General features: G+C 46.2%; 5 protein-coding genes across 16 annotated transcripts in view; 3 read left to right on the top strand and 2 right to left on the bottom strand.

The window, feature by feature from the left end:
* The window catches only part of IKBKE (inhibitor of nuclear factor kappa B kinase subunit epsilon), a 38,075-nt gene extending 31,087 nt beyond the window's left edge, over positions 1-6,988 (bottom strand). For 4 of the 7 annotated variants that reach the window (XM_075615164.1, XM_075615166.1, XM_075615169.1 and 1 more), the window contains exons 1-5: positions 6,838-6,951; positions 5,120-5,241; positions 4,534-4,674; positions 4,175-4,304; positions 1-150 (exon numbers count right to left, since the gene is read on the bottom strand). The exon at positions 1-150 is cut by the window's left edge and continues 32 nt beyond it. In XM_075615164.1, coding sequence (XP_075471279.1) covers positions 1-150; positions 4,175-4,304; positions 4,534-4,674; positions 5,120-5,206 — 508 coding nt within the window. In that variant the 5' untranslated portion in view covers positions 5,207-5,241; positions 6,838-6,951. Of the gene's footprint in view, positions 151-4,174; positions 4,305-4,533; positions 4,675-5,119; positions 5,242-6,837 lie in introns of those variants that run through there. The other 3 variants (XM_075615163.1, XM_075615168.1, XM_075615167.1) reach the window with 3 other exon arrangements.
* Positions 6,989-9,171: 2,183 nt separating this feature from the next.
* Positions 9,172-67,297, bottom strand: SRGAP2 (SLIT-ROBO Rho GTPase activating protein 2). 2 transcript variants are annotated; one of them, XM_075615155.1, is made up of 23 exons: positions 67,149-67,297; positions 63,303-63,414; positions 40,018-40,210; positions 35,578-35,740; positions 33,302-33,364; positions 30,081-30,296; positions 29,699-29,827; positions 28,622-28,843; positions 27,505-27,606; positions 27,111-27,308; positions 26,394-26,478; positions 24,080-24,107; positions 23,880-23,910; positions 22,141-22,201; positions 21,944-22,021; positions 20,035-20,169; positions 17,516-17,621; positions 17,001-17,219; positions 16,394-16,458; positions 15,826-15,880; positions 13,348-13,497; positions 12,074-12,392; positions 9,172-11,720 (listed from the first exon to the last, which is right to left on the bottom strand). In XM_075615155.1, the coding sequence occupies exons 2-23, from the start codon at positions 63,367-63,369 to the stop codon at positions 11,337-11,339; spliced, it is 3,069 nt and encodes a 1,022-aa protein (XP_075471270.1). In that variant the 5' UTR covers positions 63,370-63,414; positions 67,149-67,297; the 3' UTR covers positions 9,172-11,336. The 2 variants fall into 2 exon arrangements, with proteins under 2 accessions (XP_075471270.1, XP_075471271.1); XM_075615156.1 differs by lacking the exons at positions 63,303-63,414; positions 67,149-67,297 and adding an exon at positions 44,160-44,309.
* A 112-nt stretch (positions 67,298-67,409) lies between these two features.
* FAM72A (family with sequence similarity 72 member A) lies at positions 67,410-81,619 on the top strand. Of its 5 annotated transcripts, none has more exons than XM_075615159.1 (7): positions 67,410-67,713; positions 72,545-72,623; positions 74,483-74,597; positions 74,902-75,068; positions 75,921-75,998; positions 76,469-76,593; positions 79,178-81,619. In XM_075615159.1, exons 4-7 carry the CDS (start codon positions 74,917-74,919, stop codon positions 79,276-79,278), a joined length of 456 nt encoding a protein of 151 aa, XP_075471274.1. In that variant the 5' UTR covers positions 67,410-67,713; positions 72,545-72,623; positions 74,483-74,597; positions 74,902-74,916; the 3' UTR covers positions 79,279-81,619. The 5 variants fall into 5 exon arrangements, with proteins under 5 accessions (XP_075471274.1, XP_075471273.1, XP_075471275.1 ...); XM_075615158.1 differs by having other exon boundaries at positions 72,545-72,826; XM_075615160.1 differs by lacking the exon at positions 72,545-72,623.
* Positions 81,620-91,735: 10,116 nt separating this feature from the next.
* On the top strand, positions 91,736-95,159 carry AVPR1B (arginine vasopressin receptor 1B). The gene is made up of 2 exons (XM_075615412.1): positions 91,736-92,618; positions 94,083-95,159. Exons 1-2 carry the CDS (start codon positions 91,736-91,738, stop codon positions 94,373-94,375), a joined length of 1,176 nt encoding a protein of 391 aa, XP_075471527.1. The 3' UTR covers positions 94,376-95,159.
* Positions 95,160-100,484: 5,325 nt separating this feature from the next.
* CTSE (cathepsin E) lies at positions 100,485-118,456 on the top strand. Its single transcript, XM_075615154.1, has 9 exons — positions 100,485-100,640; positions 102,150-102,306; positions 102,903-103,020; positions 103,771-103,889; positions 110,780-110,979; positions 111,125-111,247; positions 112,834-112,975; positions 114,036-114,134; positions 118,195-118,456. Exons 1-9 carry the CDS (start codon positions 100,576-100,578, stop codon positions 118,381-118,383), a joined length of 1,212 nt encoding a protein of 403 aa, XP_075471269.1. The 5' UTR covers positions 100,485-100,575; the 3' UTR covers positions 118,384-118,456.
* The last annotated feature ends 11,208 nt before the right edge of the window (positions 118,457-129,664 follow it).

Raw genomic sequence — 129,664 nt, 5'->3', positions numbered from 1 at the left:
ATTTCTCATCATCCTCGAGCTCCCGCGCGGCCCCGAAGTCCGTCAGCTTGTAGATGCTGCGCCCGTCCTCTCCTATCAGGCGCATGATGTTCCCAGGTTTGATGTCCCTGTGCACGACCCCGTACTGACGCAGGTGGTTCATCCCCGCCACTGGGAACACAACGGGGGCAGGAAGCGGTGTCATAGGATTGTGTATTTATCGATCGGTGTGTGTAACATTCTATCCATCTGTCAGTCTGTGCATCCATTCATCTACCCATATATCCTTCTAACCATATCTATATATCTACCCATACATCCTTCTAACGGTATCTATATATCTACCCATATATCCTTCTAACCATATCTATATATCTACCCATATATCCTTCTAACGGTATCTATATATCTACCCATATATCCTTCTAACGGTATCTATATATCTACCCATATATCCTTCTAACGGTATCTATATATCTACCCATATATCCTTCTAACGGTATCTATATATCTACCCATATATCCTTCTAACGGTATCTATATATCTATCCATACATCCTTCTAACGGTATCTATATATCTACCCATATATCCTTCTAACGGTATCTATATATCTATCCATACATCCTTCTAACGGTATCTATATATCTATCCATACATCCTTCTAACGGTATCTATATATCTACCCACACATCATTCTAACGGTATCTATATATCTACCCACACATCATTCTAACGGTATCTATATATCTACCCATACATCATTCTAACGGTATCTATATATCTACCCATACATCCTTCTAACGGTATCTATATATCTACCCATACATCCTTCTAACGGTATCTATATATCTACCCATAAATCCTTCTAACGGTATCTATATATCTATCCATACATCCTTCTAACGGTATCCATTCATCTACCCACACATCATTCTAACGGTATCTATATATCTAACCATACATCATTCTAACGGTATCTATATATCTACCCATACATCCTTCTAACGGTATCTATATATCTACCCATAAATCCTTCTAACCGTATCTATATATCTACCCATATATCCTTCTAACGGTATCTATATATCTACCCATAAATCCTTCTAACGGTATCTATATATCTACCCATAAATCCTTCTAACGGTATCTATATATCTACCCATATATCCTTCTAACGGTATCTATATATCTACCCATATATCCTTCTAACGGTATCTATATATCTACCCATAAATCCTTCTAACGGTATCTATATATCTACCCATATATCCTTCTAACGGTATCTATATATCTACCCATATATCCTTCTAACGGTATCTATATTTCTACCCATAAATCCTTCTAACGGTATCTATATATCTACCCATAAATCATTCTAACGGTATCTATATATCTACCCATAAATCCTTCTAACGGTATCTATATATCTACCCATAAATCCTTCTAACGGTATCTATATATCTACCCATATATCCTTCTAACGGTATCTATATATCTACCCATATATCCTTCTAACGGTATCTATATATCTACCCATATATCCTTCTAACGGTATCTATATATCTACCCATAAATCATTCTAACGGTATCTATATATCTACCCATAAATTCTTCTAACGGTATCTATATATCTACCCATAAATCATTCTAACGGTATCTATATATCTACCCATATATCCTTCTAACGGTATCTATATTTCTACCCATATATCCTTCTAACGGTATCTATATATCTACCCATAAATCCTTCTAACGGTATCTATATATCTACCCATAAATCCTTCTAACGGTATCTATATATCTACCCATAAATCCTTCTAACGGTATCTATATATCTACCCATAAATCCTTCTAACGGTATCTATATATCTACCCATAAATCCTTCTAACGGTATCTATATATCTACCCATATATCCTTCTAACGGTATCTATATATCTACCCATAAATGATTCTAACGGTATCTATATATCTATCCATATATCCTTCTAACGGTATCTATATATCTACCCATAAATCCTTCTAACGGTATCTATATATCTACCCATAAATCCTTCTAACGGTATCTATATATCTACCCATATATCCTTCTAACGGTATCTATATATCTACCCATATATCCTTCTAACGGTATCTATATATCTACCCATAAATCATTCTAACGGTATCTATATATCTATCCATAAATCCTTCTAACGGTATCTATATATCTATCCATAAATCCTTCTAACGGTATCTATATATCTACCCATAAATCCTTCTAACGGTATCTATATATCTACCCATATATCCTTCTAACGGTATCTATATATCTACCCATATATCCTTCTAATGGTATCTATATATCTACCCATATATCCTTCTAACGGTATCTATATATCTACCCATAAATCATTCTAACGGTATCTATATATCTACCCATAAATCCTTCTAACGGTATCTATATATCTACCCATATATCCTTCTAACGGTATCTATATATCTACCCATAAATCATTCTAACGGTATCTATATATCTACCCATAAATCATTCTAACGGTATCTATATATATATCTACCCATAAATCCTTCTAACGGTATCTATATATCTACCCATAAATCATTCTAACGGTATCTATATATCTACCCATAAATCCTTCTAACGGTATCTATATATCTACCCATAAATCCTTCTAACGGTATCTATATATCTACCCATAAATCCTTCTAACGGTATCTATATATCTACCCATAAACCATTCTAACGGTATCTATATATCTATCTACCCATAAATCATTCTAACGGTATCTATATATCTATCTACCCATAAATCATTCGAACGATATCTATAAACCAAGAGAGAGAAAAAAACAAGCACTATATCCAATGCTAGAAAGCCAGCAAAAACAGGAGTGCGTTCCCACGATTAAAAATAAGGCTATTTTAAGGGATCATTGCAGCAAAAAATACACCAACGCGTTTCGGACTAGAAAAACCCTTTATCAAGGTGAATCACTTGTGAATCATTCACCTTGATAAAGGGCTTTTCTAGTCCGAAACGCGTTGGTGTATTGTTTGATGCAATGATCCATTAAAATAGCCTTATTTTTAATCGTGGGAACGCACGCACTCCTGTTGTATTTGCTGGCTTACTAGCATTGGATGTAGTGCTTCGGTTTTTTTCTCTCTCTTGGTTCATTGAACTCTACAGACAGAGGCACACCTACACCCCAGGATCATTGGACTGAAGGACTCACCACTACTTGGAGACATACTTCTCATGTGAGTTCATTCCTATGTTCCACATTCCACCATCTGGATGCTGATTAATTATCATTTATTGTTCCCTCTAAATTGGATGTTATACTAGCCCTGGTCACCGGCAGGTGGTTAACACAATATCCTTACTGCATTGCTACGTGGGATCTTAACACACCAGTCATACATCGTTTTGGGACAATTATTATTTTTTTCAGCACAATTATTACTTATTGGAGGGGTATCCATATAAGACTTTGCCATTCTATCATTCAACAATGCTGTTTTTTCTGTTTTAGAGCACCATACAACAATTGTTCAATCCTAATGGTATCTATATATCTATCTACCCATATATAATTCTATTTAATGGTAAATATATAAATATTTAAAATTAAAGATTAAAATACATAGAGATGGATGGATACTGTTAGAGCGATAGATAGCTAGATAGATAATAACTGTATCGATCTCTATATATATAATAATTATAATCAGAATCTATCCATACCTATCTACCCATCTATCATTCTATCTGTATCCACCTATCTTTCTACAAATCTTACTCTATCTATTCATACCTATCTATCCATCAATCATGTATATAACATTCTGTATTCATCCATCTTTCTAGCTCTATTGATATTTATATTTCAATATATATCTATTGTCTTTCTCTCTATTTACCTCTTTAGCAATCTCTACATATCAATATGACTAAATATCCAAGTACCTCTGCCATATTCATGTACATAGCATTGTACGAGCTCACGGGTCACTACCCCACAGATCTTACTATGCATTTCTTCTGTAAACTTTTTTTGATAGTGGTTACTTAATTCTGTAATACAACAGGTGAAATTCTGCACCAGGGACCATCAGATTCACCCTGCCTTGGTGGACATGTTGAAGATGTTGGAGCTTGTGACCAGATCTCAGGTTATATGGTATCTCACCCACACACTGCACAACGATGAGGAATTCCGACTCGGACAGACCAAATGCGTTCTCCGGCTCCTCCAGGACAGTGAGCAAACTCCCGCTGGAGCAGTACTCCATAATCAGCACTTTCTGCTTACTGCTGCCCTGGGGGAGCACAGGAGAGCACAGGGCGTATGAGAGGAGTGATGGGGATGGAGAGTAAAGGTAAGAAGGAGCAGTGACACAGGGCGAGGGGCGAGAGGGGCACAGACAGAGCGAGGGGCGAGAGGGGCACAGTTATAGGGACAGGTAAGCCGGTGGAATGAGGTGGGCTGGATAATTTGTGGGAGTCGGAGATGCTGCGAGATGAGGGGTGCGTAATAGGGGGACTCACAGTTTCCTCCACAGCGAAGAGTTTCACAATGTTCCTGTGGTTGAGTTTTCTCAGCATCTCGAACTCTCTCATCTGCACCTCATACGGCCGAAGGTAACTGACGTTATTAAACACCTTCACTGCCACCTCCCCCCCCGACTTCTGTGGGAGCAAACACGCAAACACAGTGGTTACACGGACAGATGTTCAGGAGCCGGGTGGGGGTGACCATGAAGGCGCTCGGCGTTCAACTCCAACCTCGGCGCACTACATGCGATTGCTCTTCCCGTCGCTTGTGCGGTGGGAAAAGTGGCTTAAAAAAGTAGCGATACTGTGCGTGATAAACAAAAAGTCGCCGTTTATTATACATGGAGAAAAACCTAATGTAATGGTGTCCGAAATATTCAAGCAATATTTATGCTGTAAAAAAAAAGGGGGAAGGGGGAAGGGGGGAGGTTCTCCCAAAAAATGTCTTTGAATAATTTTTTTTTAAATGGACTTTCATGGGATTGTAAATAAAAAAGACGTGTGCGGTCAGCATTCCGCCCCAGAGGTGGCTGCAGGCGTAAGGTACTTATAACTAAGGTGCTATATATGTGGCACACACCTTATTCCGTGCTTTGTACACACTGGCCGTGGCGCCCTGTCCCAGGATATCATCCATCTGCCACAGATAATTCGGGGTGCTCTGCATTTCCCCAGCGATACGGGGGTCCCTTCCTCCAGGATCTGCGGGTGAGAAGCCAGGTCTTTATTAACACCTTCGCTGCCAAAGTCTTGGAAGTTAAACACTATAGCGGGACAGAGGTAGAGATGAGCCATGTGTGTGAGGTTAAGCACTGGAACAGCAGCGGGTGCTGTAGGAAGCCCAAGAGAAGTAAGGCTGCGCCGGTGACGGCAACTTAACGTTGCCTGAAAACAAATACATTGTCGCCGCCACATGCGCGCGACGACGACGTTGCTTTGTCGCCGTCGCGGAAACTAGAAGCTGGCAACATTTGATTTTTCAAGGGCTTTCGCGTCACGGGAAGGCCCTTGAACAAATCAAATTGCCGGAATCCCGCGACCCCACCGAAACATAAAACTTTCGCCGGTGGCGACGTCACTTGCCGTGTGGCCGTCACTATAGGCACAGCCTAAGCCTTCTTGTGTCCTGAATGCAGTTACACTGTTGCTAAGGAATAGGGGTACCATCACTTCAGGGGTTATATATAGAATCCCTGCAAGATGCACACACGGGAGTCTATGACCGGGATACACTATGCTTCAATAAGGGGTATCTGAGGCCATCAAGGAGAGAAGGAGCGGCTCAGTGAGTAAAGACACTGACTCTGACACTGAGTGTGAAGCAGGGGAACCAGGTTCAATTCCCGGTGTCGGCTCCCTGTGCCTCAGGCACCAAAAACATAGATTGTAAGGGACCTGTGCCTGCAAAATGTCTCTGTAAAGCGCTATGTAAAACTAGCAGCGCTATACAAGAACATATTATTATTATCATCTGAGATCAACCCTGTGTTAAATGGTGCGGTTCCCCCTAGATGTGGTCAATAGACACTACATTAATTACAGCTGCAGGGGCTACGTGAGATATCTCCAAAGGTAAATACCCACAATCCCCCATGCTTGTGGGTCAATATGAAGCCACGACAGCATCTTATTGGCCTGCGTGCTGTGGGTGATTTAAGGACCAGAACATACCAGCACCCCTTACAGAGGCAAGTATCTCAGGTAGCAGGGGGTCTTTGGAGCTGAAATGAACGCGGTTCAGCTCCGGAGAGCCTCGGCTTTATACCTAATAATAAAATAAACAGTGGCTTCAGCCCAGGTGGCTCAGTCAGAATGCTATCATGAAAAACCTGACCTGTTGGTGGCCCTTGAGGACTGGAGTTGGCAGCTACCCCTGGTATAGTAAATTTTCTATGCATTTAAAAGGCATTGGTTAATAAATGTGACTGATTTTTTTGGCAGAGAGATTTATAGCACCTAATACCCGGGGGCAACGTAACAAACGCAGAATTTACACCATAAAAAAAAAGACGTTTTTAACCACTTAAGTGCCGGCTATGGGTTAATACGTAGACTCCCACATGTAAAAGGAGCTTCGTCAACCTGAGACATTACATCGACAGACACTATTAACGACATGTATACACAATAGGATTTACCATTTTAATGTAGTATACGCAGAAATATATAACCCCAAATAAAAATGCTAAACGCTGTCACCCTGTGCTCTGCTGGCTATTCTGGCAGCCAAGTGGGGTGGGGGGGGGGGGGGGGGTGTCAGTGCAGAAAGAGGGGGAGAGCTGTATACTTCTTACTTACCTGTTTGATGACTAGTAGGGGGGATATACCTGTGTACATAGACCCCAGCACGGTCACAGCCCCCAGTCACACACACACACAGCTCTGTCACTTTCACACTCACCCACACTTCCTTGTTTCCTGCACCGACATGCCTCTTAAAGGGACAGACTGCAGCAATGTGTTGCTGGCCTCTCGCAGCAAAGAGGTTAATATTTTCGTTATACCGCCTGGACAGAGAGATGGGCTGTCTCCGAGTACCGTGTTGGCCTGAATATAGTGTTTTTTATTTCCTAAAAATGTCCTCCCCAAAGCTGTACTCGCGTTATGTGCGCAGCCGGACACCTTTTATTGCTCATGTAGAACACCTTCAAAACTTTAGGGTCGTATTATGTGCGAGACCGTCCTATATTCGGGCCACTACGGTACATTCTGCCCCTCACATCTTCTGGCCAAGCTGAAGGGCATTATGGGGAGTATGTAACCATACTCAGTGTCAGTATACAGCGCAGCGTATTCATTCCTGTGCCGTAAATACGAATTGTACACCAGAAGATTGTCAGCTCCTCGGGCCAGGGGTCGCTTACTTCAGTGTCTCAGTTTGCCGTAACTTTGTGCTGAGGTATATGATGTCACCAGACAAATAATGTACCCAGTTTAAATGGCACTCAGACCTGTTAGAAGTTACCCTGCAGGGAAGGGGTTAACAGCAAACATTCCCCTCCCCCCCCCTTTGATGCATCTTCCTCTTATTGGGCCAAGAGCAGAGGTTGGAATAGGCGCTGCCCTTCCCACAAAGGGTTAACCCGTTGAACCGGGATGAACAACCTGGGGAAATTCCCACCACGAAGTCATGTGACCTGCCTCGCCCCCTCAGTCACATGACTGGTGGTGGCGTGTAAACGCTCACATCATAGGAATGCATTGCAAACCTAGTTATCCTGTATGCCAGCAGTTTTTAACTTTTTTTTTGTTTTCTTATTGTGAGACCCCGAGGAATCCCCAACTCTCTCTAATAGCGCGTCTGAGATCAGATGTATTGTAAGGAACCCCAACCCTCTCTAATAGCGCGTCTGAGATCAGATGTATTGTAAGGAACCCCAACCCTCTCTAATAGCGCGTCTGAGATCAGATGCATTGTAAGGAACCCCAACCCTCTCTAATAGCGCGTCTGGGATCAGATGCATTGTAAGGAACCCCAACCCTCTCTAATAGCGCGTCTGAGATCAGATGCATTGTAAGGAACCCCAACCCTCTCTAATAACGCGTCTGAGATCAGATGCATTGTAAGGAACCCCACCCCTCTCTAACAGCGCGTCTGTGATCAGATGCATTGTAAGGAACCCCAACCCTCTCTAATAACGCGTCCGAGATCAGATGCATTGTAAGGAACCCCAACCCTCTCTAATAGCGCGTCTGAGATCAGATGCATTGTAAGGAACCCCACCCCTCTCTAATAATGCGTCTGAGATCAGATGCATTGTAAGGAACCCCAACCCTCTCTAATAATGCGTCTGAGATCAGATGCACTGTAAGGAACCCCAACCCTCCCGATATAGAATGCATTGGAAATTCTTCTTTATTTGGTACAATTATATAATTATCTGAAATGGCAGGAACCCTTTATAGATACCCGGGGAACCCTTTATAGATACCCGGGGAACCAGAGGATTCCAAGGAACCCAGGTTGAAAAACTACTTGTGAGAGAGAATACAAGTCTATACGGGCAGTAAGATGTGTTAGGTCAGGGGTGCGCAAACTTTTTTTTGCTGCACCCCCAACAGGTCCCCTCCGATGTTGCGACTCCCCGCCCCCAACTTACCTCACGCAGGGTCGTGACATCACATGACCCCGCGTTGCCATGGTCACGTGTCCTGAAGCCAGCTGAACCTCGCTAAGTAGAGGCCTCACACTGTCCCCCGGCATTTAGTTTAAATGCATCTGGGAAGCGTGCAGGACCTCTGCAACCGCCAGCGCCCCCACAAAACATCTCGGGCCCCCCAGTTTGCACACCGTTGTTAGGTGATCATGTTAAAGTCAATATGGGGGGGGGGGGGGGGGGGGAAACATGTGTATGAGAGGGTGATCTCCATCCGGTGTAAGCTCTCACGAGCAGGATCCATATTACCTTCTGTTGATGTAGTTTATATCACTGTCTTTCACTTCCCCCATTGTACCACACTACAGAATATGTTGGTGCTTCACAAGTAAACACAAATAATAAAGTCAGCTCATTAGGATCTGCGTTATAAAACCACAGCTGAAACACTCTTCACGCCGAGGTGCCAGGTCTGGTTCTGCCGTCGGACTCTGTGTTCTGATCCAGTTAAAGCCACAAACACCACACACCCCTCTTATCTAAAAACACGGTTTATTGAGGAGTTTGCACAATAACGTTCTCCTTTCCCCCCTCCCCCCGCGCAAGTCCAGGGATCCCAGAGAATACAAAGCACAGAACGGACAGACATTATTCCAGTTGTGAAAACATTGCTTATTTTGTTGTGGGTGATGGTTTGGAAGGGGAGGGGCACACTTGTACGTAATACATGACGGGAACATTTTCGGCGTTAAGACGGGGGGGGGTGGGGGGGGGGGGGTGGGGAGAGGTACACACCCGACAGAGGATCCCAACCTCCAAAGAACAGTGCCCATAAACATCGATTTGACTTTCAATTGCCAAAGTGCCATAAGAAAAACAAAAACCAGTGCTCTTGGCTGGCTTATTGCAGGAGAGCGCCATATTAGAGGTGAGCTCTGCGTATCCTAAAAATGCAAACACACAAATATAAAAAGGCCATTTTTAACCCTTTTGCTGCCAGAGCAGCCGGAACACCACTTTCAGCCACAATGCTGGACCAACAAAGGGTTAAAAAAAAATAAAGTAGCGGTATTTCTACAGGAGACTGGTTGACAAAGGAAGCTATATGCTGATGTATCTGGCAGGGAAGGGGTTAACACCCAGAAAGACCTAGACCCGGGGCCCTCTGCCATTGCACATGTTAAAACACGCGGCGCAGGAGTGCCGCCGGCTTTTCTGACGCAGGTCACAGTTGCTCTGCAATGTGGGCTCCACTCACACTCACAGGGTTAGATACGCTGCTGCACTCAACTAATAACCCTTTCAGTGCCAGCAACATGGTGCATAGTGATACCATGCAGCGCCTCTCTGGCAGTGAAAGAATTAACTCCCATTGTGTAACGCGGTAACAGGAGGCATCGCCCGGCTTGTGACGTGTTATTTAGACATGCTAAACAGTGCAAAGCCTCTCCCCCCACCCAAACCGCATTTAGATCCCACTGCATGCACGTGTTTAATGAGCACCAGTGCACCACAGAACTTGAACCATTTTACAGGGGGTGGTTAAACCCTTTGCCCACCGCCATGCAGAACATCATTACTGCTTTGCCATGTCTCAATCTTTTTTTTCCCTATCCAACATTTAATGCTTGTCCTGGAGCTGCAGTGCAAAGCAGCTTTCAGCTGCAAAATGGGGCCAGTTATCAGCTCAATACTGCAGCATAGACCTGCATAGCAATGCAAGAGCACAGTCCCGTGTAATGCTGGCAAGGTCCAAAGTGATATAATCAAAAAAATGTCTTAAAACTCAGTTTCCCTCATGTCTAGTCTCACTCCTGGCTTGAAGTAGTGTCACAATTTTTTCATTATAACATGAATTTTGGGCCAATTTCCCCTGATTTTTATGCATTTTAGATCCCTGGTCAGCAAGTCTCAACCTCTTAAGATGTGTATGGAATGTAAAATCAAAAACACCCCGGAACCTGAAAAGAGACAAATACCCCCTCTCCTCACCCCAAAATCAGGAGCTCCTCTCCTGCCTTCTTTCCCTCCGAAACCAAGAAGCGAGATTCTTCTTCCTACCAACCCCCAAGTGCAAAGGGAAACGTAGGCTCAGGCTGACATCCAACACAGAACCAAATGTAAGTTAATGACAGCAAAGTGTTTAATCATTTAGATGTTATCCTGGAAATGGTTTGCAAATGTTCAGCATTTCTGCATTATCCTATTCCCTTGGCACACTGGTACCCAGACAGGGAGGGTGCGTGCATCCAATTACTTTAGCACTAGGATGAAGCAAGACAGCCGACAGGCGGCTTCCCCCCATGTAATGTCCTCTCTGTGAATGAAAAACACAAGGACATGTCCAGGCCAGCCATGATTTACTAATACTTATAATGGTCTTACTTAGAGAAGAGCATCTCATTACTAAACATCACATTATACTTGTCCCAGTCATTAGATCACTTGGGTGCCAAATGGGATTGACCCTTTAACTCATTAAACATGGTCACTGTCATTAGGACACTTCAGCCCCAAATGGGACTGACTCTTTAACCTATTACACAGATGACTGTCATTTGTTTTATCTGGTCCTACGTTGGACTGACCCCTTCCATCTGTTCCCACTGAAGCCGCTCACCAAAACCTCAGTCTTTATATACACACAATGAAGACTGTAACATTCAATTCACAGTGGCTCCTGCCCCCCCTTCTCTTGCATCACACCGGACAGGACTTGTCAGGGGTCTGCGGACCAGACCCAGACCCCACTGCGCCCGGCCCTGGAGGTCCAGATTTGGGGAACAGAGTGGGTTTAGGCCGCGTGGCTGGGGGTCGGGAGGGGGGCAGCCGCACGGATTTGGCGGTGCGGAACGAGCATGGGATGTCGCTGGCAGAGCTGGAGCTGCGCTGGAAGCCAGGCTCCGCGTCCCGCAGGGACTGGGCGTGGAGGGGGCTGGAGGGCTCGGAATTCGGGGCTGCCACAGGGGAGGTCTTGAGGGGCTCCAAGGTATCCAGCACCACATCTGGGGCATGCTTGGCACTGCTTTGGCGCTCCAGCTCCCGTAGCTCGTTAAGGGCCGAGTTCATAGTGGCTTCAATGTCCTGGGCGGAGAGTGGAGAAGGAGTAACATAGTTATTCTATTTAAGATTCTAACGAGCGATTCTTGTTACAATGAAAAAAACGAGTAATTATTCTCACAACGTGAACCGGATAATGATTCTTGTTCGTTAATGACGATCATTATCACAATGTTTGATTCTGTGTTCTGGCACAGCAGGATTCGTGCTACAATTAAAATTGTAATGTCTCCCGTTAAAAATCAGACCCCTTTCATAAAAAAAATCCCCATAATCATAAAATCAGGTTTAAAATGCAATTGTGCCAATATTTCTCATTAAATAATCCCACTGTGCTAATGACCCTCGTTAAAGTCCCAACGCCAATAACTCGTCACCTGAGCGATGACCTCGGGGTCCAGCGGGCGGTGGTTATTAAAGCTCTTTGACCTCCCGGCCGCCATGGCTTTGCGGATCTGGGGACTGTCCACTCTGTTCTTCAGGGAGGAGTGGCGGCTGATGCTGCTGACGGTGCCGTGGCCGCTAATGGAGCAGCGATCGGGCGCCTCCCTCGCAAAGTTCTGGCTCATGGTTGGCTGAGAAACCGGGCGCCCCACGGCCCCCGGAGAGGCCGGCTCGGAGGTGTCGGAGCTGGAAAGGCTGTCGCTTTGACGGAACGTTCTGCGGATGCTCCCGGATTCTGGCCTCTTCCTCTGCCTTGCCAGGGAGGAGACAGGTCATTAAATAGGTTTCAGGACCCGAGACAGCGCAGGGTTACAATGCCAGCAGAATATAGAACAGGATTTATTACATGTGCAAATCTGGGTGTACAGTGCAGTCTTTAAAACCAGAGACAGGACATGAAACACAGACAGAGCTCAGTGCACATCCAATGACACAGATATAGATATATATAGGCAACGTACCGTGTATAGGTGTCATTGGATGTGCACTGAGCTCTGTTTGTGTTTCATGTTCTGTCTCTGGTTTTAAATATATATTGCCATGCTCAGTAGCACTCCTCTGTGACACATACACACATATATATGTTGTGGTTATTTTGGGGGTTCAATATGAGCTTGTAGGTGTCTTGTATGTTATACAGTGCAGTCTAAAACATTTTGCCGCAACCAAGTCCCCGCCGGCATTTAGCCGCTTCTCATCTCGATGCCGGGACCTCTAACCGCCACGTCTCACCATACTCCAGAAACCCTCAAAAACAAGAGCTACCCCTTATGCTAAAACTCCTTAACCCTCTAAATTAAACTTACCATGGCGAAGCGACCAAGTGTCTAGCAGTGGAGCTGGTGCAGAGAAGGGTCCCTTTGGTGCCTGACGTCGGCGGAGACTTGGTCATAGCGGGACAGCCGCAACCAAAATGTCAGATTCCGGTACAGTGCACCCATAGTTTACCCGTTTAATTTATTTTACAGACGCTGAACATATAAACAGACAGTAGGTAAGAAGCAGCCCTTCGCCCCTACAAGCAACTCCAAGTCCCTTTGCTACACTAATCTTCCTCCCCCTCTGCTGGGAGGCTGATCCAAGGATCCACTACTCTTTTAGTGTAGGACTACCTCATGTTTGCCTTGAGCCTCCTGCCCAATGCGTTGCCCACCCACGTGTGACTGTGCTCTGAACGGAAGGGATGGGGAGTTGGGACGCTCCTTACTTGTTAATATTGGCCAGGTATAAATCAGCCACGTGCCCGCCACTGGGGCAGCTGAGACTGGCTCTGGCCAGGACTTTCTCCTCATGGGTAGACTCAGAATTCTGCTCCGGGTCCGACCGGGGGCTTGACCTCTCGCTTGGGGGGTCTTCACTAAAAAAAAAAAAAAAAAAGAGAAGAAAGAAAATGACCGTTATAACTACATGATGTGCCGGTGTATTATGGGGAAACAGACTGTGCAGCGTTTGTATTTCTCTGTGGACACCGCCTGTAACGCACTTAGGACAGTTCCTGCTCTCAGGAAATAGGTTTGATCTGGTCACAAAGTACTCTGTGCTACAGTAACGAGTCCCCGCTCCACAGAGCTTACAATCTAATTTGTACAGAGCGATAAAGTGACTTGCCCAAGTCACAAAGGATCCGACGCTGGGATTGAAACCAGGTTCATCAACTTCAAAAAAGGTAACATTACTACTGAGCCACGGTCAAAGCAGCAATCCAGGTTTCATATTTGTATTTTTTTTTTATTACTGGATTGAAGCAGGGGGGGGGGTCTCTGGATCTAAACCGCGTCAATTTCAGCTCCGCGGACCCCCTGATTCCCGGGATAGTTCCCTCCGTAATGGGTGCCGGTTTTCCTGCAAGCAGGAAACTGTGTGCCTAACATAATGGAGGCATTTAAATGTCCGGCGAGCCAATAGGAAGAGGACGTCATCCGTTGCAGCTCCCTATTGGCCCGCGTGACCAGGACCTTTAAACTGGCAAGAGATACCGGCGCCCCCTACAGGAGGTACGTATCTCTGGAAGCATGGGGTCCCCGAGCGGAAATCACCGCAGTTCTGCTGGAGACCCCCTGCTTTAATCCTGCAATAAAAAAATAATGTACAAAAATAAAACAGAAAATGACGCCAGCACTCCTTCTGTATGGTGAACAAAAGATGGAGTAGAGTGAACAGTGCAACAGGGAAAAACAGACAAAGGATACCCCAGACAAACTGGGGGACTGCAGACCCAAGGAGGCCTATAGACCAGTGAAGTCCCCTTAAAACAGCACTCAATCACGTAGTCTAGTAAATACGGACTCTAGTCAATCGCGCAGTCTAGTTAGATGGAACCGGGGCAAGAATAGGCTGAGCTCAGAACGTACAATAAATGTAGTGCTATGATGTAGTAAATATAAAAACAATGTTATTAGTATACTTGCATTTAAAATGAAGGGTATTAAACACCCCGGTGCAATAATTAGGCTTCAAAATGGAAGCTCAGCTGCAGTCCAAAAATGTGACTGTTCCCCTTAATACGGGCGACGACACGAAAAATAGGCAGGTGAGCCTACTAAGAGGAAGGGAGCTCGTAAGCAAACTCCCCCCTCCCACACCCACGCTACAATGGGTTTTATATCACGGAGAGGTTCTTACTCAGAATGAGTAGGCAGAGGGTATGTCCTCCATGCGTCACTGCAGATCAGTGGCAAATGAATAACCACAGCAGTGCAATGATCCTATGGTAGGTAGGGGTGTAAATAGAGCAGCTAATGGTGACCAAGCAGTGTGGAGCCAACTAGGGGAAGGGGAGCTGATACATAGAACTCCCCCCTCCTTAGGCACATGACAAAGGATAATACCCTATCAACTAGTGTACACTATGTAATCACACATAAGAGGGTATAGTGTCAGTGGCTAAAAGGATGTGCACCAATAAAACTCAATGGGTACTATTGTACCAGCTGGACTAAACCTCCTGTGTACAGCATAAGATGACTTAAAACTGCGATGTTACTTGCAATACTGCTGGAAAATGAAGAGTACAGGTAGGTATACAAACACTGCAGTGATCACTTCCTTAGCGATACGGTACCAGGCTCAGTGAGTACTCAGCAAGTGCTGCCAATAGCACTCAAATGCCCGCGGGAGTAAAGAGCAGCGATCCCTCTGGATAAAGGAGGGGGGAGTTCTATGTATCAGCTCCCCTTCCCCTAGTTGGCTCCACACTGCTTAGTCACCATTAGCTGTTCTATTTACACCCCTACCTACCATAGGGTCATTGCACTGCTGTGGTTATTCATTTGCCACTGATCTGCAGTAACGCATGGAGGACATACCCTCTGCTTACTCATTGGTGTCGAATATACACCACTAGACATTATACCCCATATCCTACTCTATGTAACATAAAACGCCATCTGAATCTTACCTAGCGCACCCCCTAAGCACCCAGGTGCACGTACACCTGTGCACATTTTTCATGTCGCCTTTCCGTTAAGGGACACTTAATGAGCCCCATGTCCCATGTCTGTCACTAGGTCCTGATGGGAAGGGTAGACTGCAAGACCTCTTCCTGTGACTTTGTAACACAAACCAGAGCATCTTGTTACATTGACTGCAACCTTCTCAATACCAAGAAACCAACTCTGAGGATATACCTGCAATACCCTCAACCTTCCCCATCCCTCCCCAGTCTGCCCCTCAGACCCTCACGTACCTTCCAGTCACCGGTACACGCCTGCTACTGTATCCAGTGCTGCTTGGGTGAGATCCTGGAAAGGAGAGAACAGGAGAGCTAGGCTGAAGATATGGGATTGTGGGAAACCCCTGTAACCCACCCCATGGGTACAATTGCCCCACTGTCATTCTCAGCACGAGGGGAACGTCAAAGTACTCTCCTACCCGCAACTACCAACGTATAGATCAGGGGCAGCCAACTCCAGTCCCCTAGGGCCACCAACAGGCCAGCTTTTTAGGATATCCCTGCTTTTAATGTAAAAGCCTAGAAAAATATTGTTTCTACAAATTAGAAACGATTCCTTTGGAATCCCCTCACCAGACGGTCCAGCAATGTGTTGCCTTGCGAAGTAAAGGTATCAACAATGGAAGAATATTCCCTTCAAGTGAAATTCCAAAGCAATCCACGATTGTGTTAGATGCAAGCACCGTGTGGAATTGAACGTGTGATCGTGTAATGCCAGATCCAGCACTTCAGCCCCCACAACTGGTTGAACTTGCCCACAGGCTACTCCGGCAGGGAAGGGGATAACGTGATGACTACTTACCATCCTCTGCTGTGATATCCAGGACAGAATCATCCACTGTGATTGGCTCACTATGAGAACTCTCACTGCAGGGGGAGATGAGAGAAGAGGAGAGAAAGAGGATAGTTTTTTGTGCCTGTTTGTATGCGTCATTGTGGTCTTCCAACTACACAGATTAAATAGGTCACAGGCCCTTCCTGCCTGTGTCACCTTCCACCCAGAAATAGTGAGACGCGGCGGGATAGAAATCCCTGTGTTACCCTGGGGAGGAAGAGACATAGGTTTCCTGTGGGTCACTACGTCACCTACAAAGGACGGGACAGACTCTGGTCAATAACCCTCTTGTCGGTCTCATGGTCACCATACATCAGTGGTTTTCATCATTTTTTGGTTAAGGAACCCTATAATTGTATTGTAAAATTCTGTGGAAACCCCAACCCTCGCTAATAGCATGTCTGAGATCAGAGGCATTGTAAACTCTTCTGTATTTGGTCCAATTTTCAAATGACCTGAAGATTGCAGGGAACCCCTTTGAGATACCCGGGGGAACCAAAGACATCCTAGGAACCATGGTTGAAAAACACTGCCTACAGAATGGATGTGTCACTATGCCAAGCAGTGTCCGTACCAGTCCTCGATGTTCCCCGGAATATAGAGCGGTCCCTCCAGTTGGCAGTGCCCTGGGAAGATGATCTCATGCTGCACGATGATGGTTTTGATGAGCTCGTTGACGTGCGACTGGCAGGACACCTGGTCATGATTGTCCGGGACGGACATCAGAGTGGGACCGAAGCAAATGGCCAGATTATAGGGGTCCATCATGTTATCATCGCTGAACTGAGACAGGCTGAGAGGGAGGAAAAGAAACAGAGGGGAGGGGGGGAGGGAAAGGAAGAGAAACACAGAGGGGAGGAGGGGTGGGAAAGGAAGAGAAACAGAGCAAGGGAGAGGAACGAGAGTGAAATAGTTGATGTAAGAAGGGATGAAAGGAAGAGGTAAAAAGAAGAGAAAAAAAAAAAGGTGAGCATACAATACTGTTTGGAGTGGATAATGTACACTGTGCAGTGAGAGTACTAGTACTACTCAGGGTAAGGTGGCATCGTTATATAGGTGGGATACATTGGAGGCCCTCACAACACTTACTGATTGAGGAAGGCAAAGAGATATCTCATGAGGACCAGGGTGGGAGCGGGGAGTCCGAGCAGGACCCTGTGCATGAGATCAGCTCGCTCCTGCATGTTATCCATCGCTGCAAGAGAGGAACAGCATCACCAAGGGGTCCAGTGTGGAGGGGGGCGGGGGGGGGGGGGGGTAAGGAACGGGGACATGATATGGGTGACAAGGGGGAGGGGCGGCACGGGTATTAAACTATCCTTGGTTGTCAACTGGGGTTAAATTACGGCTGCTTCAGAGATCAACACAGAGGTACGGAAAGGTTTCCCTGAGATTTTATTTTGCACCACTTACAATAAAAAAAGTGAAACGCAACACGTATGCGCCGTTAAAAACCTGCAGCACGGCATTAAGCGGCAGGATAACTGAGACCCTTAAAGCCCCTGTGCACCTCAAGAACAGTGTTATGCTGCATTCGTGTCGGCAGAAAAAGGGGACGTTTTTCATATAGGTCCTAGTCATATAAAAAAAGGGGGTGCGGGCGGTTTAACCCCTTCAGTCCCAGTGGTGTGCAATGCAAGAACGGGGCGCATACCCGTCTTCAGTGCCCAAGGGGTTGGGTTCCAAAAGGAAAAAGCAGTACAGGCATACCCCGCATTAACGTACGCAATGGGACCGGAGCATGTATGTAACTATGTAACACAGGCATACCCCGCATTAACGTACGCAATGGGACCGGAGCATGTATGTAACTATGTAACACAGGCATACCCCGCATTAACGTACGCAATGGGACCGGAGCATGTATGTAACTATGTAACACAGGCATACCCCGCATTAACGTACGCAATGGGACCGGAGCATGTATGTAACTATGTAACACAGGCATACCCCGCATTAACGTACGCAATGGGACCGGAGCATGTATGCAACTATGTAACACAGGCATACCCCGCATTAACGTACGCAATGGGACCGGAGCATGTATGTAACTAGGTAACACAGGCATACTCCGCATTAACGTACGCAATGGGACCGGAGCATGTATGTAACTATGTAACACAGGCATACCCCGCATTAACGTACGCAATGGGACCGGAGCATGTATGTAACTATGTAACACAGGCATACCCCGCATTAACGTACGCAATGGGACCGGAGCATGTATGTAACTATGTAACACAGGCATACCCCGCATTAACGTACGCAAAGGGACCGGAGCATGTATGTAACTATGTAACACAGGCATACCCCGCATTAACGTACGCAATGGGACCGGAGCATGTATGTAACTATGTAACACAGGCATACCCCGCATTAACGTACGCAATGGGACCGGAGCATGTATGTAACTAGGTAACACAGGCATACCCCGCATTAACGTACGCAATGGGACCGGAGCATGTATGTAAAGCGAAAATGTACTTAAAGTGAAGCACTACCTTTTCCCCACTTATCGATGCATGTACTGTACTGCAATCGTCATATACGTGCAGAACTGATGTAAATAACGCATGTGTAACAGGCTCTATAGTCTCCCCGCTTGCCCACAGCTTCGGTACAGGTAGGGAGCCGGTATTGCTGTTCAGGACGTGCTGACAGGCGCATGCGTGAGCTGCCGTTTGCCTATTGAGCGATATGTCCTTACTCGCGAGTGTACTTAAAGTGAGTGTCCTTAATCCGGGGTATGCCTGTAGTACTCTGTCCCGTTACTGCGCATGTTGGTCGTCTGCTATTTCCAGACATCTAGACACTGCGACGCGCGCACACACACTATCACTGTGGGTTACACTAGTACAAAAGAGCCTACATTAAGTCAGGGGTACTGAACTCCAGACACCCCCCCCCCCAATCAGATTTTCAGGATATTCCAGCTTCAGCACAGGTGGCACAATCAGTCCCTGCTTCAGCACAGGTAGCACAATCACTCAGAGGTTCTTTGACTGAGCAACCTGTGCTGCAGCTGGGATATTCTGAAAATCTGGCCTGTTGGCTGGCGGGGGGTGGGTGCCCTGAGGACTCTGCAGCACAACGCCTTTTCCATGACCTGGAATGAGGAAATCTAGAACCGGGAACCTCACTGCGCCGAGCAATGATCTGCCGGACCAGGGGGTAACAAACGCCACTGAAAGGGTAAACTGCCCCCGCATTATTCGTCCCAAGGAGGGATTATGCATACACAACTTCAAAAAGGGCAGTGGGCAGGGAGTGGAAGACCAACTCGTTTCATGGATAATTCAGTCATAGTTTGGCTCGATTTCATCCCAGCCCTGGCCCCAAGCAAAAATATTATAACCCGTTCTTTGCAGAGGACATCAATCACCTAGCGTTAACCCAATAAGAATGTCACAGTCATTAGGTCACTTTGCTCTTATGTGGGACAGACCCTCAACTGATCAAACATATCCCTGTCATTAGGTCACTTCGGTCCTATAAGTGAAGAGACCCTTTAACCAGGTCACTGTCATTAGTTTAATTTTGGCCCTAAGTGGGACTGACCCTTTAAATCATTAAACACGTCACTGTCATTAGGTCACTTTGCTCCTTACAGACGCAGCTTAAGAGGTCATGGAAGATTTCCTTGGGGAAGAGAGGGGTCGTCAGCCCCCGGAAGTGGAGTTTCAGGACACCGGCCACGGAGTCCAAATCATGGTCATTCTGGTCTTCTTCCAGCGGGTCCTCTCCTGCCACAAAACAAAAACAGACACAGGAAACGTCAGATCACAAGGAGCAGCTCTCTCAATGCATGGGGGCCCGGCCATCACCGCAAGGGATCACATTCCAAAGAGAACATGCTCTGCTTTTCATTCACAGTGTCGGGATTAATGCACGCCCCCTGCCTGTCAGAGCACTGGTTATGAAGGAGGAAAAGCTACGAGAGCGATATGGGCAGGAAAACGTCAATGTTGCTATGGTTTAAAAATAAGAATATTGGTCTTAAAAAGAAAGAATCCTAAGGCCTCAATCACCGAGTTTATTAAAAAGATTACCGCTATGATCTAGCTTTATAAATTGTGCTTGATTCTGATTTAGACGTTCATATACACAGCACCTTGCAGAAATATTATATCTAATACAGGGAGAATAAGGATGGCTTATACACCATCCCTGATGGTGACAGTTATGGAGCGTATACGACTTCTTAAGAAAGGCGCAACATCCAGCGTCTAGGCATTGTTCAAATTGTAGAACTGGTTCCATTAAGAATTCTTCATTGATGGCAATTGAGCAGATTAATTCTATCCCCACCGCGTGCAGAAATCAATCTTCTGAACCGCCGCAAAGCTTCTAGGATTTTCACTTTGAAACCATTAGTCCCCCATAGGACTTCATATTGATTTGATGAAGATTCCTGATGAAACCCAAAGATTGATATCACTTATGAATGGCATTTTGTATACCCATCGTATATAAAATTGAGAAACATTTCAATAGTTTGTTATACAGAAATTAATGACAAGTTTTTGTTCCCCAATACCTAATGTTAGTGTATTATTCTTAGTCCTGGGTTATATGTTATTAGAAGTCTGGAAGCACTTTGTTTCCGTGGCATTCTGCGTGGTTGCGGGCGGTTCAAAGCCGTGCAGCTTGCTGGTTACCATGGAATTGCGTCACTTTTTTTCCGTGATGGCTGTGTCCGTGGGAAAGTTCCCTGATCACCAATTGCGCCATGATGTATTATATATATTGATTTTAATTTGGTCTGTACTCCAAGCACCAGAACAGGCGAAACGCGTTGGAGATTCCAGCGACTCCTTTGTACATGGCTTTAATAAACATTGTTTAATGTTTATGCCTCTCTGTCCTTCTCTATATTTTGGTAGTGCACTGTTTTTCTATATTTTTTCGTCAATACATAATTGCAGGGTAGTCCCTACCCTGAAGAGCTTACATTCTAAGGCCTCGGACATGGTCAAAAAGACCGTGCTGAGGCGCGCTGAGGGGAAACATTATCCCTATCAGCGCGGCTTTAGCCGGCGCTTCCGGAATTTCAGCCGACAACCCAATTTTAGTTTTCCCGCTAAGGGAAGCGCAGGGCTGGTCACGTGACTGCCAGAAGCCAATGGCAGTCCGTGACGCTAGCCCCGCCTCCCACCCGGCACACAAGCGCGCTCACAGGCGCTCATGCAGCGACAAGAAAAATCTCCTGCATGAGTGTCAGCGCTGCCCAGCACCATGTCCCAGGCCTAACTGGTGTTTTGGGAGATATATAGAGACAGGAGTATACGGACAAGCATACTCCATAGGGAAAAGTCCGGCACTTTAACCTGTTCACAGCTGGAGAGGCCAGAGGAGAAAGCATGCCGACCTCTACAGATGTCATTCAGATTGTGGCCCATGTTCCCTAAGTGGCGCCATCCTATAGAACCTTATGGCCCGTTCAAGTGGACGAGCTGTACAATTTCTTCCAGCATCAGGTGTCTTAGAGAGTAACACCACTTAGTAGACACGTCTTACCTCGTTCAAAAGCGTTTTTGATATCATTCACTTCCACCTGGGAGCCAGACACCCGGAATATCCCCTCGTGCTGGAGACCTGGGGAGAGGGTACAGGAGGGGAGGGGGTATGGTGATGACATCGGAGGAAGAGACTGCAGAGGTCTGGGGAAAATCATGAACACACAGCATCAAGAAGCAGGTAGCAGGCGGACGTACCGTGACGGCTGAGGAACCGGATACAGCTTTCTACCACCAGCGGGATGGGCTGTTTGGTGTCCTGGAAAAAGGAAAAAGCTTCCGTCAAGATCGCTGGTTCTCGTCCCGTCATAAAAATAAAGAAACCAGTTTGTTTGTACATGTTAAGACGATTCGGTGTAAAGACCAACACAGATTGGTTTCACAGTTCTGTATTTTGTGCAATACATAATTTTTTCTGCAATGTATAACTGTGCTGTGTGCTTCTTGATCAACCAGCGCTCAGGGTCATGCATCATTTGTATTGATTTACTGACACACACTTTCACAGGTGTTGTTCTATCAAATGTCTATTAGTTTTGCCATAACTATGACGGAGATCTTCTCAAATATAAGCAGGGACACACACACACACACACAAACACACACACACACACACACACACAGAGACAGAGAGACACACACAGACAGAGACAGACAGAGAGACACACACACAGACAGAGACAGACAGAGAGACACACACAGACAGAGACAGACAGAGAGACACACACACACAGACAGAGACAGACAGAGAGACACACACAGACAGACAGACAGACAGACAGACACACACAGACAGACACACACACACACACACACACACAGAGACACACACACACACAGAGAGAGAGACACACACAGACAGAGAGACAGAGAGACAGAGACACACACACACAGAGACAGAGAGAGACACACACACACAGAGAGACAGACACACACAGAGACAGACAGACACACACACACACAGAGAGAGACAGACAGACACACACACAGAGACAGACACACACACAGAGACAGACAGACAGACACACACACAGAGACAGACAGACAGACACACACACAGAGACAGACAGACAGACAGACACACACACAGAGACAGACAGACAGACACACACACACACACAGAGACAGACAGAGACAGACAGACAGACAGACACACACAGAGACAGACAGACAGACACACACAGACAGACACACACACAGAGACAGACAGACAGACACACACACAGAGACAGACACACACACAGAGACAGACAGACAGACACACACACAGAGACAGACACACACACAGAGACAGACAGACAGACACACAGACAGACAGACAGACACACAGACAGAGACACAGAGACACAGAGAGAGACACAGAGACACAGAGAGAGACACACACACACAGAGAGAGACACACACACAGAGAGAGACACACACACAGAGAGAGACACACACACAGAGAGAGACACACAGAGACAGACAGTCACACACACACACACAGAGAGACACACAGAGAGACACACACAGAGAGACACACACAGAGAGACACACACACACACAGAGACACACACACACACACAGAGAGACACACACACAGAGAGACACACACACAGAGAGACACACACACACACACACAGAGAGACACACACACACACAGAGAGAGACACACACAGAGAGAGAGACACACACAGAGAGACACACAGAGACAGTCACACACACACACACACACACACAGAGACACACACAGAGAGAGACACACAGAGAGAGACACACAGAGAGAGACACACAGAGAGAGACACACAGAGAGAGACACACAGAGAGAGACAGACAGAGAGAGACACACACACACACACACACACAGAGACACACACACACACACACACACAGAGACACACACAGACAGACACACACAGAGACAGAGACAGACACACACAGACAGACAGACAGGTTACCTGTTTTCTCAGTGTTGACATCCGTCGACCACTAAAAACACAGGGAAAATAAATGGGGGTTGAAGGAAAGAAAGAAATTTAGTGTTAAGAATCTAACAATGCTGAATATTGCACATTATTCCAGGTTAAATTCATATTACACCTCCCTCACCCCTCCCTAACAATGCATTCTATGGTTTACATTGAGGTTTCTCACTGACCTGGCGAGAGAGCAGTCCGTGCGCTGGCCTGCGGGGAAGACGCCAAAGAAAAGCGCGTTAATAAACACACAACTTTCTCAAAGATACTGGGGGGGGGGGGGGGAGGAGAAGAGAGAAACTAAAACACACCAAGAGAGAGACTTCTCCCAGTAAAGTCGTGTGGGGAGCGCAGAGAGTGCAGTGTTAGCTGGGGTGAGTGGGGGTGAGTGCAGTGTTAGCTGGGGTGAGTGGGGGTGAGTGCAGTGTTAGCTGGGGTGAGTGGGTGTGAGTGCAGTGTTAGCTGGGGTGAGTGGGTGTGAGTGCAGTGTTAGCTGGGGTGAGTGGGGGTGAGTGGGGGTGAGTGCAGTGTTAGCTGGGGTGAGTGGGGGTGAGTGCAGTGTTAGCTGGGGTGAGTGGGGGTGAGTGCAGTGTTAGCTGGGGTGAGTGGGGGTGAGTGCAGTGTTAGCTGGGGTGAGTGCAGTGTTAGCTGGGGTGAGTGGGGGTGAGTGCAGTGTTAGCTGGGGTGAGTGGGGGTGAGTGCAGTGTTAGCTGGGGTGAGTGGGGGTGAGTGCAGTGTTAGCTGGGGTGAGTGCAGTGTTAGCTGGGGTGAGTGCAGTGTTAGCTGGGGTGAGTGCAGTGTTAGCTGGGGTGAGTGCAGTGTTAGCTGGGGTGAGTGGGGGTGAGTGCAGTGTTAGCTGGGGTGAGTGGGGGTGAGTGCAGTGTTAGCTGGGGTGAGTGGGGGTGGGCTCCGACAATCCTCAAATAGCTTTGTGTAAACATCAGGGACTTGTCAAAGCCAAATAATAGGAACCCATTTAATGCCAGAGGGACCAGCTATGTATTAGAGCAGCGGTTCTCTGCTCCAGTCCTCAAGACCGCCCCAACGGGTCAGTTTTTTAGGATATCCCAGCTTCAGCACAGGTGGCTCAGTCCCTTGAAGAAGTACGCGCATGCGTACGAAACGCGTCGGGAAGTTCCAAGTTTTAGAGTGTTTTTACTGTGGTACAGTCTGCAGTTTCAAAGGAGAAATTCTGCAGTCTCCTACAAGTGTTTTAACCGAGGTACGGCGACATTGCGGCTGTTAAGGAGGACTGGAGGACTGGAGTCCTGTGAGCCGGTGGAGAGTACACAACGGGGGTGACGTCACGTCCGCCCAGAGGCCTCGGCATCGGAGACATCCGCCTGATTCCCCAGTCACGTGTAGACGCCAGCACAAGTGCTCCGGTCGCCATCCTGAAAGCCCAGCTGCTTACAGCAGATCTGCCTGTACCTTTCCAGCATTTCGTAAGTAGGGTTGCAATTTTGCCCCTCCGGATGCGGTTAATACACATGTCCACGCTAATAAATAAGCTTTGTATTATTTTTTAGGCCGTGCTTGTGTTTCATGTTTGTATGCTCTGTTTGTTGTTTTTGTTGCTAATATCTGTGTTTCCCCCCCCCCCCCTTCCTTCCCCCTCCTGTGTTGATTTACTGCACCATTATTCTCTTTCTTTCTCTCTTTTTCATATATGCATTGCTGAGGTGAGAATCATCACCATTCATCATTCCAAGGACTGTATTTGGACTGTCATAACAGGACTGGTATTTACCCTTTTTTTGGCGCCGGTTAAACCTCTTTTTTTCATTTGTTCCCCTGACTGGTTGTACTACCAGTCTTTCACCTGGCTGCCTGAACATTTATATTTATAATTCTAGCGCTGTTTTGCACCTATTCTCTTTTTTCAGTGTTAGCTGGGGTGAGTGGGGGTGAGTGCAGTGTTAGCTGGGGTGAGTGGGGGTGAGTGCAGTGTTAGCTGGGGTGAGTGGGGGTGAGTGCAGTGTTAGCTGGGGTGAGTGGGGGTGGGCTCCGACAATCCTCAAATAGCTTTGTGTAAACATCAGGGACTTGTCAAAGCCAAATAATAGGAACCCATTTAATGCCAGAGGGACCAGCTATGTATTAGAGCAGCGGTTCTCTGCTCCAGTCCTCAAGACCGCCCCAACGGGTCAGTTTTTTAGGATATCCCAGCTTCAGCACAGGTGGCTCAGTCAGAGGCTCAGTCAAAGCTGAGTCACCTCTGCTGAAGCTGGGATATCCTAATAAACTGACCTATTATTGGGGAGGGGGGAGGTCTTTGTGACTGGAGAAGCTCTATTAGGGGTTTGGGGTTAACTGAACCCCTTTCCGTCCCTGTCCAGTGGTTAATTAGGCCAGGAACCTCCTAAAAAGGTCTTTAATCCTCCTGCGGTCTGTCAAGGTGACATCTCTCTCCCCCCCCCCCCACCAAATAGGCCTGAGAAATTCCTCTACTCCTCCGCAGTTTGAGCCCTTCCCTCCGTCCCGTGGGGGACTCACACTCTCCCAGAGACTTCTGCAGCATCTCATGCTTCGCGTTGAGTTTCGTGATCAGGTTTCGCCCCTCCAGGAATTCCTTCATCTTCTGCAACAGAATGGAAATGAAATAATCCAATTAGCAAAAAAAAAATACAGCGTCCTAATATTTCACACAGGGGAGGAGGTGGAAGAGGGGGAGGGATGTCCCAGCGGGTTTTAACCCGGCCCAGGAAGTCCTGATAAAACCTCATCTCCATGTTATACATTACGGAGCATTAAAACACAGAGGGGAGGAAGTGTGCTGGTTCTGCGGGGATACACAGGATCGCTACTTATTTTTTAGTTTGTTATAAATTCAGGATTTTGTTGTTTTTATGAAAAACCTGACTTTCACCTTCTTTTAAAAGATAAAAAATATGACTTTTTTCGTCACCATTAACCCCTTTGCTCCCAGTGGGGTCAACAACCGTTATACATTTTAATTTTTTATTAAAACACGTATTACACACCACGCCCAAGCCGCCATGACACCCCTCTGCACGGCTCTGTGTGCCATTAGATTATTTGGCATATTATTACACTGCCCTGCGTGCTACTTTGCCACCATAGTATAAACGGCTTACGCTGCCCTTATATTCCTCTGCGAGCCCCCCCCCCCCTCCCCCTCCTCCCCCCCCCCCACGCAGTAGTGGGGCTGCAACTTGAGTTCAGAAGATCATTTCCCCGTTGGTCTGTCACCGTGAAGTAGAACTGCTCGGTCTCCTGCTGGTTGGCGCGCCGCTTGGCGATGCTCGGTTTGCTCATGTAGGTTTCGGACACGGTGGATTTGACGGACTCCATGGAGTTGCTGTACTGGAAGCAGTCGGAAACGTCAAAGTCCTCCACAGTCACCATTTCCTGGATGGTCTGCAGGGTGGCTTCCATGGTCTTCTTCACCTGAGGAGAGCGCGGAGAGTATGGGGGGGGGTTAAAGAACCAGACGAGCGAGAAAAGGAGAGCCAGAAAAGGGGGGGGGGGGGAGAACCTGACAAGCGAGTAAGGGGTGAGGAGAGAGAAAAAGGGGAGACACCAAGAGAGAGGGGGAGCAGGAAAGCAGAATGCTCCTCCCCCGAGCCCCCCGCTAGTCACGTACCTCCTCGTTCTCTATCTGCAGAGTGGACAGGCGACACTGCAGCTGCTGGCAGCGCTGAGCCAGCTCCCCTTGCACAGGCTGCTGGGCACAGAGCTGGGAGACCTAAGGAGAGAACAAGACCACTGCAGGAGTTCTGTTACCATCCCAGACACCCAACAGCGTGGACCGTTTACAGCTGCTGCCAAGCTTAATGCAACAGAGCGGCGGGAGACGGGAAATAATGGGGAGACCAAATAAGAAACGTCCGAAAGGGTCAGGGTGATCCAGACTTCCATATATACTAAATTGGGACTCGGAATAAAGGTGATACTCAAAACCAAATGGCAAAAACACCCCACCACAAAAATGGCCTCGTGTGAGAGCACTCGGCACATGAGACCAGAGAGGAAATAAAAAGGGGTATTTAGCTAAGAAAAACCAATCCATAAATAACAGAACACAGATCCGTTATAAAATCAGAACGATCCAGATTCCCACACGAAGCAGAAGTGGAAATATAAAAAACAGAAATTGCTGGGAACGGTGACTCTGCTCGTAGCGACGTGGTCGCATTGCACAACGACAAATTAAAGTGAATTTAGGGAAGTGACATGCGTTTTATTTTGTGTGTTTTTTGTTAAAATGAAGGCACTCGTTTTTACAAGTATTTAATTGTAATTAAATGCTTTGACGTCCCCGCTCTCCCATGTCTGGCTTGGACCCCATGACATGGAAGTACCAGAGGTTCAGCGGCACGCAGACCCCCGGCACTGTAAAGGTTAAACAAATGTTCCGATAACATTAGAATTAAAACAGACCCGGGAAATAAAATCTCCCTCATGCTTCTCAAAGAACGGGAATTGTTACTTTAGTGGGGTATTATTGAGAAATTCTAAAGAGGTAGTATCCCACAGCAATTAGTAATATTGGTATGGCGCCCACTTATTCCGCAGCGCAGTACAATGTGGGAGGAAGGACAATAACACGGTATGACAAAAAAAGAGTACGTATAGGTCAAGACAAACTGAGAATAGGAAGAAGGTCCCTGCCCCAAAAAGCTTACAATCTAGATATTGGGAATTCACTATATAACATAACACACATACATACACACATACATACATACATACACACATACCATGTCACCCATGTGCGGCTGGAACTCAAACTTCACGGGAGGGCAGAACACGCTGTTGGAAGTCTCCATGAGACGCTGCTTGTCCGCCGAAGCCTCCAGGTTTTCGGTGGCGCTCTCTAGAGCCTCGAGCCCCTCCTGCTTGGAGTGCTGCAGGTTAAACTCTGCGGAGAGGAAGGTGCGCAGGGCGCGGTGCAGGCTGGAGTGATACCCAAGGTCACAGCACTGGAGATACAGGGACAAGCGTTAGACACAGGGACGACTAGGGCAGGAATAGAAGACTGTATGCATGTATTTTATTTATTTAATTTATCAAATGTTTTACCAGGAAGTAATACATTGAGAGTTACCTCTCGTTTTCAAGTATGTCCTGGGCACAGAGTTATGACAAATACATGGTTACATTAAATGAACAGAGGTTATACATTATATACGACATTGCATGCACAGCAAGAGATGATATAGGCGTAACAGTTAAAGACCAGATTAAAATGTGGTATGTATGTTCCACTGTGCCTCAAAAAGTGTGTGACCAGTGTATTGTGCCCGTACTCAGGTATTGCTGAAACTTGGACCCGATATGTGAAAATAATTCATAAGCTTTTGACAATGCAAAGTAGTAAGGAGAGATGCATGCTGGGTATTACCCGAAGAGACCGAAAAAAGAATGAAAGTGTTTTAAATAATTTCAAAACTAAAATAAGTCTGCGACATCACAATGGTGATGAAATAAAAATGACATATTGCAAGAAGAAATGACCATCGTTGGACAAGGATGGTACGTGACGGGATTCCAAGATATATCAGCCCTTTCCGATCCACTGCTGGATGACGCCTCCCCAATGATCTTCCATGTCCTGCGGTTGCAACCCTCTCCACGTTGCACCAACACACTTTCTGATTTCATCCACCCTTACTTTGTCGTCGTCTTGGTCTTCCAAGCACTCTTGGAATCCCATTGAGTACAATCTGAATCCACCGACGGTCATTTCTTCTTCTTGCGGTATGTTTAGCTACTATCTATAATATATATATGGAACGCATCAATATCAAAGGGGAAAGATACACACAGCTGCTTACATCTATGAGATCGGACAGGTCGTGGATGTAGTATTTGAAGACAGACGCGTTGGTGGCTTCCAGCGCCAGCACATACTCATTACGAGCCTTGATGGCCTTGACTTTATTCTCCGTGTATTTGGCCTGCCGCTGAGGGGTCAAAGGTAGACTGGGTTAGAACAGCAGAGTTTATAGGACTGGAGTGGGGAGAGGGGCAGGAAGGGAGCGAGAACACAGGGCAGAGAGCAGGAGGATCAGGGTAGACTGGTTGGAGAGGAATGCAAAACCATTGGAAAGAGGGCAGGTGGAGGCAGCACGATGTGACAGAGGAGGAAGCGAGAAGAGGGGCAGAGGGGGCGAGAGAAGTGGTGGGACAGGGAGGGGGCGCGCGCACGCTTCCCACCTTCTCCTTCATTTTCTCGATCTTCCTGACCGAGCTGCGCCTTATGTGCTTCTCCTCCAGCCGGACGCTGGCCGCGGTGTCGGGGGACCGGGGGGTCTGACGCTCCTCCTGTCTCACCGAGCGGCTCATCTGCTTCTCCTCCTGCTTCTCCGCCTCCTTCAGCTTGCACTGCGCACTGATGCTGTCCGCGTTGTACATGTGATACGTCTTCATCACCTGCAACAAAGGCCAGCACTCGTTAATGTCCTTTTAAAAAATAAATAAAAACACTTCAGTGTTAATAGCTCCTTCAAAGGATTTAAACATGATTATAGGTTTATTCCGGTTTTGAGCAATTCTGATCTTATCTGGTGTTCACCGTTCTTCTATTTTATCTCTTTGGCCAATAAGGGAAGTGCAATTAGATTAAATGGAACAACTAAAATGTAAATAGACACACACACACAAAATAAGCCCAAGCATTTTAAAATAATACAGTGCATTTAATATGATAAACATGCCACTGTAATTAGTTTACTTTAGCCCTAAAAGTAACTACCGCTTTAACTCAAGCTACTAGATGAATCGGTTTACACTACAGAGCAATGACTGATTATATAAGCAAAAGGTGACACTGCGCACATTTGCATGTTATTACCCAGAATCCCTGGCTGCAATGGAAGCATTGTGTGCCAAGAGATAATGGGGAAAGTGAGGGTTGCAGACATGTAAATTTGCTCACAAGTGGTATTTTTATGAAAGCGAGATATAGATACATCCCATTGCCACAATCGGCTGTGCCCTCTGCCTTCATCTGTTCTCTTCTCTTCCTTTGGGGCTCATCCTGTCCAGTTCTATCCGATCTCTCTGCGTGCCATTCACAGACCTGCAAACTACATCCTCCTCTGACTTTGAATCTTGGCTTTCCTTTTCTCTCCTATCCTTTTACTGGGGAACTGGAACCATCATATTGATGATCCCTCAGTCTCCTGGGCATCTCGTCTTCTCTTTAACCTCCTCCTTTGACCTCCACCAATGGACCAATTCCAGCACCTAAAAATATTGCCACTACTTAGACCTGGTCTTTACTGAATACAGTTTTCCTTTCAGATTTGTCTATCTTCCCCTTTCCCCTCTCCCACAATCCCCACCACTCATTCCCCTCCGACCTGGTCTACTCGCTACAATCGAGACCTTCGCTCCATTGACCACTCTGCTCTGTCATCTACCCTGAACACCAACATCTCCGGTCTCCCTCTGAAACAGACAATATTGTCAACTCATAACTATCTTCTCCTCTCAATCTATATGCTCCGTTTCGGGTTCTGGCACACGTCCCGTTAACCCAAGGCCTAGGCTAAATTTATAAACACTCTTTCTTCGCGCTCGCTCCTCTGAAACAAACCTCACACTCCGGCTAAATTTCTACACTAACATTTCTCCTCTCCTGTTTTAACTCTGCTCTCTCCAAGGTCAAACACTGTGTGTGTCCTTGCTCAACTCACAAATCTAATCCACTCCGTTTTATCTCTGTATCCAACTCCCTCCTCAGACCTGCTCTATAATCTACATGAAGCCAAATTGTCCCTTTTCCCTACTAATCCCACTCGATCTCTCTGCTGCCTTTGATAGCGTCGACAACCCTCTTCATATTCTAAACTCCCTTGGTATCCGCAACAAAGCTCTATGCTGGTTTTCATCATACCTCTCCCAACGCACATTTTTGGTCTTTGTTGCAACAGGTTTGTCTTCTGTTGATCGATCTGATGGTGTAACTCAGGTCTCTGTTCTGGGACCTCTCCTCTCTCTACACACTGTCACTTGGTGACCTCCAACTCTTTTGGCCTAAGGTATCATCTATATGCAGATGATACACAGATATCTAGCCAACCCTACCCTCACTCCAGCAATCCAGTCCCAAGTCTGACTGCCTCCTGGCTCTATCTGGATATCACTCCCCCGCCTTAAACTTAATATGGCTAAAAACAGAGCTCCTCATCCCATAAACATGGCACAATATCCCATTTTTTCCCCATCACTGTAAATGGTTCCACTATATCCGGTCACCAAAGCATGTTGCCTAGGAGTGACATTTGACTCTTCCCTTTCCTTCTCCATTCACATTCATGGCTAAAACATGCCCCTTCTTCCTCCGTAATATTGCCAAGAACCACTCTTTCCTCTGTCACGCTACTATAAGCCCATATACTCTCCCGTCTGGTTTACTGCAACATGCTGCAAACAGGCCTTCCTGCCCCTCAACTTTATCCTTTGCAATCTATCCAAAGTTCTGCTGCTAGAATAATTTCATTTCTCCCAAGACTTTCTCTGCTCATCTCCTCCTAAAATCCTTCTCCTGGCTTCCCATCAAGTTTTGGATCACGTACAAAGTTCTCCTCCTTGCCTTCAAGGCTCTCCCCTCATCTGCTCCTCCCCACATATCAGCTTTGATCTCTCGCTATGCCCCTGCTTGTCTCCTGTGCTCTACCGACAACGATCTCCTTTCCACCCCTTTCACCTCTACCACTCTCACGCCATAACCCTTTTTCCCTCACTGCCCCTTGCCAGTGGATCTCCCTCAGTGTTTACATCAAGCACCTTCTCTCCCCACCTTTAAGACGAACATTAAAACTCAACTCATTTTTCTTTAGCCTAGACTCATGGCTGCTGTCCCACACCCAGTCACTCCTACCAATACCTGCCATCTACTGCACCTATTCCCTCACCTGCTGTCTCTATAAGTCTCCCTCCATACCACTTAGATTGTACGCTCTCCGGGGCAGGGATTTCCTTTCCTATTGTGTGATCTTATTTGTTGCACTTCTTGTATTATAATTCCCTGTACTGTCTCTTGTAAAGCACCAAATACAGCTGTAGGCGACACAATATCCAGAACGTTGTGTGTCTATTATGGTATAATGGGAAGAGCAGTACAGTGGGAATGGCAATGTCCCAGCCTTGGAAAAGGGTGAAACCACTACAAATCCGAGACATGTCATCTCCCTGAGCATGAAAAGAATTGTAGTCTAACGTCTATGGGACAGGGCCTGGAACTATTCTATGTGTACACCACAATGCACTATAATACATCCGACAGCAAAGGAGCGCTGGGGGTTCCACCCCAAGAGTGGCTGCATGATGAATTCACAACTTCAAAATAATGCTTCCTGCAGCTATGGTGTGGCACAACCCTGCTGGAGTTGGGTTACCACTGTTTAAGGTAACCTCCGCCCCCCACTCACCGTGTAAAGCTCGTTTAACACTTTCATGAGGTCTTCCTGAAGCTGCAGACCGATTTCTTTACTCTGCAGAAACAAAATGAGTGTAAACCCTCAAAAAAGAAAAATAATTTGGTGCTTGAGCCCCCAACACATCGCTGACCCCAGTGGCCCCGAATGGGATCAATATATTTCGGGAAGAAATGTCCTCAACGATATACAAAGGGATTAGAAGGGACCTGCACAGACCCTCCGTGAAGGTATCTAGATAGGTACTGTGGGTTAAGATGCTGGCAATAGCAACCAATCTCCAAGTGGAAGGGATGTTGGCGGGAGCAGGGAAAGTGACAGACGGGAACATAAGGCAGAACGCTGGGGGGTTTGTGGGGGGGTTGTGTGAAGAGCGCAGGATGAGGGGACAGGAGTTGCCCTGCGGAGATCTGACACGCCAGATTGGCACAGGACAGGCTGTTACACATAAGGGACACAGGCGCACAGTCTCAGCGGGATCGCTGCTCAGATCCTGCAGGGTCACTGGATGAGAGCCTGTTCACTTTACTAATTAATTCTGGATTTTTGTGCAACAAAAAGCTTTATTTTTTATTATTATTAAATTTTTAAAGGCCGTTGATTTTTATGAAACAGATGCAAGTATGAAGGAAATTAGACAACACCTAGTGACTGACACACACACACACACACACACACACACGAAACAGGGGGGGAGGGGGGCGACGAATGATTTAGTAGTGATGTGAAGGAAAAGGATGATGGATATTCTTTGGGACCAAGACAGACAGCTCAGTTTCTTAAGCGATTAACCGGTTGAAGAATTTGTTCCAGCCTACATATTACCAACGCTTGCCTCCCAACTCACCCCCCCCCCCTTCCCACGAGTACCTGCACAGGGGCAGGCAGCAGGGGCAGGCAGCGCTCAGACATCCCGCCCCTGGGACCTGCGTTATTAATTCATGCAGTTGGTTTTTCTACAGGCTTCTAACGCAGGAGGGGGCAGCAGTTAGAATCCTATTAATTGTTAATATCCGGCCTTCCCTCCCACTGTCTGCTCCTCTGGGACCTTCCAGGCCTCTCACTACAAAGGCAGGAAAGAGACCACACGCTGAGCTGTCAAATGTAACCATCTCTCCCCTCCCTCCCAGAGGGGAGGGGCAGCTGGAGGTTACAGTACTGGCCTCAGAAGTGGGAATTCCATCGTTGGACTGGAAACACCTGGGCGCAGAGATTAACACCTTCAGTTTGAAGACCTCGTCACTCTTAATTGCACTAAAAATAAGAACTTCGGGATGAAAGGAGCAGTTCTGCGGTGTTCTTTTTAAGGACGGCGTTCCCTAAAAAGGGTCATTGATGGTAAAAGCGGAGGCTATGAATTAAAAAGATGTCGCTCCTCAGCTTCTCCTCCAGAAACCCAGCGCTCACTCAACCTTGAATGGAGGCTAACCAGCAAATAGGAAATCGCATGGAAGGGAAAAAAGAACTTCGAATGGAGGATGGGGGTGACAATATGGTCCAGATTTGCCAAGTGGTGCTTTTACGTAGGACACTTTCAGCCCATCCAGGTGTGATTTGGCACCAGAATGTGTTTTATGGTTTAGCACTGTAGAAATTATGGAAACTATTAATCCTTTTTGTTAGTTGAAGAACCTTGAGTGGGGTATGTGGGTATCCGATGACGAGACATTAGGAATCCTCCTTACCAGTTCAAGTAGAACATCCAAATGGGAAATACAGGTTACCGGAGACAATAAGGACCATCCGTGTCAGGTCAAGAAACAAGAGTAAAATGGGGGGGGGGAGGTGGGGGGAGCGGGAGATATAAGACACGACATTAATGGGCAGACTAGGTGGGCCACGTTGTTCTAATCTATCAAATTCTAGGTTAAGAATTACTTCTGGCCAAAAATTAGTAGGAAATGCAGGTAGCAAGAAAAACTCATATTGTATGGGGAGTGTCAGAACCTTGGGTGGGGGAGAGGGCTGACAGAAGACAAGATGTCAAGAGTTCTCAAGCCAGATAAAGAACCTAAAGTGAAGGATGGAGGGGGTGGGTGTGACAGGAGGCAATACGTTATGAATTCTCGGTTGCACACACATCTATAGAACACACAAATGAATGTGTCATATTGGATGTGCATTGGGCTGTGTTTGCAAAATAACCTTTAGTGGAGGATGAAGGGTGACCAGACAATGAATCATTCTTGCTGGTTAAAGAAGAACCTTGAGTGGGAGTGAGAAGCCATGCATTAGCCAGTGTGTGTGGGTGTGTGTGGGTGTGTTCTCACCTTCTTGAAAAGCCTCCCGGAGTCCTCGCTGACCTGTCCGAATCGTGGGATGATGTTGTTCAGGTAGATGTCGCTCAGTGTGGCGTGGTTTCGGCTCTCTCTCTTTACCTGGGAGAGGAGCAGGTTCCAGCAGTTCACCGGAGACAGCACATTCTGATCCTTCCTGCAGGGGAGCGGAGATCAACCAATCAGAAGGTTCTGTTAAGCAATTGCACAGTGCTTTCAGAATCTGAGCACTCAGATTGGCTACAACTGGCCTGTCTCTCCTTCCCTCCCTCCCCCCCCATATATTTCAGAATGTTCCACCCAGAGATGCATTAAATAGGTACTCCTAACCCAAACAATTACAACTCTCTTATGCAATAGGATGGTTCCTACTTACAGGGTCCCTGAAAGTCCCAATAACCTGGGTATTTCCCCCCCTTTGTCATCCTACGAGTGAGACATCCTCATATCACATAGGAGGCAATATTCTTCCACTGGCTATAGTATCCCATGTGTGAGGCATCCGCTTACCCTACTGGCAGCAATTTGAAAATATGACACCGACCATACAGGAATCAGGTGCAAAATGAAAGTGAATGGGTAGTATGTTTACAGGGTACGAGGTCAGAAACTCACAGGTTTCTTTACGATTTAACTGGGCGAGGCCTTATCACACAAGGAGGTAGTTTCCACAGACCCGAATAACTTGTAGCAATCCCATATGAGTGGAATCCTTTCATCCGAAGCAGTAGTTTGACAAAAAACAAAAAATGGGGGGAAAACCCCTATAAAACATATAGGAGTCCCGTGAGCGAGTAGGTTCCACATGCATATTACAGGGAATATACCCTACGTAGACACGTATTCCAGAACAGGTCATTTCTATTTGACACGATCAATTTAGAAGATCCCGAAATGTCCACAAGAGGCAGTTTCCACTCACCGAGCCAACGTACAACTCCTGCCCTGTTACCTGGGATGGGCTATTAGATCCTTTGTGATTTCAGCTCTGGTTCCCATAGCCCAAGTTCACCCTGAGGTCTCCAGGGGATTAAGTCTCTCCCTGCTATTAAAAAGGGCTGGTACATCCCTCCCCCACTCCCTGGGTGTAGAGAGTGAATTAAACTGTCCGGGCTTTATCTCGGCTGCTGAGGGAATGGATTTAAAAAAGGTCATTTGTAGGATGCAGATTAGGCTGTGCAGTGAAAGCTTCTGTATGTTTGCCCAACGAACATCAGCTCAGATTGTCAACTCTTTGGGCAAGAGCTCCTCAACACCATCAGTCTTAATCCCCCCCCCCCCTCCCTCCAAAACTCTGCACCACGAACTCCCACCAGTCCCTGCCTTTCAGATCGCAGTGGCACCATTGCGCAGTTCCTGCGTGCAAAGAATTCTACTTGTAATTATGTTATATAGAATTACAGTATTTTATTACATGCATCTAAAAGTCTCATCCATTGGAGATCTCGCACTTGCAGCTGAAACATGCAGTTCCGCTTTTTAAAAAAAGAAACCCTCCGTTTATGACTAATTCCAGAGGAAGCCTCAACTTCAACCAACAATTTAGGAAGGTTTCGTTCAATAATGGTTTGAGAGTCTCGACATTGGAGACTTTTGTTGGGTGGGGTGGGGGAGGGGGTGGAGGGGGTACGGGAGGTTTTGTTGGTGGGATAATCGGTTTAGCAAAAGCCGTTGACTTTTCTTTTTAAAAACGATATGTGGCACTTTCTGAAGGCTGATGTAAAAAGAAAGTCTTTGAAATCGGAGACCACTTTCCAATTCTATTAGATTGCTGAATGATACATGGAACAGGACACAGCGTCGGCGTCGGATACAGGAATGTGAAAATGCCTTGGAGACGCACAAGAATGTAAAATAGGGCGGGGGAATAAATGCATTCTCCCCCATCTGGATACTGTCCCCCTCACCTGTCCCCTCCGGTCATTTCTGCAACATCACATTTTGCCCCCTCCCTCACAAACCACTTCCCCTGGGCACAGTCCTGTCCCCTCTTGCTCTGGCCAACTTTCAAGCACCCATCACTTCACATTCTGCCCCTCACACCCTCTCCCGGACACCCATCCCATCTCTCCCCCACACCAGTCAACCTCCTACCTACCGCTCCCCCGCCAGCAAATTAATAAAGGGGATGGACAATCTGATTGATGAGGCGAGGGTAGTCAATTTAGATTTGTTTACTTTAGAAAAGAGGCGTCTAAGAGGGGATATGATAACTAAATACAAATATATTCGGGGACAATACAGGGAGCTTTCAAAGAACTATTCATCCCGAGGGCAGTACAAAGGACTCGGGGCCATCCCTTAAGGTTAGAGGAAAGGAGATTTCACCAGCAACAAAGGAAAGGGTTCTTCACAGTAAGGGCAGTTACAGTGTGGAATTCATTACCCATGGAGACTGGGGTGGTAGATACAATGGAGAACTTAAAATATTTATATATCTTTTTAGAAATTAAAAGGTATACAGGGATATATAGTGGCAGATTCCCCGTTAGGCCCAGGCCTACGGCAGCAAAATACCTCCATATACATTTGCTGCGCTCTCAGGCCTATCAGGTAGCCACATATGCCGGGCGATTTCCTTGCTGCAGCCCTCCAGCACCGTACGATTTGCAGCGTCAAATGAAGCAACCGACGTGGCATTACACGGCATCTCGTTGCCAGGGCAACGTGGCGTCAAATGGCGTGGCGTCAAATGACGTGTTACCGTGGCGATGAGACACCACTGATGACGTGAATTGAAAGGAGGAGGGTGGCAGAAAGGAGGCAGCCGGCATATGCAAGTGCCTAGGGGCGGCGGATTTCAAAATCTGCCGCTGGTGATATACCCAATAAGTAAACATGGGAAGGAGGTTGATCCAGGGAGTCATCATCTGATTGCCAATTCTTGGAGTCAGGAAGAAATTTATATCCCCCGCTGTGAGATATCATTGGATGATATGTCACTGGGGTTGTTTGCCTTCATCTGGATCAATATACTGTGAGTACGGATATAGGATAACATATCTGTAGTTTAAATGTAAGCATAAGTTGAACTTGGACGCATGTCTTTATTCAATCTCCCCCCCGCACCAGTAACCTGCCACCTACCTTTCCCCCCGCATCAGAAACCCGCTACCTACCTCTCCCTCCGCATCAGCAACCCGCTACCTACCTCTCCCTCCGCATCAGCAACCCGCTACCTACCTCTCCCTCCGCATCAGCAACCCCTACCTACCTCTCCCCCCGCACCAGCAACCCGCTACCTACCTCTCCCCCCGCACCTGCAACCCGCTACCTACCTCCCCCCCTCACCAGCAACCTACCTCTCCGCCGCTCCAGCAACCCGCTACCTACCTCTCCGCCGCACCAGTAACCTGCTACCTACCTCTCCCCCTCACCAGCAACCCGCTACCTACCTCTCCCCGCACCAGTAACCTACCTCTCCCCCCCCCACCAGCAACCTGCTACCTCTTCCCCACAACAGTAACCTGCTACCTACCTCTCCCCGCACCAGTAGCCTGTTACCTACCTCTCCCCCGCACCCTGCTACCTACCTCTCCCCCGCACCAGTAGCCTGCTACCTACCTCTCCTTGACAACCCCACCACCTCTCCCACTAGCACACATGGGCCCTCCGTGCAGCCGGTCACTACCCTCTCCCTCTTCCCTGAGCTGCAATAGGAATTTTAGGAATTCCATCGGCCTCTGTACAAAACATCTGCTGTTTACGACAATCCCCAGGAAGAGCTGTCTGCCAGATAGTGGCACAGCCGTATACACCCAGCCCCATCCTGGTGTATACAGCCAGACTGCAGTTAAAGGGGCAGTCCCTCCTAGGACCCAAATGAACCAACAGCAGTGACATGTTTAAGGGGTCACGTCTGGGCGACTGCCACCTTGTTTTACAAAGTGCTGACTCCTATAAGAATAATCATTTGTTAACGTTATGTAAACATGCTAAGATTTGGGAGGGGTTTGATTTCCTCTGGCTGCTCCCCTTTGTCTGATGGCATCTAGCAAACCCCTAGGGATAAGCGAGGTGTCTCCAAGGGGTTCGCCCTCCTCCCCCCCAAATCTTTATTGGCACAGTATAGTGCAGAGTGGCCAACTCCAGTCCTCAAGGGCTACCAACATGTCCGGTTTTCAGGATATTACTGCTTCAGCACAGGTGTCTCCAAAGACAGCCACCTGTGCTGAAGCAGGGATATCCTGAAAACCTGACCGGATGGTGGCCCTTGAGGACTGGAGTTGGCAACCCCTGGTATAGTGGTTTCCTGAGCCAGTGTGGGGACTGTGGTATAACTACAGCAGTTTGCATGCACCGAGGTGCAGTTTGGTGCCTCAACAGGTTTAATCATTTTGTAAGCCATGTGCGATATGGCGATTTGCAATAAATGAAAGCAGTCCACGGTACATCACTGCGCAGAACCCAAAGCCCCATGGGTCAGTCGCTCACTTGAACTGCTGGTCTTTGGCCCCGCGGGTCTTGGAGAGGAACCGCTCTGTGAGTTTCTCCAGGTTTCGGGAATAATCCATCTCGATCTCCGCTTTCTTGCGGAAGAAATCCTGCAGGTCCTGGAGGAGCTGGGTGCGCAGGTCACACTGCTGATCCAGGCATTTCAGCTGCTCTGTCAGCTGGGCTCGGATCTCTGGAACACACGAGAGAGCGGTGAGGAGCGGAGCACGAGGAGGAGGTTGGGGAGGGAGAGAGGAGGAGGTGGGGGAGAGAGGAGGAGGGTGGAGGGAGAGAGGAGGAGGGTGGAGGGAGAGAGAGAGGAGGTGCGCAAGGAGGTGGGGGAGGGAGGAGCGCAAGAAGGAGGGGGGAGGGAGAGGAGGAGGTGGGGGAGGGAGAGAGGAGGAGGTGGGGGAGGGAGAGAGGTGGTGTGCAAGAAGGAGGTGGGGGAGGGAGAGAGGAGGTGCGCAAGAAGGAGCGCAAGAAAGAGGGGGTATAGAGAAGAGGAGCGCAAGAAGGAGGGGTGGGGGGGGGGGAGTAGAGGGGTGAAAGGAGGGGCGCAATTTCAGCATGCAAAGTAAAGGGGGAGAGGAGGGGCACTTAAATGTTGACAGTCGCCGGCTTTTAATGCCATCCCCACACAGACAAATTAACCCCTTCACTGCAAGAACTGCCTGCATCACTACAAGGATGATGAGAATAATAAATAATAAGACACAAAATCGCTCACATTTCGAGGCCCCGATGAATAAAATTCTTGTGAATTTCCAGACACCAAAAAAAAAATTAAAAAAAACCCCCCAAAAAACAGCCAAATGCCTGGAGTCCGAGTACAGAGAATAATAATAAAAAGTGACGGGTATCGGATATTCGGTCATATTTGTTACTGGACACATGATTTTTGGCTCTTCATTTGCAAAGGTATTTTAACCGTTTTAAAATGAAAATTAAACCTTAAAACCAAAAAAAAAAAAGTTAACAGGGTGGCTACTTTTCTACATGTCCTTGTTTGTAATCTATTCCCTGGTATAATACAATAGAAATGACATACTCCGAACCACTGTGTCAGGACTCTGACCAGCACTGAAGGAGGGGGAAACTCTCCAGAGATACCAAACACATTTTTTTGCAGAGCGTTTTAAAGATGGCTGCCGCTGTCAACTCTTGCCAACATATCCACAGCAGCAGCAGCAAGTCTGAGTGTTCCCGCGGCCGCAGCAATGTCAGGAATGTACTGACCCACTCAGATTTCAGTGCTGCGGAGAGGTGTTCAATACTGCTTTGTTCAACGGCACCGGGCCCACAAAGGCTGGATTGCTGACAGCCCACAGGTCCCTGGGCAACTCGCCCGTGCCCCAGAAGGCAGGTTACACAGACTTTAACCCCTTGAGCACTGAAGGAATAACTGGAAAGTCGTATAATAATTATTCGTGTATATGCACCCTCACGCCCCTTTCCTATAATTCTGCTTTGATGCACCTATGCCCAGATCCACGAGCAGGTGCTAAGCTTCAGCATGTGGATGGAGGTCTTTATTTATATAGCGCGTCACAGCAGTAATACACGTGACATAACAATATAACACATAATGGGAATAAGTGCTTCAGACAAAAGAAACATTAGGGAAAGGAGTCCCTGCCCCGAAGAGCTTACAATCTAAGTGGTAGGTAGGAAGAACGTACAGAGAGAGTAGGAAGGTGTGCTAGTAAGTGCGTCTGCAAGGGGTCACAGTCGATGTATGAAGGGTCTAGTATCAGTAACGGAGCTACCCGTATGCTTCGTTAAGCAGGTGTGGAGAGAGAGAGAGAGAGACAGAGAGAGACAGAGAGAGACAGAGAGAGACAGAGAGAGACAGAGAGAGACAGAGAGAGACAGAAGAGAGAGACAGAAGAGAGAGGGAAAGAAGAGAGGGAAAGAAGAGAGGGAAAGAGAGAAAGAGAGAGAAAGAGAGAGAAAGAGAGAGAAAGAGAGTCGGTATTGAGGGGAAGGGCATTCCAGATGTGTGGGGCAGTGAGTGAGAAAGGTTTAAGGCGGGAGAGGGCTTTAAATACAAAGGGGGTAGAAAGAAGACATCCTTGAGCAGAACGCAAGAGTCGGGATGGTGTATAGTGAGAAATTAGGGCTGATATATAAGCAGGAGCAGGAGAGTGTAAAGCTTTAAAAGTGAGGAGGAGAATAGAGTGTGTGATAAGGGATTTGGTAGGAACCCAGGAGAGGGATTTCAGCAGGGGAGACGCTGAGACAGATTTAAGGGAGTAAAGGGATTCTTAGCACCCTTTAGTGGGTCTGGGAGCTACAGTATTTTGTGAATATTTCCATCATTCTATTTTGTAAAGCACTGCGTACGTTGTTGGTGCTATATAAATAAAAACCGCACATCGCTCTGAACATGTACGCGGCACTGTACAAAATGACACATTGGCCCTTATTCTATAAACCACGAAAGCAAAAATATGGGGCAATCGCACGGAGAGCCCCACTGAAATCAGCAGCGCTTGCTGTGCGATAGCGCCGATCCGGCCCTATTACAGGGTACAGAATAATGGCCATTAAAAGAACAACGCAAAAACAAGGTCAATACTAAGGTGAGAACTGCACATCAAGATGCGGGAGGGAGTCCCTGCCCAGCAGAGCTTGCAATCTAAGCAGACAAACCAATACAAGAGGAAATTTAGTGCAACCACAAGTAATCAGAAAGGCGCCTCCAGAATGAGTTAATAAAACATCACTAAAAAGGTGTGTAACCTTCTACTGAAAGCCTCTAGGTAGGAAGCAAGTAGTTGTTTATTTTTGGAAAATAAAAAAAATAAAAATAAACCACCAAGACATCCTAAAAGAAATACAAAAATAAAAATACCGGTCCAATAATTTTTTTAAACGATGCTGGAAGATGTTCTACATAGCAACAGCAAATGTGGGATTTACTAGCCATGGGGACTGGGAGGGCAGATAGTGGCCACATTTAAGAAAGGGTTACACTTCTGGCTGGAAAGATGCACAGATTTAAAAACCAAGATGATCACTGATGCAGGGGAAAAAATCTGATTTACTGGGACCAGAGTGGATTTTGTCCCCCCCCCTTACTTTTGGGATCTATTTGGTAAATATATGTCTTTTTTTGCATCCTCAGCATCCACAAAGTAAAAGGAGTATCTCACCCTATTAGAAATAAACAAAAAAGGTTGAACCCCATGGAAATGTGTCCATTTTCAACTTTTACCGTGATCCAGGGGTGGCCAACTGCAGTCCTCAAGTACCACCAACAGGTCAGGGTCTCAGGATATCCCTGCTTCAGCACAGGTGGCTCAGTGACAGAATGACAGCCACCTGTGCTGAAGCAGGGATATCCCAAATACCTTGACTTGTTGGTAGCCCTTGAGGACTGGAGTTGCCCACCCCTGCGCTATGCTATGCTACCAATAATCTCTCTGGCTTCACCAACCCTCAGTATAATTATATACATAATGCACCACATCTATTTTTATGAATGAGTCAAATCTCTCCCTCATCCAACACAAGCTGGCTGCTCAAGGGACAATCCGTGTGAGCAAACTGTTGCGATCGCAAGCTCTTGGGGCAAAAGGTATTTGGTAAAGAGCAGAGCTTACTCACACAAAGTCTGATGAGAGGAGCGGGTGGGAGGGACCTCACCTGTGCCGGGATTTGTGCCAAAACGCGGGGGTTGTGGGTGTTTCCCCCGAGGCAGGGCGAGAAGAGGCAACACCCAGAAACAGAGTAGCCCCCTCCCAACTCTGTGTAAGGAGCAGCCTATGTATAGAAGTGTAGACCTGCTTACATGTGCACACACACACACAGACACAAACACACACACGCACACGCACACGCTCCCCAACTCTGCAAGCAGCAGCACACATACAGTATATGGAAGCCGCAGATGTGTGTACACACTATTATTCTTTTAGTAAAGTGCCAACATATGCCGCAGTGTGGTACAATAGGGGTACAGAGTGGCAGCAATTACATAAACTGAATAACATACAAGTAAGGTCAGGCAAGTGCAAACAGATACAGAAAGTAATGAGGTCCCTGCTCCAGAGAGCTTACAATCTATTCTATATGTATACCTCTATATGTGGAAGGAGACACACACACACACACACACACACACACACACACACACACACCTTTTTTCCTCCTGTTGTAAATGCAGTTGATCGCCCGGGATCTCCTGGGAGGGGATCTCATGTTCAGCTCTCAGCTCCGTCTCTTTCGCTTCCAGTCTGACAGCAGAATCTGCTTCCTCAGCACGCTGTGTGCAGCAGGCAGGGAGGGGGGAGCCCAGAGAAATCCCCAAATATCCCCCAAAAAACAGGGAAGCTGTGGAATTTCCAAAACTAAAAACGTAGATTCTCACCCCCTCCTAATACACAGCAGGGACACCTACCCCTCACCCCTCCTAATACACAGCAGGGACAACTACCTCTCATCCCTCCTAATACACAGCAGGGACAACTACCCCTCACCCCTCCTAATACACAGCAGGGACACCTACCCCTCACCCCTCCTAATACACAGCAGGGACAACTACCTCTCATCCCTCCTAATACACAGCAGGGACAACTACCTCTCATCCCTCCTAATACACCAGGGACACCTACCTCACCCCTCCTAATACTGACACCAGGGACACCTACCTCTCACCCCCTCCGAATACACACCGGCGCTTACAGAATCCCAGCTTCGGTATGTGATCTAATTTGAGAGAGTGAAGAGGTGACCGCATTACTTCCAACTTGTAATTTCACCATTTCTGGCCTTGTCCAGACCTAGAAAGCATCAGCCAGGTCTCTAATTACAGAGCAGCTAAAAAAGACCCCTCTCCTGTTCTGGGAGAGGCAAGTGCCCACTTAGCCAGCAAGGCATCGTGCGCCAGCCCCCCAAAGATCCTCCTGGGGGGGGGGGGGGGGGAAGATATTCCTCAGTAGAGAAAAATGAAACAAAGACGGGAATGTACAACAAGGGAGGACGGGGATGCAAATACCCAGCATTCCCTGTCCTAATATGAGCAGACGTGCTCCCCTGGAATAGTGTAGTAGAATATACAGAGAAAGGGTGGGATCCCCAAAACAAAGGTGCAGACCTTGCATCAGCGGTCAGTGACCATGTTTTGCTCTGTTTGATTCTGGTATGCCTAGTTAGATTATATGGTCCCTGACGTGCAGCATTAGCTGCTATTTGCTTAACATACAACACTCCGTGCCACTCCTACCCGGGCACAGCCACCTACACCCCGGGAGGGGACGTTCCAGCCACTCTTGTCGTGTGGTTCTCTGTTGGAGACTTTGTTCCTGTGCACAGACACCTTATTATGAGCAGTAAGGGGCCATTACTCGCTGGGTATGTTTTGTGGTTTGTTTTAGAGTTTAATATGTAAACCATGTCCACTGTTGATTCAATAAAAACTGTTTTTTTATATTCTCCCACATTTCTGCGAGTGACCCCATTTTTTGGAGTTTCTGGGACCTCCCTTTGTTTTGAGGAACTCACCCTCTGTGTATATTGTGAAAATAGATTGTCTGTCTGGCTGAAATCACACGAGTTTCCCCACGTAAAAAAACAGGGTTGCCACCACTTCGGCATTTGACCCGGAGACTACGGGTTTTGGCCGCGTATCTCCGGTCTACCCGAAAAATCTACGACCGGCAGCGTCGGCGTCTCCCCCGGCAAATCCAGTCAACATGGCTTCATGATGTCAAATGGCGCCGCGTTTCCATGACAACGGGATGCTACATGACGTCACGTGAAACGCTGCCACGACTACGGGTATCATGTGATGCCTCTGCGCCATAAGGCGTTCCGTTGTCTTCATGGCAACTTGACCCTGGGGTGTCACACTGGAAGGAGATAAGTGGCAGTTGTCCAAAGCACAGAATAGATGCAGCAGAATCTACACCATGTGTGTCATTTAATCCTCGGCACTCCCCCCCCCCCCCTTTAATGCAGAAAAATGCAACCGTGAAAGCAGGATGACGCAGTGAGAAAAGGGAGATATTTTGTGCACTTCCATACAAAACATTAGGCTGGAGTTGAGCGCACCCCCCTCCCCCCGAGTTAAGGTATGCGAAAGCTTAGCGCCTCCTAGTATATCTGTGCCTACATGTGAGAACGCAACATTTTCAAAAGTTACAAATTCTTAAAGTCCAAAAAAAATGTATATTTCTATTAAAAAAAAAATTATTATTATTTTTTTTTTAAACACGTGTGTACACACACACGTATGTATAGTAGGGCCCCGCCTTTTGGTGCCCTGCTCATACAGCGGTACCAAGAAGGGGGCATGCATGTCAGCAGTAATACACATGACAATATAAAAAGCACAAATAATTCAAATAACACAGAAAAGGGGAGAAGCGCTTTCAGACATAAGTGACATTTAGGAAAAAGGAGTCCCTGCCCCAAAGAGCTTATAATCCAATTGGTAGGTAGGAAGAACAGACAGACAGTAGCAGGGTGTGCTGGTAAGTGCGTCTGCAAGGGGCCAAGGTTTATGTATGAGGTGTAAAGTATCAGCCACGGAGCTACTCATATGCTTAGTGAAAGAGGCGTGTTTTAAGGTGGGTCTTAAAAGGTGGAGGGAGAGGGTGCTAGTCGGATATTGAGGGGGAAGGGCATTCCAGAGGTGGGTAGTCAGTGAGAAGGGTTTATGGAGGGAGCGGGCTTCAGATACAAAAAAGGGGTAGGGTGAAGACATCCTTGAGCAGAACGCAAGAGTCGGGATGGTGCACAGCAAGAAATTAGGGCTGAGATCTAAGGCCGCGTCCAAACACATTAAAAAGTCTATGGAAGTGTCCATAGAGCGCGTGGCTTTTTTTTCCGCGAGACATTTTTTGGTCTTTGTCTCACGGCGGCAGAGTCACGCAAGAGGGTGAACCGCTCATGTGACGCCCTCGGCACACCTGCCCGTCGCTGTGGATCATAGGCCACAGATCGCTAGGACGACAGGTGTGCGTCCTAGTATGGACGCAGCCTAAGGACGGGCAGAACAGTGTAAAAGCCTTAAAAGTGAGGAGGAGAATTGTGTGTGATACGGGATTTAATAGGAACCCAGGAGAGGGATTTCAGCAGTGGAGACGCCGGGACAGATTTCGGAAAGAGTAGAGCGATTCTGGCAGCAGCGTTTAGGATAGATTGTAGGGGAGACAGGTGAGAGGCAGGAAGGCCGGACAGCAGGAGGTTACAGTAATTGAGACGGGAGAGAATGAGGGCCTGAGTCAGTTTTAGCCGTAGAGCAACAGAGGAAAGGACGTATCTTTGTAACCAGGGTGTCCGCAGGGCCGACAATCAAGCAAACTCACTCCTAAGGCTGCGTTTGTGCCGGCGACTGCGCATCAAAACAAATGCATTACCGCCGTGTGCGCTTATAGTAAGCGCGACGCAGCGACTGTTTGGTCGCGATCACTGGAAGCCATCTCAATTTGATTTTTCCAGTGACCGTAGCCCGACGCGCCGTCACTATAAGCGCGGCATTACATGTGATGCCTCTTGCATAAGACTATTTGTCAGTCATCAAATCAGTCTTCCGTTTGCAAAGAGGTCATCATAGATTAAATCAGATAAACAGAAGTAGCCGATATACTTGAATTCTGTGATCCAACACCCAACTTTTTTTCACATCATACAAAAAAAAAAAAAAATTAAGTTACTTTAAAAGGGAGATTGAATCTTTCCAAAAGTGCGATTCAAAATAAAAATGTAGACTGCCAGCTTCCCTTTTAATTAGGGTTTATTTACCCTGGGTTGCACAGACCCGCAGTATAAAATATTAATTTACAGGCATACCCCGCATTAACGTACACAATGGGACCGGACCATGTATGTAAAGCGAAAATGTACTTAAAATGAATCACTACCTTTTTTCCACTTATCGATGCATGTACTGCACTGCAATCATCCTATACGTGTATAACTGATATAAATAACGCATTTATAACAGGCTCTATAGTCTCCCCGCTTGCGCACAGCTTCGGTACAGGTAGGGAGCCGGTATTGGTGTGCAGGACGTGCTGACAGGCGCATGCGTGAGCTGCCATTTGCCTATTGGGTGATATGTCCTTACTCGCGAGTGTACTTAAAGTGAGTGTCCTTAAACCGGGGTATGCCTGTAATGTGCATTATAGTACCAGTATATTACATTCATTAATTCCATACAAAGATTACATTCTATATGTAACCCCTCTATTCCCAGTCTGTGTGCGCTGTGCAGGACTGCCAGGTGGCTTCTCTAAAAAATAGTAAACAATGGCGAAAGGAGGTGCACAGTGTTTCCTCCTCTCCTTGGCCCAACCCCCAGGCTCCCGACACCTCCTCCTGATGGGCTGCTGCTGGGTGATCCAGCCAATCGGGATGGAGGAAGCTGACCCTAGCAGAGCCCTGCTCTGGGAAATCCCACGCCCGCCTGGTCACTATGTCCAGAGAGGTAATACAGTATACACATACATGTCCAGTATTACCTCCCATTTATTTTTTTTACTGGACAGTGTCCAAAATACAGGGCTCTAGCGCAACGGCGGGGCCTGAGTCCGTCCTCCCTTAGTAACACCATAATTGGTCCCCTTGAATAAAAGCAGATGAGACTTGTGAATATATTAACCGGTAGTTTAGGACCCCTGGGCAGCATTAACCCGGCATCTCTTCCTCTTGAACACGCACTACGCAATTTGGACACTGCCCTTATATTAGTCCAATATTATTGCCAGCACTGCGTTGGAGATCTGGCGATAGATAGGACAGGGGGAGTGCAAACTTTTGCTGCTGCGCCCCAGTCTTGCCTACCTCTCTGCTCGCGCCCCCCACGCCTCGGAGCTGCCTCACATGCACCGCTGGTCTAAAGTATAGAAGCCCAAAAGAACAGAACTCTATTGCAGGGGTGCGCAAACTTCCTGCGCTGCTCCCCCCACCCCCGCTTGCTCTCCTCCTATGTCGCGCCCCCCTGCGGCGTCAAATGACGCTTTGGGTCAGGTGACGTCGCGTGACCCACAGCATCATGTGATGCCGCGTTGTCATGGAGATGGACACGTACGCCAAGTGAGCCGCATCCCCTCCCCCGCCACAAAAAAAGGATATAGATATATTTATTGTGATACCATCACTGTCCTCTAGGTGCTGGAACATTGCAGCAAGGGACCTTTTCAGCTCTCAGAGTTAATCCTCCTAAGGCCTGGGACATAGTGCCCAAAACAGTGCGGAGGCACGCTGAGGCTTAGGGAAAATGGTGATTTCCCTGGCCTTACACAGCGCGCCGTCCGTGGGCGTGTCGGGGGCGGGTCAGTGACGTCACGGAGCTGGTTCGCCCTCATTGGGCGACCCGCTCACGTGACCGGCCCTGCGCTCCGGCAAGCAGGAAAATCTCAAGACTCGGTGAGAGACACGCTTCCGCAAGCGTGCGCGAGCCCCTGCTAAAGCCGCTCTCATTGCAGCTGCAGGGGCTCAGTGCCGAGCAGCAGCACGGGTCAGCGCATAAGCGCCGACCATGCCCGAGGCCTAAGGCCTCGGACATGGTGCCGGAGACCGTGCGGCCGCTGAGCGAACAGACTGCCTTAAGGCAGTGTTCACGTCCATGTGGCGTCTGGGCGCGTGTTGCGTGAGAAATCAGTAAAACCAGCTCTGTGACGTCACTAGGAACACGCCCCCACCATGGCCAGGGAAAGCCGGCCTCCGCATGGGAGAAGGCACCATGGCCCTAGCCTTAGAAGTAGTTAGTTCAGCTGGTGCCTAATGAGGAAGGCTGAACTCCTGATTGCTCATGGAGATTTTAATAGTCAGGAAGTGACTAGAGATGCAGCCACATGATGTGAGAGAGAAGAGAGCCATGCCGAGAGTCAGAGTGAGAGACTGCTGTCCCAGACAGGGGGACAGAAAAGTGCTCCCCAGCTAAAGAAGCACAGCCCTTGACAGTGGATCTACAGAGGAGAGTTACTCTGAGCTCACGTGGGGCCAAGTTCCCTTAAGGTCGCGGTTATATTGCCGGCGACATGACCGATTACGTCACCCGTCGCCGTCAGCGAAAGTTGCATTTAAAGTTTGAGTGAGGTCGCTGGCGAAAAGGCCAGTGATGTCACCAAGGGGGAGGGCAGAGTGCAATAGGCGCTGTGTGTCTCTAAACCAGTCATGTGATAACTGTCTCTCCAAAAATCAAATAACACTGGCTACCAAATTTTTGGTCGCTACGTCACGCCTACTGTAAGCGCATGCGACGGATTCAATGTATTTGTTTTGTTGCAACGTCGAATCGCCAGGCACTATAAGCGCAGCCTAAGGAAGGGAGGACGAGAGACCGTGCTGAAGCGGGGGTGTCTGCTCCAAAGGACTAACAGATAAGCAAAACGCTTTATTATTGTGTGCAGAGACTGTATACATTGCTGCCTATGTCAGGGCATGTTTTGGGGATGGGAACCAGCTTAGCTGGCCATCCAACTAGTGAGGGTGAAAGCTACTGTGTAGTTAGCTTTCCCTAAAGGGCATCACAATATATATCATATATCTAGATCTCTATATATGCAGTCGCGTTGCAGGCCTGTTATGGGTGAAACATTTGTGAGGTGTGTGTTTAATACACAAAGGATACTCAAAAGTTGCAGGAAAGGGTATTGTATGCACGTGTGTGTGTGTCCGTCTCTCATGGTCGGTCCTTTGCTAGCAGTCTCCTACAAGCCTCCTCTTTCACCTCTGTCAGGCTCTGCTCAGACTGTCACTCCCTATCTCCACATTCTATCCTTTCTTCTCCTTATCCAATCCCATATGTCCTGTCATGTGTTGCCAGGCAGATTAGGGACAGTCTCATTCCTTATTGCAGGGGCGCACAAAGTTTACCCCCTGCGTCAAATGACGCCGCGGGGGCAACGCACCGCCGAAGACAAGGCAGGAGAACGTTACAGAGGCCTTGCGCGCTCCCCCCTTGGGGGTGAGCGCGGGACCTCTGTAACTGCGGCACCCCCCCCCGATGAAAATCTCTGGGCACGCCCCCCAGTTTGCACACCCCTGCCTTAGGCTGCGCTTATAGTGCCGGCTATGTTGCGACCAAAACAAATGCACTGCCCCAGTCACGTGCGCTTATAGTAAGCGCAACGCAACGGAGCTACGGCTTGGTCGCGATCGCTGGAAGTCATCTTAATTTGATTTTTCCAGCAACCGCAGCCTGCGTCAACGTCGCTGGCACTGTAAGCGCAGCCTTATTGCACCTCTGGCATTGTAGGGGTTAACGCCCGAAAAAGTGAGAACCGTTACAATGAAATCTCCATGGTTAGCCCTGTGGGAAAGAGGAGGGTAGCTATTAGGAAACAGGGTGAGAAATATGTTTGACTGTACTTCCATCTTTAAACCTCCCGAGCAGGTAAATCCTAGTGCACATTCCCTCAAAATAGGATTTCAGAGAAGCACAAGAGAATGCATTAAGTGGTATTTTCCAACTGTGTCACTTCCTCACAGACAGTGAGGGAGGGGAGGGGGCTCCAGCTCCTGCTGTATGTCAGGGGAGGGGGGGGGGGGGGCGCTTCAGCTCGTGCTGTATGTCAGGGGAGGGGGGGGGGGGTGCTTCAGCTCGTGCTGTATGTCAGGGGAGGGGGGGGGCGCTTCAGCTCGTGCTGTATGTCAGGGGAGGGGGGGGCGCTTCAGCTCGTGCTGTATGTTAGGGGGGGGGGGGCCTGCGGCTGTGTGCAGTGTCTGGCAAATGGTCACTTCCCATCGCCATCTGCTGCCGCTGTGAGCAGGAAACCAAACAGAGAGAAGAGGAAGAGAGCGGGCGGATAGAGGGAGAGAAAGAGAGATAGGGGACAGAGACAGCAGGAGATTAAGAATGAAACATTTGAACTAGTGAAGTTAGTAGACATTAGATCCTACACGTAGGGGACTGCGCCTTGAGAGGAGGAGAAAGAGAGAAAGAGAGAAAGAGAGAAAGAGAGAAAGAGAGAAAGAGAGAAAGAGAGAAAGAGAGAAAGAGAGAAAGAGAGAAAGAGAGAAAGAGACCCACAATGATACTTGAATGGATTCCAAGGGAAATTAAGACCAAGATGATCAAAAGTAAGATGGGAGGATGAAATCTGAAAATGTGTTGGAGTAACATGGAGAAGAGCGGCTACGACCGCAGGACATGGAAGAAGATCATTGGAGGAGACTTCACCCAGCAGTGGGGAGACAAGGGCTCAAGATAACATTGTTTTTATATACAAAGGGACACTGTATAAAACATTAAAAAAAACAGATTTCAAATGGCTGTGATAAAGCAGCATTGCAGCTGTTGCCAAGCATTGTATGGTTACCCCAAAACTAAACCCACTGCAATACAGAGCAGTTTTAAGCATGACTAGAGCATTCATAATGTCAACATGTATTTTAAAGAGTACTCCAATTTCACCAGTAGGAAAGTGCTTAAACAGAGGGAGGATTGCCATAATGGTTATATAGTTTCACCTCTGCACCTCAAACGCATCAGGGCTAGGGTGTTTGTGCAACACGCTTATGCTGGAGTAGGGTTGGGCAATAAACCGGTAAGCCGATATTGAAATGTATTAGCGCGGTATTGCTATGTGCCACGGTGATGTCTTACGGACAGCTGGTGACAGTGAAAGCAGCCACTTTAAATACAGAGCAGATAGTTTAAACGTGATGCAGGACCCCTCATTCCCCAAGGTTAGCCGTACTCCTCCCCTTACATCGAGGGTCACTTCGCCCCAATTAAATATCTTCATTTTTAAACAAAAACGTCTATGTGTAGTGTACCATTCTGCGTTTCCTATTAAAACAGATACAGTATTTATCAAATATTTTGTCTAATACAATTCTTAACATAGTTATAGGAAACGCCTTGTTATTGTCAACCCCTAGTCAGGAGATGTATGGAGATACTATCCATCAGTTTACACTGCATTATGCTAATTTGCTAGTGGCTGAACCGCGCCCTTAAATGAAATCCTAATTAGCAGAGTGTTGCTGCACTGTATCCATGGGGGGAGGTGGGGGAGGGAAGGGTAGGATAGTGCGCACGTCTGCTACTGCAGGCGAGTGTGTGTTCACATGGGAGGATGCTGCAGCATCACAGAGAGGTGTCTGCATCCTGGTATACTTCAGCCACCAAGCATCTTCAGACGAGCAGGGGGTTGCTATGGCAACCTTTACACTTCCCGGGTACCAGAGCTGATAAGACTGCTACATCTCTCTCTCTTAACACTCTGGGGAGGGGACCAAGGACGAAGGGGACAGGGAAGAAAAAATACTAACAAGGCACAGAAAGAAAAAAAAAAAAATAATGTGCCAGGCCTGTCTGGCAGCGAAAGGATTATAAAAAAAATTCAAAATAGCTACTTAATCTGAAGCAGGTGTACCCAGTTAAAAATCAGAGCGTCTGCTCTCCTTCTGAGCTTAGGCAAGTACACACAAAGAAATGATTCTCTCTGGACCAAGACAGTACTCTACTAGATTACAAGGGATATCAAACAACAGACTATAACCAAAAGGAAGGTGGGAGGATGAAATAAGAACATTTGATGGAGAGGCTGAAACCGCTTTACTTGGAAGATCATTGGGGCGGCTTCATCGAGCAGTGGATCGATGAGGGCTGACGAGATGGATATATAGATCTAATTATCCTAACAATATGCAACGGTGTCACGCGTCTGAATCATACAAAGAAAGTTGAGGGGGTTGGTGGGGGGGGGGGGGAGGGAGAAAGGCCATATTCACCAAGCAGTGCTACTGCACAAGACCCCCCCTTCCGTGCTGGAAGAAACCTTACAGCAGAATCACATGAGTGAGCCGAAATGGGCCTATTTATCAAGACTTGCTGGAAGGTGTCTCACAGCAGTAGCATGGCTTAGCTAACATGGACCCAAGTAGATTAGGTAGAAAGTGAGAAAGTGTTATTACAATAAAACAACGTTTAAAAAAAAAAAGTTATAAACACGTCGAAGTTTTGGTTGGCAGTGATAAATAAATGGGGGTTTTATATGCACGGAAAACTTTGCAGAAAATATTTTCGACAAAAAAAAACACATGTACTGATTTTTCTATTGAAGTCACAGAGGGAAACGGTGTGTGTGGCCTCCCCTTTAAATTGTACCAGGAACTGGTGTGTGTGTGTGTGTGTGTATATACGTGATCCCTTTCAATTCTACAGGAGAGGTGTGTGTCCCTTTCATGATCCTACACGATCCCTTTAAATTCTACAGAGGAAAATGTGTGTTTTTAAAAAAAAATTCTACCAGTAACTGGTGTGTGTAAGCATGTGATCCCTTTAAATTCTACAGAGGGAAGTGTGTGTGTGTGTGTGTGTGTGTGTGTGTGTGTGTGTCAATTCTACAAAAGGTGTGTTTGTCTCCTTTAAATGCTATACAGGGAACTGGTGTGTGTAAGAGTGTGATTGTTATACAAGTAATACATGGCAAGGCCTCGGGGCTCTGTAAATGTTGAGGCTTGGAATGGAGATGTCTTAAATTACAAGCTATGTATTTTGACTGAATGGCCCTCTGCACAAGTCTGTTCCCTGTAATAAAGCAGCACGAAAATTGCAGCAGAAGCAGAATTGACAGTCAGAAACAGCTGTCCTCTTTCAAGGGTTTTTAATCTGTATCTCGGAAACGGGAGAGGGATAAGGGTAATAAAGTTATTCCATGTTCTGTAGAGCGTTGCATCAAAAAAAAAAAAAAGTTATAACGGAGGTTGTGAGTTTTACAGAAAGAATGAACCATTAGGTCATCTATTGTCCCCTTCCTGTTGTGGGGCAACGCAGGGACAATAGGTACCAATGTCCCATGAAATCAGTCTCGGTCACCCCGCAGCGGGAGGTACAGACTAGTCTGTCAGCCTGTGGTGGGAAGGACACTGATGAGGTCACCGGCACCTCTGGAGAGAGATAGGGGGGGCGAAGGGCGAGCTAGAGCGGAGTGGGTGGGGGAGGCGAGAGGAGAGCTAGACAGGGGGGAGAGGACGAGGGGTGAGCTAGACAGGGGGGGGGAGAGGGGTGTTAGACAGGGGAGTACGAGAGGCGAGCGGCGATGGGCGAGCGAGCTAGACAGGAATAGAGACCAAGAATTAAAATAGAATGAAACAGAATGAGACTCTGCTAAACCAAAGAAAAAGCCCACACTGCAGCTCTCTGCTTCTTTATCCCAGCTATTGTCACCTGACAACAGAAGAAATGCAGAGCACACCGAATGAAGCACAATGCAGAGGCCTGTCCCATATCTGCACCCTGGGGTGGGGGGGGGGGGGGGAGGGAGCTGCAGACACAGCAAAATCACTACCTGCAGAACACACATGCATCTGTTCAGTAACTGCTTGTGCACCACGAGAATGCACCGTTAACCCCTCTGCTTCCAGATGGTGCACATATTGCAGTAGCCGTGTGCAGTGCGGTTTCTGGGCTTTGCTGCTGTGTGATGCAAAATGTCAGGAGGCTAAAGGAATCCTAGAGGGGCGAGCTAGACAGGGGGAAGTGAGGGGGGGGGAGGGTGGCTAATAGGATTCCCCAGGCTCAGCTCAGCAGGGTGTCCTGCCAAGGTAAACAAATGCCACAAAGCAAAGGGGATGCATCCCAGCATATGACAGGAGGGGAAAGAGAGAGAAAGAGAGGGAGAGAAAAAGAGAAGGAGTAAGAGAGAGGGAGGAAGGAGAGAAAAAGTGAGGGAAAGAGCTTGAAATACAAAACCTGAACGACCACCATAGAATCGAGGCACTAAGAGAGGCCTAGTGTCTGATAACATTATACTACTACATTGAGGACGCATTTCCTGGGGTCTCGTATTTCATTATGACAGCTCTGGACAGAACACACTGGCCCAAAAAGACCCCTCTCCCCAGAGTGAGAGATGTATGGGGGGGGGGGATACAATACCCCCCCCCCCCACCCACCTAATTCCTAAAGATAAAGAGACCCTCTCCCCCCCACACATCCTAATTAACCAGTCTTGCCAAATGCACAGCCGTGGTACATTAACGTGCCAACGGGCACTGAAGGGTTAATACACACAGGGAGTGTTGCCCCGCTCTACAACTGGTCCCTTTAAGTGTGCAAGGCGTGGCCAGGCCCTGGCACAGAGATGGTCATTACACACATGGACAGCACGTGGTCCTGGAGAATCCCTCTTGCAAAGGGCACATTCCTGCATGTTCCCCGGCACACGGCCTTTTGTTTAATCACAGCCCTTAATTCACCAAGCAGTCAGCCCCCATACACCTTTAACTGCTTCACTGCTGGACAGACTGGTAGCACACTGCCTGTATACACCAGTGATGCACAGCACTCGCCTGCAGATCTGTCAGTTGCACAGCAGTGTGTCCTTGCAGGACCCTGCGTTACACATGCAAAGCAATCCACTGCTGACCCTCTCCAGCAGTGAAGTAGCTATTGACCATTTGACCCTTCATGGGATGAAGGTCACCAGCTGTCACAAAGGCATAAAGAAGTCTTTAACACAAGGCATCTCCAACTCTAGCTACCTCCCACCCACAGGCTCCCAGCACCGCACTCCCAGTCCCACCCAGCTGTCATGGGCCCCTACTTAATAGAACATCAAGCCACTTCACAGTACAGAAGAACTGCTTTATTTCGGTGAATGGGGCTAAAAACAACCCCAGCCCGGGGAAGAGCGCATCACAACGGAAGGGCCCTGGAGAGATTTATAGGGTCAACAGAAGCCATATTAAAACGCAAGAGGATAAAATCAAGTGTAAAATATTAAACACAGCTCTATTTACAACTGAAATGTAAATAAAATGGTATGTTCCCCGTCTGTTCCACCCGCTCTGTACTGCGATGGAAACTAGAACACATGGGGGTTACATCCTGACCCTACAGGAGTCAGAGGTGGTTATTTGATAAGTTAATGACCCCTCGGTGCTCCCCTCCTATGTATTCAAACTGCCTTTGATGAAGGGTCAATTTACACGTCATTAAAAAGGTTCAATCTCACAGAGCAAGTAAAAAACAAACAAACTTTTAAAAAAACACCATCTCAGTGCAATTGGCTCCCTCCTAAGTTTCAAAAACCTATAAAAGAGTGACCGTTTCACTTATTTGTATCCTGTGATAAATATATGTATCACTTTTCTCTGGGAACACGGAATTCCAGCATACCAGCTACTTGTGTTTATCTGTCGGAATTATGATGGCTTCATAATTACTTTCCAAACAAAGAACAAAAATCTGCGCTTTGATGACTCCGTCTTATTACCAGAAGTTAAATAAAGATTGTAAAGAACCCGTGGCAAATAAAAATACCACATGTGAGCACATTCGGGTCAGCAGCTCTGCTTGTCACCAGTCGAAGGGTTTTACAACACATTAAATTAGGGTGGGTAAAGGTGACTAAAAACAACCTCCACCATGCTGTGTACATTAATACAAATACCGCTTGTGAGCACATCCACGTCGGTCTGCAACTCGCTTTCCCCCATTATCTCTTAGCATACATTGCTTCCACTGCAGCCAGGGATTCTGGGTAACGGCATGCAAATGAGCACACCTTTTGCTTCTTAGGCTGCGTCCACACTGCCGCTGACCGCACTTGGCGCGGTCAGCACAATCAATTTTAAACTTGTCGTCTGGCCACGCTCACGGGTGCTTGCGGAGACAAATTAAATTGACTGAGGCGTGCCGAGGGGGTCACATGACCTACTCAGTCAATCAGGGCCCGTCAGTGTTTTGGTCACGCCCCCTCAAGCTCATGCTGACAGAAGAAGTTGTCGGACTGGGGGCGCAGCCTTATCATTTTAACATGGACCATTTTTAAGCTTATGCCTACCATATTAGACGTGTAATATAGTGCGCTAGCGTGCGCGCATCAATAATTGGCTGTGTTTACCAGACGTTTCTATACAAGGGACGCGCGCTCAGCCCGTGAGCGGTGGCGTGGCAGACCAGGAAATTACAATAAAATTGTATTTTCGCGCTGCTGTCGCGCCACAAACCAATCACCGCGCGGCCAACGCTGTGACGTCAGAGTCTCGCCCCCCAACAGCGCGCGTCACCGCTTGAAGCCTAAAAACTAAACGCGCACGCCCACATGCAGCACCGGTCGCGCGCCCGCCCAGCAGCAAGAACTATATAACAAGACTTACACAGCTTTCAGCACAGCCTGGGTTAAGAAGAGCATAACCAGTAAACATTAAAAAAGTTATCATCTGCATGTCATTACCCAGAATCCTTGCTCCAGTGGAAGCACTGTATGCCAAGAGATAATGGGGAAGCACAGGGTTGCAGACCGATGTGAATGTGCTCACAAGTGATATTTGTATTTAATGCACACTGTATGGTGGAGGGTTTTTGTCACCTTTACCCACCCTAATTAATGTGTGGTAAAAAAAACCCTCCAAAAAAAATAAATAAAAAACATAATTTTTATTTTTTTACAAAATGATGATTTTCTGAATCTCTAGCTTCTGAGGTATCTTGGAAACCTTTAGCACTGGGCTCTGACAGGGGGGCCTCCATTTTAACATCCCGAACACTCATATTTCAAACCTCCTGAAGAAGAATCACATTTTAAAAATACAAACTGCATTGGAAGAGTAGACCGCTATTATGGCAAATAAAATATCGCGCCAGACATGCCACACTTTCTCTGCTACATGTAACGATCGTTTCGCGATTCAAGACGTGCTTAAAAGGCTTTGAAAAGTTACACGCAAGCGCCCAATTACAAGACGCACAAGTCTGGAATATATACCACTATTTTTTTTTTTTACAGCAAAAAGTGGATTTTCCCTTCAGCAGCGTGTAAAGAAAAGATCATTTTTACGAGACAAATATATTGTGACCCGTCGCCGCGGGATGGCGGCTCCGTAAAAGAAAGGGAAGGGACAGATGAATGGATATCGCCATTTAGGCAGCCTGCCAAAATAAATACATCAAAGCCCAATTTCAAGGCTTTCCAATTGGTAAAAATGTCCTCTTCAGAAGCGTCTGCGAGCCCTGCACAGCTGGGTGAAAAGAGGATGCACCGACTGGCAGCGGGAGAGGCGAGGGGGGAGAAAGGAAGAGAGAGAAGGAAGAGAGAGAAGGAAGAGAGAGGAGAGAAGAGAGAAGAAGAGAGAGAAGAGAGAAGGAAGAGAGAGAAGAGAGAAGGAAGAGAGAGAAGAGAGAAGGAAGAAGGAAGAGAGAGAAGAGAGAAGAGAGAGAGAAGGAAGAGAGAAGGAAGAGAGAGAAGAGAGAAGGAAGAGAGAGAGAAGAGAGAAGGAAGAGAGAGAAGAGAGAAGAGAGAAGGAAGAGAGAGAAGAGAGAAGGAAGAGAGAGAAGAGGAAGAGAAAAGGAAGAGAGAGAAGAGAGAAGTAGAGAGGAGAGGAGTAGAGAAGAAAGGAGAGAAGGGAGAGAGGACGACAAAAGGACAGCTTGTGTATAGTAAGAAGCCAGGAGGAGGAAGGATGGGGAGGAAACTCATAGCAAGATTAAAGGGGGAGATGGATTCCTGAGGCAGGGAGCCGCAGATATACAGTATATAGAGAACACAGGTTGCATTGAAGTGTGCCTTCATTAACCCCATAGTTGCCAGAGGACTTTAAGCACCAGCTTTTCCAAAAGCCTACAGGAGTTTAACTCTTATGTTTGTATCTTGCTCCTTGAGCATGTCTTGATCTTATTAGAAATAAATGATATACACATATCTACGAGTACTGATATCTATAGCTGTATGTGTATTTTTAGCTGTATCTATATGTGTAGCTATGCTTTTCCTTAGCTCTGTGGAACGAGGATTCGCCAAGCCTGAAAATTCAGCACTTCATATGGGAATAAATGCTACATACACAATACCCCAGCCTGCTCCTCACCTACCAAGACCTGAATGGGGTGCAGTGTTCGGGATTGTGGGTGCGGTTGGCTGCATCCTAAAATTGGGTGCATTAATATTATTCTAAAAAAACACATCGGCTGCCAAGAAGGACTCACCCTGTTTCCATGCATTACTCTGGCAACAGTTTCCTAGCCGGGCATAATGGGAGTTAAAGACCCATCACATAACCAGCGAGGATGAAAGAGGGAGATTAAATGTAATTCTATTTTATACCGAATCATTTCAAATGTCAAGAGAGACTGTCCATAACGCTGCTAAGAATAAGCGAGACGTCTGTTTAGCGAGGTGGATTTTAAGAGCCTGTAAAAAAATAAATAAAAACATTTTTTTTTTTTAAATAGATGCCTTCCAGGTATTCAGAGTACGAAACCACAACAGCCATTAAGACCTCATAATAATAATACCGTAATAAATTTAATAATAAAAAAAAAAAAAGCAGGAGAGACATTAACAAGTTTCCTTTTTTTGGCAAACTGCTCATCTCTCTGGAAGACTAAAGCCCTGACATTATTCAGGAGGGAGAGGGGGGGGGGGGGGGAAAGAGAACGAGGGTAGCTGGGTCCCATGGGAATCTCCACAGAAGGAAAGTAAAAGGTTTGGAAGTGGTTTGGGCAGATTAAACTACAGCGGTGTGAAATTGTAGGTATATTACGGGGCGTGATATACCTTTTAAAGCAGCAATATTTGTAATATATCTGCCTGTGTTTGTTTAATGGTTTTAGTGTTGAAAAAACACGATTTTCCTAATCTCTTGGGTCTTTGGTTACCATGGTAACCTTTAGACAGCACTGGGCTCAGGGGAGAGCTCCATTTTAATCTCCCGGACACTTTGTTTCAAACACATATCCTTAACAGAGCCTCCGATTTAAAAATAATAAAAAAAATTTAAAAAAAGAGACAAAAGATCAAATAATACAAAATGATATTCAGCGCAGACAGATGGATTCATAAACCAACAACAGATGTCAAGGACATACACCTTTAAACCTCACGAGTCTCCTGTGACGAAATGCAACTACGCTTTATCCTACATAACGCTGGCGGTCTGTGCAGCCTGGAGAAGACCTTGGGCTACGCTTAGGCCGAGTTCAGGGCGCATGCTGCGGCTGCGAGCTCCCCTCCCCCGCACGCTCCTGCAGCCCAGCGATCTGTGTTCAGGCTGCAAGAGTCGGGTTGCAGCGTGGCCAACGTGTCACAGAGCCGGTTCGCTGAACCAGCTCACGTGACGCGACTGCCGCCCCCCAAAAAAAATCAATTTTGGATGTGCCGGCAAAATGTAGCAATGACAACGCTGTACTTTGCCGCCACAAGAAATTGCAGCCCGACACGGTTCATTGAAAACCAGGTCATTGTTCCGATCATGCGCGCGCACGTCGTGCAGTAAGCACCCTGAACTCGGCCTTAGGCTGTGCCCATAGACACTACAGCCGTGCGGGTGCTTTCCGTGGCCTTAGTACGCGCGCCGTCCGGGGGCGTGTCTATGGGCGGGCCAGTGACATCACGGAGCTGGTTCCCCCTCATTGGTCGAACCGCTCACGTGACCGCCCTATCGAGCGAGAAATCAGTTGACTGATTTCTCGCGCATCGCGTGCCCCCTCCCACGCGCACACCATATAGACGCGATCACTGCCTTTAGACAGTGATCGCTCAGCGTGGTCGGTCTATTGACGCAGCCTTAGGCCTCGTCCAGCGTGGAAACAGGCGCGCTGGCGCTCCAGCGCTGCGCCGCCCTGCTCGGCCGGGCGACTCCTGGCCTGCTAGGTGCGCGCTCACGACGTCACGGAGCTAGTTCGCCCTCATTGGGCGAACCGCTCACGTGACGCGCTTGCGAGCAGCAAAATCAATTTTGCTTCCTCGGCAAGCGGCGGAGCGCCAAGCAGGCGAGCCCGCCCACGCAGGCCACTTACATTGTCGCAACTTGTCCAGCGTGAGCTGCGCCCGCTCAGCACCACCCTGGACGAGGCCTTAGGTTGTATGTGGGGAGGAAAGAGACATCCCTGTCCAAAGAGCTTACAATCTAATCTTGGTGCTTCAGGCACAAGATGATTTCCCCCAAATCGCAAAGAACCGACCCTACGAACCAGGTTTAACCAGTTCAAAAAAATGCAGCGCTCTTACTACAGTACTCTGCATACAGCTTCATCTCAGTGCGTGCGTGGCGTGCGTGCGTGCGTGCGTGCGAACCCTCAGCCGGTCCTGTAACCAACCTACAATTCTCCAGAACCCATATAAGTAACAGGACTGTGCATTACATTTGATGAGTCCCATCCCTCCCCCATAGAAGAAAATGCTTGTGACCTTATTTGTGCTACTACGGAGGAGGTAGGGGTCATGTCCAACCTCAGAGGGTATTTGGGATCGTAAAAAAAACAAAAAAACCTGATATGGAGCATCGTCTCCCCATAGAACTGTAAATGCTTGTGTCATAATTGATTTCACAGTAATTAGAATTTCCCCCCCCCCCCCCCCCCCATGTCTGATAAAAGGCTCCTTTTAACTTGAAACTGGCCCTTTGTCTTTGTTCTTGAACTTATAAAAACAGACGTGTGATTGTAATCTTTCTTTGGACGATTAATTTGCAGATACCAAAATTACACCAGATTGTAGAAAGACAAAAACAATAAAAAGGTCAGCGAAATGGCCCATGTTGATTTGTGACATCATAGACAACACAGACTGGCCCCCTATCCTGGGAAATCAGTACGCATGATTAGAACAGCGCTCAAGTGCTGATGTCACAATCCAAGCCCCTCCACTGCACACACCAAAACCATGCCCCAATTCCCTCCCGCGTTGCAGGATGCATTTACATATTCAGTACACATGCATTTTTACTGCACAAAAAAGACACAACCACCAATTATAATTCCATAGCCGTATTCTGCTGCATGTGTCAGTTTCGACACATTGTCCCTATTTATAGAATCCATTTGCGGAAGAAACCCCAACAGTTTATCCCCAGCCAAGTGCTTCCATAAAAAAAGAATTAATACGCAAGGAATTAAAAATGAAATGCCCAATTGTTAATTAATGATTTTACAATTACGCTGCCAAGACCATGATTAAAACATACATATTATATATACATACAGTACACACAGACACAATATATTTGCAGTGCCACAAAGAAATGCATTCCAGGCTCCCTGGCAGTGAAAAGGTTAAATTCCCCCCAACACATACAACATAGCTGACATGGTTAACACTGCTATTTAAACCATGCGGTGCACAAGTATGCCTTGAAGCAGTAAGGCCCAGCTGCCCCAACATAACACAGGCCAGCCTTTAAAAAATATACAAACAAATGCTTACAGATAACTCAACCTACACCTCACTTTAAATGAAAAAAATGGATTCCTGACTCAGCCCCTGTTATTGGGGGGGGGGGAGGGCCCCCAAAGAGGGTGGCGAGAAGAATCTCCAAATTAGCAACGCAAAAAAACTACATTAGCATGAATGAGAAGGATATAAAAATAAGGCGTTACTTACCTTTCACTTGGGTGTCATATTCGGCGATGATTTCTTTATCCTTTTTGAATTTGGCCGGGGATGTCATGTTTTCGGGCTGGCTGATAGAATCCGGGGCTTAAAAGAACAGATCCTGCAGATGGAAAACCAGAGGTGGTTTTTGGTCGGTGATCTTGCGGTTCCCCCCCTCCCCTCCCCGTTAGCCCACGGAGGAGAAGCGAAGGAGCATTAGGTTAGGGCAGAGATGGGGTGGGCGGGGGATTTCGAGATGGAGCGGGTATGCCAGACAAGCGTGCCGGGCGCGTCTGCACATCAATGGCTCGATGCTGCCGCCTGCTTATTCCCTGCGCCAAATCCCGAGCATCAGCCCTCTCGCGCCTGCAGTCCCCGCTCTCGGTTGTTGGCATTAACGGTGCAGGAGTGTTAAGTCCGTCCCCAAATTAACTGCATGGCTTCCCTGATCTCACACCGGCTGCAAATCACATGCACACAGCAGGGTTTTGGGGAGGGGGGTTGGAGGGTGCCTAGGCTGCAACAACATAAAATAAGAAATTGTCAGCCGAGTGTGAGCTCTTTGGGACAGGATCCCATTGTCTTATGTTGTGGTTTATTTCCCCTGGATTGGAAGCGTTGTAAAGCGCTGTGTATACTGCGGCCGTTCTGCAACGCATACATTATATTAAAGAAGGTCACAGCATTGTGGAACAGTTTCAGAAGGAAACACCCAGGGAGAGGGGACCCGGGGCAGATTATCCTCTGCTAAGGAGGTGAAGAGAGGGGTGGGTAGGATAATGCATAAGTGACCCAACCCTTTCCGACAAAGGCCCCTCCGGCAGTGAACGGGTGAAGATACTAAAGGGCTGTTTAAGCATCCCTTAGCTCGGACAATATAAACCTCCAACCAGTGACACACACACACACACACACACACACACACACACACACACACACACACACACACACACACACACACACACACACACACACACACACACACACACACACTAATGTTTTTATTGATGAAGCCATTCACAAAACGCCTTTTCAATACAATTAACCACAGAAAAGGTAAGGGAACCACGAATGGAGAAATATAATAAATAGGGACAGACGGTTTTGCGGAGAACAATGCAGAAGGGAACAGATTCCTGCTGTTAGTATTTTTATCAGATTTGGCACATTCATCCAGGAAGGGCTGTAGTAAAAATAAAAAAATAAATATATATATATATATATAGCTGTGTAACACCCGGGAAACCTGCAGCAGGCACAGAGTGCAGGGCGAGGGGGGAAAAGGGGGAGGAGGAGTGTGATACAGCAAAATAAAGGAGGGGGGGGGGGGAACAAGCAAAATTAAGGAGGGGGGGGGGGGAACAAGCAAAATGAAGGGGGGGGGGGGCGCGAGCAAAATGAAGGGGGGGGCGCGAGCAAAATGAAGGGGGGGGAGCGAGCAAAATGAAGGGGGGTGAGCGAGCAAAATGAAGGGGGGGGAGCGAGCAAAATGAAGGGGGGGGAGCGAGCAAAATGAAGGGGGGGGAGCGAGCAAAATGAAGGGGGGGGAGCGAGCAAAATGAAGGGGGGGGAGCGAGCAAAATGAAGGGGGGGGGAGCGAGCAAAATGAAGGGGGGGGGGAGCGAGCAAAATGAAGGGGGGGGGAGCGAGCAAAATGAAGGGGGGGAGCGAGCAAAATGAAGGGGGGGGGCGCGAGGAAAATGGGAGGGGCGCGAGGAAAATGGGAGGGGCGCGAGGAAGGGGCGCGAGGAAAATGGGAGGGGCGCGAGGAAAATGGGAGGGGCGCGAGGAAAATGGGAGGGGCGCGAGGAAAATGGGAGGGGCGCGAGGAAAATGGGAGGGGCGCGAGGAAAATGGGGGGGCGCGAGGAAAATGGGGGGGCGCGAGGAAAATGGGGGGGCGCGAGGAAAATGGGGGGGGCGCGAGGAAAATGGGGGGGGCGCGAGGAAAATGGGGGGGGCGCGAGGAAAATGGGGGGGGCGGCGCGAGGAAAAAGGGGGGGGGCGGCGCGAGGAAAATGGGGGGCGGCGCGAGGAAAATGGGGGGCGGCGCGAGGAAAATGGGGAGCGGCGCGAGGAAAATGGGGGGCGGCGCGAGGAAAATGGGGGGCGGCGCGAGGAAAATGGGGGGCGGCGCGAGGAAAATGGGGGGCGGCGCGAGGAAAATGGGGGGGGCGGCGCGAGGAAAATGGGGGGGCGGCGCGAGGAAAATGGGGGGGCGGCGCGAGGAAAATGGGGGGGCGGCGCGAGGAAAATGGGAGGGCGCGAGGAAAATGGGGGGCGCGAGGAAAATGGAGGAGCGAGAGGAAAATGGAGGGGGCGCGCGAGGAAAAGGGAGGGGGCGCGCGAGGAAAAGGGAGGGGGCGCGCGAGGAAAAGGGAGGGGGCGCGTGAGAAAAGAGAGGGGGCGCGCGAGGAAAAGAGAGGGGGCAGCGCGAGGAAAAGGGAGGGGGCGCGCGAGGAAAAGGGAGGGGGCGCGCGAGGAAAGGGGAGGGGGCGCGCAAGGAAAGAGTCTGAGAGCAAGCAAAAGGGGGGGGGGGGGAGAAACGAGGGGAAGAGCGAGGAAAAGGAGAGTGTTTAAAGGATGCTTTCCGGCAGAAAGTGAGAGAGGGGGTGAGGGGTTGTGGTGTGGGGGAAGGAGGGAGGTCAGCCAGGAAGGAAAAACCTTCATCTTTCTCCACTTCAAAAGAGCATGGGACCACATGATGAGGCAGGAAATGGGAGGGTTTTTTTTTTTTTTTAAATTGTCTACAACAAAAGGGCGAATTTGTTATTCCACTTACCACAGCTCATCAAAGCCAATTAGCTAATTCACTGTAAACCCTCCCATCACCTGCCCTACACCGTGTAAACCCCAGCACTTAAAGGGTCAACATTTGTAGGGTTCCACGTATAGGAATTTAAGAAGCATCTGGCAGGCCGCCTGATGAATGCAGCTGGGAGTGTGTGGCTCCCAGCCCTCCATAGAAGAGGGGTGGGCTCTATTCTTTAACAACCCCACCCTGGCAAACATATCCATGAACCAAATCATTGGTGATTTCATGGGTCTCCTTCCCAGATGCAATCAGATGTCAGCAAAAATAAATACGGTTTCACTGACCCTACAGGGTCCTCAGATTAGGGGTTTTCAAGGAACACCCCTGTCTCTATATTACAACTAAATGTATACCACAAAATCCCATGCTGACATTTAACAGCAGGTTGCCTGCATAAATCTGACCTTTCCCCTAACCAGCAGATCTTTTGTTCTCCATGGATGAAAATGGGGTCATCAATAGGATGCCAGTCTGTTGCCATACACAGTGTCCCTATGAGTGGATGCATGCATGTGTATTAAAGGATATATAGAGATATAGATATTTATCCCCATGTGAGCCCCCTTTCTCCCATATAAGCCCCCCTTCTCCCATGTGAGCACCCCTTCCCTTCTCCCCCTCTCCCATGTGAGCCCCCCTTCCCCGCTCCCATGTGAGTCCCCCTTCCCCTCTCCCATGTGAGCCCCCCTTACCCTCTCCCATGTGAGCCCCCCTTACCCTCTCCCATGTGAGCCCCCCTTACCCTCTCCATGTGAGCCCCCCTTACCCTCTCCCATGTGAGCCCCCCTTACCTTCTCCCCCTCTCCCATGTGAGCCCCCCTTTCCCTCTCCCATGTGAGCCCCCTTCTGCCATATGAGCCCTCCTTCCCCTTTCTCCCATGTGACCCCCCCTTTCCTCCATGTGAGCCCCTCTCACCTCCCCCTTCTGCATTCCCTCACACTATATGATGCATATAGGGGATCAGTCACACCCCTATACCAGGAACAATAAATCAGAGGTTATGCATTAGCCAGTCTGCATGCAGATCCCCTTTTCTTTACCTTGTTATAGCTGCATTTTCTGCCTTTTCACACGTCCTGTGGCTGATCCCCTCATCCCTTACCATCCATGAAAAGAGCAGGCAGGGATCTGCTTTTGCAACCACAAACCCCTATGGAATACCAATATCCCGCCCACTCCTCTGCTTGCACCAATGGCAGCATCCAGACGTGATGATAGACAGCTCCTTAGTCCATTAGAAGGAGGCTGGCAGGCGTTGCCTGGAAAGGCTGGGAAGTAGCCAATTAGAGAACGCCTGAGGACGGGAGGGCGTGCTCGTGCCGTCCCTGAAAGGGGCGTGACTGAGAAAAGAAAGGAGGCGTGGGTAGATGAGTTCAGACAGACAGGCGCGAACGCCCAATGGGATGCCGGAAATTACAATGGAGGGCGGAGTTAAAGCCGCCACCAATCAGAAGATAGAGGTGGGTTGCGTAGCAAGGATTCGGTTGGTTGAGGAATTTTTTTGATGAAGCGCCGGCTGGCCAATCAGAGGGAGGCGTCTATCGCGGGAGATTCAAACAATGCGGAAGGGAGGTTGGAGGGCGGAAATAGCGCCTGGGAATCAAGGTAAGGAGAGGAGGGCACCCCCCCCAATCTAATTTAACCCCTAGAGTACTGGATTCAGACATTTTTAACTCTTCCTCTATTTTTTACATTTATATTCAGATATAAATACCCAGGGTTTTTTCTTTAATTGGGAAAAGCAGCTGGAATTCCAGAGAAAAATAATTTTATTGGAATATATTACCAATCACATTTTATTACTGATCATGTTTATTTTTCTATCTTCGTTGATATTACTGTATTGATATCATTTTACAACTATAAATATATGCAAAAAATGTTATAGTATTAATAAATATCTAGTTTTAATAGGGAAATGAGGCAAGAAAAGCAGGGATCCCCCTTCCAAGTCAGTAACCAGCATAACCAGCATAATTACTATTAATTTCTTAATTATAATATAGATTTTCTTGTTCTTTTTAATAAGGTGCTGGGACTTTCTCCAACAAATATAGCCTTATCATTATTTATAGGATAAAGGTGCTTCTATAAACAAGGTGCACACAATCTCACAAGCAGGGTAGATCACCACACATTAAACTATAAATGGCTTATAGTGGGCCTCTATGTTTAATCTGTACCAGAGCATTGCATAAAGAAGTACTTAAAAAAGGGTGAATTAATGAACAGTGTTGGCCTACATCCAGTAAATGTAATCCACTATAAAGAATCTGTGGTAGAAAAGGATTGAAGTTGAAAGTCTGATATTCATAGAATTTGACGGCAGATAGAAACCATTGGCTCACCCAATCTGCCCTATTTTTGTTTGCATCTCTTCCCCCCCCCCATGCCTTTCTCCGGCATTTTATGATGTCACGTCATCATGTTGCCGTGGCGACGCATCATGTCGCCGTGGCAATCTTTTTCCCCTGTGCCCCCCTACCGGCTGTCCCCCTCTCCACATGCGCCACCCCCCCTCCTACCTTGACTCAGACGTTCTGGCGTCATGTTGCCATGGCAAATGACGCCGCGACACATCATCAGAAGACATTTGAAACAAGGTAAAAAAAATAAAGCCAAAATGGAAAAGCCATGTGTGAAAAACTAAGTATAATTTATGATTCAATAGCTTGTAGAACCACCTTTAGCAGCAATAACTTGAAGTAATTGTTTTCTGTATGACTTTATCAGTCTCTCACATCGTTGTGGAGGAATTTTGGCCCACTCTTCTTTACAACGTTGCTTCAGTTCATTGAGGTTTGTGGGCATTTGTTTATGAAGAGGGAAAAAAGCTGTATGGTGCTCAAACACAGATAAGTAGCTTATACAAGCCTGAATAAACTGATTCCTCACTGTGTAAATCCTTGGAGTATCACTTGAATATACAGACCAATGATCATATAATGAACAACACCTGAATCCACCGTTCATTGAATAGTTGGATGGAGTTCCACTATAGGATTAGTAACAACTCCCACTGGCTACTGTCCAGACATATAAGCATCTATGTGGACAAATAAAAAGGTGTACAAGAGTAAAATTACTCACATCCGTAGGGTCTTCTGTGTGATCTTCCTCCACAGGTGTGTGCCTCCGTTTCTCCACGAAATCCAAGCAAGCAGGCAAAGGAAAGTTGGAGCACTACTGTAGACAGTGAAAAAGAAAAACTGCAAGAGAGTGTGTCCCATAAAATGAAAAATGTTTAATGAATCAAAGCATCAAGTACAAAAACTAGCCCACGGGCCACACCAACGCGTTTCGAGCTATACGCTCTTTTTCAAGATCCTGTTTTTCAAGGCTCGCAAATGGCTACTCACAATAGAGCAGATATAATGAGCAGTCATTCAACTCAAGGGGTAGATGTTCCCATAGGTATGCAGCAATATCAGCAGCCAATCATGAAAGAACAAACCAATAGTGTAGATCGAAAGATATATTGACAAACAGTAAATACAATTTAAGGCTTACACTTAAGATGGTATTTAGCGAGGTGTGTAACATGTGGCAGGTGCCCTGCTCTCCGGAATACTTCCGCATCCACGCCGGGGGTCTCACGTCAGTTCCGGTGTGGCCGGAACCTCCGGACTCTATGGTACAGATGCGTTCTCAGTGTTGGTTGGCAAGGCTTTCTGTATGGATTTATCAGTCTCTCACATCGTTGTGGAGGAATTTTGGCCCACTCTTCTTTACAACGTTGCTTCCGTTCATTGAGGTTTGTGGGCATTTGTTTATGCACCGCTCTCTTAAGGTCCAGCCACACCATTTCAATCAGGTTGAGATCTGGTTTAGTGGTTTTGGCTTTTTTTATTCATTGCACCTGCATTTGAGCGCTTTAGCCTACTTTCCATATTGAGATCTGGACTTTGACTGGGCCATTGCAACACCTTGATTCTTTTCTTTTTCAGCCATTCTGTTGTAGATTTGCTTGTGTGCTTGGGATCATTGTCCTGTTGCATGACCCAATTTCGGCCAAGCTTTAGCTGTCGGACAGATGGCCTCACATTTGATGTCTTCTGATGATACTTTGGTATTCAGAGGAGTTCATGGTCGACTCAATGACTGCAAGGTTCCCAGGTCCTGTGGCTGCAAAAACAAGCCCAAATCATCACCCTCCACCACCGTGCTTGACCGTTGGTATGAGGTGTTTGTGCTGATATGCTGTGTTTGGCGAAAAACAAACATGGCTCTGTGCATTATGGCCAAACATCTCCACTTTGGTCTCGTCTGTCCAAAGGACATTGTTGAAGAAGTCTTGTGGTTTGTTCAGATGCAACTTTGCAAACCTAAGCCGTGCTGCCATGTTCTTTTTAGAGAGAAGAGGCTTTCTCCTGGCAACCCTTCCAAACAAACACTTCTTGTTCAGTCTTTTTCTAATTGTACTGTCATGAACTTTAACATTTAACATGCTAACTGAGGCCTGTAGAGTGTGAGATGTGAGAAAAGCGTAAATAAAAAACACAGTCTGAGGTTATTTTGAAACAGAATAACACGTGAATTTATTCAAGTCAAGTGCACAACGGAGACAGCTTCAAAACAAAAGCTCTCCAACAATAACATGGTATGCCATATATTTATACCCTAAAACCTAAAGCTCCACCCCTTTATGGGGGGGCTTGCACATCACTAAATATGACATCATTTTGTAATACATAACAATGCTAAAACTGATGTAAGTTTGCAATACATAACAAATGATGGAAGTGTGCGTCACCTAAAATGACATAATCTTGTAATACATAACAAAAATGAAATGATACATACATTCTTTAAGGGGTTGAATGTGAGAAATGATTTCTATCTCTGAGACCACCAGACACTCAAATGCTGAGAAGTTGGTTCTAATTCTGATCTCACTTCTCAAGACTTTACCTGGCACTTAAATGTGAGAACTCTTCTCTAATTCTAATCTCACTCCTCAAGGCTGTATGCCCCCTCCCTTCTTCTGCAGCTGGGCTGGTCAGAGCTGGTAAACACTGAGAGCGAAAAATCTTTTAACCCACTATAACTTTCATGCAGCTTTCATACAGAAAGAAGACAAAAGGGAAGACACAAGCACAGCACATTACAACGTAATTGACAGACAAGGACTAGAACAATAACAAGATGGCTAACAAAAATAGTCAGACAAAATGGCTGCTTTGACTCTAAAATTGTTATGTCAGACCCCCTAATGTCTCAACTTAATCAGATGTAACTCTTGTTTTTTTTTGCAATTTCTCTGAGCATTGCACGGTTTGACCTTGGGGTGAATTTGCTGGGATGTCCACTCCTGGGAAGATTGGCAATTGTCTTGAATGTTTTCCACTTTTGAATAATCTTTCTCACTGCAAAATGATGGACTTTAAATTGTTTGGAAATGGCCTTATAACCCTTTCCAGATTGATGGGCAGCAACAATTGCTTCTCTAAGATCATTGCTGATGTCTTTCCTCCTTGGCATTGTGTTAACACACCCCTGAATGCTCCAGACCAGCAAACTGCTAAAACGTCGGCTTTTATAGAGGTGGTCACACTTGCTGATGATCAATTAATCAAGGGCATTTGATTAGCAGCACCTGTCTGCTACTTAGCCTCTTAATTCCTATGGAAGCAGTAAGGGTGTACTTAGTTTTTCACACAGCTTCTCCATTTTGGCTTTATTTTTGTTAAATAAATCATGACAGTGTAATATGTCATGTGTACACACACACACACACACACACACACACACAGTGTAATATGTCATGTGTTGTTCATCTGAGGTTATATTTACCTAATTTTATGATATGTAAAACCATAGAATTCAAAGAGGGTGTACTTTCTTTTTCACACAACTGTATGTTCCTTTTTTGGGGAGGAACCTTAATTGTATAATGTTGCTGATGTGGGTCACAGCTGCTCCCCACTAGTTCCCAGTGTAAAGAGGATTGGGACAGTATTCAGCAGTGTGCCAGCATTAGGCCGCGATTATAGTAGGGGGGCACGCGACGGAGCCCATGGTGTTGCGCGCCTGTCGCCCGAGTGATAAGTGCTCTGTGATTGGGGAGGCGGGGCAAACGCTTCGCCAGGCTGGTTCGCCCTCATTGGCTGAACGGCTCACGTGACGCGGCTGTCTCGCAAAAAAAAAACCCAATCCTTTGTCGTTTGAAAAATGTGTAGCGCGGTCGCTCTGCATCGTGCCCGCACGCACTGTGGCCGGCCCAATACGGCTGCTGCAGTTCGCGCGAAGTTGCACGTGCCATCACGCCTACTATAATCGCAGCCTTATGCAGCTGACAGGAGCGGGGAGAAGCTCCTACCCACGGCTGCAACAACCCGTGTGTCTGTAACGGCCCTTCCCCGGCTCCCGATGGGTGTCGCATCTGGTAGTTACAGAATATGAATGTACCGGCTCAGTCTCTCAGGCCTTCTAATAGCGGTCTAGGACGTTTGGCCACGACCAAATTGCAGCAGGTGCTTCGCAGCGACTCCCTCTGCCACTTGGAGGCCGCTAAGGTATGTAAACCCCTTAAATGAAACACTTCACATATATTGAGAGATGATGCAGAGCACGTGGGAAAATCCTTCTCTAGAAGAGTCTGGTCCTATGCAGAGGAGATCCTACTCATAGTCGCCCATCGCAAAGGATGGAGTGGGAACATCTTGCATGGAAGACAATGGTGCACTAAGAACCTTCCGTCGGACTGATGCAACATACTGTAAGTTCTGGTTACAGTATGGGCAACCCTAAGTGAATTATGCTGCATACTTCCCCAATAGCTAAAGAGCACCCTGATCCTCTATACAGGCGCTGACTTAAAGCAGCAGAATATGTTGTATGTATGTATGAAGTAGGTGGTCTCTGCAGCTGAACTGTGTTAATGTTAGCTCCCCCCACAAGATAGTAGCCTCCACAGTGGGTGCCGGTAGCAGGTCTAAAGGTCCTGGTCACACTGACCAATAGGAAGCTGCAAGGGATGATGTCACGGCTTACTATTGAGATGTGGGAGCTTTACGTCGCCATTATGTTAGCCATGCCCAGCCGGAGATGCTACCGGCACCCCCTACGGAGGCAAATATTTCGTGGAGCAGGGGGTCCCCATAGCTGAAATGAACGCCATTCAGCTAATAGAGACCCCCTGCTTCAATCCTATTTGAAAAAGAAAAGCGGGTTTGCTGCTTTAAGAACAGGGCACATTACGAACTTTAAAATAATAAATAGTGACAATGCATAACTATCTGCAGACTAGAAACACAAACCTATTTACAGGACTTGAGAACCTCAGTTCGAACTCTGAAGAACTGCTTTCTGGGATACGGGCGTGGCTTCTTATACAAACACATGCTCTCCATGATGACATCACTGGTGACAAGGCAAAGTGGGAGGGGCAGAACCTAGTGAGCCCCTTCCTGCTATTAACCCCTGGCCTTAACCAATTAGTAGCCAACCAAGAGGTGTGTATCTATAGCTCTATCCTGTTGTAGAGTGTTCTCCACTCGGCAGCACAGACCAGTTTTCCACACACTTCAAAGATGCATCTCGGAGAAGCTGCCGTATCCTGAGCTTGATAATAGTCTAGTAATAAGATACCTGGGGCTCCAAAAAATGCTCAAACGCCATATATTTGTATTGAAACTTCTTAGATCAATAAAAGGATGAAGTATTCCTTAGATGTATGTGGAGTGAGAAGGGGGGCTGGTTAAATTGGAAATAGCACCTATTTAGGCATCTGTAGTATCCACATATCAATCATTGAATTGCCAGGTGCAAAAGTATTCTCCTACACCTTTTTATATATGCAGCTTACCCCCTCCAGGTGTGTGTGTGTGTGTGTGTGTGTGTGTGTGTGTGTCTCCAAACACACACACACACACAACCGAAAAATCTCTTACTCGCATCTTCCGTGGGAGCTACGCTCTGCAGTTGTTGAGTTAGGCTGCGCTTATAGTGACAGTGTCGTGACCAATCCGTCGCGCCGCGCTTACTATAAGCGCACGCGACGCTGGCAATGCATTTGTTTCGCCGTGACGTCGCATCTCTGTCGCCGGCACTATAAGCGCAGCCTTAGGACTACTCCGGCGTGAGACTCCGCTGGAAAAGTGCAGGCACATTGTAGAGATGCAGCGACACATCACCATCCGCTCACATTTGAAGAGGGCGACCAAAAAATGTTGTTCAAAATAACTTGGTTTATTGAAACATGTTTGCCGAGGGGGAAAATGACCTACATGTTTGGCCCTTGGTCCCGGTGACCGTACGTGGCTACATCTCTGCACTTATCCTGAGCGTGTCTGCTGAGGTTCTTTAACAGTCATTGCTGTTACAAAGTAGCGGTTGAGTGAACTTCGTTTTTATTTTTTGGCTCCGTTTTCAGGCATAAAACCCACAAATTAAAAACCGTTTAGCGGGGATACAAGTAGGCGGTGCAAGACGTTTGGACGCGGCTGTTCAGCCGCCGCTTCATTGGCGGGACCTTCTGGACGCTGCAGGTAATGTGTCCTCGAACCACTTCCCCTAACTCTAATAAACTTAACCCCTTACCCTAATAACCTTTACCCATTAACCCTTACCCCAACAACCCTAAGCTTAACCCCTAATACGTAACGGACGCGTCTTATTGTCTTATTTTGACAATCAGCGGGGTGAAAATGGACACCGTTTTTTACAGTATGGGGAATAAATATATTTGCAGGGCGAACATCTGCTAATATTTATTTTTTTTAGCAGATAGGAAGCTGACTACTTACTGCTATTTAATTACTCACTCCTGTCCTAATCTCTTCTCTCCCCCAGAGCTGAACCAGCATCATGTCCACTGGAGCCTGCATGTTTAAGAACCGATCCGTCTCTGTCCTGTGCTGCAGGTTCTGTCAGCAGGGGCTGAGCGTCCGTGGAATGAAAGCCGTGCTCCTTGCAGACACAAACCAGGAGATGTATTCTACGGACATTCCTCCCACACAGTAAGTCAGTGCGCACTCTCATGTTAGTGTTTGAGAAACAGTGAGAGAGAGAGAGAGTCTGTTCAGTCTCCTTGCTGCAAAACTTGGGGGAAATTGGTTCAAAAATCTGCAACACATTTTGGCAAAGAAAAGGAATTCTATTAAAGCAGAAATCCCCCTCCCCTCGATCTGTGCTCTGGGGACCCCCTCTTTACCCTACCCCCATTTACAAGCTACTTACAGGTGTGGTGACGAGGTTTAAATCTCCCTCCAGGGGAGATAAATGGCAAGTAAGTCTCTGGCCAATAGGAGGTTGCCATATCATCGGTTGTGGCTTCCTATTGGATGCCCATTTAAATCCCCTTTAAAAACCAGGAAGTGATGCTGGTAACTTAATCAGTATCTTGGGAACTTGGGTGTCCCCTCTTCTAGAAATAGTGGGATGGGGGGGGAAGTTCTTAAGATTCAGGTTTGCGGACTTTAATAAGCCCCTCTCCCACAGAGCTTACAGTGGCAGAGCTAGTTATTCTGTGATTACGAGTGAAGGGGCAGGGGAAACCCTTCATCGTTTTTTTTTCACTGCCCCGTATATACGCCAGAGAAGGGGGCTCAATCAGTCCCTACTTCAGCACAGGTAGCTCAATCAGTCCCTACTTCAGCACAGGTGGCTCAATCGGAGGCTCTGTCTCCGACTGAGCCTCTTATTGAGCCACCTGTGCTGAAGCTGTGATATCCTGAAAACCTGGCCTGTTAGGGGGCTTGAGGACTGGAGTTGAGCGCCCCTGCTCTAGGGCACTTGGAGTCTGGCTCTGTGTATTCACCCCACTGCCGGCTCACTCCTGCATTGTATGTAATCTTTCTTTCTACTTACAGGGCCGTGGACTTTGTGGGGAGCTGTTATTTCTTAGAAGCCTGCAGGTGCAAACTGAAAAACGTGGCCTGTCTGAAATGGTAAGTGGGAGCCACTTGAAACAGAAATCAGTTCTAATCGCCATAAAAAAAATGAATCCCCTTCTTACCATTGCAAAGTCCTTCCCTTTTTTTATTTTTTGCTGTGGTTATTGGCAATTCAACCCATTTTTATTTATTTTTAATTCTGGAGTTACCTGTTGCTTAACTGGGAAGTTAAAATGGCCACAGCCATTCGCACACGTTCGTACAGCCGAAGTTCCCATGGTAATTGCTGACGCCAGGGAATTAAATAAGCAAGCGAAAAATCAACCAAAAAACGAAGATTTGGGGGAGACCATTTCTTTAAGTTAGAGTATTTTTATTTGTGAGTTGGTTAACCCCTTCAGGGCCTGCGACGCGTGGAAGACCCTTCTGGCACTGGAGGGTTTAAGGACGGACCATGTGTGGGAGGTGTCTTCAAATGGGAGATCGCTGAGGCTTTTCTGTTCCCCCGTTTTTGACTGCTTTAGTGGCAACGTCGTGGGCTACCACGTGGTCACGCCATGCCAGCCCTGCCTGCTGTCCGGCAACAACGGCCACTTCTGGATGTTCCACAGCAGATCCGTGTGCAGCATCAACCGGCTGGACCCCTCGGGTGAGAAACCTGCATCTCCGTGTGGCACATACATGATCACGCAATGAGGCACTCGCATGTTACATACTCTGGCCTTACAGCAGGACAGGGAGCGAGGGGGTCTCCAGTGTGGGAAAAAATAGCTTGTTTTCAGCTCCCAGGGACTTCCTCCCGGGGAAACAAAATGGCAGTTTAAATCTCCTGCATCACACAGGCCAAAATGGGGCGGAGAGTGGGCTGGTGCACCCACACGTTAGGGTGCGGGATACTAACATTATACGAGTTAAAGGGTCATAGGCTTCGGGAGGAAGAGGGGGAAGATTGATGCTTTAACTTCTATAGGAGAGGTGCTTAACTCCAGTCATCAAGTCGTGTCCCCCCACCACGGGTCAGGTTTTCAGGATATCCACGTTTCAGCACAGGTGGCTCAATCCGAGGCTCAGTCAAAGATTGAGCCACCTGTGCTGAAGCAGGGACCGATTGAACCTGACCTGGGAAAACAATACATAAAACGGAAGCAAAAATAACCTTTTGGGGTGTCGCCTATTTCTAACTCCTTCGCACGAGCGGGTGTACGGCCGAGGTGGCCCCGCTGCTTTGATTTGAGTCCAGGCTGTCATGTCTGTTAGGGCTGTCAAAGGAGTCATTGTTCTCTGCTCAATAACGCTCGGGTAACATGTGTTTGCTGGAGATAAAGCAGCCCGCGCACACCTCTGATCTGAGCACAGGGGAGCTGCCAGGTTACACTTGTTCTGCATTCCTGGAGACGATGGTTGGCAAATCTATTGGAGATCTGTGCCGCGTAGCTGAGATTAAAGCCCACAACAAACACTCCTCGTAGTTTACCCCTTCTCTGACAGCAAAAGGGGTAAAGTGGTCACTCCCTCTTGGGACTTAAGTGTGCCAATCACCGTGACCTGTTTAAGGGATCATACCCTCTTTATGGCAAAGTGTTTTTAATGACAGTGACCTGTGTAAAAGAGCAATCTATCCTAATTAACCTCGACTTTATAGGATTGGGGTGGGGGGATCTTCCAGAGCGGAATCACACTATTTCCAGCTGCAAGGACCCCCTGGCTTCTGCGATACTTCCTGGTTTTTTTTTTTCGTTTTTTTTGTTTTTTTAAAGGGCCATCAAATAGGAAGCCGGTGACATTTGGCAGCCATTTTGTTTCCCTTGCTGGAACTTTAAATCTAGTAACTTCACCAGTAACTATCTTGTACACCGGGGGAACGCCTGTGCTGAAAATAGTTGCGTTTTGGCTCTGGGATCCCTTATTCCCACCCTGTGTAAAATATTATTATTATTATTTTTACATAATCTGACGGCTATAAGTATTTATTTAAAATCCTATTTTATAGTTGGTTTGTAAACATTGTGAGCTGAGACTTGGGTATGTGTGTCTTTATTTATATACAGTAGCGCCATTAATGTACATAGCGCTTCACAACAGTAATACACGTGACAATCATATAAATAACACAAAGGGGAGAAGTGCTTCAGGCATAAAAGTGATATTTAGGAAAAGGAGTCTCTGATCCAAAGAGCTTACAATCTAATTGGTAGGTAGGAAAAACATACAGAGACCGTAGGAGGGCATTCTGGTAAGTGTGTCTGCAAAGGGCCATGGTTTATGTATGAGGTGTTTAATTATCACCAATAGAGCTGCTCATACGCTTCCTTAAGCAGTTGTGTTTTTGAGGTAGGTCTTAAAGGTGGATAGAGAGGGTGCTAGTGGATAGAGAGGGTGCTAGGGGAAGGGCATTAGAGGTGTGGGGCATTCAGTGAGAAAGGTTTAAGGCGGGAGAGGGCTTTAGATACAAAGGGGGTAAAGAGAAGACATCTTTGAGCAGAACGCAAGAGTCTGGGTGGTGCATAGCGAGAAATTAGGGCTGAGATGTAAGGAGGGGCAGAAGAGTGTAAAGCTTTAAAAGTGAGGAGAATTGAGTGTGTGATACGGGTTTTGATAGGAAGCCAAGAGGGATTTCGGAAATAGTAGAGTGATTCTGGCAGCAACATTTAGGATAGCTTGTAGGGAGACAGGTGAGAGGCAGGAGGTTACAGTAGTCGAGACAGGAGAGAATGAGGGCCTGTGTCAGAGTTGGGCAACAGAGGAAATGGCGTATCTTGGTAATGTTGCGGAGGAAAAAACGACAGGGTTTGATTTTGATCCCTTTTTGTCTTGGGTCACTGTTTGTTCAACAAGAGTTTGCACAAGCAAAGCCCCATCTCGCCCTCTCCCCTTTTTTATATTTATTGATTTTTCTGGTAAGGACAAGATGGGATAAAAGTAAAGAAAACATTAGCTTAACAAGCACTTCCCCAATTCATAGTAGGCCCCTGAAAAATGCAATTACTTTCCACAGACACCCGAAAACCAAATCTCTGCTTTTAGCACCGTTCGATTTATTTAATGAAGACAATCCAATTTTGTTAAATTGTTCACAAAATGATATTTTTGTGGCCGGCTATGTGGTACAAGGTACAACCTCGTAAAGGTACAAGGCTACAGAACCATGCCGGATCGTATCACACGTGCGTTGCAGGCCCATTCTGGCAGCGAAGAGGTTAAAAAGAAAAATGCATGTTGGTGTTCGTTTTCAGGCATGAACGTGTTGCTTTGGAGAGACCTTCCGGATACAGACGAGAAGCAGGAGGAGCTGTTCAGCATCTGTGAAGAGGAGCAGGAACAATATCTGAGATAACATCATCGTCCCTTCTGCGCGGCGTAGCAGCGGGACTGCAGCAGTATTAGTGAGAGGTTTGCGTTTGCAGACGGGGCGAGGCTTTTCTGCCACGTAACTGGTGTGTTAAACCCAGTTTTGAGGGATACAAAAGATACAAATCTTGTCGGGCAGAATCTCCCCTCTGCTTTTAATAATAATATTTTTTTAATTATAGCACTGGCACTGTCAGGAGCGTTTTACATAGAATTATGCAAGTGCAGTGAGTTTCTTCCCAGAAAAACTTGCCATCTAATTGGGGCACATGGAGCTGGCGCTTTTGAACCAGGCTTCTTCCTTTAGTAGAGACGTGTGCAGTTGTCATGCTTTTTCACTTTGAGACGTTTGTGTAAATTTATTAAGACGTGTGCACGATGGTGTGAAATGCGTGGGGCCCATAAGACGGGTGCTCAACTCCAGTCCTCAAGGTTAGGTTCAGGACATCTCTGCTTCATCACAGGTGGCTCAGTTGACTGAGCCTCTGATTGAGCCACCTGTGCTGAAGCTGGGACATCTCGAAAACCTGACCTGTTGGGAGGGTGGGGCTTGAGAACTGGAGGTGGGCACCGCTGCCCATTAGACATTCTCATACTGATAAAATTGTACATATTCTCTTTATTTTTTACAATAAAACGTTCACAGCCTTTGCAAAAGTCACCCCGAGACCGCACCGAGTTTTTTGCAAAACTGCCCCAGGGAATAAATTCATGCCTTTTAGTAAGGCAGTACCACTTGGGTTCAGATCCACAAAAGGGCACCAAGCTTGGGCCGGCCTTGGGGAGTAAAGGCGTATTAAAGCGTGGTACTCTTTAGTGGATCTGCGGCTTCGTGTTTATGTTTTGTAAATATTGTCTTTTTTTTTTTTTTTAATTGGATTTGAATGCCCAAAATGTGTGTGTGTTTTTCTATTCTTTTACCATCTCGGAAAATAAAGCCTTTGGGTGACTTTGCATTTTCCCCTGCTTTTAACAGTGCTCGTACAAGAATCAAGTATATATTATACTTGGATTGTAAGCTCTCCGGGGCAGGGACTCCTTTTTTTATTAATGTTTTTATTTTTGTCTGCAGCTCTTCTCATTACGTCTCTTATTCTTTTGTTACGTGTATTACTGCTGTGAAGCGCTGTGTACACAGCTGGCGCTACACCAAGATATATTCTAGGCACAAAGTTCACCTTTCCTGTCTTGTCTTCAAATACTTTCTGGGCAAGCTACCCATCTATCTGAACAAGCTCCTCACCCCTACCACATGCAGCACTTATCACCTGAGATCTGACTCCAAAAGACTGTTCATGGTCCCAAGGTTCAGCAAAGTATCCTGCCGCTCCTCCTCCTCTTACCGTGCACCCCAAAACTGGAACAACCTACCGGAGACTCTCACAGCCCCCACCAGTATAAGTTCTTCCAAAACTAAAGCTGTCTCACATTTTAACCTGGTCTGTAACAGTTACATACGCCCATAATATATATTTTCTTTAACTGTGCATGCTATGTCCTGTATATAATGTATACCCTGATCACTTAATGTAACTGTGTATTTGTAACCATGTATTATTTGTCATTTTAACTCTAATCCCAGGACATACTTGAAAACGAGAGATAACTCTCAATGTATTACTTCCTGGTAAAACATTTTATAAATAATAAATAAATAAAAAATACATATAGTTACTTCATGCATGCTGGTGCACGGTTTTCCAGACGATACATTATATAAGATTCGCCTCTTCTCTGCAGCATTGGGGCACCAGCCTTTGTTGCTCACTATATATTGATCCACAGTGTGAAATGATTGGGTAGTCGGTGTTAAAAAGATGATTTTGAATGAATCCCAACCCAAAAGGATTTGGATCCTCAACTGGATTGTCCAACATCAGACAGTGGTGCTACTGCAACGCCCACCCTCCTTTCCATCGCCTATCATCACTTTGTGTTTCTTCGTGTTGTAAGCCCCTCCAGCATCAAAATAATAATAATAATAATACAATCCCACCTTCCTTTTTGTTTTTTATACGAAATAATAATTGCAAATATTGAGCCTGGAAAAGGGACAATGTACATTCCCCACACACACGCGCGCGCTTTGGCCATTCTGAAATGTTCTTTTGTCATGCCAATAAAGTTTGATTTGAATCATATGTGTATTTGGTGGCCCTGGAGGACCGACGTTGCCCACCCCTGTTCTAGATACTAAGTTCTCGGGGCCTTCATTACCTGTTTGTGCATGCCTGTACTTATTGTTATGTAACTCTGCTGCCCCCCCCCCCCAATTGTACCACCCTGTGGAATATGTTGGTGCATTACAAATAAACTATAATAATGTCTCTGTCTGTAATCCATCTTCTATCTCATGCCCACTGTAATTGTAAGTCTCAACAGCAGAGGGCCACAGTGCATCACTAATAGCCATAAACCGACAGCTAAAGCCGCAATACCATGCACACACACCTCTACCTCTCTATTTTAAACTTCAGGGGCCCCCTGGACCTGAGAGAGTTACCAGTGGTCTCCCTTTTCTGGAGTTCAACACCGACTAGTAAATTGCTTAATACCATTTTATATTACGTTTGCTAGCCCTCCAGTTTAGACTTTTAAAAAAAAAAAAATACATTGGTTTAACCAGTATTTTTAGATTACAAGTGGGGGCTAATGTTTGTTTCGGATTGGGAGCGTTTGTGTGTACTGTATGATCTGTGGATGAGTAGGTCAAATATGTAAAAATTGGTCTATCTTTTAATATACTATGTTATATTGTGCACTAAATGGAAGGGGATCATGGGAATCCTGTGCATTTTAATTTCTATTTTCACACTTATCTGTATACGTAAGGCAAAAAAAAAAAGAACAAAGTTCCAAGAACCAGTGCTTCAGCGTGATGGACAAAACGGCATATGTAAATAAAGCTGATTTTCAGATTTATTTATTTTTAAGACAATAATTCACATGAGTGTGATTTGAGAATATAGTCTCATATGCTCATTGCTCCAATGTGGTATATGTACCTGGATCGGGAGGATAATGAAGCCAATATCTGCCTGTAAGGACAGCTGTGACTTGTTCTCCTATTTGCAAAGGCTTTTGATACGGTTCCACACGAGGTTGGTGTACAAAATAAAGCAAATTGGACTCCGTAAAAATATATGCACCTGGATTAAAAACTGGTCATAAATGGACAGTCATAAATTGAACTTTAAGGTTGGGCTAAGGTCGTGAGTGGAGTACCTAAGGGATCGGTACTGGGACCCCTGCTTTTTAACTTTTTTTATTAATGAAGTTGAGGTTGATTCAAGAGCAAAGTCTCCATCTTTGCTGATGATACTAAATTGTTTAAGGTAGTAGAATCAGAGCAGGATGTCATTTCTCTCCACAAGGACTTGGAGAGACTGGAAACTTGGGCAGGTAAATGGCAGATGAGGTTTAATACAGATACATGTAAGGTTATGCATTTGGGAAGCAAGAATAAACCGGTGACTTACAAATTAGATGGGGATAAATTGGGGGAATCCTTGATGGAGAAGGATTTAGGAGTGCTTGTAGACAGCAGGCTTAGCAATAGTGCCCAAAGTCATGCAGTAGCTGCAAAGGCAAACAAGATCTTATCTTGCATTAATAGGGCAATGGATGGAAGGGAAGTAAACATAATTATGCCACTTTACAAAGCATTAGTAAGACCCCACCTTGAATATGGAATACAATTTTGGGCACCACTCCTTAGAAAAGACATTATGGAACTAGGGAGAGTGCACCAAATTAATAAAGGGGATGGACAATCTAACTGCAATTATAGATGGCTAAATCAACTAATTTGATCTTCTCTGCACTGCTTTTTGTATGACAGAACTAAATTATTTTGATCACCTTTCAATTGAACAGAACATCATCTATAGACCCGGCTGTTGCATCAGGTTTGCGACAAAGCCAATTGACATACCGTTCTTCCTACTCTCCCATGCATAGGTTGACGCAAACCTAGTGTCCATAGCCATAACTTCTGTTTGAACGTAATAGTCTTCAAACCAGGTACAGTTGTCATCTAGTATAAAACCAATTTATTGGGATAGAGTGACTGTGGGGGAATTGATACCGGACAACATTAATCTATCAGGAGGATTTATATATAAAAAAAAAAAAGAAGAATCTTGGGTAAGAAATAAAGCAGAAAGCATAGGCTAAATGTATACAACAAAAAACAAACAAAGATGCCCAAAGCTACTTCCAATGTGACAAAAATACACAGTGCAATACCTATATATTCTCTTGAAAAGGGGTCATTTAGTTTAACCCTTTGGCCAAAGCGTCTTAAGCGTAATGCCACTTACAAGGCATGACCGTGTTTAGAAAGTTTTTGTTTTATAAATAAAAATTCAAACTCGTTTTTTTATTTATTATTTATTTAAAATCATATTGTTTTACAAATACTTTCTCTTTTAAAAAAAATGTTTAGTGGGATCTTTTATGTAAAATTTACATAATAATTAAATAATAATACTTAATAATCTGAATACCTCTTGTATTTGGGTTGTTCCAAAACCACAACCCCGTCTCCTTCATCAGCAGGTTTTATAACTATTTTGTTGTTATCCATCAATCCTTGAGTACACTTTGTTAGTTTTTACTTAAATTCATATTACTGTAAATAATTTCCCCCTCATTTTTCAAGATCTGGAGCCAAACTTTTGAACGTGTCAATGTATCCACCTTTTGGATAAGAACTGGATTTACCTTTAAAGGGGTTGTGTATAACTGGTCTTGTACTATTAATACCAAAAGTACTTCTCTTAGTTTCTTCTTCTTTTTTTTTTTTTCTTGGAAGGTGACTGTTCAAAGTATTTATTTATTTATTTTTTTAAGTTAACTTTCTCACAAACGTATTGACTTCAATGTATTGACTTGTTTGAGGGTATAAATGACCGGCCCTTATTAAGTAATTTATTATGTTGTGCTGGAACATTGATGTTACTTTAAATGGAAAATACCTTGAAACTGGGGTGCTACCTTGTTTTTTTTTTTTTAACGTTTAACTCTTTGTTGTTTCTCTCGTGATATTTACTCCTTTTTGTTTGTTTAAACGCCACAATCCAAGCAGCCGTTTTCTTTTCCATCTTGGTTTATTTTTTTCCCCACAGGATTGAAGCAGGGGGTGTCTCCAGACTTGAACCCCATTAATTTCAGCTTCAGGACCCCTTGCTTCCCGAGAGGGTGATTTTAAAGTCCAAGACCTCCAGATATAGGGGGGAAAGGAGGGGGAGGGAGAGGGAAATTATGAAAAAGTGCAATGTGTTTTTTCATCATTTTATTTGTGTCACGTGGGTGTGATGTAATCTCTTTCAAGCACCTCTTTCGTTTCTTAACCTTTCAGTAGCAAATGTCTGTCCAAAAAGTTACGATCGGTTATAACCTGCAATGACCTCTACATTGTAGCCAACAGAAAAAAGACAAAGGCGTCAACACACAAAAAAAATAACAGAATGACCAAATGAGAGCAGACGCGCCAGGAAATAAATGTAAATGACCACGGGATAGTTACGTCATCAGAACGGAGATAAGAACAAATACAGTAAATGAGGGGTCTTGGAGCCAGGACACGCACATTGCGCACGCATACACCACGCACGCAACACACACACACGTATGTATAAATATATATTTTCATTTTTGTGTCCCTGTCTGTGGTGTATCAGTTCTAAACCCCCAATTAGTAGGACAATAGGAAAAGTTACATGGGAGTAAGCGGTTATTAAATAATATGATACCGAGCTCAGGATGCAGAGGGATAAATGGGGAGGATGCAAACCCATCCAAGCAGAAAAATCTCATTAATTTCTACTTTTCCCCAGGATGTTTCTCTGGTGTCACAATGGGAGTGACACTTAACTCCTTCCCTGCCACAGCGCTTCAGTCATACTCTTGTCTCCCTGGCAGTGAAGGGGTTTATGGCTGGAGTATTATTATTCTCGGCTTGATGTTTAAGTCTGTAATCCCATTGTAATTAAAGAGCAGCAGGTTATTGGGGCAGTTTGAGCAAGTTTTTTTTTTTTTTTTTTTTAATTTTTCATTCTCAAGGAATTCTGGGTGCAGAGGGTGAGATGCTCAAGATGAGTGTGACACAAGTGTGCCACGAGGAATGCCAAGGGACAGGGTAGTAACAATGCATTTACACAGGTGTACATGCCAGCAGTATATAAGCGTGTGTGCGCGCGCAAGTCCATCTGTGTATATCGTATGTATAAGGGTGTCTGTGTTTAGATTGCGGGTATACTGACACTAACAGTTTGTCATTGTGTGCTTCAATGTGGCTGTATGTGTATCCATTTACTGAGTGTGCAATAATAGTGTGTCCATATATGTGCATCAGTACAGTATGTGTATTAGTATTTTAATGTGTGTACTATGCGTGTATATCAGTTTGTCAGTGTGTACACCAGTGTTTGTGTTCCAGTGTATTAACGTGTACGACCTCTGATGAAGTACGGTTGCGAAACGCGTTGAGGTTTACGCCCGTGTATGTGTCCGTGCTTTTACGGACGGACGCTCCTGGTACTGAAGGCCCATTGGTTCGTCCATGGACCTGGTGCACTCGGTATCTGCAATATTACATTTACGGATCATGCGACCTATTCTATTAGCTGGAGCTCCATGTTATATTCTTAATTGTAAGTTATAGATCCTACTTGTCATTTTATCAATACATTTTCCTTACACTTATACCTGGTGCGCTTTGTTTTCACCTGTTTGGAGATCCGGCTGGATTTTCTTGGTGCGTGAACGGAGCACTCGCACACACACGATGGCCGACCCATCAGGCTATTGCTAACAAAACTATAACCGATCCTGGGCAGCACAGTGTCCTGAGCTTGTGGGGGGAACACACACTTACTAAGGCCCCAAACTGCACCTCGATGTCAGCAGACAGCATGGGTGGTATAGCTGTCACTCACTGCGGGAGCTTCCAAAGTCATATCCCACAATCCCTTGCCGCTGTGGATGCAAAGCATTGTGGGACAGCTATGACACGCATGCTAAGGTGCAGTTTGGCGCTTTACTAAGCCCAAACGGGCTCAGGAATCCACTTTTACTGCCTGGGATCCGCTACTACATATTTTGTTTTGGCGAACCCCTGGGAGATACCTCACATACCCCTAGTGTTCCCCAAACCCAATGTTGGGAATCACCCAACTAGTGCATTAGGGGCCACCAGCTATACATGGCCACGGGTACAATGAACCCTTTCACTGCCAGCAACATCCTGTGATGCAAGTCATTATATTGCTCTGCAATGAATTACAGACGGGTTAAATGTCACGCTTACCAAATATTAGCCCTGTCTGACGTTTCCTGACTCCCGGGGGGTTAAGAAACTGCCGGAGGAAAACCACAGATCCTCATTTGTTGTTTGGTGTCAGTAAACAGGCTGGAATATCAGTGACACACGGCCTTAAATCCATTTTATTAAGAGCCCTGATCCCTGCTCTCCCAGCCCGCAGGTGAAAAGCCCCTGCTAAGCTGCGGGATGAAATTAAACACCCAGGGATTGCAGCTAAACAGAAAGGCAGGATGCGGAGGGGCTGCGCGTGTTTGTGAGAGCACAAAGGCAAAACGGATTAACTGCCCACAATGCCGTCCCGAACAGACGGTGCTGGGGATGGAATTACTGGAAATGCACTATATTGGTGGGTAGAAGGGCGTCTCATTTTCACAAAGCACCATTTACCAGGACACACGCTATAAAACATTTTGTATTAACGTTAGACAGGAGGTGAAACGAAAAAATACACCTGTGTTTTTCTACCATACTATAGTCTAATAATTAATATAGTTCCCCGATGAGCACTATCGCAGCTTAATGAAAACCCTTCTAATGTCACTTTCCTGTTTTTCTCGTAGCTATTAACATTATCCAGATCTGTGTCGGCATAAACTCTCCCGGCTAATTACAGATCAATAAGAAAATGGATTATTGATCTTCTTGCTCTGGAGAGTAGCGTTGCCAGGTGTCCGGTATTGAACCGGACTGTCCTGTATTTGGACACTCTGTCCAGTAAAAAATGAGAGGTACTGTAATACTGACATGTATGTGTCCGGTATTTTCCTCCCTGGACATAGTGACCTGACGCACCTTTCACCATTGAGTCCAGTATTTTTGGAGAAGCCACCTGGCGACCCTACTGGAGAGTCACAAGCAGCAATGTATAACAAAATATAACATAACACATTGCAATACACTGAATAACACTTCTGTGTTTTTGATGCTGGTACTGCCCACAATGGGACATCTGGACGCTTTTGATGCTGGTACTGCCCACAATGGGACATCTGGACGCTTTTGATGCTGGTATTGCCCACAATGGGACATCTGGGCGCAGCAGTCTCGCCGTGAGCAAATCTCCGCCGGCCTTTGGTCGCCAAGAGACCCTTCGCCGTGGCCGCTCTTCCGCTGGATACTCAGCCGCCGTCTACTTTGCCAGTAAGGTCAGTTAACTTAAGGGGTTTTAGCAGATAAGGGGTTAGGTTTTTAGGGTAGGAGATTAGGGTAAGGGGTTAAGGTTATTAGGGTTGGGTGTATCACCACTACTAGGGGTTAACATTAGGGGGATTTAAGATAAAGGGTAGGGTTAGGGGGCTTACCCTGGCGGAGAAGCTGGCGGCGGAGAGATGTTCTCACGGCAAGGTGAGTGGCGGTTCAACGCCGGCGGTGATTTAGTTGCGGTGAAACAGCTGCAACCAAATGCCCTAGACCGGGTACTGCCTGGCAACGAGTGGTCAAAGTATTAGGATACTAGAGTGGCATGGAGTACCATTACCTCTCAATTTTGACACCCTCAAGATTGTTTAAATCTTTCTTAGGGGTGCCAGGTGACTTCTCCACAAATACTGGACATAATGGTGAAAGGTGCGACACGCTCGAGAGGCACACACACACATACCTCTCCGCTCCATGCTGTTTCCTCCTCTCCTTGGCCCCAACCCCAGACTCCTGACACATCTTGCTGGGTAATGCAGCCAATCAGGATGGACCCTGAGCAACAGCTCTGTTCTCTCAGGGAAATCCCGCTGCCCGCCCCCCCCCCCCCCCCAAGCCGGTCAGGTCCAGAGAAGGTCCAGTATTATCTCTCATTTTTTACTGGATAGTGTCCAAATACAGGACAATCCAGTTTAATACTGGATACCTGGAAAGCCTATATTCTGACACACAGGGGGTTAATGTCTTCACCTCTCCCCATGGCTGCAGTATTTGGGGCAAAACTGGAGGGGGGAAATAAAAGGCACCAGATTTATCAAGAAAAGGGTCCTGTTGGATGCTATAGGGTTTGTGGGGGGCTTTGATAAATATGATGCAGTTGTTGTGCTCCATTTCTGCCCCACTTCTGCGGCTGGGAGACTTTAATACATGGCTCCCACGGTCTTTGCCCCAACGTTTAATAAAAGCAGATCTGTCACAGGACCACTACTTGGTCCGCTGGGTTAAAGGTCAAGGGGTACATTCTACATACTCTGAATCTGCCGCTGAGGCTGTTTTCGGATGAAAATACACATTGACGTCAATGGGAATTTCCGTCCCGAACATCCCGTTCAGAGTATACAGAAGCTACACCCTAGGGCAGGAGTGGGCAGGATTAGGTTTTCAGGAGATCCCTGCTTCAGCACAGGCGGCTAAATCAGTGGCTCAGTCGAAGGTGACTGGTGGCCCTTGAGGACTGGAGTTTCCCCCCTCTGCCCTAGGAGCTTATTCTATATTTACCGTAGCAACTTCAGAATAAGCTCCATAGTGCTTTGCTGCAGTAAGGCTGCGGCCCCACCGTCTGCGCTGCACGCGCGTCTGTGAAGCAGGCGGCGCGTGCAGCCGAGTCCCCCGGTCTGCAGAGAGCTGCAGGGGGAAAGACAGGTGGGGGGGTGTGATGGGGGCGCCGCCGTAATGTCATCCGGCAGGTTGTCCCTCATTGGCTGAACCGCTGGGGGGCGTGGCCTAGCGCTCCGTCGCGACTACTGCTCTCAATTCTCTTGAGAGCAGGAGTTTCTGTCGGCGCAGCGCGCCTGGCCCCATTGTGGGGCGGCTCTTGTCCCTGCAGCGTCCGCCACAGCGGGCGCAGCAGTAGCCAGCGGGGACCTGGCCTGAGGCACGGTACAACTACTTTTCTACGGCCATCCTACTGGTTAAAGTGCTCAGTAAATAAGTAATAAGTGACCCTGAAGACCTCTGGGATTTTAATTGAACCTTAATAAACTAGATAGTTAGTAGTACACTCTCTGTGTCACCACAGTGGGGCAGTGACACAAAGGGACATGATGCCCTGCTTGGGCACACTCCAGCTTCCTTAAACAAGCACTGTGCATCACACAGGGAATGATTACACACTGACACGCTCAGAACACATGTACCATTACCACAGGCAGAGCTGTGAGCAGAATCACTATTTCCCCATCTCCGAGCCTGGTGAGGTGCTGGTTCCATCGCAAGCATTTCTCCGGTTTTAGGACACATTGTTTTCACGTGTTCCAATCCTATTTAGGGTAAAAAATAATATTATCATTAATACCAATAACTTTATTTAACAGCACTTTTCTCCAAAATGGCCTGAAAGCGTTTCACAATTACAGTATAGTGCGTGGTACGCAGCGCATAGGAATGTTACAGACACAGTCCCTGCCCACATGAGCTTACAATCTATGATTTTGGTGCCTGAGGCACAGGGGGATAAAGTGACTTGCCCAAGGTCACAAGGAGCTGACACCTGTATTTGTACCAGGCTCCCCCAATTCAAACGCAAGGTCATTGTTTTTCAGTCAGTGTCTTTACTCACTGAGCCAGTCCTTCAGCCCTTAACCCCTTCACTGCAAAGCAATGTGGAAGGGGTTGTTGGGGGGGGGGGGGGGTGATCTTACACGAGGTCTCTTATCAAAGTCTCCCACGTGTACAAAACGGCACCAGATATATCCATCAAAAGTAATATCCCAGTGACTGTTGTGTAAGTTGCACCAGTACTGTCACACTTTTGCACCAGGAGACTTTGGTGACTGACCTGTGCCGGGTTTAAAGGGTTAAAGCAGTTCACACATATGATTCCCTCATGAAAATGGAACTGCTGCAATATATAGCTGTATTAAGTATGGTTACATGACTGCCTAAAGCTTCTTGAATTTACACAATGGAGATAATTTATAAAAGGTCTGTAAACAAGATAGATATCATTGGATTTCTACAGGACATTAGAATAACTGGACCGTATATATTGTCCCTGTAATATACATTGTCACTACTGGTCCCTTTAAAAAAATAAAAATATATATTTATAAAAATGATATCCACTATTAGCTTCTATCCCTCTCAAAGTACAATATACAGGCAAATGACTCTCCGTTCTGGTTAGAATGGACCCACTGAAATATACACATTAGTTTATCACGATAATGATTCACACACCATACTACTACTGTGCCGATGGAGAGCGATAACCGCCCATAAGTGGTGCTATTTAAATTAAAGCGAATGGGCTGTAAGGTTCTACTGCCACCGGAAAGGTTTTCTGGAATACTTTACTGTTTAGTAAATGTGGGTCAGTGTCTCCTGAGTGCCCATCACGTGAAATGAGCACCTCCCCACTTATCTGCTGACTGGTGTTCTCATAAAGCCCAACTCATCTTGATTTCAAAGTGAGCAGGAAGGTGAAGTTATAGATGCTGAGGAGATGAGTCAAAGCGTCAGATTAACACCTGTAGTGTTCACCTCTCATTCTGACCAATTCATGGACCACAGAGGTTGATTTTGGAAAACTAATATAACCATGGACATACATTTATTTGTCTAAACTGAATAACTAGACTGTGGTATAACTGGAATGGATGGAGAGGAGAAGGGTTACCGAAACTGACAAGCATCTGTATCATAGGAACAGACCCGTTGATGTGATAAACCAATGACGTATCTGAAAGAGATTTTCAGTGGAACCTTAAAATCTGACCATCAGTGATGTTCGGGAATGTTTTCCAACAGAATGATTCCTGACCACATCTGTGACCTTGCATACCATGTAGTCTTTGAAGCTGCCCTTCAGTGATATGACCTCAGGGATGGACCATCAGTATATTAATATAATACAAGAGAGAAGATCAGAGAAGCTTCAGCACTTGACCCTCAGATAGATATCTGAAACTAACCCTCAGAAAGTTCTCCCAGGCTGGGCTCGAAGCAAACTCAGAAACTGACCACCAGAGAAGTCTCTCCTGCTAACCATCAAGTGTGTCTATACAGCTGACCATCTGATGACTATTGCTTTGGTCTATAAGAAGCTGATCAGAAAACTGACCATTCTTAAGATGACCACTTGTATCAGAATTAACAGCTGACACTGAGCATCTTTTCAAGGACTGGCTATTTTATTTGTCCTCTCTTCCTCCAGAAAGAAAAGTGGCAAACTGAAACTGGATTTTATACAGGCAGCACCATGGATCTGAACCTTCCCCAAGGAGACTCTGCTTTCCAATTCACCTCTTACAACATCACTGACCCCAGGGATGAAACCCTGGCTAGGACAGAGGTGGCAGTTCTGGGGACCATCCTAGTGGTCACCACAATGGGTAACTTGGGTGTCTTGTTTTCCATTTACAGAAGAAGAAAGAAGATCACCAGAATGCACCTCTTCATTGTGCACCTTGCACTCACAGACTTGGTAGTGGCTCTCTTCCAGGTCCTACCCCAAATGATTTGGGACATCACCTTCAGGTTCATAGGCTCTGACCTCCTGTGCAGGGCTGTAAAATATGTCCAAGTGATGAGCATGTTTGCATCCACTTACATGCTGATGATGATGACTATAGACCGGTACATAGCTGTCTGCCACCCACTCAAGACTTTGCAACAGCCAAGTAGACAAGCATACATCATGATAGGGGCCACTTGGATCCTCAGTTCCCTCCTGAGTCTTCCTCAGGTCTTCATATTCTCCTTAAGGGAGGTCAGCCAGGGCTCAGGGGTTATGGACTGCTGGGCTGACTTCATGTACCCATGGGGCCCCAAAGCCTACATCACATGGACCACTGTCTTCATCTTTATTGTGCCAGTGGGGATCCTGGTGCTCTGCTACAGCCTGATATGCTGTGAGATCTGCAAGAACCTCAAGGGCAAGATGCAGACGTCTGGGGGAGGGCAGAGGGGCAGCAATGGGCAGGTGATGCCCTCCAGGGTCAGCAGCATCAGGACAATCTCAAGAGCCAAGATCAGGACCGTTAAGATGACCTTTGTCATTGTCCTGTCCTACATCCTCTGCTGGACACCTTTCTTCAGTGTCCAGATGTGGTCAGTCTGGGACAAAAATGCCCCAGATGAAGGTAAGAGGCTCTGATTTATATCTAATGTGGGGTATTTTTTATTTATAAAACACAAAACATATTTCCAAACATATCAATACAAAAGCAACAAACTTAAATTAAAATACACAATTTTACATATTATTTACACTGTATACAGAAAATTTTTACACTGACCTCCTGCCTAAAGATTATCTAATAATAACATGCATAGCAGGAGCACCTCTGGCAAAGAAAGGGTTAAGGAGGCCAGTCCCCAGCTGGACTGAAGTGAGCCTACTGCAGTGATATGTTTAAACATACTGTGTGTTTTAAAATGCAGACGATGGACACATTTGTAAAAAGGATACATGCTTGAGATATATACAAAGTATAGTTGTAGAGGGAAAGGCGCTTTGTACAAGATTCCTTATTTTATGTAATCACACAGATCTGTTTCATAAATAAAATAATTCATCTTCTGCAAAGTCCGGTGAGTTTAAGCTGTGTGTGTGTGTGTGTGTGTGTGTGTGTGTGTGTGTGTGTGTGTGTGTGTGTGTGTGTGTGTGTGTGTGTGTGTGTGTGTGTGTGTGTGTGTGTGTGTGTGTGTGTGTGTGTGTGTGTGTGTGTGTGTGTGATTTATTATTAAAAAACACACATTTGTAAAAATAAAATATTTGCAGACAACACATACACACATACATATACACATACACACACATACATACATACATATACACATACACACACATACATACATACATATACACATACACACACACACACATACATACATTTCAGCGGCGGTAGCAGCGCAAAATCTTTATTTTCCTACTCTTCCCCCGTCGGCCGGCTGCACGCTCGCTGCCGTGCGCGCACGGTGCAGCAAGCGCGCGCACTATAGAACAGCCCTTCGTGTTTCAGATTAGATTACAACAGTTTAACAAATTTAGGAGCTACAGAGGAAAAACTTCTCGTTTAATGAGCATTAACCTATGGGTATCTGATATGAGGGAGTGGCTCAGTGAGTAAAGACACTGACTGGCACTGAGTGTGAAGCAGGGGAGCGTCGGCTCCTTGTGACCTTGGGCAAGTCACTTTATCTCCCTGTGCCTCAGGCACCAAAAACATAGATTGTAAGCTCCACGGGGCAGGGACCTGTGCCTGCAAAATGTCTCTGTAAAGCGCTGCGTACAATTAGCAGCGCTATACAAGAACATACTATTATTATTAATATACCTGTTAACATAACACAGTGACATCAATTTAGTTAACATCAGTTTATTGTCTTCTACATTGTGCTTCTTATATAGAGATAAACTACATCACAGACCTACAAGTGTGCAAATATTCATGGGGATTGAATAGGAAATATAGAAGATATGATTAAAAAAATGGCAGCGGTCCCTTTGTTCCTGAACACGGTGTATATCCCCGGTATATCCCCTGTATATCCCCTGTATGCTGCTGCTGCTGCTTATTTACCCTGCTCCTGTCTGCCCTTAGACTCCTCGGATTTTGCCTTCACCATCAGTATGCTCCTGTCCAGCCTGAGCAGCTGCATTAATCCTTGGATCTACATGTTCTACAGCGGCGCCCAGCTGTGCCGCCGGACCCCAGCTCCCCACGTGCGCAGGCAGAACTCCACGGGCAGTGCCTCCAGCCGCAGGGGTACCCTCCTCACCCACCTCCACTCCCGCTCCCTGCTGAGCAGCAGAGGGGCGCAGGAGACCTGCCACAGCATCAGAGACTTGTATCCTGCCTTCGAGGACACGGTGACTGAGTCAGGGCTCCTCTAACGTAGCCAATGTCCCCTGCACTGCGACACAGAAAGAATGACCTATAACCTATCTGTTAGTTCCTATCTCAGTCATATTACACTGTCTGTGGCTCCTCTCTCCCCGACTCTTGTCACGCTGCTGGGGACAGCCCTCTTAGGCATAGTGCCCGGTGAGTGTGGCAGCGCTCTCGACGGCGTGCGCTGTGCGCACACACGGTATGACCCTCTATTTGGCCGCCCCCAGTTGCTGCCTGCGGGCATGCGTGAACAATGCGCGATGCGTGACCGCCTTTGCCAAAAGACGAGCATTGGCCACATCACAGCGGCGGTTCATCCAATGAGGGCAAACCAGGCGCGTGCAGTCATGGCCGCACCCCCGCTGTACCCCCCACGCACTGGTCTTGCATGTGTGAGCACCTCAGGGGGGCGGGGGTAGGTGCCATTAGGTCATCATTTTAAGGATCAGATTACAATTCAGTCACCACTCCACTTTACAAAATAAACATGCTGGATTGTATGACTCTATGGAGTATCTCTGTGCACTTCCCAATAATATAGTTTGCAGCAAGTACATGTAGTGTTAAGACCATATTTACAAAGCGGTGGTACGCCATAAGACATCCTGGCGCTGGAAGACTCGTTACATCCCATGTAAGTGAATGTACACCGTCCTCAGGCGCTGGAAGTTGGCCTATTGGAGTAGCACTGCTTAGTGAATATCTGCCTCAGTGTGTAGCTATATCCAGCACTGCTTTTATATATTTTTTTATTACGGGGGCGGCCAACTCCAGTCCCCAAGGGCAACCAGCAGGTAAGGTTTTTAGGATATCCCTGCTTCAGCACCGGTGGCTCAATCTGAGCCACTGATTGAGACATCTGTGCTGAAGCAGGGATATTCTGAAAACCTCACCTGCTGTTTGAGGACTGGATTTGGCCGCCCCTGTGCTATTACATAGCGAGGGATCCATGAACCCTGTCCTGGTGTCAGACTGGATCAGTATATATAAACAAGAAAGCGTACCAATGGACGGGATAGTAACAAGGCGGCTTGGCGTTTATTCAGCCAACGTTTCGCTCCGGCACAGAAGACCTCTCCAGGTCTATCCATTGGAGTGCTACTCGTTCTCATTCATATACACAGCACATACTTTTGAGTTTCCGTACACGCTAGTATTTCTTTGCTCCATTCGAGTGCATGTACTGTATATAATTACAAACGTAAAGCTGGATCAGTAGTGATCTTAAAACTGGTTCAATAGATCAAATGTATTAAATAAAAAGACATCCCTATAGATTTCTGCGGCCCTATTACATCTGCTAAAGCCTTAGCACAAGAGCAGTAACCTGTTCACTGGCAGAGGTCCTGTGGCATTTACAGGGTTAAAGCGCCCTTCACTTGACTGCAAGTTAATGTTTCGTTAGTGAGGCATTAACGAATTTGCAGCAGCGTATTTAATGACTCTGTTGTAGGTTGTGATACCTTTCAGTGAACCAACATTAGAGTTCTTCATAGGTGGAACTATAGTGTACAGAGTTTTCAAAACCTCATAGGCTTCTTTTTCACGTATACACTTGACGTTTCTGTCCCTTTTGCCCACTATGTAGAAATGTGCAAACTTATCGTCCAAGCTCGCGAACCATAAGGTCTCAGACATAGTACAGGCGCGTCGGAGCGCATGACGTGACGCGCGCCTGTACTAGAAGCGATCAGTGGCCTCTAGGCTTGCGCGACGGGGAGCGTGGTGAGGGCGTGCCCGTGACGTCATGTGAGCGGTTCGCCCTCATTGGCTGAATCGGCCGTCGCGCAGCAAAATCCCCAAATATTGTCTGGTAAAGTATCGGCTGCCCCGTCGCTCTCGTGCACACGCGCGCGCACATGCGCTCTATGGCTGTGCGCATTGCCTTACGGCCTTTTGCTTTCGGCACGCGCAACATCGCTTGCGCTGTCGCTCATACTATGGACTAAGCCCAAGAGAAGTTCGCAAGCAGTTCGCCCATTAAAAGACAAACTCAATTCCATAGACTGAAATATAGTTTTTGTTGCGAGTAAGAAATCTCTATTTCCTGGTCCGGATGATGTCTGGATATAAATTTGTTGGTGCAAATCGCCAATTTCACTAGAAGTTAGATAGGTTCCTGCAAAATGTTCAGAACATTTGGGGGGGGGAGGGGGGAAAGTTTGAAGGAACTTTTGGAGAATTTTAGAACATTTTGAAAAGTACCAGCGAACCCGTGTCCAAGTCACCACTAAGCCCGGGTAATAATTAGCTGGATAGTCATTAGCTGGTGTCTGGAGAACAGATCAGTGGGTGGTTCCTTCCTTATTAACACATTACTTGTTACTTAGTTTCCAGTGAGGGAATGAAATATAAGTAGGGATTCCGGTTTTCTGTGTTTATTTGAATTATTTTTAAAACATTTGATCCTATATGCAAGAAATCTATGTTTTAAATAATATATAACAATAAAAAAAAAGTGTAATTCAGTGTTTATCTGTTAAAATTTGTTACCACGCACACATCCATGGTGATTATCATAGATACAACTTGAAATGGTGTAGTTTGGCAAGCACCCGCAACGGCTCAACAAACAAAACGCTGGCAATACTCAGGTGCCTCAACTTAAGAAAGTGATAGGGATACACTACCCCCACCCTCCTCTAGAGCTTGTATGTAGAAGGTACTATCCATACTTGGTTGCTTTCTGGCATCTGCTTCCTACACTGATGTTACTAACTCACAGCTGACTGTGTCTGCACGCAACTCAGTGCACTACTCCCTGTGAAACTGCACCACTAGCAGGAAATCTGCTTTTGCGTGGTATATATCCCGCAGGCACCCCTTGCAGCCTGCTGATTGTGGCTGCACTGCACAGAGGTAAACTGCTATTGCCCAGTATATATTCCCCCAGGCAGTCTTAAACAGGACCTCCGCTACCTACGAAGCCTGTGTCTCATCAGCGTAGTGTACTTCTATTACTGTTCTAGTAATGGACCTTTGCACTACCTATCAATGAATCCATTAATCAGAACCAATAATGCACTGTGGCTCTAATATTATACAAGCCCTTCAGGCTGTATTAAAGTAATAATCCCCTCAGAACAGGGCATTACTGGCCAATAATGCCCTGGCTGGAAGAGTTGAAGGCCCGAGGCGAAGCCGAGGGACTTTAACCCAGCCAGGGCATTATTGGTCAGTAATGCCCTGTTCTGAGAGGATTATTACTATTATAGGCTAAATGTAGGCTTTTTTTAATAAACAATAGACACTTTTGTATAGTTAAATAGATTTTTTTAATTAAAATAAAATGGTAAATACATTACATCACCTTCTATATACACTTACACTGCAGCTATCTATATCCACACACTGCTGCCCCCTCTGTGTGTACACACACACACACCACACTGCAGCTCTACACACACACACACACACTACCGCCCCTCTGTCTACACACACACACCTACACACGCACACACACACTGCAGCTACACACATACACACACTACAGCTACACACACACACACACTGCAGCTACACACACACTACAGCTACACACACACTGCAGCTACACACACACACTACAGCTACACACACACTGCAGCTACACACACACACACACACTGCAGCTACACACACGCACAAACAAATGTCAGACAGCCACTTACTTTTTAGCTACACAAACACTCTCTCTCCCTCACTCCCTCAACTCAAAATGAAGCTGTGTTCACGGAGGGAGGAGGACGAGTTACTGCCTGCTGCTGCTTCCTGGCCAATCCCCTGCCCTGTGTCAGAGCTGTTCTGACGAAAGGAAAAGCTGATTGGCTGGAAATAAACACATTGCAAGCTACAAAAATTCCGGGCATTACTGAATGAATAATGCCCGGAATTTTAACCAATCAGGGAGCAGGGATTTCAATAATGCCCGGAATTTTACTGCTTTAGCCTATAATACACAATATCTAGCAACCTTTCGCTCTCGCATGCAGCCCGCCATACTGTAGAGGCTGCGGGTTACTTCTTATCTCTTACAGATTTTAGTCACCTCATAGCACTTGCAAACAAGCTGACATCAGCTTGCAGAGATAGATCTGACATCTCTCGGGAATGTACTTTCCTAGACCACTTTTGATATTAACTACCACAGTATCATGGGTCCACATCCTATTTTATATTATTTGTTGATACGGTAATGATATTTTTATCTCAAACAAAACAAAAAAAGAAGAAGGGCGCAAGTCATGCGAGTAAATACTTTATAGAAGGAAAAAATGCAATAAATAATACATAAAAATAAATAGAACAAAAAACAGGATAAGTTGCCTGATAAAAGTAGAAGCCCGATTCAGGGGGGTATGCAGTCCTTCATCCGTCTCCTGGAAGGTTTCCATGGTCCCTTGGAAGCTCAAGAAGGAAGCTGGTGCCAAGTTATACCGGTGCGCCATCTCTGCTTGGGCGCCACTCCTCCGTGCGCCGGACACCGACGGGTCGCGCATAATGCTGGAAAAGAACCTGGTGCTGCGGGTGGCGTGCTTCTCTCTCTCAGAGATGATCGCAGAGGGCCGAAACGCATTGGATTTTGAATAGAGAAAGTGTACCCCCTGTAAGATGTGTGAGGGTCCACCTGTTTGTTCCAGTTATTTGGACTTTTTCACTGCAGCAGCATCTGCAACGTGTGCTGCAGTTAGTTAGACGCAGCATACAGCCCAGGGGATCCCCAGAAACGTCGGACCGGAAACGAGCTGTGGTTACATGAGATCCGGGTTCCAGAGAAAGGAGCAAGCCAGCCTCAGCACCAGGTTCTGTCCCAGATTTAAGCGCGTTGCAAATTTTATGAAGGTTTATTCAACTACAATGTTGACGCACAATAAAAATGTCAATGTGATCTTAGTACACAGGCCTTTCCCACTGTTTGACACCCAATTCCCTCCCGTCTCGATTACTGTAACCTCCTGCTGTCCGGCCTTCCTGCCTCTCACCTGTCTCCCCTACAATCTATCCTAAATGCTGCTGCCAGAATCGCTCTACTCTTTCCTAGATCTGTCTCAGCGTCTCCCTTGCTGAAATCACTCGCCTGGTTTCCAATCAAATCCCGCATCTCACACTCAATTCTCCTCCTCACTTTTAAAGCTTTACACTCTTCTGCCCCTCCTTACATCTCAGCCCTAATTTCTCGCTATGCACCATCCCGACTCTTGCGTTCTGCTCAATGATGTCTTCTCTCTACCCCCTTTGTATCTAAAGCCCTCTCCCGCCTTAAACCCTTCTCACTGACTGCCCTGCACCTCTGGAATGCCCATCCCCTCAGTACCCGACTAGCACCCTCTCTATCCACCTTAAGACCCACCTTAAGACACACTTGCTTAAAGAAGCGTATGACTAGCACGGTAGATACTACTAGGCACGAGACATAAAGCTTGGCCCCCTGCAGAAGCATTTATCAAAATGCCCTCCTACTGTCTCTGTACGTTCCTCCTACAAACCAATTAGATTGTAAGCTCCTCGGAGCATGGACTTCTCTTCCTAAATGTTACGTTTATGTCTGAAGCACTTATTCCCATGACCTGTTTTTTGTATTATTTGTTATTTATAGGATTGCCACGTGTATTACTACTGTGACGCGCTAGGTACATTAATGGCGCTATATAAAGACATACAATATAATACTTGCTGCTTCCTCGTAACATGCTCCTTTTCTGCCAAACCCCAATTAAATACACCCTACTAATGGAGAGGCTTGAAAAATAGAAATAAGTGTGTCTAATGCACAAGGATGTATTCCTTCTCTACACTTAGATTGTAAGCTCTTTGGGAGAGGTCTGTAGGTAAGGCAGGAACCAGAGGTGGGGGGTTTTTTTTTGGGGGGGGGGGAGAACTGCCCATTTTATTGTACCCAATTACTTCTGAAAATAAGAACAATTCCTCCCGTATGCAGTTTGTCAGTCCCAGCTATGCAGGGTAAGGCAGTCCCTACCCTGCAGAGCTGACAATCAGTTCACAGCAGCGGGGTCCCTGGAAACTGTCTGGCTTACTCACTCACAGGCTTCTCACCTGCTTGCATTGTGTGGGAATTTTCGTGTAACTGCGGAAATCAGGCGCCTGTTTACTCTGCACTGCAAACAGCCTTATCTGGACTATATGGGCTTGGTTCTAACAGTGGGTATAAGTTGAACATTTCTAGCTGGGTCTGTACAGATACATACTGTCCGGTCTGAGCTACATGTTGAGGATGAAGCGATCGTTGCTAGTTTTGCTCTGTGTGGCTCTGGTCCACGGGGTAATAAGGTGAGTGCATTGTCTTGCTCTGTTTCTCCCCTTGTGCCAGTAAATACTAGTAATACGAAAGGGTTCCGAAAACTCACGAAGATAAAGTCCATTATTAGACAGTAATACTGTACATTAACCTCCTATGTATGTATGTATTATGTGTATATTTATATCTGTATGTAATATGTACAGTATATCTTTATTTGTATATATATATATATATATATATAGTGCAGAATAAATGAGTTCTTCAGTATTAGGTGATACCTTTTTTATTGGACTAACAATTTATGTCATAGGACAAGCTTTCGAGAGTTATCCTCTCTTCTTCAGATAACTCTCGAAAGCTTGTCCTATGACATAAATTGTTAGTCCAATAAAAAAAGTATCACCTAATACTAAAGAACTCATTTATTCTGCACTATCGCAACTGGACTAACACGGCTATTTTCTGCTTTATATATACATATGTATGTATGCATGTATGTAATACATATGTATTAGACCTGACTAAGACATGTGAATGTGCTCACAAGTGATCTTTTTATTTGCTATATGCAACACGGTGGAGGTTTCTTGTTGCCTTTTTCACCCACCATAACTTAAAACGTCATGGGACATCCTACTGCCTTGAAAATTGCAAAGCCAGCAGTACAACCAACTGATGAGACCCATTAAGGTCGAAACATGTCTGTGAATGGTTTCCCTGGCTTTGCATCTGACTCCCATGCTCTGCTTTAAAGCTGTGTTAACAGTGAGCATTAGTTCCATGTAAAAATGGTTTTCAGGCAAAAGGTGACACAGTGTGCTCATTTGCATGTAATTTCCCAGAATCCCTTGCTGCAGTGGAAGCACTTTATGCTAGGTGATAGTGGTGAAAGGCAGGGTTGCAGACCTGTCTAAGACGTGAATGAGTTCACAAGTGATCTTTTTATTTGCTATATGTAATACATATATTTTTATTTGTATGTATGCAATTTGTATATCTTTATTTGTATGTATGTAATATGTATGCATATCTTTAAATGTATGTATGTAATATGTATATCTGTGTATGAATGTATGTAATACGTATATCTTTATTTGTATGTATGTAATATGTATATCTTTATTTGTATGTATGTAATATGTATAGCTTTATTTGTATGTATGTAATATATATATAATAGTGCCAATTAGGCACTAACGCCTGGAAACTCCCATTCAAGTCAATAAGAGTTTCTGTGCGTTACTGCCCAATTGTTACCGACGCGCTTAAGAGCATAACTCCCTAGTTTGTAGAGAGAACTTACAGAGACCGTATGGAAGTATTATGGTAAGTGGGGGAGTACTTTGGAGCTACTGAACGTGACTGGAGCTACTTTTAATGTCAGCAGCCGTCCTAATGTCTTTAAGGTGCCACAATGACACTGGGACAGAAGGAGCATGGTGGTTTATCCAATCTGTCCTAATCTGCAAGGTGACATGATTGTCTGTGGGGTTTGAAAGGTATCTTGTTCTCATTCTGTGGATTTCTCTATTTCCCAGAGTTCCCCTGAAGAGGCAGAAATCTCTGCGCAGAGTGCTGAAGGAGAGTGGGAAACTCTCTGACCTGTGGACCTCACATGGGCTAGACATGGTTCAGTACAGTGACTCGTGTCCCCTGGGACAGACGCCCAGCGAGCCTCTCATTAATTACATGGATGTGAGTGTGCGGGTGCTGTGAGTGTGTAAGAGGCAGTGAGTATGATGGACCAGTGAGTTCACATCAACAGGATGTTGACCGCCAGAGGTGCCTGCAACACAAAATATCCAGACATAAATGTACACACTTTCTCACACAGACATACACACACATATATCTGAACACCCAATCTCACACACACACAAACACATCTGCCTACCCAATATCTCACACACATATCTGCACATCCAATCTCTCACACACACATCTGCCCACCCAATATCACACATACACACATCTGCCCAGCCAATCTCACACACACACACACACACACACACACATACACCTGCACATCCAATCTCAGAAACACACATACATGCGCACACTTTCTCACTGACACACATACATTATCTGCACACCCAATCTCACACACATACAGTATATGTACACACACACACACTCTCATATCTGCACTCACAGTTTTTAGAGACTAGACCTCTTTAGTGGCTCGATTCTTTGGTATCTCTCTTTCTCTCTCTCACACACACTCTCTGCCTCTCTCTCTCACACACGCTCCCCACTGAGCTGTCTCCACGTCCCTCCTTTGCCCTCCCCAGGTGGAATATTTTGGAGACATTTCCATCGGATCCCCTGCTCAGAACTTCACTGTGATTTTTGACACTGGCTCCTCTAACCTGTGGGTCCCGTCTGTGTATTGTACGAGCGCAGCCTGTGGTAAGAGAGCACTATCATTCCTGTCCTGCCAGGGCCGCCATCTCTTTATTTAACCCTCAGGGATTTCGCTCACACTATCGGCTCTGCCATTAAATATAATATAATAAGAAGAAGAAGACGACGAAAGAAAATCCTTATGTTCAGCCGTTAATAACACATGACAGTATGCACAATGCTATACATAGCAGTGTATTACATACAATAATTTCTTCTCCTAAAGAGCAGTATACTGCTCACACTTCAATGCATTGTTCACCACATTTACCTAGCGCAGGATTCGAACTGGAGACCTGTGTAAGGCCTTGGCCATGTTTGGCGCTTGCTGGCGGAAGCGTGCTGACGCGCGCTCCCGCTCAGCACTGAGCCCCTACAGCCGCAATTAGAGCGGCTTTAGTAGGGGCTCACCTGCGCTTCCGCGCGCTTGTGGAAGCGCAGGTCTTAGGGGAATTTAAAATTCCCCCGCTTGCCGGCGAGACAGGCCGGTCACGTGAGCGGTTCGCCCAATGAGGGCGAACCAGCTCCGTGACGTCACTGGCCCGCCCCTGGCCAGTGACGTGCCCGCCCCCGGCCCGCCCCCTGACGGCTGCTGAGAGCGCTTGCGGTAAGCAACCGCAAGGCCAGGGAAAGCACCCGCTTTCCCTGAGCCTCAGCGCGCCTCAGCACGCCAGCGGTAAGCGTGTCCGAGGCCTAACAGTGCCAGCCCATGAGCTCTCCACTGCCCCCTGCTGAATGAGTATCATTTCTATGCAGCTCAACACTCCAGGTTCCAGCCCAGTACATCAAGCACTTACAGTCCTGATGGGAGTCCCTTCTCCATCCAGTATGGGACCGGCAGCCTTTCTGGTATAATCGGAACTGACCAGGTCACTGTAAGTACAAGATGAATAATCTCATTGTTATTTGTAAAGTCTGTAGAGGACAGAGATGTCGAGAGAGACATCCCACCGAGTCCAAAAGTGACCTCCTCATCTAGATATTCATTTACTCCGCAAGTTCTCCACCCCATATTTCCTCCCCATCCCTTTATTTTGGGCTCGTACACATTAAAGCTGCAACCCTCCCCCTCCTCCCCTCCCCCTCCCCACACTCTATATGAGTTTAGCGCACATTATGTAAACATGTCCTGCTCTTTAAAAGAATAAAAATGTTTTCCCAGTGTTACAAATCATGATGTTCTTAATATATAACTACTGAGGTTACCATGGTTACATTTAGACAGCAATGGACTTTGGGGAGCGCTTAATTTTAATCTCCCGAACACTTAATATTACAAACACTTATATCTCCTGAACGAAGCATCAGATTTAAGAAATGTAACCCCCCCCCCCCCCCTTTGGGGACTACTAGCTAGTATAACAGCTTTATAACAGGGTTAACAGTCTTAATGGGTCAACTGTGTAGGTTGACTCAGGTTACTCCCATCCCCAGCATGTGATGCTGTATGACTATGCAGAAAGGGATAGCCACTCCTTTGTATATCTTGTGACCAGTGATGAGAGATAGAAGGGTATATATAGCTACACCCGATGTTCTAGAAACAGGTACCTCCGAGTTCAGACTGAAGCCTCACTGTGAGTCCTGCAAATAGGTTTGTGGGTATGGTTATTCAGGGCCCCCCCCAAAAAAAATTCAGGGCCCCAATAATATTAATACTGGCAGTAATTTTTTTTCTCCCTCCCCCATCCTCTCCATGATCCTCTCTCTAATCATCATCTCCTCACCAGCTCTCCCCCCTCATCATCATCATCAGCTCCCCCCTCCTCATCATCAGCTCCCCCTCACCAGCTCTCCCCCCTCATCATCTCCCCCCCTCCTCATCATCAGCTCCCCCTCACCAGCTCTCTCCCATCAACTCCCCCTCACCACCTCTCCCCCTCCTCCTCATCAGTTCCCCCTCCTCCTCATCATCTGCTCTCCCTCACCAGCTCTCCCCATCATCATCAGCTCCCCCTCACCAGCTCTCCCCCTCATCATCATCAGCTCTCCCTCACCAGCTCTCCCCCTCATCATCATCAGCTCCCCCTCATCATCAGCTCCCCCTCATCCTCATCATCTCTCCCTCACCAGCTCTCCACCTCATCATCATCCGCTCTCCCTCACCAGCTCTCCCCCTCATCATCATCCGCTCTCCCTCATCATCTCTCCCCCTCATCATCATCCGCTCTCCCTCATCAGCTCCTCCTCACCAGTTCTCACCCTCCTCCTCAGCTCTCCCTCACCAGCTTTCCCCCCTCATCATCATCAACCCTTCCTCACCATCTCTCCCCCCTCCCCACCTTTTCTGTCTTCTTCCCTTTCAAGTCTGTTTTTACCCCTGTGATTTAAAGCTGCAGTTCAGTCAATATCCTGCATGTGTGTTTTTTTTAATAAATCAGTTCTGTAGTAAGAAAAAAGACTTTTAGCATTTTCTGTTTTTAAAAAAACAACTCTGAAAGACCAATTTTCTTGTATTCTATTTTAACAGCCATTTGCTAAGGCACTGCCCCTTCATGTCCTGTCACAAGCCCTGGCACACCCCTTTGTCAGCCCTGCCCTCCCTCTAGCACATGTAAGTGCAGGAGTGCTCATGAACAGTGGTTGACAAATCACCAAAAAATCTACTCGCCACACAAAAAAATCTACTCGCCACCTAGTACCAAACGTGTGCTGCTTGTTCCAATATTTACTCGCCCGGGGGTTAAATCCACTCGCCCGGGGCGAGCAAATGTATAGGATTGTCGAACACTGCTCATGAATATTCATGAGCTTCCACTGAGAGACAGAAGCAGAAGAAAAACAGATCCCTTCACTAATTATGTCACCAAATTTCGACCTATCAATACATGGAGAACGAATTGACCTGCAGCTATACAGTTCTTTAGGTAATTAGAGATTGCACACATAAAACTATTGAAGTAAAAAAAATAATTTTAAAAAAAATAAAAAAAGACTGAACTGCAGCTTTAACCTTTTCCCTCCCTCTCACCTTTCCCAGTCTGTCTCTCAAGCTCCAGCTCCAGCCCCACCCACTGACCGAGGCCCCGCCCCTTCCCCTCCCCACCCCTCTCACCTTTCCCAGCCTGTCTCTCAGGCTGCAGCTCCAGCCCCGCCCACTGACCGAGGCCCCGCCCCTTCCCCGCCCCTCTCACCTTTCCCAGCCTGTCTCTCAGGCTGCAGCTCCAGCCCCATGCTGCTGTACTTGAGGCCCCGCCCCTTCCCTCCGGCCCACCTACAGAGGCTCTGCAGAGGAAGGCATTTCCCCCCTCTCCTCCTGCTGTATATCAGGGCCCCGCCCCCTGACCCAGGCCCCGCCCACCCACAGAGGAAGGAATTACCCTCTGTGCTTCGTTCCTGCATCTCAGGGCCCCGCCCCCTGATCCAGGCCCCGCCCACCCACAGAGGAAGGAATTACCCTCTGTGCTTCCTTCCTGCATCTCAGGGCCCCGCCCCCTGATCCACGCCCCGCCCACCTGCAGAGCAAGGGATTTCCCTGTGCTCCCTTCCTGCATCTCAGGCCCGCAATGTGCCGCCGACAGGAGGGGGAGAGCGGGCCCCCCCAAGAGAGTGCCCCCCCCCCCCGGGCTTTAGCTACGCCCCTGATTTGAAGCATTGTAGAACTTTATTTCTGTACTTCAAGCACGGAGATAGATACAAGCAGGATGGAGACTGCTACATGTTCCCTCTCTCTCCAAGTCACTGACACATTATTACATTTTATACACTGCATATTATAGACTGACCACTCAGTACAGTTTAACCACTCCTCTTAATGACTAACCAGACTAAACTTGTCTTTCTGGTATTTTCTATTCCACACTGCTTTCTTTTAGCAAGGCTTTCATGTGTCCATTTGTGTTCTATTGTATCTTTCTTTTCTATTGATCAACCAAGGCTTTCATGTGTTAATTTGTGATCTTGGCCCCCACCCGAAATGTCATCCCATTGTTTTAACATTATCAGTCAGGAAGGGTCATTACAAATAGAATGTAGTTGCAGCCCTTTGGTCAGCTGGGGTGTCAGAAGTGAGTTAAAATGCACATACAGTATATATACATATTTACCACAACCTAACATATGACACTGCTTGCTGAATCAATAAGCTCCTATCCACAGGAGATACTCATCCTATATTTGTATGTATATTTATACTGTTAAAAGCTAAGCAACGAACAAAATGGTGGACAAGATGTTCCATAGCTCCCCTTTACTACAAATCAGATAGGTGTGAGTGGAGCTTTAGGGCTGTTATATAGTGTGTATGGCCGTGCGCACGCGCGTGCCGCACACGTTTTGTGAGTATACTGTGCGCGACTGTGTGTGTGTGTGTGTGTGTGTGTGTGTGTGTGTGTGTGTGTATATGTATGTATGTGTTTTCAAATAAATAAATCCTGTAATAATTTTTTTAATAACGTACATACATATACACGCATATACTTACATTTTCAGCGTCGGTAGCAGCGCAAATTCTTTCTTTTCATCTTTCCCCCTGTCGGCCGGTTCCATTCTCCTTGCCGTGTGCGCGCGAGGCGCAATTATAGAAAGGCTGACTAAGGCACGTTCTATAGTGCTGGGCGCTTGCTACGCCGTGCGCGCGCGGAATTTTAGTTGGCTGACGTGAGTCAGCCTTTCTATACAAGGGCCTCGCGCGCGCACAGCAGGGAGAGGGGAGCCGACAGACAGCGGCGAAGATGAGGAAATTCAACTTTTCGCGCCGCTGCCTGCGCTCAAATGTATGTGTGTGTGTATGTGTGTATATATTTGTGTGTATGTGTGTATGTATGTGTGTCTGCACAAGTCTAATAATTTTTTCTTTTTACTAATGTTTTTTTTTTAAATAAATAAAACAAGTCTAATCATTTTTTCTTTTTACTAATGTTTTTTTTTTAATAAATAATAAAACACACACACACACACACACACACACACACACACACACACACACACACACACACACACACACACACACACACACACACACACACACCCATATACATACACATACACACATACACACATACACACATACACACATACACACATACACATACACACATACACATATACACATAAACACACCCATATACATACACATACACACATATACATATACATATATATACATACACACATAAACACATCCATATACATACACATACACACATACACACACATACATATACATACACACATACATATACATACACACATAAACACACCCATATACATACACATACACACATACACACATACACACATACACACATACACACATATACATGTACACATAAACACACCCATATATATACACATACACACATACACACATACACACATATACATACACATACACACATACACATAAACACACACACATATACATACACATACACACATATACATACACATACATATACACACACATACACACATACACACACATACACACACACATACATATACACATACACACCCATATGCATACACATACACACATACACATGTACACATATACACCCACATACATACACATACACACATACATACACATACACACATATACATACACATACACACATACACACATACACACATACACACATACACACATATACATACACATACACACATACACATACACACATATACATGTACACATAAACACACCCATATATATACACATACACACATACACACATATACATACACATACACACATACACATAAACACACACGCATATACATACACATACACACATATACATACACATACATATACACACCCATATACACACACATACACACACATACACACACATACACACACACATAGATATACACATACACACCCATATGCATACACATACACACATACACATGTACACATATACATGTACACATAAACACACCCACATACATACACATACACACATACACACATACACACATACATACACACATATACATACACATACACACATACACACATACACACATACACACATATACATACACATACACACATACACACATACACATAAACACAACCATATGCATACACATACACACATACACACACACATACACACATACACATACACATAAACACACCCATATACATACACACATACACACATAAACACACCCATATACATACACACATACACATACATATACACATAAACACACCCATATACATACACATACACACACACACACATATAGACATACATATACACATAAACACACCCATATACATACACACATACACACATAAACACACCCATATACATACACACACACACACACACACACACATATACACATAAACACACTCAACACTGTATACACTCAACACAGTATACTCACGAAAAGCATGCAGCACGTGCACGCGTGTTCGCATAGACACGCACGGCTGCATGCTGTATATAACAGCCCTAACGTCAGCCAACCATAAATGCCGCGCACGGCGTAGCGCGCGCCCGCACTATAGAACCAGCCTTAAGAGGGATTAGTGTTGCAAAAACCTTAACCCCTTACCCTAAAATCCCTTGCCATTAAACCTTACCCTAATCCCCTACCTAAAAACCTAACCCATTACCCTAAAACACCTAACCTTAACCCCATTGCCCGAACCCCTAAGTTACCCCTTAAATAAACTTACCTTGGCATAGCAGCCGGCGGCTGAACGCCCAGTGGCGGAGCGGCGTAGGGTCCCTCTGCGGCCAAACGCCGGCGGAGACTTGGTGGTGGTGAGATGGCTGTGACCAAATGTCCAATTCCACACTTGCTTGTTAGTGTGAGCATTCTAATGGAACGGTTATAGGAGGAGTTAGGGGAGAGTCCGTGTGATATTACAATGAATTTGCTGCAACAACCTGTGCAGGATTCCTTTCTCTAATCTAGTAGCATCGAATTTGTCCTTGTCAAGCCACGCGATGTGACACAGTCATAAGTAACGGACTAAAACTCACGCGGTGTGACACAGTCATACGTAACGGACTAAAACTCACGCGATGTGACACAGTCATACGTAACGGATGAAAACTAGCCAAAAATCTGTATTTTGTATTACAAATCGCTCAATGTATGTACAGTATATATGTCTTTATTTATATAGTGCCCTTAATGTCCATAGTGCTTCACAGCAGTAATACACGTGATAATCATATAAATAACAAATAATACAAATAACACACAATGGGAAGAAGCGCTTCAGACATAAAAGTTACATTTAGGAAAAGGAGTCCCTGCTCCGAAGAGCTTACAATCTAATTGGTTGGTAGGAAGAACGTACAGAGACATTAGGAGGACATTCTGGTAAGTGTGTCTGCAAGGGGCCAAGGTGTTAATTATCAGCCATGGAGCTACTCATACGCTTCCTTAAGCAGTTATGTTTTGAGTCGAAGACTGAGCCACTGATTGAGCCACCTGTGCTGAAGTATACTGTAAACCTGACCTGTTCGTGGCCCTTGTGGACTGTGGTTGGCCACGCCTGCACTAGAGCTACTCAACATCTGGTTTAATTCAATGCTAGAGCTGCTGCTGAATTGCAAAGGCTGTAGGTTCTGGTCCTGTTGGGCCTGACACCAATCCCCCCTTCATCACAGGGGGCATACGACCTGCAAGTATAGGTCTGGTGCACACTGACACAGATACACATTTCTTCTCTGTGCTTTAGAGCAAATTGCACCATTTTGATAGACATGCCCCTGGAATCTTTCCCTGTACCCATTTGTAGTCTCTCATGGGGTGCTCCCAACCTCTCCTCCTCTCCCCACAGGTACAAGGTATCACCGTGCAGGGTCAGCAGTTCGGAGAGAGTGTATCTGAACCAGGAAGCACCTTCGTGGATGCAGCTTTCGATGGCATCCTGGGCCTGGCGTACCCCGCCCTGGCAGTGGGGGGCAGCACTCCTGTGTTTGATAACATGATGACTCAGAACCTGGTGGAATTGCCCATGTTCTCTGTCTACATGAGCAGGTACACAAACCCCAACGAAGCTGGATCTTAACTTAAGACTTTAACACATAACTCCCCATCACGCCTGTCGAGGGTGTAACCCCAGTCTAGCACTCAGCCAGCACCCCTCAACTCTCCTTGTTACCTGCCCCATCTCCTTCCCCAGGGACCCCAGCTCCTCGGTGGGAGGAGAGCTGATATTCGGTGGCTTTGACACTTCGCGCTTCTCTGGTCAACTGAAGTGGGTGCCAGTCACTAATCAGGGGTACTGGCAGATCCAGCTGGATAAGTAAGTACATGATTATTACATCTCTTGTATCCTGGCAAAAATGCATCTTGACACTCACAAAACAAAAGTAATTATTTGGATTAATATATATATGTGTGTGTGTGTGTGTGTCTGTGTGTATGTGTGTATATATCAAGTAAAGAATGGTGGGGAGCCGTATTGGTCCTTTCTTCCATGTAGTAACAAAGGAGGGAGCGGGAGTAGGGGGTATGATACCTTTTATTGGACGAACAAGTCGTTGAAATGTTACAAGATTTCGAACCTCTCAGGGTCCTTCATCGGGTACGCAACAGACCCTGGATTTTGCCCACGCTTGAGAACAAGGAGATACAACACAATGGACCACATCCAAGTCATATAAGAAGTGATTTCATGAAGTAATGAATATGATCTACGACTCAGTTTAGGATTTGTAGATAACAAAAAAAAAACATTCGATTCTGTCTTCACCTCAGCCGTCCTAGATGCACTAAGAAAACAAAATGTTGTTTAAGAAGCCTACATTGATACCATAAAAAACATTTACGAGAATGCCACATCAACCATTCGATTCCATGATCACACAAGCAAGATAAGGATCAGCAAGGGAGTTGTGGCAGGGAGAGACTGTGTCATCACAGGATTTTACTGCAACATTTGAAGAATTGTTCAAGAAATTAAAATCAGGAAGAAAAAGGAATCAAAATCAATGGTGAATTTTTGAGTCAACTCTGATTTGCAGATGACATTGTGATTTTTGACACAAGTCCAGCAAAAAATTGGAGAAATTGCGAAGCAAGTAAGAATGTGGGGCAATCTATGGATATCAACAAGTTGAAAGTGATGTTCAACATGTGTCAAGTCTGCCAAGATGAGAGAAATGGAATAGAACTATAAGAAGTCAAAAGACTATGTCTACCATGTCTGGCAAATAACAATGGATGGGAACCTTTTGAATGAAATCAATTGGAGAATGAAGATGGAATGGAGGCATTTGGAAGAAACAAGACAATATTTCAAGGGAACCTTCCACTGTGCTTCAAGAAGACCGATTTTGACCAGTGTATTCTTCTGCCCATGCTCACTTATGGATGTTAAACTTGGACCCTAAACGCAAAGATAATTCAGAAGCTTCAGGCAACGCAAAGAAGTATGGAGAGATGTCCCATGGGTATTACCCAAAGAGACAGGAAAAAGAATGAATGGGTTCGAAACCAAACAAGTCTGTGATATCATCACAAGGGTTGAGAAATTAGAATAGCAGTAGGCCGGACATATCACAAGAAGAAATGACCATCATTGGACAAAGATGGGGCTCAACTGGATTCAAAGAGATTAAAAGACGACGACCGAAAGAAAGATGGGAGGATGAAATCAGAAAATGTGTTGGAGCCACGTGGAGAAGAGGGGCTTGCAACTGCTGTACCTGGAAGATCATTGAGGTGGCTTGATCCAGTAGTGGGAAGACAAGGGCTGCTGATGATATATATATATACGCACACACAGACACACACCACACACAGACACACAAAAATATATACATATATACATAAACACACACACACATGCTAGATACCTTGACACACTCCACCCCCTTCTCCCTACAGCATACAGGTGGGAGGGGAGGAGATGTTCTGCAGTGGGGGTTGTCAGGCCATCATAGACACCGGCACCTCCATGATCACTGGTCCCCCCTCCGACATCCTTCAGCTTCAGAACGCAATCGGAGCCACCGCTGCAGACGGCGAGGTGAGATCTGCTCATACCTTGGAAACCGTCTTGTACAATGCTTTCAATGTCAGAAGCACTGTCCCCTCGGGCAGTAAAAAGGTTAAATTACCCATAATCCTGGAACTTCTGACTGTTCCTATGAACCTCATATTTCTTTTATATTTAATAATACAAGTATGATTGTGCATAGCAGGGATATGATTCCAGCCCAGCCCTGCCGAGTTTACATTCTAATCTTAGACTTGCCCAAGGATCTGCCACTCAGTTCAGCCACAGTGACATCAGTATTTCCATTAACATTTTCCATCCTGCATGGTTAGAAAGGGTCCCTTGTAGAGGAGAAGAGTGTTGGAGAAGGAGAAAAGGCAGAGGGTCAGTTTGCTCCTATAGGTAGGTCAGACTGAGACATAAAGTCCCACAGTTGCCCCCCTCCCCACTCCTCCCACTCTTCCCATTGTCCTCTCCACTGGAAAACCTCAGACCCTATTAGATGCTTTGGTTTCTTTCATATTTAGGATCCACTAGTGTCTATCCCAATGAGTTTTGAACTCCCTTACTGTACCAGCCTCCACCACCTCTGCTGGTTAGCTGATCCACTAACCCAACATCCTTTCTGTGAAGAAGTCCTTCCACACATTTCCCCTTAGCCTTCCACCCTCCAGTTTCAGAATACGACCTCTTCTTTGAACACGTCCCTGTCTTTGCAATATGCCACCCTCCTGCCCCTTGTTGAATCCCGTTATATATTTGAAAGTGTCTTTATATGTTGATATATATATCCCCCTATATTTAAAAACCAATATACAGGCAGTCCTCGGTTATCCAACGGAACCCGTTCTGGAAGTAGCGTTGGATAGTGAAACCGGTGTAAAGTGAGTCCCATGTTAATCAGTGGCGGCGAGCGTTGGATAACGCATTCAGGAGTCGGATAACGAGTTCCGGAGTCGGAAAACGTCCAATAGGGTTGCATTTTAAAGTGTTGGATATGCCATTCGTTGTAAAGTGAAATGTTGGATAGCGAGGACTGCCTGTATATTAATAAAGTCTTAACGCTGACGGAACCTCTCTCCTCTCTTAGTATGCAGTGGAGTGTAGTAACCTGATTGGGATGCCCACTGTGACCTTCACCATTAATGGAATCGGGTACACGCTGTCTGCTGAGCAGTACACTGTAATGGTAAGTTCTGGGGGCACTTGTTGCACTAAGGACGTTACAGACCCTCCTTGAAAATTCCTGCAGACTCCAAGTGATTCCACCCTTTTGTTCTCCATGAAAGGACAGAGGGGACCGAGACGGCCAGGGGACAATGACACAGAGTACCTACAGTGCTGTATTTGGGGAGGTCTCCGTGCCAAAAACCCTAATACAGCACTGCTCCTTCTGGCACTGAATGTAGACATGGGCAAATGTGTCGAAATTTGCTAATGCAGGTTTTTCGAATGAAAAAAAAGACGGAAAAAAAAATATTTTGAAGGAACTTTCTGAGTAAAAAATCTGAACTAAATTAGCCAATTTTGCCGTTCCATTTCCAAAAATAGTTAAGCTAATGTGAAAAATGTCTTTTTCGTGGTGAATACGAACGTTGGATAAAAATGTGCCCATCTCTAACTTAACGGGGTACATATATTTTGGGGTGAGATGTCCCCCATGTTTACACAAAGCTAGGGATGATCTCTGCCCCACGCTCTCCTTCTAGCCCCTCTTGTTACACTTCCCGCACCCCTTTAATTAGTGACAGGGTTGTTTCACAATCAAAAAAGTGTGTGTGGAAAGAGTTGTATCCTGGCAACAAAAGAGTTAAACGATAATGGGGGGAGCAGGAAGGGAGTAGGGGGAGAGGGATTTCTGTGTCTTGATTGTTTTTTATTCTTTTGATTTTTCATATTTTTTGTATTACTATCTTTAAATAGGGTGCTACATTTTGATCTATCTACATCCATAGGCTACCCTCTTTTAACCTCTTACCCATTAACTTGGTAAACTTTAGTTAATCCACTGGTTCTCAGTTATATGCATATATGTGTAGAGATCAATTTATGAGACAGTTTGTAGTTTTTGCGATGGTTGCCGCTGTTTTTATCCCCTTTATTTTTGTGTATATATATATATATATATATATATATATATATATATATATATATATACATACACTTAGTTAACTGTGTGCTCATTTGCATGTAATTTTCCAGAATCCCTTGCTGCACTGGAAGCACTGTGTGCTGTGGGATAATTGTGAAAGGCAAGGTTGCAGACCTGTCTAAAGACATGCAAATGAGCACACAGTAATATTTCCATTTGCTATATATATATATATATATATATATATATATATATATGCAAATATAGCTGTATGCTCATCTGCATGTCTTAGGCAGGTCTGCAACCCCGCCTTTCCCCATTATCACCCAGCATACAGCACTTCCACTGCAGCAAGGGATTCTGGGAAATGACATGCAAATGACCACACAGTGTCACTTTTTGCCTCAATAACCATTTTTAACATGGTTCCCTATAGGCTTAAGCTTGCTGCATGGTCACAGCTTTGAGCACAGCCAGGGTTAAGGTGCATACCCAGAAAACCACCCACAGACAGCTGTTTCGACCTTGATGGGTCTCATCAGTGTGGGGTTGATTTTACTGGGAATGCAAGAGAGGCTTATGGGATAGGCTAAACCATAATACTGAGTTAAGTTATGGTGAGTAAAAAAAGTGACAAAAACCCTCCACAGGAAAGCAAATATGCAAATATAGCTGTATGCTCATCTGCATGTCTTAGGCAGGTCTGCAACCCCGCCTTTCCCCATTATCACCCAGCATACAGCACTTCCACTGCAGCAAGGGATTCTGGGAAATGACATGCAAATGACCACACAGTGTCACTTTTTGCCTCAATAACCATTTTTAACATGGTTCCCTATAGGCTTAAGCTTGCTGCATGGTCACAGCTTTGAGCACAGCCAGGGTTAAGATGCATACCCAGAAAACCACCCACAGACAGCTGTTTCGACCTTGATGGGTCTCATCAGTGTGGGGTTGATTTTACTGGGAATGCAAGAGAGGCTTATGGGATAGGCTAAACCATAATACTGAGTTAAGTTATGGTGAGTAAAAAAAGTGACAAAAACCCTCCACAGGAAAGCAAATATGCAAATATAGCTGTATGCTCATCTGCATGTCTTAGGCAGGTCTGCAACCCCGCCTTTCCCCATTATCACCCAGCATACAGCACCATGTTAAAAATGGTTATTGAGGCAAAAAGTGACACTGTGTGGTCATTTGCATGTCATTTCCCAGAATCCCTTGCTGCAGTGGAAGTGCTGTATGCTGGGTGATAATGGGGAAAGGCGGGGTTGCAGACCTGCCTAAGACATGCAGATGAGCATACAGCTATATTTGCATATTTGCTTTCCTGTGGAGGGTTTTTGTCACTTTTTTTACTCACCATAACTTAACTCAGTATTATGGTTTATATATATATATATATATATATATATATATATATATATATATATATATATATATATATATATATATATATATATATATATATATATATATATATATATATATATATATATATATATATATATATATATATATATATATATATATATATATATATATATATATATATATATATATATATATATATATATATACATACACACACACACACACACACGGATATACAGACATACACACACATATATGTATATGTATAGGGAGAAGGAGTGGCTCAGTAAGTAAAGACACTGACGGACACTGAGATTGCTGCAGGGGAGCCTGGTTCAATTCCCGGTGTCGGCTCCTTGTGACCTTGGGCGAGTCACTTTATCTCTTTGTGCCTCAGGCACCAAAAACATAGATTTTAAGCTCCACGGGGCAGGGACCTGTGCCTGCAAATATGTCTCTGTAAAGCGCTGCGTACAATTAGCAGCGCTATACAAGAATATGCTATTATTATTATTTATACAGACACACATACACATGTATACATATAGACACACACACACACACGTGTGTGTGTACAGTATATATATATATATATATATATATATATATATATATATACACACATACATACAAACACACACATTTATACATGCTATTTGTAACACGCCTCGCCCTACTCCCATTCCTGTGTGCTCTGTAACAATACATTAAGGTGTGCTGCTTTGCAAACACTATTCATTTGCAATTAATCTTGCCTTAGTTAGATTAGGTTAATCAGCAGGACACAGATTTATTAACTCCTTCTATTCCAGGTCCTGATAACACGCATTCACCCCGTCCCTACCAGAGGGGCCTGTAAGGCATGGCTCCTCAGGGTATTATGTTGCTCTGCAGTGCGTGGCTAGCTCACCCCTCTGGTAACGAAAGGATTAATAAAACACAAACAACAACGTTTTGGCGCTGTCTGCAAAATAATTGTCGATCTGCTACATCTGGCCACTTTTAAAATGGCTGCTACTGCTTCCCTTTCGGTTAAATAAAAGTGTGATAGGAATTCACTAAAGAAATAGAAAAAAAAAGATAATACTGCCAAATTGTAAGTGTTTTATGCTTTGCCAAGAAGTCTCCCTCATTAGCAGTGTGTCACCCATTAACAGCGCGTCTCACTCATTAGCAGTGTGTCCCTCATTAGCAGCGCGTCTCCCTTATTAGCAGTGTCCCTCATTAGCAGCGCGTCTCACTTATTATCAGCATCTCCCTCATTATCAGCGTCTCCCTCATTAGCAGCGTCTCCCTCATTAGCAGCGTCTCCCTCATTAGCAGCGTGTCTCTCATTAGCAGCGTGTCCCTCATTAGCAGCGTGTCTCCCTCATTAGCAGTGTGTCTCCCTCGTTAGCAGTGTGTCTCCCTCATTAGCAGTGTGTCTCCCTCATTAGCAGTGTGTCTCCCTCATTAGCAGTGTGTCTCCCTCATTAGCAGTGTGTCACCCATTAACAGTGCGTCTCCCTCATTAACAGCGCGTCCCTCACTAGCAGCGCGTCCCTCACTAGCAGCGCATCTAATGGTGCTACGCCACTTCTGCCGCCAGAGGACACCTTACGACCTATTCACTTGAATCTGTTGTGTAAGGTGTCTGGTCCTGCACTGGAAGACGTCTCATGGACTAGCACTGCTTGGTAAACACGGCCCCTGAGTCTCGGTAGAAGACCCTTTTGGCACGGTAAGGGTTAAAGCAGCCCAGGGCACCCCCCGACCTATACGTCTCTTTCTCTTCCCTCCCCAGGACAGCTCAGATGGCTCAGACTTCTGCAGCAGCGGCTTCCAGGGTCTTGATATTAAACCCCCAGCTGGGCCCCTGTGGATTCTGGGAGACGTTTTCATTGGACAGTATTACTCTGTATTTGACCGGGGTAATAACAGAGTGGGGCTCGCCCCTGTGGTCCCTTTACCCTATCTATCTAACGGGGTGTGAAACAGAAATTTGGGCAGATTCCACACGATGCAAACCCCTGATTTATAATAAAGAGATCTTGTTTGTTAAATCACCAGTTTGTTCAGCCTAATTCTTTTTACAGGGTATTATTCCCCATATACATCCTTTTCTATATTAACATCTTCACTACATGACCCCTCCCTATAGCTCCTTTTGCTCCATAGAACAGCTCCCTATAACTGATCTATTACTCCATACAGTATAACCAGTAGCACAAGCAGGGTGCGTGCAAGGGTGCATTTGCACCCCCCAAGAATTGGTATCGCGCTTACAGACGCCCCGCGCTCTTCCCCACAGCAATGAAAACGGATTGCCGGGAGAGAGAGCAGGGCCTCGGTAGCAGAGCAGCCCTCCTTATCGACGTCGCGGCGGCATGTGATGCTGTGTCGTCATGGTGACACGACGACACATGGTGAAGTGTTGCCATGACAACGCGCTGTCACGTGATGCATCGATGGCACATGGCGACACATTGTCATGACAACGCACCATTACATGATGCTGCTACGTCATGATGACGTTGTATCACGCAACGTCGATAGGGTGGGCTGGAAAAACTGCACCATCCAATCAGAAATTCTAATTGCGCCCCTGAGTGTAACTGCTCCCTATAACTCTTTCTACTGCTCCATATAACCTCTTCTATTACCTTATATCACCACTCCATATAACCCCTCCCTATATCTCTTCCTATAGCTCCATATAACCCCTCCCTATATCTCTTCCTATAGCTCCATATAACCCCTCCCTATATCTCTTCCTATAGCTCCATATAACCCCTCCCTATATCTCTTCCTATAGCTCCATATAACCCCTCCCTATATCTCTTCCTATAGCTCCATATAACTCCTCCCTATATCTCTTCCTATAGCTCCATATAACCCCTCACTATATATCTTCCTATTGCTCCATATAACCGCTCTCGATAACTCCTATTGCTCCATGTAACCGTTCCCTTAAACTCTTCCTATTGCTCCATATAACCCCTCCAAGTGCCAGCCTGTTAATATAAAAAAGCAGAAGTCCGATTCCTGTTGACTCACAGATAGAACATGATGAAATCCAGACCACAAACACAATGTCATTTACACGTGTGCTGAGTCCTCAGTTTGTATGAGGGGACCCGGTCATGGGACAGCCCAGAATACAACTCGAATTATGTAGGGAGAGGAAAAAGGATTTGTCTACAACCCCCGATTGGGTACGTGCTCTAATTTGTTTGCAATAATGAGGGAGATTCACTAAGGACCGTTCCGGGGTAACGCATTAGCTCCAGAAGACACTAACCTACAGAAGACCTTAGTGAATCTCTGCCAATGTTTCAGTACATGGACAAAGCCTTATATACAAGGTATTATCTGCCAGGATAGAGTGTTTTACAGCAACAACAAAAAAGGGAACCCCAAGAGACGGGGTCCGGAATCTCCAGCAAGGGGGCACTTGGGGGTAATGCAAGAATATAAAACAATTAATTAATATATGATATCGGCGGTGATACAAACAAATAAACAAATAAAACTCCCCCAAAAATACATCACAGACACATTTCCAAGCAATACTCCACCAATAAACCATGATATGGATAATCAATATGGCCCAGAGAACCATAGATCCAGAGGGGTAAACATAATGTCCCCACAGGAGGTACGACAAGCTGTACCCAGGTACCATTAGCATTATAAATATGCCAACACAGAGCAGCAGGGGAAAGGGGGAAAGATAACGATATCACTTAGCTAGATACAGCAATAAACTGCTATAAGTCTATCTATACGTGTACGTTCCACCACAATGTATGCAATGTAGGGTTCCTATTCTCCGCCTTTCTGTGCCATTACCTCGGGCTGCCTCTTTCTCTCGGGCTAATCGAGCTGGTCGCACTCATGGTGAGGAACTGCCCGTTATACTTGACATGGGGCGCTACAGAGTGAATGTTCTGGAGTTTCTAAGCTTTTCCTGGGGAAAAAACAGCTACTTTAACCATTTCCTTGTCTGACCATTTATCATTAAGGGACAATATTGTGTGTATCACAACTACAAAAGATCTCTGCAGTGCCTCCAATGTAACCCCTTTTTACATAGGCCGGATAAATGGACTGATTCCTGTTGCTGAGGTGGGAGCCCAAGTCCTTTGTCTAAATGGCATGCCACACGTGGCTTGCGGTCAGACAACGGGACACAAACACAATGCGGGTGTGATGTAAAGGATTTTATAGGTAGAATATAGATACTTGGGAACCTCGTGATCCTTAACAAAGGATCCCCACAGTCACATAACAGCACATCAACATCACACTGCACATAAACGTCAGTGTTAGTGATCATTTGGCCACCCAATCCTGGGTATCTGGGCCTATGTGATGGTGCAGCCACACCGTTAGAACTCTTTAATGCGGGTCCTATCCAATGGGGATCGCTACTCCGTCCGGCCTCCCGGCGATGATCTGCTGGGCCTCTCTGCACGCTGTACTGCTCACCCTCCAGTCAATGTCCGCTCTCTTTTTGCGGTACACAGACTGGCCTCGGGTCACAATTGATCTGTAGCAGCTCTATCCTTGCAGCTCTCCCAGAGCTCCTTCCTTAGCCCCACCTCTCCGCACCCGATTCCCATACCGTTGTCCGACGTCGCGATTACGGGATTTGGACTTCCTATCGCGGGATTCCATTGCTGGAGTGGTAGTGCCACAGATGGATGCAGATGGATGCTTCTGAGTCGAGAGGGAGACGCCCATTTGCCGGTTGTTTGCTTGTGCGGCGGCATACATCCACACTGTTCATTTTTATCAGCTACATTGTAAGTAGGCCATTTTCTACTTGCGCATAAAATTGCCTTTTACTACTTCACTATTGTGGCCTTTTTCATTTTCCATAGGATGGAAAGAAGTTGGGACTTTGTTACCATCCTGGAAACCTTCCGTTGATACACTGTTGATTTTACATTGGTTTTGTCCCTTTTTGCGGATAGTGTGCTAATGCCACATGAACAATAGAAACGACGTGATGTGAGCTGTAAAGATACTCACCTATGGTGAAAGGGGCTCCTGATAATCTCCAGCTGAGCTCAGCAGGGTTCCAATGCACCGGCGGTCCCAACGCAAGACCACCGCAGAGTTTTTTTCAATACAGTCCCGCTCCAACCGGCGTCCCAGACGCACCAGAATTGGTAGTTTGAGCAAAGCTGAGCGCGGCACCTTCACACTAGCTTCTTGGTGTTTCCTGGTTCTTTGTCCCGCATCCAAACAGCGCGTCACTGTGTCAATACGTATACATACACATATATATATATATATATATATATATAAGAGTTTCAAGGGCAGTTGGCACACTGTAAACTGTTGATCCTCTGATGCTTATCCCATATGCACACATAAACAGTAGTATTTACCAGATGTAAGTCCGGAAATCAGAGACAGCACACAGCAAGAGAAGTCCAAAAAACACTGTATTCAAGAGAAATACATGGCACTGCATCCAACGTTTCGGTCATCCAAACGTGACCTGCACGACCCTGAGGAAGGTCACATTTGGATGACCGAAACGTTGGATGCAGTGCCATGTATTTCTCTTGAATACAGTGTTTTTTGGACTTCTCTTGCTGTGTGCTGTCTCTGATTTCTGGACTTACATCTGGTAAATACTACTATATATATATAATACTGAGTTAAGTTATGGTGAGTAAAAAAAGTGACAAAAACCCTCCACAGCAAAGCAAATATGCAAATGTAAATACAACTGTATGCTCATCTGCATGTCTTGCTTCAAAAACCATTTTTAACATGGTTCCCTATAGGCTTAAGCTTGCTGCATGGTCACAGCTTTGAGCACAGCCAGGGTTAAGATATATATATATATATATATATATATATATTGTGACAAACGGCTTACTCCGGGGCTCCGTCGTTTGTCCGGGACTGTTTAGAACACGGTCTTTTAGGGTAGGTTAAATGATGAGGCGTCACGTACTGTTCCTTTAAACAGGCTATGCCTGGTTTATTCAGTCCCAGGCACTGAGACTGCCACAGTGCATACAACAGAAAACAGATCAAAACAAAAGCTGCTCACCTGAGCGATAACTTAACTTAGATATCCCTGACTCAGGGTTGGAAGTGGCTTTTCCACTTCCAACATCAAAACACGGTACTTTTGCAGTCTTACACAAATGAACAGAAAGATTGAACCTGTTTGGGGAAGAGGCTTCTCCCCTCTGTAGTTCAGCAGCCTTCCAGCCTCCTGGCTCTTGTGGGGAGACCAGAGCAAACAGGAAATCAGTCTTTCATACCTGATTCCTAATTAGCATGACAGGTGACAGAAATCAGGCAGCAGACAAACTCTGGTCTGGATCTCTCATCCCTCAGTTCCAGCGCTTGCCAAACTGTGGGATGGAGTGTATGTATTATAAGGCTGCACTCCCAGGCCAAACAGGATAGAAACTGTCTAGTATCCTGGGAGCCCTATATACGGAATTTATTACCATCCCCTGGTTTCTGTCACATATCCTCCCCCCCAGCTCAGACCTCGAGGGATGAGCGACCATGGATATTAGGGAGTGCATCCTTGACAACCCGTCAGCATTGCCATGTTTGTGCCCTGACCTGTGTTCCACAGAAAATTTAAAGGGTTGTAGGCTTAGGAACCACCTGGTCACTCTAGCATTCTTTTCCCTGTTTTGACACATCCAGGTAAGGGGTGCATGATCTGTGACCAACCGGAATTTTCTCCCCAAGAGGTAGTATTTGAGCGTCTCTACAGCCCACTTTATTGCGAGACACTCTTTCTCTACTATGGAGTAATTTTTCTCCTGGGGATTTAGTTTCCTACTTAAATAAAGGATGGGGTGCTCCTCACCTTGAGACTCCTGGGAGAGTACCGCCCCCAGCCCTACCTCAGATGCGTCGGTTTGGACTACGAACTCTTTGGAGAAGTCAGGTGTGACCAACACTGGTTGGGCACAGAGAGCTTCTTTCAGGCTTCTAAAGGCCTGTTCGGTTTCGGGGGACCACTTTACCATTAGCGGTCCTCTTGCTTTTGTGAGGTCAGTTAGTGGGGTTGCCTTAGTTGCAAAATTGGGAATAAACCTTCTATAGTACCCAATTAACCCCAAAAAGGTCCTTACTTGTTTTTTTGTAACTGGCCTTGGCCAATTTTGTATCGCCTCCACTTTGAGTGTTTGGGGTTTGAGTAAACCTCTGCCAATAGAATATCCCAGATACTTGGCCTCCTCCAGACCAATAGTGCATTTAGCGGGGTTAGCAGTTAGTCCAGCAGACCGGACTGCGTCAAGCACAGCTTGGACCTTTGGAAGGTGGGATTGCCAATCTTCACTATGGATTACCACATCATCCAGGTAGGCGGCAGCATACCGAGCATGTGGTTTTAAAATTTTATCCATCATTCTTTGGAATGTGGCGGGAGCTCCATGTAAGCCAAAAGGCAACACCTTATACTGAAAGAGGCCGTCTGGGGTTGAGAAGGCTGTCTTTTCTTTTGCCCTTTCTGTGAGGGGAACCTGCCAGTACCCTTTTGTTAGGTCTAGGGTTGTGAGATATCGGGCTTTGCCCAGTCTCTCTACAAGTTCATCTACCCTGGGCATAGGATAAGTATCAAATTTTGACACCGCGTTTAGTTTCCGGTAGTCATTACAAAACCTTGTTGTACCATCTGGCTTTGGGACTAAGACTATAGGGCTGTTCCACCCACTTTGGGATTCCTCAATTACACCTAGTTTTAGCATTTTTTTAACCTCTAAACTTATAGCCTTTCTTTTGGCCTCTGGGATTCGGTACGGTTTAAGGTTAACTCGGACCCCCGGTTCAGAGACTAGGTCATGTTCAATTACGCTAGTTCTACCTGGCCGTATAGAGAAGATTTCTTTGTTTCTTTTCACTAAATTCTGAACCTCTCGTTTCTGATGAACAGACAGGGTTTCAGCTATGCTAACCTCTGGGTCAGTTTCTTGATTCTCTGACGGACCTGGGGGTACTAGGGTTAACAAGACTTCTCTATCTTTCCAGGGCTTGAGTAGGTTTATATGGTAAATTTGCTCAGGTTTCCTCCTACCTGGCTGTCTTACCTTATAATTTACTTCTCCCACTCTTTCCAAGACCTCATATGGCCCATGCCATTTAGCAAGGAATTTACTCTCCACGGTGGGAACCAGAACTAGTACCCTATCACCTGGAGAAAAAATTCTGACCCTAGCACCCTTATTATATGTATTCCTCTGTGCTTCTTGAGCTTTCTCCATGTGTTCCCTCACTATGGGTAGGACTGCAGCAATGCGGTCCTGCATCTGGGCAACATGCTCTATTACACTTCTGTAAGGGGTAACCTCGTGTTCCCAAGTCTCTTTGGCTATATCCAGTAAGCCCCTTGGGTGTCGGCCATACAATAGTTCAAACGGGGAGAAGCCAGTGGATGATTGGGGAACTTCCCTAATGGCAAATAACAGGTACGGTAACAAACAATCCCAGTTTTTCCCATCTTTATCAACCGCCCGCCGTAACATGCTCTTTAAGGTTTTATTGAACCTTTCCACTAAACCATCTGTTTGTGGATGATAGACTGAGGTTCTGAGATGTTTGATTTTTAGGAGTTTACATAGCTCTTTCGTTACTTGGGACATAAATGGTGTTCCCTGGTCAGATAGAATCTCTTTAGGAATCCCGACCCGGGAAAACAGAACTACTAACTCTTTTGCTATGTTTTTAGCTGAGGTGCTACGTAGGGGAACTGCCTCCGGATATCGGGTGGCATAATCTAATATTACCAATATATGCTGATGTCCCCTAGCAGACTTTATTAGGGGTCCTACTAGATCCATAGCAATCCGGTCAAATGGTACCTCTATTATGGGAAGGGGTACCAATGGGCTGCGGTACGCCTTGAACGGGGCGGTGATCTGACATTCTGGGCATGAGGAACAATAATTCGTAATTTCTGCCAGAACCCCAGGCCAATAGAAGCTTCGGAGAACCTTTTCTTTTGTCTTTTCCACCCCTAGGTGTCCCCCCAATGGATGGCTATGTGCGAGGTGTAATACTACGTTACGGAATGTCCGTGGTACCAACAATTGTTTAGTTGTAACTGATTTCCTTTTATCAACCCGATATACTAGGTCGTTCTCTACCTCGAAGTAGGGGTAAGCAAGTGACCTATCTGGTTGGCCAGGAGTACTATTCTGGTCCCGTATATTTCCCCTTGCTACCGCTAATGTGGGGTCCTCCCACTGGGCCTTCTTAAAACTCCCAGGACTGACCTCTAGGTCAGCGAGGGTCTTATCCGGTTCTGGGGTGGTAAGTGTCTGCTCAACATCTTGATTTGGGGTATTCCCTACCAAAGTAGTGATGGGGAAGGGAATTTTACAGCACTCCTCCTTTTCCCCCTTCTTATTTGGGCCCTCGTCAACCTCCATTTCTGAAAAAGGGAAAGGATTTGTTTCTTCTAATACTTCGTTATGGTCCGCTCTTGAACTCTGGGCGCTATTCTGAGCGGGGGACCACATTTTTAGAAAATGGGGAAAGTCGGTCCCTATTAACACATCATGTGCCAGTTTGGGTACAATACCCACCTTGAAATCTAAAGAACCAAACTCTGTTTCAAAAAAAACATCAACAGTGGAATATTCATGATTATCCCCATGTATACAACAAATTGCCACTCTTTGTGAACTGTTTCCCTGTTTCTTCTTAATGGGCAAGAGGTATTCGGACACTAGTGTGACCATGCTCCCAGAGTCAAGAAGTGCCCGAACCCTCTTACCATTAACCTTTACAAATGCCCACAGATGGTTATTCAAGGGGTCCTCTGGGCTAGGGCCCATACATTGGGACAACAGCGAATAAGGTTCCACGCTGTTGCATTGCATGGGCTCATCATTTAGTGGGCAGATTTTTGCTGTGTGGCCCCTCTCATGACAATTTACACATTTAGGTACATAGTCTGTGTCCCACTTAGAGCCTTTTCCCGGCTCCCCATGTTGGCTATTGCCCTTAGTGTGCGAACCACTGTTGCTGGTGCTGCGTGAAGGTGGTCGCCGCTCTTCAGCGCCCCTTAACCCCGGTACCCTTTTACCGTCTCTGGAAGAGTCCTGGAACCTCGGGTAGTGGGGTTGCTCCACGACTGTGGGTTGCGGGTGCTCTTCTGCTGCATTGTACCTTTCTACGAGGGCCACAAGCTCATCCGCATTGTGGGGGTCACTCCGACTGACCCAACGGCGTAAGGCAGAGGGAAGTTTCCTCAAGAACTGGTCCATGACCAACCGTTCCACGATGTGGCTGGCTGAGTTGATCTCGGGTTGTAGCCACTTCCGGGCGAGGTGGATGAGGTCATACATTTGGCTTCGGGTGGCTTTATCCATCGTGAAGGACCATGCGTGAAACCTTTGGGCGCGAACAGCCGTGGTTACGCCGAGGCGGGCGAGGATCTCGAACTTCAATTTTGCATAGACGTTAGCTTCGGCTGGCTCTAGATCAAAGTAAGCCTTCTGGGGTTCGCCGCTTAGGAAGGGTGCGATTAGACCAGCCCACTCAGCTTCTGGCCATCCCTCTCTCTGTGCCGTGCGTTCAAACGTGAGAAGATAGGCTTCCACATCATCCGAGGGTCCCATCTTCTGAAGGTAGTGGCTTGCCCTGGTCATTTTCGGTACTGGGGCTGCCGCTGCCAGTGGAAGGTTACTGATAGTCCGCCTCAGGATCTCGAGTTCCTGCTGTAAGCCCTGAGCGAACCGCTGTTGCTCCTCTCTCAGCAAGCGGTTTGTCTCTTGCTGGTTTGCATTCGCGTTTTGCAGGGCTTCATTCGTCTGTTGCTGGTTTGCATTCGCCTGTTGCTGGTTGGCATTCGCCTGTTGCTGGTTGGCATTAATCTCTTGCTGGGCTATTAGCAGCTGTTGCTGGGCTGCATTCGTCTGCTGCTGGTTTGCATTAGTTTCTTGCTGGGCTATTAACAGCTGTTGCTGGGTTTCATTCGCGTCTTTCTGGGCAGCGACATTGCGTACCAGCGCACCCACCACGTCTTCCATCTTGTTTGCAGAGGATGGAAAAAACTTTTTTTTTTTTTTTTTTTTTCAAAGTTCTTCAACCCGCAGACCCCCTAGTGCTCTGCCCGCATTCTCCACCATATGTGACAAACGGCTTACTCCGGGGCTCCGTCGTTTGTCCGGGACTGTTTAGAACACGGTCTTTTAGGGTAGGTTAAATGATGAGGCGTCACGTACTGTTCCTTTAAACAGGCTATGCCTGGTTTATTCAGTCCCAGGCACTGAGACTGCCACAGTGCATACAACAGAAAACAGATCAAAACAAAAGCTGCTCACCTGAGCGATAACTTAACTTAGATATCCCTGACTCAGGGTTGGAAGTGGCTTTTCCACTTCCAACATCAAAACACGGTACTTTTGCAGTCTTACACAAATGAACAGAAAGATTGAACCTGTTTGGGGAAGAGGCTTCTCCCCTCTGTAGTTCAGCAGCCTTCCAGCCTCCTGGCTCTTGTGGGGAGACCAGAGCAAACAGGAAATCAGTCTTTCATACCTGATTCCTAATTAGCATGACAGGTGACAGAAATCAGGCAGCAGACAAACTCTGGTCTGGATCTCTCATCCCTCAGTTCCAGCGCTTGCCAAACTGTGGGATGGAGTGTATGTATTATAAGGCTGCACTCCCAGGCCAAACAGGATAGAAACTGTCTAGTATCCTGGGAGCCCTATATACGGAATTTATTACCATCCCCTGGTTTCTGTCACAATATATATATATATATATATATATATATATATTATACATACATACATACATACTGTGTATACATACAAACAACAACAGACCCTTTTCATTCTTTTTCATATTTTGCAGAATAATCACTACATTTTAATGAAAATTTGAGCAATTATAGGTCTGTCACAGTAGATTATTTGTGCGCTTCGGACAGCTTTTGCTGATCAACAGTAGATTATTACATTTAAGAATTATTTGATAATCTAATAAATATTTGTGACAGATTAGGCCAGGCTCCCTAAATAAAATAAAGGTTAAGCGCAGCCCACTGTCCCTTTGCCACGTCAGGTCCTTTCATTTTACAACAAAAGATTAGGAAAATGTATTTTATAACAGGTTACAGCTTTATTATATACTGGATTACCTCCCCTCCGCCCCTCCTCTCCCCCCCCACACTCCCAACCACTCTACCAGATGCCCCCTGTGGTTTCTCTATTCTGTATACCAGGCAGCCACAACCATTTGCTTCTTGACCCCATACTGGGATTAGGTCCTTTGAAGATTCCTAAATTCCCAACTGTACCCATCTGTAACCCCTTCTGTGCTGGATTCCCTCTTATTTTCACAGTTCAGTTAGGTGTGGGCCAGTCCAGCGATTGGCTGAAGATTAAAACATCCCTGATTGGTACAAAAACGCCATAGGGGATAATAGGCAATGTAATGCATAAAATCCCCTGCCTGGCTTTTTCAGACTCAGATTCATTGGGGAAAGACATTTCGATGCTGTGATCTCTCTTTGGAAGACATTGGTCTGCACAGTTGTCCCACTGCCCTCGCACCATCCCAAAGACCTTTATCCCGAAACGCCGGGTGGAAACGAACTACTCGTAAGTTTCAAAGAAAAACTATTTTATTTCTTCTACCATCCCCTTTTATTTACTATTATTGACGATATGTTATATTTTGTGTACTGTACCTTGCTTGATTAAACTCTTGTTTAATCGCTCTATTGTCATGATTGAGTGTTAGCCCACATGGTTTTGTGTAACTTATGATCTACTGTGTTTTGTGATATTTGTTCAGACCATACCCCCTAGAGAGTTTAGACGAGGGTTGTTTCTGTACGTGCCCTGTGATACGTTAACATTGATGCGTGCTCTCTGGAAGCTTTGGGACTCTCTAGGTTAAATGGATATCCCAGTGCCCCCAGGGACCACCAGGAGAATATGGACAAGATAGAGAAATGTGGTTCAGACAACACTAGCCCTCTAGGCCTCTCCAACAGCAAAAATCCGGGTGCGGTAAACCACAGACTGACCACCACACACAGGCTTGAGACACGAGGTGCGTTCGGCACCAGGTTTCGGATGATGCCTCAAGGCGTGCCAGTTCAGATAGTGGATCCAGAGGGCGAGCCACTAACAGAGAAAGAGGCCGCCTTTGAAGAGCTCTTCCGATGGTGGTTGGCTCCACTTTGTCCCGACCCATCTGAAAAGTTTACTGGCGGTGCTTCTAGGAGTGCAGGAAGAATTTGCACAAAGGAAGGAGAA

The sequence above is a fragment of the Ascaphus truei genome, chromosome 9, assembly GCF_040206685.1.
Source record: "Ascaphus truei isolate aAscTru1 chromosome 9, aAscTru1.hap1, whole genome shotgun sequence".
NCBI lineage: Eukaryota > Metazoa > Chordata > Amphibia > Anura > Ascaphidae > Ascaphus > Ascaphus truei.
The sequence above is the reverse complement of the archived record's forward strand: the minus strand, read 5'-3'. Positions and strand labels throughout refer to the sequence as shown.

What these genes read in the sequence shown, in the direction of transcription:
- CTSE (XM_075615154.1), top strand. Translation starts at nt 100,576, where the DNA reads ATGTTGAGGATGAAGCGATCGTTGCTAGTTTTGCTCTGTGTGGCTCTG. An exon ending in TCGGAACTGACCAGGTCACT is followed by an intron (nt 103,890 to 110,779) that starts GTAAGTACAAGA and finishes CTCTCCCCACAG; the next exon opens with GTACAAGGTATCACCGTGCA. An exon ending in TTCTCTGTCTACATGAGCAG is followed by an intron (nt 110,980 to 111,124) that starts GTACACAAACCC and finishes CTCCTTCCCCAG; the next exon opens with GGACCCCAGCTCCTCGGTGG.
- SRGAP2 (XM_075615155.1), bottom strand. Translation starts at nt 63,369, where the DNA reads ATGACATCCCCGGCCAAATTCAAAAAGGATAAAGAAATCATCGCCGAA. An exon ending in ACCTGTCCGATCTCATAGAT is followed by an intron (nt 28,844 to 29,698) that starts GTAAGCAGCTGT and finishes CTGTATCTCCAG; the next exon opens with TGCTGTGACCTTGGGTATCA. An exon ending in TGTCAACACTGAGAAAACAG is followed by an intron (nt 22,202 to 23,879) that starts GTAACCTGTCTG and finishes TCCTTTTTCCAG; the next exon opens with GACACCAAACAGCCCATCCC.
- FAM72A (XM_075615160.1), top strand. Translation starts at nt 74,917, where the DNA reads ATGTCCACTGGAGCCTGCATGTTTAAGAACCGATCCGTCTCTGTCCTG. An exon ending in AACGTGGCCTGTCTGAAATG is followed by an intron (nt 75,999 to 76,468) that starts GTAAGTGGGAGC and finishes TGACTGCTTTAG; the next exon opens with TGGCAACGTCGTGGGCTACC. An exon ending in CAACCGGCTGGACCCCTCGG is followed by an intron (nt 76,594 to 79,177) that starts GTGAGAAACCTG and finishes GTTCGTTTTCAG; the next exon opens with GCATGAACGTGTTGCTTTGG.
- AVPR1B (XM_075615412.1), top strand. Translation starts at nt 91,736, where the DNA reads ATGGATCTGAACCTTCCCCAAGGAGACTCTGCTTTCCAATTCACCTCT. An exon ending in CAAAAATGCCCCAGATGAAG is followed by an intron (nt 92,619 to 94,082) that starts GTAAGAGGCTCT and finishes GTCTGCCCTTAG; the next exon opens with ACTCCTCGGATTTTGCCTTC.